The 134,407-nt window shown below is 47.8% G+C and overlaps 5 protein-coding genes across 14 annotated transcripts; 3 read left to right on the top strand and 2 right to left on the bottom strand.

Moving 5' to 3' along the window:
• Positions 1-24,502: 24,502 nt before the first annotated feature.
• LOC149336319 (uncharacterized) lies at positions 24,503-27,043 on the bottom strand. The gene has a single exon (XM_089554123.1). The coding sequence runs from the start codon at positions 27,041-27,043 to the stop codon at positions 25,181-25,183; it is 1,863 nt and encodes a 620-aa protein (XP_089410249.1). The 3' UTR covers positions 24,503-25,180.
• Positions 27,044-34,285: 7,242 nt separating this feature from the next.
• LOC149336318 (low-density lipoprotein receptor-related protein 10-like) lies at positions 34,286-43,055 on the top strand. Its single transcript, XM_089552820.1, has 5 exons — positions 34,286-34,501; positions 35,473-35,696; positions 37,140-37,293; positions 39,216-39,335; positions 42,697-43,055. The coding sequence occupies exons 1-5, from the start codon at positions 34,396-34,398 to the stop codon at positions 42,729-42,731; spliced, it is 639 nt and encodes a 212-aa protein (XP_089408946.1). The 5' UTR covers positions 34,286-34,395; the 3' UTR covers positions 42,732-43,055.
• A 6,931-nt stretch (positions 43,056-49,986) lies between these two features.
• Positions 49,987-94,333, top strand: LOC149336317 (endothelin-converting enzyme 2-like). 10 transcript variants are annotated; one of them, XR_016284250.1, is made up of 9 exons: positions 49,987-52,665; positions 53,885-54,087; positions 59,250-59,617; positions 78,576-78,874; positions 80,503-80,612; positions 82,501-82,608; positions 88,098-88,147; positions 90,626-90,773; positions 92,824-94,333. XR_016284250.1 is itself a non-coding variant. In XM_089552814.1 (9 exons), exons 1-9 carry the CDS (start codon positions 51,554-51,556, stop codon positions 92,825-92,827), a joined length of 2,313 nt encoding a protein of 770 aa, XP_089408940.1. In that variant the 5' UTR covers positions 49,987-51,553; the 3' UTR covers positions 92,828-94,333. The 10 variants fall into 10 exon arrangements, 6 of the variants coding, with proteins under 6 accessions (XP_089408940.1, XP_089408942.1, XP_089408941.1 ...); XM_089552814.1 differs by having other exon boundaries at positions 82,501-82,518; positions 88,097-88,147; XM_089552817.1 differs by lacking the exon at positions 78,576-78,874 and adding an exon at positions 65,158-65,315 and having other exon boundaries at positions 49,993-52,665; positions 82,501-82,518; positions 88,097-88,147; positions 92,824-94,332.
• Positions 94,334-96,121: 1,788 nt separating this feature from the next.
• LOC149336316 (uncharacterized) lies at positions 96,122-116,951 on the top strand. Its single transcript, XM_089554122.1, has 9 exons — positions 96,122-97,685; positions 99,412-99,667; positions 100,831-100,846; positions 103,366-103,518; positions 105,178-105,457; positions 107,071-107,231; positions 109,997-110,343; positions 112,241-112,634; positions 116,637-116,951. Exons 1-9 carry the CDS (start codon positions 97,475-97,477, stop codon positions 116,949-116,951), a joined length of 2,133 nt encoding a protein of 710 aa, XP_089410248.1. The 5' UTR covers positions 96,122-97,474.
• Positions 116,952-122,316: 5,365 nt separating this feature from the next.
• Positions 122,317-122,653, bottom strand: LOC149336315 (uncharacterized). Its single transcript, XM_089554121.1, has one exon. The coding sequence runs from the start codon at positions 122,651-122,653 to the stop codon at positions 122,321-122,323; it is 333 nt and encodes a 110-aa protein (XP_089410247.1). The 3' UTR covers positions 122,317-122,320.
• Positions 122,654-134,407: the final 11,754 nt, after the last annotated feature.

Genomic DNA, 134,407 nt, shown 5'->3' with positions numbered 1-134,407 from the left:
TGACTCTACCGCCGCTCGGGCACGCCGGACCATGGCCAGTTGGGCCGGAAGGCCGTGGCAGCCGAGCAGGGCCGCCTCCCAGTCCACTCGGGTTGGACCTACCCTCTAAATTGGCCGATTTCGAAGGCATCCAGCATGAGCTGTATGCCGACGACATCACTATTTTGGCCACCCAAGGTAATGTGGGTCACATGGAGGAATGCCGGCAAGCAGCCCCTGACATAGTAGACAACTATGCGGCCTACTGCGGCCTCCTCCAGTGCTCCCCACAGAAATAATAATTCGTGCATATTCGGCCATCGCCGAAGTGTGCAATCCCCATTTTCCGCTCCCTCGCCAGCAGCCTCATCCGTGAGGCATCGGAGATCAGAGTTCTCGGACCCTTTATTAGTAGAACACGTCGCGCAGACACAACACTGGCCAAGCTGCGTAAGGTTGGAGACCAGGTGGGCCGCATGGCCCGTCGGGTCTCAACAAACGCGGAGGTCTACGAAGCACACATGCGCTGCGTCTCGCACATGCTTTCGTTACGAGTCGAATACTCTATTCGACATTCTACCTTCACTTACTCAAGCAGGACGAAGATGTGTTGCAGGTTACCCTCCGTAAGATCATCAAAAGGGCGCTCGACCTTTCGAACTCTGTCTACGAATACTAGGTGCAGTAAAAATTGGATTTAGCTAATTTACCACCACCGCACCTATCCTTATCGATCCGTGAAGCTCGCATTCTGCGCCGAATACAGTTTAATCTCCTACATACACCAGCCAAACTTTATCTATACGGGTATACTTCCACACCTCAGTGCCCAAACTGTCACACATATATGCAGACATAGAACACTGCCTTACACAGTGCCACGCAGCCTTCCAGTCCCCCGCCTATCCTTTCCCCTCACCCCCACCGTGGCCCATCTGGCTCGCCTCCCTGGATCTGAGACTGCAACGTGCCCTCGTCGCCTTGGCCCAGGATTTACTGAACGCCTAACAGAAAGGATGTTCGAATAAAAATGTCACTCCACCACCACCTCCAACGCGAGGCTCCTCGCGCTGGGAGTGGTGAACACCTATCGGGAGCTGCAAGAAGCGCACCTCACCAACCAATACACGCGTCTTGCCGAGAGCGTGTCCGTCCGTCGCCTTTTGGACCGACTACACATTCAACACAACCATCACACAGAGGAAAGGGTACGAGTGCCCGAAATGTGGCGATGCGCCATCCACGTTCGACCCTTCCTACGCAAATGTGCAAAGAAGACCATAATGGTCGGCGGCAGACGCGGGCGGATGCCCTCCACCGCCATTATGGAAACAAACACGGTGTATTTTATACGGACGTAGCCGGCCCGCACCGCTCTAGGGGGGATGGTACACGGCCGCGGTCATACACCAGCAAATACAGGTGGACAGGCTCACTTTAAATGCTCCCAGCGCAACTCACGCTGAGGAGGTAGCCATCGCCCTGGCGGCCTCTCACCCTCAGGCGCAATATATCCTATCAGACTCGCAAGGAGCTTGTCGAAATTACGAGCTGGATTGGGTCTCCCTCGCAGCTTATCGAATACTTCGCAACGCGGCACGGGACCGAGATCCTACGCTCCGCTACTTAGTCTGGACTCCGGGCCACCAAGGTCTACCAGGTAACGAGGCTGGAGACGCAGCCGCCCGTGAACTCACTTCCCGGGCCCCTGGCGATGACCTTACCGATTCGGATCTGGACAACGAACCCCTTTTAAAATTTAAAGATATAGTCAATCACTACCAAGACTCTCACCGCAAGTAGCGTCCGCTGATAAGACTTTTTACAAAAAAATTCAGGGGGCACTTTGACTGTCTAAAAGTGCGTAGAGGCGAAAGCGTTTTCCGAACCACTTTGATGCCTCTGTGGCACTGGTGGCGTCACATATAATTGAGTACTAATTACTAAGTGATGACAAATCATTAATTAATTCCCGGCCGCGGCGGCCGAATTTCGATGCAGGCGAAATTCTAGAGGCCCGTGTGCTGTGCGATGTCAGTGCATGTTAAAGAACCCCAGGTGGTCGAAATTTCCGGAGCCCTTCACTACGGCGTCCCTCATAGCCTGAGTTGCTTCGGGACGTTAAACCCCAATAAACCAATAAACCAAACCCATTAATTAATGGTTAATTACTGATTAATGCCTGAATACTAATTAACTGCTAATTAATGACGCTTAAGCTTCGCCTTTAGGAGTGGAACGCGACAGCGTGTTGTAGCGCTGCCAGGGAGTCCACGGAACGCCACCACCCGTTCGGCGCGATGCCTTGCCCTTTCAATCCAACGCTTTTTGAGGAAAGGAAATGGCGCAGCAATTCTCTGTCATCTCGGTGGACACCTGAACCGCACCGTAGAGGAAGGGAAGAAGTGGGAGTAAAAGAAGACAAAGAGGGCCCGTAATGAAGGAAATGAAATTTGTATTTGAGGAAAGGAAATTACGCAGTAACTGTCTCACATATATCGGTGTACACCCGTCAAAATTCAGGGGGGCACTTTTTTGACCTAAAGTGTGGTCACTGATGTGTGGTTAAGATGTTAAGCTTCGGCTCTAAGAGTGGAACGCGACAACATCTTGCAACGCTGCCAGGGAGTCCATAGAACGCCATTGCCCATTCGGTTCTACGCCTCGCTCGTCGGAAATTGGTTTTTGAGGAAAGGAAATGTATTTGTCTCTCATATCTCGGTGGACACCTAAACCTCGCCGGAAGGGAAGGGAGGAGGACGGGAGTGAGCGAAGACACCGTATTCACTAGACGCGCCTTTGTTCATTCCAAACCATCGAGCTGGCATGGCGGAGTGGATAGCATGCTCGTCTCGCACGCCGAAGACCGGGGTTCGATTCCCGAACTCGACCAATTTCCTACACGGTTTTATTTATTTATATGGCCTGACTGTAAAGGTTGATTAGGCTAATTGGGAATTAAGCAACTAACTAAGCTCAGTCTCACTTACTTGGAGCATCACTATACGATCCCTTCAATTGGTTGCATGGTTACTAGCCAAAGTACAATTGGCCCCGTTTGAAATTCGCGGACTGAGACGTCACGGCCGTTTCGACCAATTGAAAACCGTGGCATTTCTGTTGACAACTACTGCTTACAACGATGAGACATTAAAGGCTTTCGCCTTAATACATTGCTGTGCCTGGCAGTCATGAGACACTTCGACCCCTCCTTTTCTGGCCTCTGCCCATACTGTACAGAGGTGGCTGACACCTACCATATGGTGTGGGCATGCGAGAAAAATCCTTCCCTCACCTCCCATCACGACGTTGCGCGAGAAACGCGGCGCTGAAGCCATAGGCCGTCGTCGTTCATTGCGGTCATTGGCGATGGCGTTGACAATGTTTTACACTCCGATAATTTTAAGCAAAGGAATTGATCATAACTGGCTCCCTAGGTCAGCGCACGCCTAAATCGCGCTTATAGGTATGTGGGGTGATAGACAGATGTGGGATGTATGCGTTAGCGCTGACAACGGTGAGCGAACTTTCGCGATAAACCATTAACTGGCACTTGCCAGCTTGCAGGGTGGGTGGGGACTTTAATGTACATATATAGATAAACAGGAATTTTTTACCGCTTATGCGGGAGAACATCCCGGTCCTCTCGCCTGTAACGCCTCCCACGGCTGCGACAACCTCGCGAAATACTTGCATAGACCTCGTGTTTAAGAATCACGCATTGGTGCAATAATTAAGTCGAGTATATAATCATCTATTTTCCGTCCACAAAGCTTTCTTCATGACAATCAAGAACTGTTAGTGGGTGGATGGAAAACTTTGTTATGCACGCGAGTTTGGACCTTGCAAGGTCTCAGGTCCACCACAAAGCCGTCACATTACGCGTTGGTGTCCAGGCCACGTGGGGCTATGGCAGTGGCACCCCGGTTCACACAGCGAAGTTGCGTGTCCGGGTCCCTACGCAAGGAAGGCCTCCCATTCCTCCCATGTACCGATGGCGGGCGCAGAGTGGTGGTGGTGGTGGTGAAAACATTTATTAAATCATAGGGAGAGGTGTTGGGGGTCGTGACCTGAAGGGTCACGCCCTTACAACCACTAGGTGGGATGCCTAGACAGGTACCCCATTGGCGTTTGCCGCAGCCCGGGCGCGCTGCGTTAAGGCCCTTTGGGCCTCGAGGGTGCAGCAACCGGACAGGGTCGCCTCCCAGTCCTCTCGGGTGGGGTTTGGGATAGGGGGTAGGGATGGGTTCTGCTGGCAGGCCCACACCATGTGGTAAGTGTCAGACACCTCCCCACAGTGTGAGCACCGCCCGTCGAATTGAGGATCGAAATGTTGCAGAGTTGCCGGGCACTACATCGTGTTGGTGAGCAGGCGCAGGAGTACCCGCTCGTTGACCTTCCTCAGCCCTTTGCACGGGGTGGGAAGAGTTTGGTGCGTGGATTTGTAATACTCGCATATTTCATTAAAAGTATAAATCGGATTGAAATCAGTGTCCAGGTCGGCGTCGGGTCCCGTGGGAAATGCCCGGAGAGAGAGCGCGCGGGCGGCGGCGTCGGCTGCCTCATTTCCGTGGACGCCTTGGTGACCTGGAGCCCAAACGAGAGATCGGTGCGCGGGATCCGAGTTTCGGCTACAATTTTGGTAAATGCGATAAGCTAGGGGAGTAACCCACCCTTGCGTGACGTTACGGCAAGCCCCTTTCGAGTCGTTGATTATGTATTTGGAGGCGGTGTGAGAGGCTGCCAAAGCGATGGCAACCTCTTCTGCGTGAATTGCTGACTGGGCCTTGAAAGTAAGGGCGTCTACTGTTTTACCCTCGTGGACAACCGCGGCCATGTACCATCCCCTGGGGTCCGGGCCGGACGCGTCCACGTAGAAGACTCCTGGTTTGCTCCGAAAATGGCGTTCCAAGGCTTCCGCCCGCGCCAGCGCCTGCCATTATGATCCTCTTTGGACATATTGGTGGGGAGAGGCCGCACGTGGACGGCGCGTCTCCAGTGTACGGGAAGGCGGCATCTCTCCTCTGTGAATTGAGTGTGCTGGATGTGAAGTCGGGCTAAAAGGCAGCGACCCGACCCTGTATTTGTGAGACGAGTGTATTGGTTGTTGAGGTGGGCCTCCCGAAGCTCCCTAAAAGTGTTAACCATCCCCAATGCCAAAAGGCGGCTGGTAGAGGTAGAGACCGGGAGGTCCAGCGCTCGTTTCATGATTTTGCGGAGGATGACCTCGAGGGCATGCACTCAGGGTAAACAGTGTCGAATTTCTTGAAGGAAAATGTGTTAAAAATAACAAGTTGTCTGTAATTGTACAAGCTTACATGACCTTTAAGAAGGGGAGGAGCGGACCTTTCGCTCAAAATTTATACGACACTGAGAATGAACGGCATTGAAGAGAAGTTTATTGGACTGATTATTCATACAAAGGGACCATAGTCCCTCACAAAGACAAAAACAACAAGGCAGCGACTAGTGTCGCTCAGTGCAAACAAGCTTTGAAACAAGAACACGACGGCGACTGCTGTCGCCGTTCACACAAAATCATTCACAGCACAGAATGTTCAAAGGGTCCATAATGTCCAGGCATCGCGGGGGGAAGCACGCTCACTAAATACGGTGAACGCGCACCGACACCGCGCACCACACACTCAATACGGCAGGAGCCGCACCGTCACGCGGCCCCCGCTGGCGGCGATGAAGCAGGTGCTCCACCGCCGCAGGAACTCGTCTTCTGGGAGGGTCACATGATCTAAACACACCTGTTGAAACAGGCGCGCCCGAACCCTCTGCAGCATGGGGAACATGGCGCGTTGAGGCCGGCCCTGCAAGGAAGCGACGCATCTCTGGCGCCACAAAACAAAGGCCCCGACACACAGCAAGAGCCGCACAAATGCGTCACGCGGCCTGGTGTGCGAGTCGAGGCTAACAAAAAACATGCGCGACATCAGCCTCCAAAAAGTGCGCGCTACGACGCACTCAAAAAGCGCGTGTTCGAGGCTCTCTGTCGCACCGCACTGGGGACACCGAGAAGAAGGAGCGATGCCCCACGCGGCGGTGCGGACCCCCGTTGGGAGGACTCTCCAACCTCGCAGCCAGCCGAAGTCGCGGACGTCTGGTGGTACCCAGTGCGACGTCAAGTCTCGCCACCGTACCCGCCTGCTCCGCTCCAGCTGTTCAGGTGTAGCCTCCTGGATGGCACGGAGCTCGCAAACGCGGGAGGCCTGCGTCTGAGAGACGTCGACCTCGGGCAGGGTGGCGGTGAGAGACTCGGCCGTCCGACAGACATACCGGAAGAACGCCGGCTGCCGTTCGGCTGAAGGACCTACGAGTTCACCAAAAAAGAGGCGCCCTGAAGTCCCGAGAAGGTAGGCGAGGAGCCCTCTTCCCGGGTAGTCGGTGGCGTCGACCAGATCGCGGACGCCTCGAACAGCAAGCACGCTGCACATTGTGCGCAGGTTGGGCAGGCTGAACCCGCCCATGCGCGTGGGAAGACGGAGGAGCGCGCGAGCGACGGTCTCCGTTTTTCCCGCCCAGAAAAAACTGCCACAGAGTGTGGCCAAGCGGCGCGTAAAGGTGCGCGGCAGACAAGCGACGTGAGCTACATAATAGAGCGGCGCGCACACCGATGACAGAATGAACGGCATACACAGCACCAGGGTGTCGAACCGGCATTTTTTCGGGTTCGGTTCGGGTTCGTGTTCACGCCTTTTGGGTTCAGTTCCGGGTTCGGCTCCTGAGGGCCATTTCGTTCCGGTTCGAACCGGTTCGGACCGTCCCGAACCGGTTCAAATGGGTTGAAACGGGTTCAGGACAAAAAAAAATTGAACGCAGATGAGTTTGTAAACCCTGCTATGCGTTTTCATTTTTCCGGCACATCGGTATACAAAATAAAAAATGCAAAGATTTGTTTACGAGAACATAAAACTGGGCTAGCTGGTAAGAGTTCATGCTTAAGCAGCGCAATAAACAGGACAAAGGAAAACTAGAGATGACAGACGCTGACTAACAACTGGTTGTTACATTCTAGGAAAAGTGTATGAAGGCGCAGGACACAATAAACAATGCAAAAAACATAAGAACAAAGATTAAAACTAAGAAACCATACTGCGCATGATCAGCATAGTCGAGTCATGACATCTTTTTCAACGAAATACGAAGACGATATTCTATAGTAGACAGCACTCCCCTATATCCTGGAACTCACAGAGTAGCCAAGAAAGCCTGACTCCTTATCTACCAAATTGACGGATGGTGAAGCAACACGCACATCTGCTTCCTTCCTGATCATAAAGGCCTCCACCATCTCCCTATAAATTCGATCTGGGTGAATAAGCAGGAGACTTGTCTTTCTAAATGGCTAAGCAATGAGCATTTGTTCGAACATCACAGATGGGTGAAAAAGTAGCGGTGTCGTACAACTTGGCTTTGCATTGCAGCGAGTGCAACGATTGCTTACCCCGTAGATAAGACAAGCGTCCTGTTAATAACCCTGTTTGCATAAGTAGGGAGTTGGTCGAGGCCTATATGACCAGGAAGGAAGCTGATGAATGTGTTGCTTCACCATCCATCAATTTGGAAGGCTTTCTTGGCAACCGTGTGAGTCCAGGAGATAGCGGATTGCTGTCTATTATGGAAGATAGTCTTCGAATTTCGTTGAAAAAGACGTCATGACTCAACTGTGATGTGCATGCGCAGTATGGTTTTTAAGTTTTAACCTTTGTTCTTTTGTTTTTAGGGTTGTTCCTTGAGTCCTCCGCCTTTATATACTTTTCCCAGAATAAAATAACCAGCTGTTAGTCAGCGCTCGTGTCGTCTCCCGTCTTCCGTTTGTCGTGTTTACTGCGTTTATTAAGCACAAAAAATTGTTTATTGCGAGATGTTCCCACTTTACCCATTTTACTTATTGTCCGCAGTAAAGACGAATTTACGGCAAGAGCCGCAAAAAGAAATGAACTCGAAATTGATGAAAATCGGCTATGTATACGCTATAATCCACCTTATGAAGTGTAAGGCGAAAAGCCGGTGGATTTTCAATCTACAAGACCCTCCTGCTTGAGCAATTTGGGAGACCCCGTTGCGCGAGTAATAGGCCTCTTTTGAAGCTTGAGTCAATTGGGACTTTCTCGTACTAAGTCTAATTACGGGGCCCCAAGATTGCCGCCGCACGCGCCCTCTAAGTTCCCGTGCACTACTGAGAAAATAAACTGCCATGTATCGGTACCTATATACAGACGGACATCTTTCCGTCGCCCCGAAACCGACTTGCCAGTCCCCCCTCCTTTACTAAATGGTAAAAAAATGTGCAAGAATCCCTCCACCGCCCATATGCAGCCCAACGAGAGCCTCGTGGGAGCACAGGCTCTCCCTAACTTGCAGAACTTACCAAACATATTTTATTTAAATCACCTATTCGACATCACCTTTGTGACTCACGTCGTATATCCCGAACCCCTATAGCTCAGTATCTTCAAAAACACAGCTAATCGTGGCTTCTCACTATAGTACAGTAAGAAATTACGACATTGACTTATTATAATGACGTCAACCTCCTCTCTTCTGATAAAAATAGTATCATAAAAAACGCACGCTTGGATGGGTTGAGAACGCTTCGTTTTTGCACGGACACAAAATGTCAACAGCCCCGCCGCGGTCGCTCAGTGGTTACGGCACTCGGCTCCTGACCCGAAAGACGTGGGTTCGATCCCGGCCGCGGCGGACGAATTTCGATGAAGGCGAAATTCTAGAGGCTTGTGTACTGTGCGATGTCAGTGCACGTTAAAGAACCCCAGGTGGTCGAAATTCCCGCAGCCCTTCACTACGGCGTCTCTCATAGCCTGAGTCGCTTTTTGACGTTAAAATCCAATAAACCAAACCCAACCAAAGAAATTGGCAAAATGTTTGTTGCGACGTTGAGCTGCAGCATTCTTGCAAGTGCAGCATTGTGCGAGGAAGGAGATATACTTGCACTACATTGAATGTGTGAGACTTTTCCTGGGGCGCTATCAAAGGGAACCTTTGCGTCAACAGAATTTTTTGCGCCCTTGGTACAGTGATAAAGAGTGGTTAATCTGGCGTGCACCATTTGTCCACCAACTTGTTTCAGGCATTTATTTTCAAAACTACAAACAACCCCTTTATGGTTTGGTTTGGTTTATGGGGGTTTTACGTCCCAAAGCGACTAAGGCTATGAGAGACGCCGTAGTGGAGAGCTCCGGAAATTTCGACCACCTGGGGTTCTTTAACGTGCACTGACATCGCACAGTACACGGGCCTCTAGAATTTCTCCTCCAAAGAAATTCCAGCCGCCGCGGCCGGGATCGAACCCGCGTCTTTTGGGTTAGCAGCCGAGCACCATAACCACTCAGCCACCGCGGCGGCAACCCCTTTATGGCAGCTATGCTTTCTGGGCGTGATCACTAACGCGTGCCAGCGAGCGCATATATTTCCGCATTACCCTTTTGATTATCCGGTATTTCATTTTTTTTTCTTATTAGTGCATCTCCACCGTTGCCAAGAACCCGCCTTTGGTTGCTTATTTCCGTCGCTGCAAACAATAATATGCGAATTCGAAAAAAAAAGAAGCTGCACCAATTTATACATCCTTCTTTTGGCAATACTAGTAGTAATATCGCAGGTTTAACATGTCGAGTAGACATTGAGGCTATAGGATAGACGGTGTAGTGGAGGGCTCTAAATTAACGGAGATCAGCTGGGGATTTTCGGCTGCGACAGAGCACGCTGGTTTTTGTATTTTTGGAATCAGCAGCCGAGCTCCACAGCCATGAGCGAGTTTTTTTCTTTGTTGCCCTACGTCGTGAGGGGTTTTATTTAGAACCTGCTGTCTGAGACAATGAGCGTCTACAAAAGTATATGTTGCACTACCCACTGCGGTGGCTCAGTGGTTACGGCGCTCGGTTACTTATTCGGTGTATCCGGGTTCGAACCCGGCCCCGGGGGACACGTTTCGACGGAGGCGAAACGCAAAAGGCACCGTTTCCTGCGCGATGTCAGTGCACGTTAAAGGGCAACCGCGCCACTTTTTGAGAATATCGAGATACTCAAGGATTCAAATTTATATAGGCTGTAGGTAAAAGATGCTAAGTTTTTTTGCACAACCATTTAAAATAGTGACGTAATCGACGATTAAATTTTGCACTTCTCAAAGCAATGGAGGACCGCAGGGAAGTTCAGTGCGACGTCACGGAAGGTATGATTTCGAATTACCGCTGTCGTCAGCCACGCCCTGCCGTGCCTCGTTGGACGCGGCCAAACAACGTTCGACGGGCTTTGCCTTCGGTGGCATTGGTTTTTTTCCTACAAAGCAGGCGTTTATGCGTTGGAAATTTACCGATACTTTCGTTGACGTCATCATGTGTCCCCCACTTAGCGTTGTACGCTGCGGAGAAGCTTGAAGGCCGTCCCAATTTTAATTGGTAATTACGTCAGCGTTTCAAATGCTATGCCAAAAGAACTTCGCATACTTTACCTGGAAATTTCACGCATTCGACCCTTTTTAGCTCGTCGATTTCTAAAACCTAAGCAGTTGCTCTTTATTAGGGATCCCCAGCTGGTAGCTCTATCCCCTACTGCACCTGTTTCTCTTTTTTCTTTCACTTCCACCTTCCTCCCTCTCTTACGGCACGGTTGAGGTGTCCATCAAGAAGAGAGACAGGTACTGCGCCATTTCCTTTCCTCAAAATCCACCATCACAACGCTGTTGGATCCTCGCGCTAATATTTCATCTATTTGTGAGAAATGAAGCAAATAAAAGGAAGGCATTCTCAATCGGTGCTTAAATGTCTATAGACACCTAGTTTTATTGCGTGTTTTCTCCTTTCAAATGACGCCATAGATATTAGAACACATGGATCCCCGTGTGGGATTCGCCTACTGCCACTAAATAATTTAAAAACTAATTTTTTCTTCTATGCTGTCCCGCTTTCATCAACCGAATGATGGCTGTGATGTGAAGAAAGCTAAGAAAGGCTTTGATACGAAGAAAGCTAAAAACTGCCCCAGCACACATGAAAAAATAGGCTTACGAAATTTGTGTGCGGTCTTTACTTCAATATTGTCGGAGACGAAAAGGGCGACAAAATGCGGCGCCATTCGACCCGCGATTTACTCGGTCAAGGACCCGTGTACATGTGTGTGCGCGCCTGTGTGTGCGTGTGTGAGTGTGTGCGCGCGAGCCGACCAGGCGGCAGGCGCCGGAAAGGGATCCCGTGGCCGTCCCACAGCGACCGTCCCTGAACCGGACGGCAGGCTCGGTTGCCCGTCGCCATTTTCCGGGAACTCTTTGACTGTCCAAGGTAGGAGAGGCGGGAACGGCGGTAGAAGAGGGAGAAAGGAAAACTCGGCCCGGCATTGAAAGACAGTGCTTTGTGACACGCTGAACGAACAGGTGCTTCCAATCTCTCTGTAAAGTTTTCTTGTTTTACCATTCGGCCAATCAAACCAGTTAAGTTTTACCGGAGTTACTTCTTTGTGAACGAAACTAACGAATGCGTACGTTGTGCACGTATTCCCTCACGTACAATACAAACAAAAGTTTGTTGCCGAAACCCGGGAGTTCTGTTGTGGATTTTGTGAGATCATCGCTACATCGCTCCAACGCTCACGCTCAACGCATCCACTTCAGGTACGTCTCGGCAACGACGACTACTGATGTCATCAATTCGGTAAACGAATTGGCTAAACGAACCTTACAAAAGAATGGAGCGCCTTGTAAAGAAACGAAGAGCATTACGCTCGCAAGTTACGAAGCTCATCAACAAAACGGAGGAGAGCCAAGCGTCCCTCACAAGTACAGAAGCTATATCGTTGCACGCTCGACTCAGCAAGCTGCAGCAACAGCTAGAGCATGTCAACGAAGAAGTTGAACCATTGGTACCAGAAGAAGATGTTGTAAACGAATACCAGCAAGTGTACGACTATCAAGATCGTGTCATATCCTGCCTTGCTGGATTGCAAGTTCTAATCGACAGTGGTTCATCAAGAACGCAGACTGCCGTGGATTCAGCGGGCAGTGCATTACCATCCAAACGGCCACGCCAGCCATCTTAATGACTACGTCAGTTAAAACGAGAGTGAAGCTGCCTCAAATTGATTTAATCAAATTCACCGGGCGGAGCTCGGACTGGCAAACCTTTTGGGAAGTGTTCCAGCAGCTGGTAGACAAAAACAAAGACTTGACTGACACAGACAGGTTTCACTACCTGCGAGCATCAGTTACAGGCGATGCATCAGCTGCACTGGCGGGCCTTCCATCAACGTCAAGATGTTACAACGACGCCATCCAACTCCTAAGGAAACGGTTCGGCAACGAGGAACTTCTTATTCAAGAACATCTCAAGAAGCTAATAAATTTGAAGCCAGTGCGTTCTTCAGATGATGTCTGTGGCCTTCGCCGTCTTTACGATACCCTGGCGGCGCACATCAGAGGCCTCGAAACGCTCGGACGGAAGTTTGACTCCTACAGTGCAATGCTGCTTCCGATCGTACAACGAGCAATGCCACGGGACACCTTACTGGACTTCAGCCGAAGGTGCGTTGTCGACACCGACAGCCTTGCCATCGAGCAACAAGGCTCCGTCTCGGAAACTTCGCCACACACTGCCGACGACAACGGAAAAGGTACCGTCTGCTCATTTTCTAAGCTACTCTCCTTTTTGAGAGTAGAGTTGGAAAGTAGAGAGAATTTGGCTGCTTTGCAAGGAATGGACCTGGAACAAAACTCTAGAGAAGGAATGAAAGAAAGTCACAAGCCGCATGGAAAAACGCATGACAAGCACGTCCGATCCGCAGCGATGGTGCATCAGAGTGCAACCCCGCGGACCTGCGTCTTCTGTGACTCTGACGAGCACGAAACGCAGAACTGTGACGCCTCAAAAACGGTGGAAGAAAAGAAACGACTTCTGCGTTCGTCCGGTCGTTGCTTAAGGTGCACGAAAACTGGGCACCAGTCACGAGCATGCCGCGTAAACGTGCAGTGCAACAAATGCCACAAGAAGCATGCCAGCACGATGTGCCACCCGACGTACTCTAGTAAGAGGCCACCCGAAGCGAGCCGAACAGTGACGAGTGCACAAATCAGCCTCGAAGCGACAGCCACGGGAGACAGCTCCACTCACAAAAGACCCGTTTTGCTGCAGACCGCGACTGCGTTGTGTAGTGGAGAAGCTTCCCACGCTCAGCTGCGTGTTTTGTTCGACGGAGGCAGTCAGCGCTCTTACATCACCGCTGACACCTCGCACGGAAACTGGGATGCACGCTTCTCGGGCATGAAAGGTTGACCGTCGGTGTGTTCGGAGGCCACCAAGAGGAACGCCAGTTCCGAAGAGTCAGAGTAACGCTAAAAACAAAGCGCGGGTGCGAACGCAAACTCGAAGTGTTGGAAACTGATGTCATTTGTGACCAACCGATTCCCTCGCCACCGAGAAATGTACTGCAGAAATTAAGCTCTCTTGGGTACGAACCGGCTGACTTCTCAATTGACGACGGTTCGAAAATGTTAAGCTGCTCATCGGGTCTGACCATATATAGGACTTAACGACAGGCAGATCCGTCAAACTGGGGAAACGACTGAGGGCGGTGGAAACATCAGCTGGATGGGCTGTTCGAGGGCCTATTGAGGACGGTGCCGAGGAGAAAAACTGCCTCCATACTGTGGCACTGCGAACCTCAGTAATTGGTAGAGAAATAACAGATTTTCCTCACACCGCGATCCAGCGGCAGCGAGGCCTTTATGTAGATGACGTGCTAACTGGTGCAGACGGCGAAGAGGAGGCCGTGAAGCTATACACCGAAGCCAACGCAATCTCCCACGCTGCCTCGATGAAGCTGCACAAATGGTCATCGAATAACGAGAGGCTGCGCCAGCTATTTGGGCAAGACTCTAACGAAACCATGCCCCTAGGATTTATGTCTGGTGTACTCAAGGTACTAGGGCTGACATGGGACCCCATTCTAGATCGCCTGACCTTTGCGCCGTGCGTTGCGGACAACACTGCTACACCAGACACCAAACGGTCCATGCTACAAACTACGGCACGGATTTATGACCAGCTGGGATGGCTGTCACCCTTTATCGTGCAGCCCAAGATCTTGTTTCAGGATCTGTGGCGACAAAACGTGGATTGGGATGATCCCCTACCAAGAGATGTAGCCGAAAAGGGGAAATTCATTGTGGAACGCGGACCCTGGTGGGGTGGCTTCTACGATCGGCTTGTCGGACTGACGAAACAAGCCTTGAAGAAGACTCTCGGAAGTGGCTACCTAACTCTCGAGGAAATGTCAACTACGCTGACCGAAGTGGAAGCTGTACTGAATTCCGGCCCATTTCCTCATGTTTATACAGAGCCACATGAACCCGAGCCGCTTTGCCCCGCTATGTTTCTCACCGGACGACGACTGACCTCTCTATACCGGCGCTGCAACGAAAGGAAATCGCTGCTCTGACATGTAACCACCTGCGACATATGATATCGGCTCGTGGTAAGGCGTTGGAGAGGTTCTGGAAGCGCTGGTGCTCTGAGTACCTAAAGGAGTTGCAGCTGACCCATTCCAAAGGTGTCCAACGGGGAAAACCAGTTGGCGTCGGCGACGTGGTCCTCGTAAAAGAAGCTCTGCAGCCGCACCAATTGTGGAAGCTTGGCATAATTGAAGGGGCTTTCACTGGAAGAGACAACAGGGCAAGAGCCCTTGAGGTCAGAATGCCAGGGGGAACAAAACTTCGGCGGCCGATTCAACTGATATACCCTCTGGAACTTTCCGGCGAGCAAACGACTTCGTCATTTCGGGGGGGAGTGTGTCGGAGACGAAAAGGGCGACAAAATGCGGCGCCATTCGACCCGCGATTTCCTCGGTCAAGGACCCTTGTACATGTGCGTGCGCGCCCATGTGTGCGTGTGTGAGCATGTGCGCGCGAGCCGACCACGCGGCAGGCGCCCGAAAGGGGATCCCGTGGCCGTCCCCCCGCGACCGTTCCTGAACCGGGCGGCAGGCTCGGTTGCCCGTCGCCGTTTTCCGGGAACTCTTTGACTCTCCAAGGTCGGAGAGGCGGGAGCGGCGGTAGAAGAGGGAGAAAGGAAAACTCGGCCCGGCATCGAAAGACAGTGCTTTGTGAGACGCTGAACGAACAGGTCGCGCTTCCAATCTCTCTGTAAAGTTTTCTTGTTTAACCATTCGGCCAATTAAACCAGTTAAGTTTTACCGGAGTTCCTTCTTTGTGAACAAAACTAACGAACGCGTACGTAGAGCACGTATTCCCTCGCGTACAATAAAACAAATATGCTTCAGTCGTGTGGGACACGTACACGAAAAAGGACATAATGGTCCTGGAAAAAGTCAATAGGAAAGCGGTTAGGTTTATATACGGAAAATACAAAAGGGAAGACTCTACCTCGCAGTTAATGATGTCAAATAACATTCCTACACTAGAAATCCGCTGTAAGATTAATAGATTCGTATTCTTGTTTAATAGTTTAACAGGTAAAAATAAACTGAAGCTTCCGGAGTGCATTAAGCGTCTTCTAGTGAGAAGGACTCCGAACGTTCATGAACATTCACTTACTCTCCTTTTCGCCAAAACTAACAGTTTTAAATACAGTTTTTTCCCTAGAACAGTGTAAGATTGGAATTCGGTACCGGAATCTGTTTTTTCCTCGGAAAATTTCTCTGATGGGTTGAATCGTCTACTTACCTGCTAATATTGCTTATATGTATGTTTTGTATCCGTGTGCCGCTAATATTGTATAAGTTTATTCTTTTGGTTTTATTCTTTTGGTATCCGTGCGCTGCTAACATTGAATAAGTTTATTCTTTTGGTATCCGTGTGCAGCTAATATTGAATAATTTTATTCTTTTGGTTATGTTATGGTTTTGGTTATGTAACAATGTAAGTTCACTCCTGCTTGGGCCAAGCAGTGGCCTGCGGTATTCTGAAATAACTAAATAAATAAATAAATCAACGTTAGGTGACGTGAGGCACGGGAAAACTAATACAAACGCTGATGCGTTGTTTTGACTCACTCTAGCACTTAAATCAGCTGGCTTCAAGACCTATAATCACAAGGAACGACGTATCAGCAGTTGTATTGCCATTTTATTGCACCTCACGCGACCTAATTTCCTCTACACGTCACAGCCATCGTTATCTTGGTGAAACCGAAACAGGGTCATGAAGAAATTCAAATATAAATTATTTATTATGTGTTGGTCAAATACCACGCTGTGCTCCGTGTACACCAATGTCTAACGCATCGTTTGAAAGAAAAAAGCACGCAAGCAAAAATTTGGTGTCTATAGTCTTTCATTTAATTAGAGCAGTGCTAACAATTTGATTAAAGATTTACGCAAATATGTAAAAGGGGAGGAATAATAGCTCAAGATTTCACATAAACCTGAAGTATGGTAGTACATTACAAAAGCGTCAATTAGGCATCTTCCCAAGCCCCAGACTTCGTGGAAGTTTGCTGTCGCATATTATGGGTACCATTATCGCACTTCCCAGCGCAGACAGCTACGGGTGGGTAAATCTATGCGCTAGATCATCTCATTTTGTCCGGAAACAAGAAGTATGCCGAGATGCACAAAACAATTGGTCTGAACCGGGTTCCGAACCGGTTCGGAACGGTTACTTTGAATCGTTCCGGTTCGGGTTCAGTTCCAAGATGGGGAAAAAATTATGGGTTCGGTTCGGTTCCGGGCGAAAATGCGGGTTCGGGTTCGGTTCCGGTTCGACACCCTGCAAAGCACTGCTACTTAAACCGCGAATGGCGCTATTTGCTAGACCACAAACGAAGTACAGGGTAACATTCCTAACGCTCTTCGAGGAGCCAGCTTTGCTCGCCTAGCTTCTTGAAAATTTCTTTAAAAGAAAACAGAGAACTGTACGCCTCTAAAATCAGCGAAACCTTTTCGGCAAACAGCTCCGACCTTTTATATGCCATTTTATCGGCATGGCTTATTTATAATAACTCTTCTGCCCGTCCCCATAACCACGTTGTTTGTCGAGCAAGCCAGCTAGGGCGAGCCATGTTGAAAGTTGGAAACTGGATTTTGAGGAAAGAAGATGGACAGTGTCTGTCTCACATCTCGGTGGACACCTGAACCGCGCCTTAAGAAAAGGAATAAAGAAGAGAGTGAGAGAAGAAAGGCAGAAAGAAGTGCCGTAGTGGAGAGTAAATTGGTAAATTGGTTTTTGAGGAAAGGAAATGGGGCACTATCTGTCTCACATATCTGGATGCGCACCTGAACCGCGCTGTAAGGAAAGGCAGGAAGATGCGAGTGAAAGAAGTATGGGAGGGCTCCGAAGTAATTTTGCCCACCAGGGAATCTTTGGTTTGGTTTGGTTTATGGGGTTTAACGTCCCAAAGTGACTAAGGCTATGAGAGACGCCGTAGTGGAGGGCTCTGGAAATATGGACCACCTGGGGTTCTTTAACGTGCACTGGCATCGCACAGTACACGGGCATCTAGAATTTCTCCTCCAAAGAAATTCAACCGCCGCGGCCGGGATCGAACTCGCGACTTTCGGGTCAGAAGCCGAGCACCATAACCACTTTACCACTTGGGAGGCTTGAGAGACCCTACTGCGTTCTGAGGACCCGCCCAGGCAAGCCGTCGCCACCGGCCGGGCTGCCAGCGTCATGAGCCTCCGGGACATGAACGTTTGAGTGCAGTCGGGCCGTGCGGGGGCCCACGGACCTGTGTGTCCCAAACTCGCCAGTTGTAAATAAAGTTTTTACCACCACCACCACTGAGCCACCACGGCGGCAGGGGATCTTTATCGTGCACTGACATTGCATAGCACACGGATGCTTTTCGCGTTTCGGATCCAACAAAACGCTGGTGATGGTGATAAACTTTATTATCGGTGGAGCGTGTCCAGAGACAATCTGGATTGCGCACGCAGAATCCACGGCTTCGTCAAAGCCTTCCTGTCCGATAGAACTGCCACCATCGGCATAGCAGACCTTCGATCGGACACAATTCGCACTCCAAACAAGGGAACACCCCAAGGGTCACTTATCTGACCCCTACTCTTCAACAGAGCTATGATAGGCCTAGCTCGAAAACTAGAGAACATCGAAGGCATCAGGCATGCAATGTATGCTGACGATATAACAGTCTGGACAGACACGTGCTGTCTCGGAGAGAAGGAAGAAAGGCTACAGCAAGCGGCCTCTTGTGTAGAGCAATACCTCGCAGAAAGAGGACTCGCGCATCGACCGAGAAATCGGAATTGCTGAGAGTCTGGAGAGGCAAGCAAAACCAGACCGTCCCAACCAACGAGGACCTAAAACTCAACGTCTACCTAGAAGGGACGCCCATACCCGAAAAGACAACAGTAAGAATTTTGGGCATGTGGGTTCAATCCAACCAGCGCAGTACTCACACTTTTGCCCTACTGAAAGCAACAACGCTACAAGTCGCACGCATGATCACCCGCATCACCAACAGGCGACATGGCATGCGTGAAGAGGACATACTAAAACTAGTCAGAAGCCTAGTAGTTAGTCGAATCACGTACAGCCTACCCTACCAGTGCCTCAACAAAAACGAAATACAACAAGCGGACGCCCTGCTACGCAAAGCATATACATGCAAGACAGCGCTCCGACTACCAGGCAACATGTCTACAGAAAACCTCATGGCCCTGGGAATACATAACACCTTTGAGGAGCTACGAGAGGCGCACCTTGAGCCGCAAAAACTCAGGCTGTTGCAAACAACGACTGGAAGAGCGCTCCTGCAGAGGCTCGGATACCGCGAGCAGATGCGAGAAATGTCGAGGACGGCAACGATCCCCGACGAGCTTCGCAAGACCCTCAAGGTAGCACCAATACCAAAAAACATGGATCCCAACCTCCATCGAGGCAGAAGAGAAGCGAGGGCCGAATTCATCGAGAAAACATACGCTCCCCAAGCCACGACCGTGCATGCAGACGCGTCTTGGAGAGGAGGAGATACCAAAATCACTGTAAGGGCGGTGGTCGATTCGTCTTTACGCGAAATGACCAACGCGTCTGTCCGAGGAAGTAGCCGTTGCTCTAGCGGTGGCGGAGGGCTATAGAACCGGGCGGTCACTAACAATACTCACGGACTCTCAAACAGCGTGCTGAAATTACATGAATGGCAGGATAGGTCGTCACGCGCTCCGTAGACTCCTCGCAGCGAGCGACAGAATTAAAAACCAGGAAGAACAAAACGACAAGATCCCATACAAAATTGTGTGGGTACCGGGGCACACGGGGGTGGCAGGGAACCAAGAGGCCAACAGGATAGCTTGAGGATACGTTACTTTCCGAGCATCCGACGAGACCGCGGAACTCGCGCCAGCACCCAGGGAATACTCGGCCATACTACAAAACTATAGAGGCAGAAGAATGCGATATCCCCCACCGCACAAATCTCTCAGCAGAGAGGAAGCTGTCACTTGGAGACAATTACAAACAGGCTCTTTCCCAAACCTACATATACTAAACAAAATTCACCCTACGATATACGCGGACAAATGTCCCTGGTGCGACGAAAAACCTACTCTATACCACATCACATGGGCCTGCCAAAACATAGACGTGGTCCCCAATATACAAAACTCGAGTGCGGAGCAGTGCGAGACTCTGCTGTCCAGCCACCGCTGTGAAGACCAACAAGGTCTGGTACAGCGAGCTCAACGGGCGGCAGTGGCCAGCGGAGCCCTGGACTGAGGGCAACCGACCACTGATTAGAGGCGGACGACTTCGACAGAGAAGGCTCCTGGGAGTAGAGCCAAGACGTCTCTGAAGATGCCCCCAAACCGCTGGAAAAATCATGAGTGAAAATAAAGTTTTCCCTTCCTTCCTCTTGGGGCCCCACAGAGGGAACATTCAGGGGTGTGACTAGAAGGAATGAAAAGCGCAAGGAGCGCTGGGGAACAAAAGGTGCGAGCCTGGAGTTGTAGCCAGCTTTTGTCGTCTCACCAATAATGTACGGGAGTGCCTACCTCCACCCAACACTGTCAGAAAAAGCAAAACTAGTATCACTAATACGGGCGGCCTACAAAACGCACTGGGTCTCCCAAAGACAGCATCAACATCGCGCCTCATGTCTTTCGGCATTCACAACACGCTCCAAGAATTCTCGGAAGCACAGATTGTCACAGCTTAACCGCCTTTGCCACCACTCGAACAGGCCAGACCCTTCTAAGCAAGGTGCACCTTACAGTACCCTACATGGTGGACTAACGGACGGGACTTCCTCTATCGATCCGCGAGAAGATCCATGTCCATTAAATACCCAGGAACATGCATCCCACATTTAACGCGGAGAGAAGAAACGCCAGAGCCGAAAGCCTGCGAAAGAAATGGGATGGCCGCCCGGACAGACTCTACGTGGATGCAGCAACCATCGCCATAACGAATCCCGAGGCCAAACTGATCAACTCCGTGTCAGTGCACACGTCCAACCGCTCACGCAGAGGAGGCAGCCATTGCGCTAGCGCTAGCTACCAACCCAAACGCTAATGTTCTCATAGATTCCACAAATTCCTGCAAAAATATAAACAAAGAACTAATCTATCAATAAGGTCTCCCACTCTTAGCCAAACACCCTCGTAATCACGCCTGAGTCATATGGTTTCCAGGGAACACGGTACACACGGGAGGGAATGATGCCGCCCAACGGCACGCCCGAGCTCTCTAATACCGGGATTCCCCCCTAGCCGACGAGGCAGAGGAACACGTTATACAGCCCATAATCAGCTTCGCTGAACACCTACATACCTGCAGACCGGCCATACAGATATACCCTAAACCTCACAAAAAAGGCAGAACAACACACCCTTCGCCGACTACACACAGACTCTCTCGTAACTCCACTTAAATTCCACAAATGGTACTCCTCACTCTACAAACCAGAGTACCCACGCTGTGGAAAAATAGCGACAGCTTTTCACATGGTGTGGGCATGCCAATTCAATCCTGCTACAGACTTCCCATTCCCAATTTGGAGCAGTGGGAGGCCATTCTGCACATCGAGGGCCCCGACCAGCAACGAGCACTGGTTCGCAGGGCCCACGCTGCGTCGCAGGCCAGTTGGCTGCAGGAATAGGCGGACGACCCAAGGCTGCAGTAATTGCCATTGTTTAAATAAAGTTTTCAGTCAATAAATCATCAGGTCGTTTGTTTTTTTTTTTTTTGTCAGGGATGTGTGCGGCGGGGATAAAGTTGACGTTATTCGCGATAGCTGAGCGTGGTGTCGTGATATGTGATAAGCCGGTCACTCGCGCTGCCTGGGTCTTCAGTAGGCGCCGCGCAGTTGAAGGAAGTTGCAATAGCTCTCGCTGCCGCCGATCCAAAATCGAGAACGGTTATCAGTGACTCCCGCCGGGCCTGTGAACACTATCTTGCAGGGGAAATATCACCTCTTGCCTCCCAAATTTTAAGACGGCCTCCCGTTAATCCAACTCGCACAACCGTAATCTAGGCTCTTGGCCACCAGGGTCTACGAGGCAATGAGGCAATGAGGCCGCTGATGCGGCCGCCCGAGCGCTCACACACCGGGCTCCCTATCCTAGCTCTCCTCGCTCAGAAACTCATAATGTAGTAGTAGAAAACTTTTATTTAGATCTTTTAAGAAATTCGCGGATTCGAAGCCTCCGTCGTCTTTCGTGGCGCCGGCGACTTGAGGCTTCTCTTCAGCAAGGTTGGTCCCCTAGTCCAGGGCTCCACTGAGTCGCGCTGCATCAGTAGCGTGCCGCACTAAGGCCCTTTGGGCCGCGAGCTCGCTGCTGGTGAGCCGGCTCTCCCATTGCTCCGCACTCGGGAATTCGTGTTGGTGGAATGCTTTATTTCGTTCGCACTCCCATGTGATGTGGTATAGTGTGGGTGTGTCGCCGCACCAGGGGCAGTTTGCTCTGTATTGTGTTGGTGACATCTTGTTATAGATGTACAAGTTGGGGAAGGAGTTTGTTTGTAGCCTACGCCAGCCGACTGCTTCCTCCCTCGTGAGGGCTTTGTGTGGTGGTGGGTACTTGAATCTAGTCCCTCTGTATAGTTGTAATGTCTCTGTGTATCCCCCCTCGCATGCTAGTAGCTGAAGCTCCAGAACATCTGACATGCCTGCTCGGTATGTAAGCCCTCGAGCTAGGCTGTCTGCTGTTTCGTTCCCCGCTACGCCTGCGTGGCCTGGGACCCAGATTATGTGTTGTATGGGTGTCTTCTCAGCAGAGGCTGCTGCCCCACTGATTATCCTGAGGGCCATGCCGCTAATTCTGCCCTTCGTATAGTTTTTACACGTGTCTTTCGAGTCTGTTAAGATGCTTAGGGATCGGCCTTTCCTATAGCCTTCTGCTACCGCCAGCGCGACGGCAATTTCCTCGGCCTCCGTTATGCCCACGACCTCCACTGAGGCGCATGTGGCCATGTCTCCTGTGCTATTAACTACCACCGTAGCGGCTAAGCGCTTCCCTGCATGTACGTACATGGAGGCGTCCGTATAGACTGTGTTCTCTGATCGGCCTAGCCTCCTTTCTATCTGCTCGGCCCTTGCTTTTCGTCTGTCCTCGTGTAGGTTAGGATCCATGTTTTTAGGCCCTACATTAAAGGTCTTTCTAAGGTCGTCCGGTACGTCCGCGTATCTGTCTATGAGTCCGCACGTGTTCCGACCCAACCTTCTCAGGAGCGCCCTTCCCGTAGAGGAGCCTCTGAGTCTGATGAGTTGTGCCCCCAATTGAGCCTCGGCAAGCTCATCGAAGGTATTGCTGATTCCGAGTTGGAGTAGCTTCTCGTTTGATGCGTTTCTGGGCAGGTGCAGAGCAATCTTGTATGCCTTCCTGAGAATACAGTCGGCTTGCTCTCGCTCCGCCTTTGTTGTTGCGTGGTAGGGCAAGGAGTACATAACTCTGCTAACGATTAGGCTGTTGACGAGTTTGAGGGTATCTTCTTCTTTCATCCCGTACCTTCTCTGAGAGACTCTACTGATCATTCTGCCAACCTGCTCCGCGGCTCTTCTCAACAGGCTGATGGTATGGCTGCATTTTCGGCTGCTCTGCAGCCACATGCCTAGGATTCGTACCATGTTCTGTTCTTGGATCAGTTGCCCCTCTAGAAATACTTCCAGCGAGGCTTTGGTAGGATTTCTTCCGATCCTGATGATTTCCGACTTCTCCGTCGAACATCTGAGGCCTCTCTCCCAGACGTAGGTCTCTACGCAGGTCGCAGCTTCTTGTAGTCTGTCTTGCTTCTCCCCTAACGATCCTTGGGTGACCCACACCGTGATGTCGTCGGCATATATCGCGTGTTGGATGCCCGGGATTTCCTTGAGTCGTCTTGCTAGCCCGATCATCGCCATATTGAACAGGACGGGCGATATCACGGAGGCTTGGGGTGTTCCTTTGCAAGGCGTGGTGAAGACGTCGCTTCTCAGCTCGCCTAGTCCCACGGTCGCTGTTCTGTCGCTCAGGAAGGCCCTGATGTAGTCGTGGGTTCTTCCCCCGCAGTTGGTGTTGTTGATGCCTTCCATGATGGCGGCGTGGCTCACGTTGTCGAAGGCTCCCTTTATGTCGAGGGCCATGACAACGTTTTCGCCACTTCTCGGCATTTTCTCGAGTACTTCCTCCTTGAGTTGGAGTAGTACGTCCTGCGTAGACAGGTGGGCTCTGAACCCGTACATGCTGTCTGGGTACAGTTGGTTCTTCTCTAGGTGCGACTGGATCCTTTTTGTGATTACTTTCTCGTACATCTTGCCCAGGCACGACGTGAGGGAGATCGGCCTGAGGTTCTCGACCTGGAGTTTCTTGCCTGGCTTCGGGATCATTACCACTACCGCGTGTTTCCACTCGGCCGGCACTGTTCCTTCTTGCCAGAGCTTGTTGAAGTAGGCTGTGAGCTGATCTATGGCTCCATCGCTGAGGTTTCTTATGAGCGAGTTCTTGATTCTGTCCGCCCCCGCTGCTGTGTTTTTTGTTGCCGACCTGATCGCCTCGACGACTTCCTCTCTCGTTATGGGCCGATCCATGGTTGGATTCTCTTCGCCCTGGTACTCTTCTTGGTAGCTTTCGACCTGGTCTCTGCCGTAGCATTTGACCCGGACTTCCTCGAGTAGCTGTTCGTCCGTGCTCGTGTACTGGTGCACCAGCCTCTGAATCGATTTGCCGCTTTCTGATTTGTTCTTGCTCGGGTCCATGAGGGACCTGAGGATCTGCCACGTCCTGGCCGTGCTGAGGGTGCCGTTCAGCGCGTTGCTGAATTGCTGCCATCCTTGCCTAGCCAGCTGCGTTGCATACTCCTCCGCTTGTTTAGTTATTTCGGCTATTTTAATCTTTAGCTTCCTATTGAACTTCTGTCGTTTCCAATGCTTGGTGAGCCCGCGTCTCGCCTCCCATAGCTTGAGGAGCCGCTTGTCCACCTCCGGAGTTTGTTCGGTTCTATCCACCTCTTTAGTATAGAGTTCTTGGATCTGTCTGAGTTGCTGGCTCCACTCCTCCGCAGATACAATGACGCCCTTGATCTGCTTGCAGTGTGCTCTGAAGGCGTCCCAGTCCGTTAGGCGGACCTTGCCTATTTTCCGCTTGATATTGTTTGCGGTCGTGCTGATCCTTATTATGTGGTGGTCGCTTCCAAGGTTCTCGAGCAGGTTTTCCCATTCTGCTTGTCTGGCGCCCCTTACGAAGGTTAAGTCAGGGCACGTGTCTGGACTGACGCTGTTTCCCTGTCTAGTTGGGTGATGTTCGTCGGTTAGCAATTCGCACTCTGCCTGTTCTGCTGCAGCGCAAATGCCACGTCCCTTCTTGTCGTCTTTATTGTAGCCCCACCTCGGGCTCTTGGCGTTGAAATCACCTGCTATTACTAGGGTGTTGTTCCCCGCTAACTTTTTCGCCTCCGTAAAGAGCCTAATAAAGTCCCCATCTTTCTGTCTGGGCGGGCTGTATAGGTTTATAATATAAGTGCTTTTAGATCGTGCTTTCTTTTTGGGGATTATCTCCGTGATCACGTGTTCGATCCGGGTGTCCTCTATTTCGTTATGTGCTATGGCTACTACTTGTTTGCTAATGAGAGTTGCCGTACGGCCATTTTCCTGACACGTGTAGCCCCTAAGCGTAGGGGTGCAGTTTGTTTCCTGTAGCATAATTACGTCTGGTGGGGTTCCTCTGGCATAGATGAATTGCTGCAGGAGGCCTTGTTTTTGCCTGTACCCCCTGCAGTTCCACTGCCACAGCTCTAATTGTTGGAGGCGTTCTGCCATGATGGGTTACCATTATTTGCGTTGGGGGTTTCTGTGCCGAACCTGCGTTCGTTAAGTAGTCTGTCTCTAGCATCATTGGTTATTCTCTGTGTGTTTTGGCTCTTGATGTGCGTCCTGACATTCTGTTCTAACAGGGCAAACTTTTGTTGTCCCTGCTGCATTTCGCTTTTTAACTGCTGCATCTGCTCTTGCATCTGCCTCTGCATGTTCATCATGAAGGTTTTAAGCTCATCGTTGGAGGTCCCTCCCTCGTGGTGTTGTTGCCCCGTCTCCATCGCCCTAGGCGGTGGGGTCTGAGTCCTAGGCGGTGCATAGCCTGTCCTCGATTCACGTAGTTCTCTGATTACCTCGCTTAGCTGCTTCCTAAGCTGCTCAAGTTCACGTTTAAGTGTCTTATTTTCCTCCGCTAGCTGTTTCTCGCGTGCGGTTTGTGTGTTGTTTGTGTTCGAGTGCGGAGCAAAGAGTGATTTGGGAGGGCCGTCTCCCCAGCTCACCTTAACGCCGCCGCTCTTCTTCTTTTGCTGTTGCTGCCCTTGCGTCTGCTTCTGCTGTTGCTTGCCGTTGCCGCCCAAGGGTGGGAAGGACTCGTCCCTTTCGGATCCCCGGCTCTGGCTCCGGTTCCGGCTGCCCCCGCGGCTGCTCCGGCCCGACTCCTGACTCTCGTCACGGAACCATCTTGGTTTTCTTCCCCGGCTGCGGCCCCGGCTACGGCGTTGCTGCTGCAGGGGGCCCCACCGCAGCTCGCTCGCCGACTTGAGTCGCTGTTTGCAGTCTCTCGTGCCCGCCACGTGGTCGCCGCCACACAGCAGGCATTTGGGTGTGCATTGGTGGTCTGCCGCCGGGTTCTGGAGTCCGCACTGCCTGCAGGCCCTAGTCTCCGGATTCGGGCAGACGTCCATTCGGTGCCCCTGTTGGCCGCAGGTGTAGCATACCTGCCTCGTGGGCCGGTACGGGTAGCACCAAAATTCTCCGCTGTGGTAGAGAACTTGCTTCGGGAGGGTGGGGCCGTCGAAGGTGATGATGGCCGTGCTGGATCTCCGGAGCATTCTGGCTGTTAGGATCTTCACGCCTTGCGTGCGAACTCTGAGGCTTGCCTTGAGTTCCTCGGGCGAAGTCTCCGGATCCACTCCGTGGATCACCCCACGTAGCGTGCCTTCCGGCGCCGCCACGTGTGCGTTTACGGCGTAGTTCTTGCCTCCGAAGCTCAGCTGCTTGATGCGCATAATCTTCTTGGCCGCTTCTTCGTTGCTGGTGCTCACAATTATGATGTTTGATCCATTGCGCAGCCGGATGATCAGGTCTTCTTCCTTACATCCCCGCTCGGTAGCCGCGACTACCGCCCGCGCCACGTGGTGTTGGTGCAAGTCTCTGACTGCGAGTCCTCTCGGCCGGAGGACGATTTTAAAGTCGTCTCTGGGGAGCGGAGGCAGGCGTCGCCTGGGCGCTCCCTCCCTCTCCTTCTTCTCCGCCGCAGCTGGCGCGCCAGCTGCGTTCTTCGTCGCCCCTGAAGAAGGCGCGCAATCTAGGCCGTTTCCCTCCAAAACTTGCTGCTTGCCGCCGCCATCTTGGCGTTTCCTTTGTTTCTTCGACATGGCGACTATCCAGTCGTCTTCTTTTTCTCTGTCGATTCCGCTTACTTGTGAGCGTTGGATCGGTGAGGTGCTGCTTCCCGGGGCTTGGATCCCTGCTGCAGCGAGGCCGTCTCGGTCTTGCTGCATGTGGGCCACTTCGATGGTGTCGTGGAAGTCTTCTTCCATGTTTTCCTGGGATTCAGCCGAAAATCTTGTCGGTCCTAAGGTCACGGGTTGGTCGTAGCTCGGATTTCTCGTTCGGGACATCGCTCCGATGCGTCTTCACCGCGGGCCGAAGCCGGGAAGGCCGCGGAGCCCCGTACTTAACGCCTTGCCGACCACGTGGGAACTTCAAATGCCGATAAAATCAGAAAAAATAGACCCACCGGCTTGAAATTGGTATCCTCGTGGTCCTCTTCACTTCCGACGTCGATTCCGACCAAAATTTCGGTAGTCCGATGGGATTAACCGGGTCAAAGGACCCCAAAATCACGGAGCGCATGTGAGGCACGTCCGCACTCTTCGGCGAACGCAGCGTTCCTCCAGAAACTCATAAACCGCTTCTGCAGTTCCGCGAAATCTTAGTTCATTACTGCGACAGCCACCGCCTCTACCTGGCACCTGCGAAGGGGCTGAGTAAGGTGGAGGAGCGAACTCTGCGGCGCCTGCAGACAGGAACTCTTCTCTGTCCTGCCATCCCCAAACATTTTGATCCGAACATATTCTGGCGCTGCCCGCACTGTAGAGTGTTCTGCAATATCTTTCACATGGTGTGGGCATGTACTAGGAATCCTCACCTTCCCCCCTCCCCCACCCCTACCCGAGAGGCATGGGAGACTTCCCTCCTCAACTGCTCCACACTGGAGTCCCAAAGGGCTGTAGTAAAGCGGGCGCGAGACGGGGCCTCGTCGTGCGGTGTCCCGGACTAAGGATACCGACCATGTAGCGGGTTCTTCTGACTCCCAAACTAATTTTGAGTATTAAAATAATTCACCACCACCACCACCATTACCTTGGTTGATGTACGCTCGAGCAGCGGAATAGGCCGCTTCGTTACCGGGATTGCCCGAATGGGCCGGTACTCAACTACTTGGATAGGGCAACGTGGTTGCGGATTCTATGAGAATTTTATATGCGGGAGCATGTATCTGCCTGCGGGTAAAATTTTGAATGGCGGTTTTTGAATCCTTCTGGGTTTTTTGCGCAAAAGACACGGCACAAAAGGTGGTGCTTAGGCACCAACTAGCCTGCAAAAACATACTCGCAAGTTTTTTAATCGTTCAGGATAACAGCGGCAGTGCAAGACGATATCGCTAGCGCGATGGCTCCTTCTTCGGCTTCTATCGATGTGTTTGGCCTGGCCGAGCCTGATGTCATATGTTGTATGTTGCTGGAGAGTACGCAAGAAGTGTAAGCTGATGGGTGGGAGTACTCCGCGGCGTCTACGTAGGCTACAGCAGATTCGTTTTCAAGCGCTTTATGCAAGGCGTGGACTGCCCGTCGAGCCTGATGGTGTACTGGATGCATGTTTTGAAGCGAAAAGGGTCGGTCACCACGAGGGTCGGAGCCGAGCTTCCCGTGATCCGGTGCACAGATTTCCCAGTCCTGCGCATGCGCGGAACCAAGTGACGTCATACGCGGCGCAGGTGGCCGCAGCCGTCGCCGCCGACTCCTTCGCCTGACCTTTCGCCGCAGCCGCGCGCTACTGCGCATGTGTGCCGCCGCTACCGTTGCGCGCGCTACTCCCCTCGCCACCGTTTGACCTTTCGATGGAGCCGCGCGCTACTGGGCTATAAATGAGCTTGTCAGAGAATAGGTGCTCGCACTCGCCATGGAAGGAGAAGCACCCAGACGTGGCTGTAGAAAATCTACCAATCCAGGAGTGCTAGCTTGGAAGAAACGAAAAGCGTAAAGCTAAACGTATGGCCAAAATGCCAGAAAACCGGACGGAACGCCTCGCAATACGACATCAAATGGAAGTTGAACAGCGTCTCTTGACCGCGTCAAGTGAGAGTAGCCAGATGAGCGAAGACGGCGAAAGAACTTCTCAATTGGGATTTGCTTTTCGCTTCTGATATCCAGGCTTAACGAAGCTAAGCTATGCCTAATTTTTTAGGTAGAGGGTGAATAGCGAGATGATGTATTGCGGAACCTTGTCAGAGTTAATGGGAGGTGGACCGATCGGTCGGAGCTGTAGTGAGGCTGGAATGTGGCGTCGAGTAGTAGTGGAAGACAGTCAGTCTATCTGGGCTACACGTTGTGCTTCCGTTAGCTCACTCAGCGTAGCGTGGACTCCCGTGCGTAAGAGACGAAAGGTAGGGGTGCGTTTGGGCAGACTTAAAGCCGCCTTGTAGGCTTGTCTAATTAGTTGGTTTTATCGTTTTATGGGGTTTAACGTCCCAAAGCGACTAAGGCTATGATAGACGCCGTAGTGGAGGGCTCCGGAAATTTCGACCACCTGGGGTTCTTTAACGTGCACTGACATCGCACAGTACACGGGCCTCTAGAATTTCTCCTCCAAAGAAATTCTAGCCGCCGCGGCCGGGATCGAACCCGCGTCTTTCGGGTCAGCAGCCGAGCACCATAACCGCTGAGCCACCGCGGCGGCTTGTCTAATTAGTGCATCTACTTTTTCTGTCTTCATTTTGGTGAGGTTGAGGGGGGGAGTATAGCATCCGGCTTATCACGAATGCCTGTACCAGTCTTCGGAGGTCGTGGTCGTTTACTGGCTATGCGTTTGATCAGACGAATGGTCTGGTGCGTGGTAGAAGTAAGTTTGGAGGTAGCCTCCGTATTAAGCCCGTTGTCTTGAAGGAACATGCCTAGCAAGCGAAGCTTGCATACTGCTGGCGCCGGCTGCCCATCTATAGTGATGAACACGGAGGGGTTATTCTTTTTACTTGGCGTTTGGTCGAGTAACAGGAGTTCAGGCTTTGCAGGGAGGCAAGTGTGGCCTACGGAGGCCGCGCACTCCGCGACCACGTTCGCTCCTGCCTGAAGAGGTTCTTCCATGCTTCCGACATTGTATGTGGTGGCCCACAGGGTAATGTCGTCTGCGTAGAAAGAATGGGAGAGACTCGGAATATGTCAAAGTCTGTGGGCCGTCGGTATGAGTGTGATGTTAAAAAGAAAGGCAGAGAGTTCAGATCCCTGAAGCATTCCTCGATTACCCAGAAGGAAAGCGGAGGATTTCAGCGGGCCGACCCGGATTCCTGCTGTGCGATCCTGGAGAAGAGCGGCGATATAGGAGTGCGTTCGACTTGCAACATTCAGATTGGATAGAGCGTCTGATATTGCAGTATGGCAAACATTGTCAAAGGCCTTTTGAAGGTCTAAGGAAAGCAGCGCTCGGGTTCGATTTCAGTGCGGGGGGTGGAGGATGTCTTCGGATGTATGTGAATTTTATGTCCTGTGTGGAGGGGTCTTCGAAAACCCGGTATGGTGTTGGGGAATAGGTTGTTCGTTTGCATGGGAGTGTTTAACCTGTTGAGGATTATATGTTCTAAAAGCTCGCTGAGACAAGAGGTGAACGATATAGGACGGGGATTTGGCAGGTTTAGCGGTTTGCCGGGTTTAGGGATAAAGTTAACTCGAGCGTGGGTCCAGTCTTCAGGGAGAGTGCCTTCATTCCTGTGCTTGTTGAAGAGGTTCGTTATAGTTTGGATAACGTAGTCAACTAAGTTTCTTAGAGTTTTGTTTGTGATTTAATCGGCTCCGGAAGTGAGACGTGGTGCGAAGTTGGGGCATGGCTGCTTGGACTTCCCACTTATGCGCTCGTCTAGGTCGGGGTTTTGCGCTCCCAAGTAGGGTGGAAGAGAACTCTTAAGTGTTGTCATGAGATATTTGGCTCTTAAGTTCTGGGTCAGGGTGTCGTCGTGCATGTCTAGGCTATAGAAGATACGTGTTACACGACGATGTTGGGTGGTCTTGGTGTGATCGGGTTCTAGTAGGCAGCGCTGGAATTTCCACGCGTCCTTTAAGCCAAGGTTTCCAGCTAGGCGGTCGGGCACCTATCCCCAATGTGGTCGGCTTCGTTGCGCTGCGTGTGCTTCCATGTCTTTTATCAGGGCCGAGATCCTAAGCTTCAGGGAGCGCTTGTGCTTGTTTTTAAGCCATTGTTTCAGCAGGCTGGAGTCGGCCTCCCACATGTGCACTAGTTTGCTATCGATCAACCCCGACTCCCGAGTGCTCGGTATATCATACGTGGCCATGTTTACATCCTTAGTTATGTGTGCCATCTAGTATGCTAGATGTTCGATTTCGGTGGGGCATTTGTAAGGAGATTGCGGAACCGATCCAGGCTTGCGATCTTGAGTTGTTTTCTGGCGCGGTGAGCAACAAAGGTTAGTGAGAGGGAGGTCTGAACGATGTAGTGGCCGTTACCTAGAGAGAGGTGTGCGTGTTCGACTAGTGACCGCGCGTGATGTTCTTTATGAGGGTGAGATCGGGTGTGGTGCTCTTTTGACCACTGTTTCCAATGCGTGCATGTTGTGGCGGGTCGTTTGCGAGTGTGATTCCCTCGTTTTCGTAGAGTGCCCAAAGTTTAGCGCCTTCGCTGCAGTTGGATGCGTATCCCCAACTAACGTGGCTAGGATTAAAGTCGCCTAGCATCATGAGTGGGTGTTTGGCGCTGATTGGAAGTGCTTTTTTCAAGGGGCTACTTTGCCTTTAAAGGGGCTGTAGTAGTTTAAGATGTAGAGACTAGGGCCTTTTCTGGCCTTGGGAAGCAGTTCTACCAAAGGACAGTCGACATCTGCTATGTACTATCAGCAACGAATGAATCGCGAACAAGAAAACGTAGGTGGCAACACAAAAACACCAACGTATTAGCTCCTGTATTGGAAATACAAGCGCGGTTGAATAACACTTCTAAAGAAGAGTATTCGTGCCTTCAAAATGAATAAAGCAGGAGCTAGTATACAGCTTCCCCTGGCTAAGAGCTGCTTATTTTGAAGTGCGTGGTTCAGTAGCCTTGTTCGCGATTCATTTCTTGCTGATAGTACATCGGGTGGTCGCCGGCCGTGTATAGTTCCGGTGGACTAGTGAGGCCACTGTGTGTGTGGATGAGCTCGCAGGTAAGTGTGTTGTATAGTTCAGGAGTTTAACTGCGGTATTCGTTTATTGAAGTGCGATGACTGTCAGCGTCTCTGAAACGCGAAACGCGGCCGCCGTGTCGAGTTCAAACCCAGATACTCCTTCTCAGTCGCCGAGCTTCCTAACCACTGAGCCACCGCGGCGGGTCCCAAGAAAGATGAAAGAATTGTTTCGTGCGAAAGGGGAGGCGCAGTAAATCGTTCTCTTTTCAGCCGACACTTCAACCTTGATGGTAGACAAGGGTACAAGGATAGATTGAAAGAAGGAAGAGAGAATGAGACGTTGATGCTTAGGCTCTGGATTAATGTCGACCATCTGAGATTACTACACTCGGATCAGGCAGTGTAGTAACCGGATCATGGTGGTGGGAAAAACATTTATTGATTCTTGAGCCCTATAATTACAGCCTACTGATGCGTCGGCTTGATATCGCATGGGGTAGCTGGGAGCTGTGGCTCTCACGGACTCCCAGAGCCCAGCCCACCAGCTGCTTTTGTGCAGCTGGGTGCGAGCTCGACAACGTGGTCTGTCATCGCTCTATGTCGGTGGGTTGCCATTAGGAGGGTCCCTGGGAGCAATTCAACCCCATTTAACGATCCATCTACTTCCCAAAAACGTCCATCCGGTTCACCACCCAGCTCACGGAGAAGCCAGAGCCACGGCGTTGCAAAAACACTATCACTAATCTCCAGTGCACTCTATGTGGACACCGCATAATATGCCACTCCACCCTATAGCTTCTGGTTCGACCAAAGCTACATTCTCACTAGAGGCGGAGGAAGCTGCAATTACCTTGGCGATCTCCTCAACAACTAAACAGTAATTTTTAGTGATTCAAAAACAAGAATTTGGAATTTTGCTGGAGGCTCGATTCAAGCGCCTGCTTTTAAAATTCTCAATTCTATTCAACCTCCCACCAGGTCATTTCAGCTTCTACGGGTATCTGCTCACGCAGGCAACACTGGGTATGGAGCAGCCCACAACATAGCTCGAGCGCTCGTCAAGCTATCAGGGCCAGCTACAGACCCAAGCAGTGCACGCGAACGCCTGGCTACCTATAAATCCAGCGCCTGGGGTCACTCATCGACGAGCGCAGCTGCCAAAAGGTGACGTGATCTTCGTCACCAGGTGGAGCTGTAGGCGCGGCGGCGTCGAGCGCTGCTCCGTCGTCAGTCGGTGTGCGGCAGCTGGTGGAGGAGGATGGCTACCACGCAGTGCAGCCGCAACAAACATAGGCAGTCACTGGCAGTCGAAGTAACGCGACAAAGGCTTTCGCCTAGCGCGCTTTAGGCTGCCGAAGTGCCCCCATAGTTTTGTTTTCTTTATTATAGGGAGAAACGGCTTCAGTATCTCCATCCCCCCCTTCCCCCCGCCCCCTCAAATCTCCCTTTAAGCTCGAGCAGGTGACCTGGCGCTAAATGCACCCTCTGCGGGGCACCCAGAGAAGACTTTCACCACACCTTGTACATTTGCTCTGAGCTCCACGCGTCTTGCATATCGCCTCCACTGAGTCGCAGCTGCCGCGTTCCGGATGAAATGCGCACCCTCGGGCTGAACAGCTCAGAGCTCTAGCCATTGAGGCACCGCGGCGAATAAAATGTTTATTTCCAAGTTTTGGATGTAGTTTCTACTATAAAAATGCACAGTACCTCTCCAACCGTAAAAAAAAATGGTTTTAAGGATAACAACAGGGTAACAACACTTTCACGACTGGCGGATTTCTACTCCGCACCGTCAGGAATTAAATGATAGAGGGAGCTAAACAAGCAACTGAAAAGCAGGCCTCTTGGGGTGGGCTCGGAGGGAATTTTGCCCTTCAAACTCCAGGTTTTTAACATGCGCAAAAATTCGCAAAAAATGCGCAAAAATTTAACATGCGCAAAACTTCATTCAGATGAATGGCAGGTTCCTGCGCTGAGCGAAAGGATGGACTACAGAAAACGACTATCAATTCGTAAGGACCTTCACTAGCAAAAACATTTGATGAGGTTTAACTCTTGTAAACGTAGTTATCAGAAGCACAAACTGATGTGAGCGCAAGCAGTTGAAGACTAGGGGGCATGGAGGAGGAAGGGGAGGGGGTAGGCGCTGCACCCCCCCCCCCCCCCCTTTTTTTTAGGTCCCTGCTGCTGATGTCCTTGCATTGCTGCGTTGCAATACACAAACATGTTTACACTTAGTACACGAACGCTGTCGCACCATGCCCTGATGCATAATTCCCAGTGCTGCTGTTGCAGGTCACACTTGCTGTCCGATAGGCCCGTCTGCCGTGCATATTCTCCGAGTCGCACGCACTATTTTTAGTTGGGAGAAGAGAAGTAGCGCCTGCGGCCGCCGAAGAAGACTCCAATCGCCTTGGCACGACCCCCCGCGGTCCACGCTTTGGTGGCGCCACCTCTTGGCGGAAGGCGTCGGATAGCTCTGGATGGGGCGAGAGGTACTATCGCGTGTGGAGGCGAGCCGAGCAGGCGTTGGCTGTGCGTGAGGGAAAGCCGACTTAACGTAACCCGCAGGCCAGACTGACCATGGCCAACGTCCACCGAGACCACTGGTCTTTCGGCCGGCTCCAATTTCTGCTGTTATCACTGTTCATGTGCACGCACGGCGCCTACGCGGACCTGAACAAGTACTGTGAGTATCTGCGGACAAGAGAGCTTTGCTTCGCACTTGGCGCAGTGCGGGGCAATGTATGCGCCGTCCTTGTGCCTCGTGGGCGTGCACGGCTCCGTCGACCCCCGGGGTACCTAAAAAAAGAACGCTGGTGGTGGGAAAGGGTGACAGCCCACGCATCGCCGACCGTTGTAGGCTGCGGCTGAGCGGACGTGCGCCTCGGAAAAACAATCGGCCTCTGACAAGCTCTGACATAGCTCAGCGCTTTCGTTTTTACCGAAACGGCTTCTAAAGTGCATCTTTGCCGGCTAATAGACACTAGAGTGTGGGAGAGGGTTCTGCTTGCGAATCCATTGATTGATGTGCAAGTTTTAGCCAATTTAGCTGTGCACGCAATTTGCGGATGTGTCAATCCGCCTATAAATGTCTCGCAGAGAAACCTGCCGTTATTTTTTAAAATTGCCTTTTTAGGTCAACAGAAGCTGTTTGCGCCATAATAATACCGGTGTTGGCAGACGTCAGCAAACAAGCGATTTGCGTTAACTAGAAAAGCGATCAACCAAACTGCCCTGTTGAGCAGTAAGCAACTTTTGCGACGAACGAAGGACGCGAATACGTATTAATAGTAATAATTTTACAATGCACAGGAGAGAGGGAGAGAGAGAAAACCTTATTTCAACGCAATATTCGAGGATGCCCTGAGCCAGGGTCACCAAAGTGAACTGGTCCGTGAGTTCGACCGAAGCTAGCTAATCCCGCACCGTTTGGGGGAAAAGGGTATGGAAAATGAGGTGACAAATATCAACCCAGCAGCAAAAAAAAAAAAAATTCTAAATTTATGCACTCTGAGTAACGCACTCACATGAGTGATGCATGCATTTTTGTGTAAGGATGTGAGGCATTTTTCTTCATGCCTGCCACGAAGAAAATGAAATATTAAGTATTTATACGTGGAGGTGATGCTCCAAACATTTATTTTACTATGTTTGCAGTGAATACTTCGTCACTGTGCGTGAGAGAGGCGCACTACCCTCACTACAGGAATATTGACGGCGCCGTGCTGACATCAGAAGGCGAGAACAACCTGGACTGTGTGGTCAGCTTCCAAACCGACTCCATCTTACAGCGCTTCACGCTTCGCTTTGAAAAGCTGGCCTTGGACTGCCATGATCATCTGGTGATTTTTGATGGCGCCCACGCCATAGGGAATCCCAAGGTGCTGAGAAGAATGACTACTTATGGATGTTTCTTTGGGTTCAGAATTCTTAAAAACCAGGAAATTACATGTTGGTTTGCCATCTCTGCATGATATCTGTTAGAAGGGCCGGGCGCATGCGCAATTTGGACAGAGTTAATCGGAAGTAAATAGGCGTTAGTAGCATGCACGGATGTTTTCTAGAGAGCACATTTGTTTAGGATAAATGCGTAATGGAAGTGTATCTGCGTCTATTTTACGAAGCTCTGAGTAAGAACTGGTCGCCTATGCAAATGCAATGTCGTACAAACAAGTGTAGAGAAGAGACCTTTGCTTGCAAGGTGATTTTACCGTTGTTAGCAAATCTTTGGAGTGAAGGTAGCAAAAATTCACGTGTAAGCACACAGAGGAGAGGGCGAAGACTTGGGGGCCTTATTAACCACGTTGTTAAAGAAGAAAATAGGATAACATTTAGCTTGCCTGTAGTGGTGTATAGAATGAGTGCCTAATGATCTTCTTGCGATTTTTCCGCCAAAACTCTGGTTGGAACCTATTCCGCTCCCCTGATATGGCTTGTATTGGTCACTTTTTGAATGTTTCAGTTCCTTCCTTCAGATGACCATATCGGATTTTACTTATCGTATCCGTTAATCCCCCTTAATACAACAGCCAATTCCCGCTAAATCCATAGAATTTAATCCACTTTCCATAATCCATATTTTGAGGTGGGCCTAGTTAGAAAATTTTGAAAGTCCCTTGGAATTTAGGGGGGGGGGGGCGGGGGCGGGTAGGCCATCTTCCAAATGTTGGGAGTCCTCAGGTTTTCAAATTTCGTGGCGCCCTATGATTGTTCCACTGGTGGTACTGGAGTTTATTTCCTACTGGCGCAGCGGTGAACTCACTTAATTAATCCTGTTAAGCTATAATGCACAACAATTGTTCTTGATGAATGAATGAAATCGTTATGAAAATATTCTTGCGAACAATACTTAATTTGGTGCTCTTCTCAAGCACAATGCTCTTATAACATGCATGGCCCAACAGTTTTCATCTCGATAAATGAAAAAAATTATTATTATTATTCGCTATCACCCTGTATGGTAAAGGGCACTATATTAAAATTTCGAATGCTTAGCTGCTATTAGGACATATCCGGCTGCTTATTCTGGTGTTTTATCCAAACATTCTAATCCTGTTAAGAACAACGCAAAAGTACACTAACACGAAATTCTGCTCATGAACTTTTAAATGTATAATTACATCATTATGCTTATTTTTGGAGTTGTTCAGGAAAAGTTGTTCAATTGCACCTACGTGTGTCATATGTTTTGTTCAGGATCATCCATCAGTACATCTTAAGTAAATTTTACACGTGCAACATGGTAACTATGGAGATTAACATAAGTCTAATTTTCTCCCGCGCCAGATTTTGAGAATCGGTCAACATATTCCTTGTGTTCACAGGTGGATCTTTCATGTGGGAGCACCCACTCGGATGTGGGGGCCATCTTTACACAAACGAACTTTGTGACCCTCAAGTACACCACGGACGACTCGAGTCCACAAGGAAATGGCTTCAGGCTGGTCATCACTGCCTACAAGGACATCCAACCTCTTGGTGAGAAGCAGTCGTCTAGAGCAAGTTACACCGAAGTACACTGTACTATGGACTTGCAGAGAAGCCCAAAGTTATCGCGATGAAAACATTATGAGGTGCACGAGATTTTCACACAACACAGTTTATTGTGCTGAGTGCGCCTGTTCACAACAGCAGTGTTAGTGTAGCCTGAGAGTAGTGCAGCAGTGTATTGTGATACTAATGCAGCAATATGATGTTACCACTGCACATAAAGCTTTTTATTTGCAGTTATTTTTTGTCATTAGACGACATGTTTTGACCTCATGAACTTCATGTAACTATAACACAAGGAAAATGTTCTTAATGTCCGGTTTACCGATCGTTCCAGTCCCCAAGAAAGGTTCATCGTTTTCATGTAAAAACTACCGCCCTATTTCTCTTACGAGCATCTGTTCAAAACTAATGGAACATATTATTTATTCTCACATCGTTAAATTTTTAGTTTCGCTCATGTTTTTTCATCCTAACCAACACGGCTTTCTAAAAGAACTTTCCTGTGACACCAAACTAGCCCTTTTTGTTAATGATCTTAGCTCTCATCTTGACCTAAACATTCCCGTTGATACGCTCTTCCTTGACTTTGAAAAATCTTTTGATAAGGTACCCCACAAAAGATTACTACTAAAACTTTCACGTCTTAACCTTACCCCCTTGGTGTTAAAATGGCTACAAAATTTTTTGACCAACAGAGAGCAATTTGTCTACGCCAACAAATCATCGTCACCTCTTTCCCCCGTTACTTCAGGTGTACCACAAGGCACAGTGCTTGGACCCTTGCTTTTTCTAATCTACATTAACGATCTTCCCTCGAACGTCAACTCGAACATCCGATTATTTGCCGACGACTGTGTAATCTACCGCCCTATTACCAGCAGAACTGACTCTGACACCCTCCAAACTGATCTAACCCAAATCGAAACTTGGTGCAAGCATTGGCTAATGTCCCTTAATATTACAAAAACATGCATGCTTTCTTTTTATCGCAGGCAATCCCATATTCCCTCAAAATATGTTCTTTTCGGTTCTGAAGTATCATCTGTTCGTTCCTGTAAGTATCTTGGCATCACCTTAACTCATACCCTAACATGGTCTTCGCATATCACGAACATCGCTAATGACGCTAACCGCACCCTTGGCTTCCTACGTCGAAATCTTCGTTTTACTACCCCTTCTATCAAATTATTAGCTTATAAAACATTCGTCCGACCTAAACTAGAATTCGCGTCAGCAGTATGGGATCCTCATCAATCTAACCTTTCTATAATCCTTGAAAAAGTTCAAAACAGCGCTATCCGTTTTATTTATTGTGACTACTCTTACTATACTAGCGTGTCCTCTTCTAAATCCAGAGCATCCTTGCCTAACCTTGAAACTAGAAGAAAAATATCTCGACTATACCTATTCCACAAGTTCTATCATTCACCTTTAGGATCATTTATCATATCAACAGCTCATCGTCCTTCTAGCCGCAATAACCACATCAAGACCGTATACCCACCCGCTGCAAGAACAACATCTCATTTCCGTTATTTTTTTGTCATATCATCTCGGGACTGGAACGATCTGCCGCCGGAAGCCGTACTCATCGTCAACTGCATCGACTTGAAGAAAAAGATTGAGGCCATCCTTATGTAATCAGTAATCTTTATGTATCCTGTAATCTTTATGTATCCTGTAATCTTTATGTACTCTGTAATCTTTATATAATCTGCATGTAATCCGCCCATCCCTCATGTAATGCCCCACAACCGGGGCCTTTGAGGTAATAAATAAATAAATAAATAAATAAATAAATAAATAAATTGCATTTGTAGCGTGCATGATGTCATATACTTGTTAGACCCCTGCGGTTGAATTTTTGTTGTAGCTGTTTTAGCAGCTGGCAATATATTTGCTTACAGGTCTCCAGTGCCGGGACTTTGAGTGTCTCAACAGCTTCTGCATCTCAAGGAATTTAACATGCGACGGCGTCAACCACTGTGGTGACAACAGTGACGAGACAAGTCATGCTTCATGCATAGGTTGGTGAGCATTTGGTTTTCACCAGTGCATGTAGTGCCATTGCAGTGAGTGTCACTAAACACAGTCTGTAGGTGTCTGTCACATAAAACTTGAGACTGGTGCCAGCAGAAAACAGGTCTCGTAACCTTTTTCTGCGAGAACACAAGGAAAGGGGAAGGAGCTTGGCAATATTAATGGTAAGTCATTAGAAAAACGGGCCATTTATAAGGAAATGCTTCTACATATGTACCTCAACGTTGTAATGGCAGGTGTTATGGAAGAAGTTAGATTTTTTTAATGCTGTTACTTCTCGTAATAAGAGCTGTGCAGCATCTGAGGTATTTTTGTTTAAACTTGTGTGGGCGACAAATATGTTTAACACGGGATCAAGTAATTAATTTTTAACAATGCAGCTTTGTTGATGCATGCGGATACTGCCTGAAATTACGATATGCTGTCTGTTTCTCTGTCCCGGTTAAACTGGCTGTAGTAGAAAGTAAATTCACCTCTCCTGTTAGAGACATGATAGCAATTTAAACTCCCAGTCTCCCCATTGTGTTCATTGCAATAATCACTCGCACTGGGAAGCCAATAACAGTACGTGTAACAAAGACTCTTTTTATGAAATCACTTCCCGATAAAAACCATTTCTGAGAGCGGAAATTATTTTCTCGCGTATCAACTGTAGTTTCTGCAAAAATAAACATGAAACACGACATTCGGCTCATCGGTTCGAATATTTTTTCGACAAAACTTTCATGGGATATCCTGCAGCGATGAGCCTCTTCACTCTTGCGTGGAAACTGGTTTTCGTTTCATGCACAAATGACCTCTGAAAGGCGACTTTTGCGCATGTGTTTGCGATTCTATGCTTAACAAAACTCGACTGGGCCGACTTAAAGGGCAGAAAGCTCTTCAGAGACCATGGTCAGTACATCCAACACACATGTTCGCTATAAATTACAAGTCCTATAGTCGGATACAAGTTAAGTCTGCAAGTGAAGCTCCGTCCACATTTAGGGCCGCCGCACAAAATTTCTCCATGACCAAAAGTAGTTCGTTCTTAAAGCTTTTCTTTTTATCGTAACAAAAAGCTCTTCAGAACAAAAAGTTATACAAGCTCAGGAATTTTGGCTCCTGGCCTGGTTAATAAAATGAAATATTAGAAAACTCATTTTGTTATCTGTTGTCATTGGCTAGCGGAGTAATACAGGACGCTACTGATCGTGGCCCAGTGACATCCACTCCTGTTTTCTTAAGTTGTATCCTACTACACATATAAAAGCCATGTTTATTGTTAGTCGGAAGCTCCGTAGTCAGTTGTAAGTTATTAAGTCTAGTATAGAACACGCAAGAAATTGGGCAGCAGTTTGCTGAACGTTACCAGTGCGACAGAAAACTAAAGTAATTGACGTAACGCACGACTTTAACAACGGTCGCGGCGTTATCGAGCTTGGTTCTAAGACGCCTGTCATGAAGAAGCCAGAAATAGGTCACCTAGTGCAGGAACGAGGCTAGGTCCAGTATAGTATCATTGTTTTTAGATTTATGATTTTTATTTATTTACTTGAAATAACTTACAGGCCCGTAGGGCATTGTGTAATAGGGGCGCCACATTTTGAACACTTTTTAACAGAATGGGCACGATGATATGAATAGAAAAATGCAGTACATAGCAAAATTACATGAACACATGAAAAAAGAACAATGTAATAAGCCTAACAACAGATAGATAAGAAAAGAGATATGCAATGTATGTTAAAGCACAACAACCATATAGTATGAAATGCTCGTTGCTCATGTTACCAGCGCGTAATCAAACAAGTGGGGAATATTGCGGTAAGTCAAAAAAAACTGCTTTCGTAAGCTGGATCTCATTTAGGAATACTTTAGTCCGGAATTGTTGGGTACGATGCATCATATCGTTTTAACTTGGAGGCACAAGTTTCTGTAACCAAATCGCACTGAGACTTTTTGAGCGTTGGCACTTGCTGTACCGGGCGTAGTAAAGATAACAAGGTTAGCATCTAATATCCGCAGGGAGGAACTTCCACGTGTCTACCAGTTGCAAGTGATGGAAACATGTGATGTTGCCATCATGTTACGCAGACTTGCCTCCACATGGAGAGGCGTTAATCCTGTGTATGAACACCGCTTAACTTGCTTACTTGTCCTTCCATATCGTTTTCGTTTGAAATTTCCCACCAGTGAAGGGCCATGAAAATCGAAGTGTTTGGTTAGGGTGCTATTTCATTGTGCCGGGGCCTTTTTGTTTTGCGTGATGAGCTTTACCACACTTTCTGTAGCATTTCAATCCCATCATTTTTTTTCATCCCCGAAAGTGAGTGGCTTCGATGTTATCGTGACCGCGTTAAGGGTGTATAGAGACCTAACTTTTGGGTGCGTGTTTTCTTGTCTGTAATGATGCATAATACATTACTATACACTGATTACCACGTGCTATATTCTGCTACGACCGCTAAATAATTTATAATTGAATTAATTTCACGTGATCTTTCGGTTGCGGTTTCAGCAGCCGAACGATAACTGTGACGTCAAAATGTGTGTCACAGGTCACGTGAGGCATGAAAAACTGCTATATAATTGCTGCTTCTTCATTCGTTGTCATTGCGACTAGGTAGGCTTCAGCAGTGTAGTGAATTAAAACGATGAAGCAGCGATTATATCGCAGTTTTTCCATGCCTTGCGTAACGTACAGCCACACTTTGACGTCACAACCGTCATTCGGTTGTTGAAACCGAAAAACCGAAACATCATGACAGAAAAATTCAAGTATAAATTATTTAGCGGTCGTAGTCGAATACCACACAGTGATTTGCGAATAGTAGTGTCTTCTGCATCATTGTACAGAAGAAAACATGCAGCCAAAATTAGGCGTCTATACTCTTTTCACGCTCCAGTTGTGGAGAAAATCCGGTGTCGCCGTCTTCGCCCTCGGCATCGTCGGTGTCGGCGTTGTGAGCGAAGAATCTCCGGAGAGGAAACCTAGTTGGGCCACCTAAAACATGTGGCCTTTTGACGCTATCACAGCCTGTCCACTGGATTGTGACCAAACTCACCACGGCAGCTGGTAGCAGTTAAAATAATGATTGGCAGCGAGAGGTTGCTCGGGAAGAGCAATTTGGGTGTCACAAGCCCCACACAGGCGGCAGCACCTGCCATCGCAGGGTAATGGCACATCGCTCAACTGCTCCGCCAATGCGCCAGGAGTGGTATGCGGACTCCCCGGGGATCTATGAACGGAAAGGGGTGAAAGGCCACTTCCAGCATACAGCCGACAACTCATTAACGCTATGGCGTGATACCACTCAAGCGGAGCTTAAGTGCCCCCTGCTTTTTTTGCCCTTTTGTTGTGTGCAGGTACGCCGCTCTCTTCTGTGGCGGCCACGCCTTGACGCCCATGAGGAAGCAATGACTTCACCCCGCTTGCCTGCTGGACGTATTAATCCGTCTGACGTATGAAATGCGTGCTTTTAAAAAAGTGTTACAGCATGACCTTTTTAGAGGGTCGAGGGAGGAGGGGGACATATTTTCTATATGTTTTTTTTTATCCTGCATCATGCTCAAACAATATCTGCAAAAACGTTATTTTTGAAATTGCAGGCATATTTTTATTACGTATTCTTACCCTGAATGCTCAAATGCTAATAACGGCACTGTAAATGACTTTTCAAGTTTCTGTGGACTACAGGAATGTTCTAAGTTGTATGATGAAATAACAGCGCAAGGAACGGGACGAAAACACGAAGGAAGAAGACACAGACACGGGCGCTGTGTCTGTGTCTTCTTCCTTCGTGTTTTCGTCCCGTTCCTTGCGCTGTTATTTCATCATGGATTACCAACTAGCCCGGCATCTTGCACTTCTAAGTTGTAATTATTAATGACGTGTTCGTTTGTTAGTGCGCAGATCCCAAGCTCCTGGATCTCAATCTTGACGTTACTTAATAAAGCTTTTAGTGAACTGGTTTCTCGAATTGTTCGTGTTCTTGTGGCGTGAACAACGCGTCTTCCTTTGAATAGGTTCATGTTTGAGGTCATTGTGCAAGCAAGAAGTGCGTGCAGTAGCATGCGGTTTATTATTTATTTATTTATTTATTTATTTATTAATACTGCAATCCCAGGAAGGGATTTTCGCAGGGTGAGCATACAGAATATAGGTAAGTACAAATATTAAGAAAAAAAAGTACAAAGGCCACAAATTAATAATAAGCAACAAAAACACAACAGCAAAAATGAAAGGCTCAATGACGTAACACAGCAAAAAAGTACAATAAGGTTTGGGGCATATAAATACACTACTATCAAGTCATCAGTGAACATGGTCAACAGGGAATTAATTAAATGAAGAAAGAGCACCAAAACGATCACAATATTAAAATCAGGTCATAAAAAAATGGGAAACGGGAATGCATGACAGAGGACATTATTGTGTACTGAGGTTGCCGATGAATGATGTTACAGATAGCTGTAGGACTTCGTCGTTAGTAAGTTGATTCCACTCCGTTACTGTTCGCGGAAAAAAAGAATATTTAAAGCAGTTATTACGCTGGGTGAAAGGGGTGATTGTAAGATTGTGACGTTGTCTTGTAGAATAACCTGAAGAGAAGGATATTAGTCCATCAATGTTAATTTTAAAATGACCTTTGACCAATTGGTATAAGAACTTTAGTCGAGCAACGCGATTCCTTTCGGTTATAGATATTAAAGCAGCCCTGTTTAAGAGGTCACTTACTGATGTGCGTCCATAGCTATTTGAAACAAAACGTACTGCTTTCTTTTGTATTTTTCCAATTTTATTTACGTTTGTTTTGGTGAATGGATCCCAGATTATTGCCGCATAATCTAGTATTGGAAGGACAATCGATTTATACGCTAGAAGCCGAACTCGGGGTGTGGAAAGTCTCAATGCACGCCTAAGAAAGAAAAGTTTACGGTTTGCATTATTTACAGTTTGATCAATGTGTTTAGTCCAGTCAAGGTTGTTAGTAATCCATAGCCCTAGATATTTGTAGTGTGAGACTTCGGAAAGAATGTTGTTATCAAATGAATATTGGAACATCAGTGGACCTTTCTTGTGAGTGATTCTCATATACACGGTTTTTTGAAAGTTGATAGGCATCTGCCATGCATCACACCAGGCATTAATTTTCTGAAAAGCCTCATTAAGTTTTACCTGATCTGACATGTTTTTAATTTCGGAGTATAGCACACAATCATCCGCATATAGTTTAATATTAACAGGAATGTCTTTCACGATGTCGTTAATGTAAATGATAAACAAGAGTGGCCCAAGCACTGAGCCCTGAGGGACGCCAGAGTCAACAAAAACAGTTTGAGAGGAATGTTCCCCAAAAGAGACATATTGCTGACGGTTACTCAAATATGCTGAAATCCAATTAATGATTTTGTTATTTCTGAGTGTGCTATTAATTTTGGAAAGCAGTTTTTTGTGAGAGACCTTATCAAATGCTTTGGCGAAGTCCATAAAAATGGCATCTGTTTGGCTACTATTGTTAATAGCATTCGCAAAATCGTGTATAGTCTGAACTAATTGGGTACAAGTAGAATAACCTTTCCGGAATCCGTGTTGGAAATTTGTAATAAAATTGTGTTGTTCAAGAAAATGGGAAATGTGGGTGTGTATTATGTGTTCCATAATTTTGCAAACTGTCGATGTTAATGAAATCGGTCGGTAATTATTAATGTACTGTTTGTTTCCATTTTTATGAATTGGTTGAACTCTGGCTGTCCTCCAGTCGCCCGGAACCTGTCCTTCGTTGTTTAGAGACCTAGAAAAAATTATAAACAAATACTTGGACACCCATTCTGCATACCTCGTTAGGAATGCATTGGGTATTTTATCAGGCCCAAGGGATTTTTTTACGTTAAGATTCAAAAGCATTTTAGTTATACCCTGTTCACTGATGACAAGATCAGGCATCGGAGGTAAGCATGTTTCGAACACAGGTTGTATGCCATTATCCTTAGTAAAAACGGATTTGAAGTATTCGTTAAAGGCGGTTGATATTACCTTTCCGTCATGTGTTAATGTGGCTATGATTTCAAATGCATGAGAATCCCTAGATACTGGTGAGATTGTACGCCAAAATTTTTCAGGTGAGCTAGTTATAAAATTAGGCAACAAATCGCCAAAATAATTTTCTTTATCAAGTGCTACCTGTCCTCGTAGTTGACTTGACAGAGCGGAAATTTTATCCAGTAGGCCTTCAGGTTGGACAACTGCTTGCCTTTTCTTTTTCAACTTTTTTTAATTTTCTACGCATTTGTATTGAAGTGCGGGAAATCCAGGGATTGTCACGTTTTGTCTTTTTAACAATGCTTGGCACAAAACGGTTAATACACATCATAGCCAGATCCTTAAAAGAAATCCACAGATCGTCTACATTTGCGGTAGACTTCGAAAAACTATCAAAATAAAAGGATAAGGTATCGATTATTGATGTGTCATCAGCGCGTGAGAAGTTAGGAAAACATGACTGCTTTGGATGCCTGTCAATAGCGGCATCAGATAAGGTAAGGAACACGGCCTGGTGATCGGAGATACCTGGGATTATTTCGCATTTTGTTTTAGTACTAATAGATCCGCTTACGAAGAAAAGGTCCAGTATAGATTTAGCGCTATCGTGTACCCTGGTGTACTCGTCAACAAGTTGGGATAAATCAAATGCAAATGCTATGTCCAACATGGCATCACCTGTTTTGTCGTTATGGTTTTTGAGGGACATCGTGCGCCAGTCAATATTAGGCAGATTAAAGTCGCCAGCTAGAATTATCCGATCGCCAGGTTTTAAATATGTGTTCGTGTAAGTTTTCAAATCATTTAAAACCGATATGGAAGAAGAAGGGGGCCTGTACAACACACCTATAATGTACCTGATTGTACCACAATATGTTTTGCTGAAAATGCACTCTACATTAGGCACATCAGGCATCCTTAAAACTCGTAATGATTTCTTGTATATCATACAGACGCCGCCACCTCTTCCAGTACGGTCTTTCCGGAGTACATTGTAACCAGTAGGCACGAATTCACTGTCGAAAATTGCATCATGTAACCATGTTTCGGTTAGCACAGCAATGTCTGAATCGTTAGTAAAAAGGAGCCCTTCAAGCTCGGTTACTTTATTGATTACACTTCTGCAGTTAATGTTTAAGATTTTCAAGGATGTAGGATCATGCTTTTTCTGTCAGTTATTTTTCTTATTGACCAATCTGACACGCTCTCCTTTCTGGGCATCCCAAGCAAACATAACACTATCAATGCTAATTTTATCAAAGACCAGCTTTATCTTAGCGCCATTTGCTTTTTCTTCCGCTGCGCTGTCCCACAAAAGTTTACGTAAGTCACGCACGCGCTTTGAGAAGTCTTCCGAGATAGAGTACGACGATCCTTTTAGTTTGTAGGCTGCTTGTAAAATGGATGCCTTTTCCCGATAGTCAAGAAATTTTATGATAACCGGTCTAGATCTGTCACTGGATTTACGCCCAAGTCTATGAAGTCTTTCTATACCTGTAGGTGTTATACCTATCTTCTCTTTTATTATGTCGTCTTTCACTGTGTTTTCAAGTTCTTCAAGCGTCTCGTTTTCTTACTCTTCTAAACCGTAAATTATAAGATTATTGCGACGGCTTCTGTTTTCTAAGTCGTCCACCTTATTCATCAGAAAGGACAACTGGCTGTCAAAATCTGCTATTGTTTTTTCTATTTCGCTTACTTGTTTTGTCAGCGTGCCTAGTTTGGACAACTGTTGTTCAATGCTATCTATTATGTTGTTTAGTGTAACCATTTGCTCTTTTATTTCGTTCTGATTACGTCATGGTTACGTCATGATTGAGGTGGTCGTTTCAAGCTCAAGAACCGGCACAAGGAAGTCACTCAGGCCAATATATATGTGTATATTGACAACGTTGTGGTCAGCCAGCCACAGGTTCGTTTCATAAAATTAAAATTACCTCCGAAGTAATAAGGGATGTACTCTTGAGTGCCAGTCGGGAATTCCCGATGTCTGTTTTCAGACTGAGGCAAAGCAATGCATACTTTCACGAAAGTAAATTCCAGCAGGTCTGGCTTCCGGATCTAGCTGGTAATCTGCCATTCTCAAGCGCGATATAAAGTGGAGGTCCATCAGCATAATTAAATCAAAGAGTACCCCGCCTTCATTGCCCACACATAATGAGCGAATGCCTTTGAGTGTAATAGAAAATCTTTATTATTTTTTGTAATGCATCCTTAAGTATACAACTTCCCAGCAGTGTACGAAAACATGGTCTATTGTTTCTGGCTGCTTACAAATTGAATAATGCGATCCGCACAGTAGAAAAATACCCCTTGTCTCTGAAAACTTTATAAACAATAACCTTCCCACATGTAGCTTGAGAAGGAGTCTTTGATCCTGAAGGCATCTGCATTTTCTTGACTCTTCAAAAAGCCAGTGCCTGGGCCTCCACTGCGAAAAACGTTGCAGAAGGCCCGGTACAGTTTTTTTTCGTTTACTTCACACACATATTCGTCGGAGGAACGCATTGTCAGAAAACGAGCGCTAGCTGCAGTTTCTTTATGCAGTAACCACGAATCCTCCCCGAAGTATTCTCGGTGGACACAACAAAATCTGGTAGCACGCGGCCAAGTCCACTTGGCACACCGTGCGGGTGAAATGATCGGTGACGACCAGAAACAAGAGAAATCGGTCCATAAATTGCCGTAAAAACAGGTGTCCTAGTCCCTGCCCCCCTTCGTTTACCCTCCTAACAAATTCGTCCTGCTGCACCTATCCCATTCAGAAGCCCGCATAAATATCGAGGAAATCATGCCTACCCTATGAGCGCTTAAACGTGAACAATGCAGTACTTGGATTAGTACAGATCAGAGTCAACTAATAAAAAAGACGCTGCAGACAGCAGCTCTGGCAAAAATTGAGAGGCTGGCCGCCGCGGTGGCTCAGTGGTTATGGTGCTCGGCTGCTGACCCGAAGGACGCGGGTTCGATCCCGGCCGCGGCGGTTGAATTTCTTTGGAGGAGAAATTCTAGAGGCCCGCGTACTGTGCGATGTCAGTGCACGTTAAAGAACCCCAGGTGGTCGAAATTTCCGGAGCCCTCCACTACGGCGTCTCTCATAGCCTTAGTCGCTTTGGGACGTTAAACCCCATAAACCAAACCAAACCAAACCAACCCTCTGTTCACTTTTCTGGTCTCCCCCGTATCCAAGGCACATTTGCAAAAAAAAAAATCATTCTTTGATGGCCAGTGTCCATTCCAGAGTCCAAGGCAGTTTGACCAATTTACCCCCCCTGACGTCCTCATAACAACACTGGACGCTTTGAAAAAATAAATTAAAAATTGGTTTTGAGAAAAGGAAATGGCGCAGTAACTGTCCAACTTCTGGGTGGGCACCTCAGCCACGCCGCGAGGGAAGGGATGAAGGTGGGAGTGACGGAAGAAAGAGAAAAATAGGCGGCGACGTGGATGGCCGCGGAATAATTTCGACCACCTAAAGATTTTTAACGCGTACTGACATAACGCAGTCACCTTTTGCCTTTCCCCTTAATCGAGGCGCTGTTGCCGCAGCTGGGTTCGCACAAAAGTATTTCGGTTGAGTGGCAAAAGGCCCTTGCCACTGATCTACACGCGTCGGTATTTAAAAAATTGCCGTGCATAAACGTGGACGCTGAGAGGCGATGGGTTTATGGATGACGAAGCGCGCGAGTCCAGCATCGAAAATTTTTATCGTTAGACTGCTAGACAGAATATGAAATTTTTGTTGTTGTTGCTGTTGATCAGCTGGAAAGGCGCTTTACTTGGTGTTTTCTTTTTCTTTACTTTTGTTCGCGTTCAAAAGAAAACGTGGCCACGCGTAGCATTCGAACGTGCTGAAAAAGAAGCAGCCCTCCAGCGGTGCCGACCATGGATCCCGACTCTGCGTCCAAGGAAACCACGAAGGTGTCAAAGTCCTCCAGAATCTCCAAGAGGGCGAAAAAGAAATCACCCCAACACGCGAAAGACACGGAACGGGAGAAGGACTCGTCCAAAACCTCGCGTAAGAAGCGAAAAAGAGGCGCCGAGAGGTCACCCGAGCATCGCAGCGACACAAGAACCCAAGAAGTCGCTGATGATGGTAAGCAGGCTCCTGACCAGACAGGCACGCATAAAGCGCTCGACGAGACATCCACAATTAGAGCAGCAGGCGTTTCTGGCACCACCAGAAACGATGAGCAGCCAACGTCGTCCCAGCTCCCTACTACTGAGCACTGTGACGTCACCCCGAGCCGATTACAACCGCTCGGCCCCACGGAAACAGAGCGCACCATAGTGCCAGCTTCGAGCGAGGGCCAAGCGATGCTCCCAACAGCAAGCGACGAGTCAGCTGCTGCTGCCACAAGCGGCGTTCCTGGTGACCTCGCCACCGTTCCAGCTCAGCAAGTCCAGAGCACTGACGAAGAACCGCACTACACGACGCGCACCATACGCAAAGCGACTCGAGTACAAGTGGGCGTCGAGGCTGAGGAAGCGATCAAGCCAAGCTGCCCTGCAGGCCAGCCGAACACAAGGTCTCTGAGCGCGCGGCCGCAGCCCGCCATGGAGGGTCCTGATGAGGGGCAGAAGCCTTCGGGTTTTCAAATCATGGTAAGGAACGCACCGCAAAAACCGAAGGATAAGTTTTTACCAATTATCGCGAACAACAGCATGACTGGTTTCGGTATTCTTTCGACCACAAGCCTCGCTGGGCCTTACAGAAAGCCCTGATGAGGACCTGCTGCATTCGAAAGGCGAGACGTTCATGAGCTCACAGAGTTTTGCAGCTAATATTTGCATTGTACCCCTTCAACGGCGCACACTTCCAGGACGTCGTTACATAAGTATAAGCCCGTACAAGCCTAAGAAAACATCAGTTTCGTGTCTCGGAATTAGTAGCAGTTTTATGGCCTTGGTATCTCTCGGTCTTTGCCGCTAGCTCTCGGCAGATTGTGGATTGAAGCTGGGTACATTTGGTATTGGCTGTTGTAGTCCTGCAGTGTTACATTACATTTTTTAAGCATCATCATCATCAGTCTGTCTGCGCCCACTGAAGGGCAAAGGCTTCTCCCATGCTTTTCTAATTAACCCTGTCCTTTGCCAGTTGCGGCCACCGTATCCCCGCAAACTTCTTAAACTGTGTTAAGGCTGCTGTGTTGTTCTTTCTTCGTCCCGTGTCTAGCGGTGTTTTACTTATATATTCTTAAACTCATCCGCCAACCTTTCCGCCCCCTGCTACGCTTGCCTTCTCTTGGAATCCGCTTCGGAAGTCTTAAGTACCAGCGGTTATCTTGCCTTCGGATTCGTATGTGTTAATAACTTTGTGGAGGATATAGCAGAGTTGTAACGACTCAGAAAAAGTTATGAAGAAAACGGCGTACTGTACGTGTATTTAACGAAGGAAAAAAAAATAAAGATATTAAAGTGTTTCATTACTCCCTGGGTAGGAACAGGCACTTTCGTCCACTGGTCCCAGCAGCTACAGGGAATTTAGCCTTCTTGGATACAGCATGGCTTCATTCGTCAATCTTTACCTGGATAATAACTCATGCAAACCGACTAGTCAATTTTGCAGCCATGTTTTATGAAACATATGGCACCGACGGCGTGTATAGCGCCAGAGTTAAACGGAGACCATAGGCAAAAGTACACGCCATGAGCGCACTAGGGAAAAAAATATTGCAGCTCTGCCTCGCGATCCAGTCACATGATATTGATACCAGAGGACAGAACATGCAGCTCTTTTCATTTCCTAAAATATTTGAGGCCAGTCAGTTACCTGACTGCGCAAGAATAATTTTCCTACCGCATACTCACGTCCTGCAAAGTTATCCCTCCGATACATTTGAGACGCCTGGAACATTCAGAATTCCCAATGCCCAAAGTTTCATAAGGTCCCAGCTACGGATGCAAAAGAAAGTTTATTTTTAAAAATAACGGCGCCGGAATATGTTTTTATTGAATAAGACCTGTATAGAAAGCAAGTTTTCCATTTGTGTTCTGTTAAAATGTCCAGCTCTTCTCACTGTCACAAGCAGAGGCAAGACCACATACATTGTACAGGCTCACGTGCTTCTGATACATCAGACCTATCAGACACTTATACGTTTGCCCACGAAATAGTAGAGACTTATTCTATCCTCCCATGACACACTCTTTCAGAGTTCTGATGCCACTAATAGCCGCATGTGCACGAAGACCTGCGCCGGGATTCCCTGCGTCTTTCTGGCCTTTATAGTGAAAGCGCTTCTGGCATTTCGAATCCGCATCGAGGAACGCCACTACGAGACCTGCGACACGCTGGCATGTGCCGCCTACTCGAAGCGGCTGCGAGAGTCCATCAACTCCTCAGTGAGCCCTTGCGACAGCTTCACACATTACGTATGCGATGGCTGGAGTAGTCGCTATGAGGTCAGCGTCAGTGACGATGCACTTCTGTACACTCTCACCAGTATGTCCCACATTGTTCAAGATATGAAGGTACCCAAGAGTGGACAAAGTGTGATGCAACGCGCCGCAGCGTTCTACCTCAGTTGCGAATGCGTTGGAAGAGCCCGCTGCAACGAACTGCCGAACGTGGTGTTGGCCCTGGAAACGGCGAACATCGTGTGGCCTCTCAGGGCGCAGCATCCAGATCATCTCCAGACCCTCCTGCACCTGTCGATCAGACTTCGTTGGGATGGCATCCTCAGTGTCGATATAACCTCTAGTGGGCGAAAAAAGAATGTACTGTTGCGACCATCACAGGAATTCTACATATTAGGCCGGAGGGCAAAAGACCATCTTCGTTCCCCTGGCAGCAGGGAACATTATTTCGAAGTTTTGAAAAGAAGCCTCCTGGTAGCAAGCAGTACTTTAACTCACGGTGAATCGGTGACATTTGAGGAAACGCGAGACCTTGAAGAAAAGATTTTGGACGGTCTTTGGAGTAACACGGTCGCACATAAGCCGTTGAAGGTGAACGACTATTATTTGCACCAAATGGTCCCAAACCTGACGCTAGAGCGGTGGAAGCGAGCTTTGCTCGACTACGGAGTGGCGACGACCGAGGATGAAGATGTCCAGTTTCTCACCAATTCACGTCCATTTCTTTACGAGTTCTTGAAGATGTGGGCGGAGTACGGTGACAAAGAAATGCACCTTCTGCTGTCCTGGTGCACGGTTCAGGTGGCGGCGTGGTTTGGAAACCAGGAGCTTCTCTTCAACTTCTACGGCACCAAGCAGAAGTTGGAGCTCGGGCATGGTGCGTTCTGCTTCAGCAAAACATTCGTGGTCACGGGCGCCGCCTTGCTTCACAGGTGGGTCGTAGTGTACCACGCGCTGACAGTTTTGGTTTTGAACTGTGGCAATACTTCACACCTGTCCGTTAGGAAAGTGAAACCAAGTTCTTGTTTAAGGCGGTTCCGAGACAGGCGCAAGCACGTTCCTGAGCCTTTCCTCTGGATTCCAGAACTAGTTCAATCTCGCAATAACTTGCATTCTAACGGAGAGTGAACTCTCCGTTGGGGGAGGTAGTAGTGGTAGATAAAAGTAACTTCGGTGATGTCCAAATGAAACTCAATTGGCAATTGTTTGGTAGAATGGATGACGTTCAATCCACGAAGCCTTTTTAAGAAAAATGTGCCAACTTTCGGTCCGAAGACAAGACTGATAATGCATCAAGATCGAGGATAGTTTTCTCAGAGCAGCGACCAGAAAGCCTAAGTACTGCTTCGTAACAGTGCTGGCTGTCTTTTATTCCAAAGCCGTTGTATGCGCTGCCTATGGAGCGACTATTATGTGTAAGTATCGCAGGCAGTGTGGCAGGAGTACCAGAGGCAAACGAACAATAATTTTAAACAGTACTGCAGGTATCATTTTCATGTGATTAATTGTGTGGTCCCAATACGATGAAAAAATAGTTCTCGAAGCACCTGGCAAAAGGATTAACTGTTAGTGTTTTCTTTGTACCGTTATTTCATGCAAAGATGTGCGTGGAGATGGGAAGAGGGAACCTTGTCCGTTGGTGCGTTGAATAGCGCATACAGTATTGTGCAAGCCGACCGCACTGCTTCGCTTTCAGCGATTTGCGGGCTATACAAGTGAAATCCCAATACGCGTGAAGGAAAAACATGGGGGCGGGTTTTTTCATTCGTCGCTTCCCGTGCTCATTGAAGTGCACTCCGTTTGTCACCAGAATGTGCGACTTGGCTGTTCTGCGTTTCTTCATATCGCTTGCACGCATTGCCCATCTCCTTCCCTTCTGTCCGTCGTCTCGAGTGAAAGTAGCTTGTCCCTTGCCATTTTGCTCACAGCGCTGTTTCCACTTGCGCTATGTATGTCACGCTCAGCGACCAAGAATGAAGATTCGTTTTGCCGCTAGTCGTATCTAAGTCTGCATTGCACCACGGTGGGGTCGCGTTGACGGCGTAAGAAACTAGAACTAAACAACGGGCGGCTTCCTGAGCCTCAGAGATGTTCGGTTCCATTATTTCGTTACACCATAAAATTGAACGAACACATGGCGCACATTTTCAGATTCAGCGGCGCCACTCTCCCTGGCAGTCTTCGGCCAGAGGCTCGGGCGCTTATTCGGGACGTTCGTAACTCTCTGCGTCGGCAGCTTGTCGGCTGGAAGATTCACGATAAGAACCTGACCGTGGTCCACGACTGGAACTCCACATCTGTTGTGCTGCAGTACTTCGAAAAACCTGGAGGCGAGAACTACGACGACAAATCAGGTATGTATGCGCGAATAGGCGCCCGCGCTAAGGCTGGCACGAAAGCAGGTCCCACAAGTCCTACAGTTGCCTTGTAGGCGATCAAGTTTTCAGGAAATCAAGAGACATAAAATGAATGAATGCTTTAAGCTACAGCGTACAGGTTTGCTTTGATCGTCGTGCGGATTCTGGTACAATCAGGTGCAATCTTTGTCAAAAGCTGGTCGAAATTCCCGGAGCCCTCCCCTACGGCGTCTCTCATAGCCTTAGTAGGTTTGGGACGTTAAACCCCATAAACCAACCAACCAACCAACCAACCAACCAACCAACCAACCAACCAACCAACCAACCAACCAACCAACCAACCAACCAACCAACCAACCAACCAACCAACCAACCAACCAACCAACCAAAAGTAACCAGGCTGAACATTTTCCTTCTCACTCGTATATTAAAGGTATTACGCCAGCCCTCAAGCTCTGAACCTCTGTATGGTAAGAAGAACCCCTGTTGTCACCTTCAAATAACTTTTTGATCTTTAGGGAAGCCTTGAGGGCTCTGTTATACCAATGAGAAGCAAACCATGGAACCTGGTTACTTTTGACAAAGACTGTACGTTCTGTCACACAGACGTGCCGTTCTGTCGCAAAACGTCGGAAATTCCGCAGCGCTGCGGCTACAATCGCGTCATGTGAAACAGCCTTAAAACCTTCAAGTAACGTCTGGCGTGCCGTGCGGACCTGCATTAGCTCCTGCTGCGAACTGCGCCGTCAAGGTCACGTGTGCCTCCTATCACTTTGCTATCGTTTGCGCCGAAGACCACGCGCGCCGCTCGACAAATCCCTTTCTTTCCTCCTCCTCCTTTTCCTTGGCTTTAAAAACGCAAGCCAATGAACAAACTCCCGTCATTTTTCCCCGATTGCTTGCCTGGCTTGGTTCGGGCCGGCGCTGCCGCTATCCGGTTGCTACAGCTCCCATCGTAATTCTTTTTTATATAAAGGATCCGTATGTAAAGGAACAAATATTAAACACTTTCGTGCAAACATTAAACAGCTTTGCACAACAAAATTGCACCGCGCGGATAGGCTTCGCCAATTACACAGTCGTGTTTGTGCCAGAAAAAGCAAGTGGTACAGCTAACTATTGCCCGTTTTTCTTTTTTCCGTTTTTCTCACCTTTCCACTTTAATATAGCATACCTTTACGATATTGTAAGCTTAAACCCCAAAGTAATATTTATTACTGCTACAGATGAAGCCAGCGTCTTTTTCTCTGGAATAAATATTTCAGAAATTAGTAGTAGTAGTAGTACAAGACCAGTATTCGGCCATAATTTACAGGCCGAGCATGTCGGCCACCTGGGCGACCAGAAGTCGCTGCTCTTCCTCCCCATCAGCGCCAAGCCAGTCGAGCCAGGCGGTGATCGATAAAGAAGGTGGGGGGTAGGGACCCGACTGCTCAGCAGCCGGGCAATAGAAGAGGCAATGGGCCAGGTCCGCATAGATACAGGGGCAGTTGGGACAGGAAGGGTCTGATCGATAGCGATAGAGAAAGAAGCGACACGGGGTGATAACTGCATTCATTTCGATGTGCCGAAGAAGGCGAGTCTCCGGCACCGTGGGCAATGGATGAGGGGGAAGGGGTAAAGGCGTTTGCCTAGGCGGAGCTCGAGGTAGACCTCTTTTATGGTGCGGCGAAGGTTGAGTCTCCCACCGTCCTCCGAGGGCTTTGGCCAGGGGATCAACGGTGCCCGGAAAAGTGCGTCGCGGGCGAGCTGATAGGCCAGCTCATTGCCGTCAATCCCTGAATGCCCAGGGACCCAGCGGAGGAATATGATGGAAGGCTGCAATGCGGAGACCGCTCTTTCGACCTCTTGTTGGAGAGAAGGGGTTAGGGTGCGTCTCTCTATGTGGTGTATAAGGCTGGTGAGTCTGAATAGGCTGTGTACTCTTGAAGAGAAGGATGGAGAGCAAATGACTGAGGGGCATGTGCAATGGCGAGGACCTCAAGGGACAGTGCATCCGAAGGGTGTAGATACGGCCCGCTGGTGTGGGTTTCAGGAGCGGGGAGGTGGGGATGGTACAGGGCGTAGCCGCAGGAACCTCGAGGAGCCAAGAAGGAGGCATCCGTGTAGGATACACCCTGGGTATCAAAGAGAGGGAAATGGTGTTGCGCGGCCGCATGACGGCGGCCGGCGTGCAGGACGGGGGACATGTTGGTCGGGAGGGGGAGGATACGAAGACTGGGAGCCGGGGTTGCAATAGGAGAGGTAAAAGCGGCGATAGGATGGGCGAGATACCCGCTTGAGTCAGTAACCACTGACCTTGACGGGTAAGCGAAAGACGGACAAGCTGCGAGTCACGATGTAGAGAAGAGAACGGAGAAGATGAAAGAGGCCTGTGGCAAATTTCTTAGCGGTAGAGGTAGTGATAGGGAGGTTGAGAGCTGCCTTGTAGAGGCCCACAAGGGCAGTCTCGAGAGTGTTAAGTTGAGTCTGATTGAATGAAATGTAGGGTGCAAAGTACAAGACCTTGTTGAGGGCCAGCGCGTGGGCAACTCGGCACGCATGAGCCTCGTGGAGACCTGAGCGCCGAGTGACCACGCACCGCAGTAGGCGAGTTACGGAGTGGCAGGTGGTGACAGCGTGGTGGAGGGCTTGCACGTTCTTGGCAGCATGCAAAGGAAAGCCAAGAACTTTGCACTGCGTGACGACAGGAATGGGAGAGCCAGAAAGGTGGAGAGAGATGAAGTGGTTGTGTGAGCGCTGGTATGAGGAATGGTTGAGAAGGAGAAGCTCGGATTTCTAAGAAGGAGAGACACCAGCGGTGGTGAGAAAGCAGTCAACAAGATCTAGGCCACGTTGCAGGGTGTCCTGTACGTGACCGGGAGAGCCCGACGAACACCACAGAGTGATGTCATCGGCGTAAAATATATGATGCAGTTCCGGAATTTCAGCTAGCTGGAAGGCGAGAGGGGCCATAGTAAGACTGAAAAGGGTAGCAGAGAGAACAGCACCTTGAGGAGTGCCACGGGTGAGGTGGTAGGGGTCGGACAGATGGGTGTCTACTCGAAAGCGAGCCACACGTTTAGAGAGAAATGAACGGATATAAGAGTACAAGCGGGGACCACAGTCTAGGGAGTCGAGTTGGGAAAGGATGTGGTCGTGGAAAACACTATCGAAGGCCTTGCGAACATCGACGGTCACAAGTGCGTGAATTTGAGTGGGGGTAGGTGACAGAAAGGTGTGCCGGAGAATCAGAAACATGTCCTGTGCACAGACGCGGCGTCGGAAGCCGATGGGAGAAGGGGGGAAGAACTCCCTCGCCTCGAGAAAATCAGAGAGGCGAGTCAAGGCCATTCGCTCAAGGGTCTTACCAATACACGATGTCAGGGAGATTGGGCGGAGGTTAGAGAGAGAGGGAGGTTTGGCCGGCTTTGGAATCATAGAAATGAGGAAGGAGGTCCAGGAGCTCGGCAGGCAGCCGCTGTTCCAGGCCTCATTGTAGGTTTTAAGGAGGATGTGTTGTGTTGTGTTGTGTTGTGTTTAATGGCGCATAAGCAACTTAGGCTATCATGCGCCAAGCTCGGGTTTTAAGGAGGAATTCTTTGGCGCAGTCAGGAAGGTTGCTAAGTGTGGTATATGTAATGGCATCCTCTCCGGGAGCCGAGCGTGTTGCATTAGCAGCCAGAGCCAATTCGAGCTCTCGGAGAGTGAAGGAGTGGTCCAGATCGGGGTTAGGTCCGCCCGAGTACATCGACATAGGGTAGGAGGGTGCCAGAGGGGGAGAGAGGTAGAGAGAGGCGAGCTGATCAAAAACATCAGAGGGAGTCCCCTGAATGAGAGCTTTAGCTAGAGTGGGAGCAAGGGCAAGCTTAGTGCCAAGGAAAGATTTGAAGAGAGTCCTACAATGATTCTTTTCAATTTAATTGATCCAGTTTTTACCTTCTGCTCGTTTTACTTGTTCCTTAAAGTTCATTTCTCCAGCCTTGCTTCCTGCATACTTATTGGTTAGTTTCGTAGTCTCTTCCGCCACTTTGAGTCAGCGAAGTATTTGAACACCTTAGCTCCCCACCTGTTATTGTCGAATGCCCTCAGGCATCCTTCACATAATATTGCGCTCTGAGATTCCTGTGCTTCGAACAATGCCCAGCGCATGTCCCCTTGTACTGCCGCGTTATTGCTTCTGCCGTGTCCGCGTAGTGCTATAAGCCTGCAAAAGTTCTTGATTCATTTCTAGTCCCGACTGAAGAACCCCAGGTGGTAGAAATTTCCGGAGCCCTCCACTACGGCGTCTCTCATAACCTTAGTCGCTTTGGGACGTTAAACCCCATAAACCAAACGAAACCGAACTTCTGTCGTTAGGCACAAAACGGCATTCCCAAAAGCAAGCCCTGGCGCCATTCTGCCATTATAAATACCTCTCAGCACATACCTGTTATGCCCGGATAATGCCCTATGTTTCATTATCCATATTCCGTATCTACAGCGCGAATAACGGGAGAAGATGAGAAGAAACATGTAAAGACAAATACAGCGCTGACTGACAACTCTTGAGTTGTCACAGCCCTGAGTTGTCAGTCAACGCTGTGTTTGTCTTCAGATGTTTCTTCTCATCTTGTCCCGTTTACCATGGTGTAGTCATAGAACATCGTCACCAAATCGCCCAACAACTTACCTTGTCGAGTTTGATTACCGTTCCACAGGAATTCACTATTAACGTTGTGCCACGGACCACTTATATCCAGGGAGGCTTAAACAGAGGTCTGTTTCCCGCTCTAGCTATTTCTACGAACCGTGGATATACCACATTGACTATGCTACTAACTATGCCACACAGTCAATAGTCGTCTGCCTGTCTCCGGAATTCCGACATGATGCTGCCCTCACCCCACCTTCACCCCAGCTGTCATAAGAGAGTGCCTAGGCAACACAGGCAGACAGAGCACCTTTCCCAAAGTGTTCACCTTCCAGCCCCAGTAAATAACAATCTCGGTGGCCGCAACGTGATTGTTTGTGACATTCTTGCGACGTAGTAAAATGGATACTCTGAAATTACTCTGAGATTGTCACACGTACAGATGTGACTCTAAATGTCTAAAGATTGCCTGTCCTACGCTATGTAGGCGGATAGATCACGAATGGATGCGGCGCTCCCCGATGCCATTTCCGAACACGGTATGCAGAAACCGAGGATGTCCACCAGGAAGGCTTAGTCGACATGGGCGGGTCGCTGGTGGCCAACTGGCAACTCGCCGCTCGAGTGTCGTTCCTGGAACCGTCTTCCCGACACCTGTCCGAGATCATCCTACAGCTGGGCCTGTACGTACTCCACACGGAGAGGAAGGAACACGACATGTCCTTGCTGCCCTACGCCTTCAGCTTCCCGTACTACGACCACAGAGCCACGCGCGCCCTCAACTTCGCTGGGATCGGCAGTCGCGTGGCTGAAGCACTGAGCCTGCTCTTTCTATGGGCCTACGTTGTGACTCCGGAGGCAGTACAAGCCTTCACTGAACACTTTCAGTGTATGGACAACGCCACATCCAATAAGGTGAGAGCAAAGCGAAGCGTTCAGCATTGTTTAGAGGCTACTAGTGCTTTTTGTGTACTGGGAATGACCTTGCGTGATTCGCCCACGTATGTTACCGTGCGGCTTGTACAGGTTTTCGGCCTAAAACTTCACCAAGGAGAATGAGACCTAACGGAAAGAACAGGTGTCAACTAAAAGCTGGCTTATTTATATTCAATACAAGCGTCTGTATAAGGCCTCGCTTTTGAGGGGTGAAAAAGTACAGATATTGAAAAACGCACTACCTCAAGAGGCCAGCGTCTCTTCAGGGTGAACTCTCGTGGTGCATCTTTCACACGTGTTCGACAGAGACGCACTACCTCGCTTCAGGAGCTCGATTGCTGCCTTGGCGAAATGACGGTGGTCTATGGCGCATTTACCATGCAGGCTAGAAGACGTGACGTAAGCTTCTATACCATCGCTTCGATTAATCGGTGATTATATCTAGCGAAGACGGGCGTCTCTGTCGGCTCTGGGGGGCAGTAACTGCAGCTCGCAGAATTCGCGGCGAGGTTTGCTGGAATTTATAGCGTATTGCTTGCTTTTATCTACTCGCTCAATCTGACGTTAACGCAGCGGCCCCTCTGCCCTTTGAAGGACCAGCAACATGCCAGTGGTATTTTGGGCAACATTCGGATTCCGTGACCTTCAGTCATGCCTTCTGCGACTTCTGTTTTCCGTTGATTTTCTATCTTTCTCAACGTTGGCAGTCCTGCGTTCTTCTTCAGTGGCGCAGGCAAAAACAACAGTCGAGGCGCACCCTCTGGCCACGTACCTTTTTATATGCAATAGTGTGTGAACGGTTGAAATTAGGCCACCGTTCTCACCACCATTTTCTGCTTGCATTTTGTCGGCTCTGGCTCACGCGATTGTTATCCTTCGAGCTTAACGTCGTTATTTCTGTGGCTGCCGAAGCTATCAGTGTAGTTGGCCACCCGAATTCTCACAAACTTGTCGCGAACTTGTCGCGAAGCAGTGGGAAAAGCAATAGCTTTGCGGATTGCGTAACTGTACCCGGTATTCGTGGAAAGTGAAATTCCCATACAGCAGCCAAAAATTTCACGTCCGACAAAAGCGGCGTTCGTTTTTTTAAAAAGCGCGTAATTTGCGTCTGCTTGCTCAGAGCAGACATCGAGGCAGTTTCGAAGCTCTCCAGCTCGGTCATATGTTGTGCTCGCCGAGACCCTTTGTGCTACCAATCTCCTTCGGTGGGCCGTTAGAACTAATCTTGGTTGAAGTTTTCACGGTGGCTGGCGCAAGCCACACAACAGACATGACCATTATATACCTTCCATCATATACCTCATATAAGACAGCGCGTGCATCGAGGCACGGCACATAAAATGCTCCAGGAGCGCCCCGTCGTGGCATACGAGCAATCTAGTCTTTCCCCTGTTTTAGGGCAGGAATAGACGCGCAGTGAACACTCGTAGAGAGCGTGAGTAGGGTGCATGTTTTCTAAAAGGAGATAAGTGATCGGAAGCGTGTTTTTAAAGGGTGCAAAGTTATTCCTAGGGTCCTCTAAAGGATGCAAAAGCCCATGCTATGGCCTTTTTACCGCTTTCTCACACCCTTTTTTTCCTTTAGTGTGGCACGTCGAGTAGCTTGATAAGATTCTTGGCGGTGCTCGTACTTCGCGTACGATGGCTTCGTCCGAGCCCAACTTCCGCCCAGCGGTGCATCAACCACGTGTTGCGCAAATGCGCATGCCTCTGTTCACGTGCTATTTCGACAGCGTCATGTGCCGTCACTAGGCCCACGCAGTGAGGGCAGCACCGCAGCTCGCGTACACACAGAACGTATCGCCACCAGTTTTTGCTATCTGCACGCTGCCAGCACGTGACAGCAACACACTTGGTGGGCAGCCTGCTGAGCAGGCGGCGCACGTCTCGTGGCGATCATGGCCAGCAAAACAGCACAATTTTCAAACTTCTACGTGCAGAAGCTTCTCTTTTATGCTGCCCACCGCGCTTCAGTTACACTAGTTTTGATTTTTGCCCAACCGGGCACCACTGAGTCCTGGCGTCTCGCTTTTCCCGCTACCGTTTTAGCCTTAACCTTCACAGTTTCGCACAGAACATCGGGCTATCATTGTCTTTGCTAGTCGGAGAACTGGGAGTATCGATAGCAAACGGCAACTCGACCACTGGTGAGGGCATCGCGGGGAACGAGGCGCTGAGCTGAAACGCGACGATAATGGTATGAGTTAATGTATCAAACCGGTTCGCTCTTCCCTCCGTACTAGCGCCGCCGTGGTGGCTCAGTGGTTACGGCGCTCGGCTGCTGACCCGAAAGACATGGGTCCGATCCCGGCCGCGGCGGCTGAATTTCTTGAAGGCGGAATTCTAGAGGCCAGTGTGCTGTGCGATGTCAGTGCACGTTAAAGAACCCCAGGAGGTCGAAATTTCCGGAGCCCTTCACTACGGCGTCTCTCATAGCCTCAGTCGCTTTGAGGCGTTAAACCCCAATCAACCAATCTTCCCTCCGTACCTCTCCCTCGCAACCTTGTGGTGGAACTCCCGCACGGGCGCTAGTTGAGCTCGCTGACGCTGAGGTGTTTGCGATGGTGATTATTTCGTGTGATGGCTTCACAAGGACTCATCTCGACCGCGACCTTGGCGAAAAACGTACATAGTCTTCAGCTTGTTCTGTTCATAGCCGCCGTGCCATTCCTCTCCGCACTTTGCTCTCTCTGGCAATGTTGCTGTTTGGCTGCGTCGTTCTTGCTCTACCTCGTATTAAATGTATGAAAGGCGGCTTTTTTACATATTGCACTACAGAACAGTGTAGGCGACAATGCTGGTCGAGATAGAGGCGTATGTCATCTACAGGACCCATATTTATTTCCCTGGTGCGTCGTGGGTCGTTATAATTTCGTCGTCACCAGGTTGTGTACGCGGTCGCAGCAAGATGCATTGAAGCTCCGCTCAAGACATCTTGAAATGGCTGCATGTGGCGCCGTCTTGCGCCGAAGCAGCCGTAGTAGTTATAATAAAGCCTCCAGATCGGCGATGCACATCAGTCGCGTGGCTAAAATGCATTGTATGTAACAGAGAAAGGGCATCGGACTCTCAGCGGCGCACGTATACGGAAAGCAAGAGCCGCAAATATGCCGCGGTCGGAACATTGGGCGAAAGCTCTTGAAACGCAGAATGTAAACGCGCTGCCAAAACATACGCGTCTGTCTTTCACACAACATAAGGTATTGTTGTAACCGTGCATTCAAAAATGAAGAAATTGGAAAAGCGCAATGTGTGACAACTATCGCTGATCGTCCGCATCACCATGGGTGTAATCGCCATTTTATTACTTTTTCCATTGCACTCGCAAGTGTTCATGATTCGCCTTGATTCAGTATTGTCGTCGCAGTTTGCATTTACATTCACAAAAGTGTTTTATGTTCGTAGTATCAGCATTACATGGTTTTGCGTGCCATCATGCCCGTTCCGACAGGCATGACAGCGCAAGGATTTACAAGTTGGGCTTGCCATGGCGCTGTGATCAAACATTCATTGCCAGAGACTTTCTGGCTGGTTACTGTGGAGGGGGGAGGGGGGGGGGGGGCAATTTTGTTTTTATGTTTTCTTGAGAGGCCCACCGCCAAACGAATTACTATTGAAGGTGCTCAGTCCCGCAACCTCGATCAAATGTTGCACTTGCTTGAAAACATTTGGTTCTCAGATATGAGGGTGTGTATTTTATCTCCAGAGAATAAAAATGTCCTGTCATACTGTGTGTGAAACATCCTTCGCAGGACTGCACTGTGCAGTTGACACGGTGGTTTCCAGCGGCAGTGAAATCGAAAAGTATCGGCAACTATTATCCGTGTTGACTGCGGACCTTCGACTGAGGCAGTTTAACAAAGGGGGGAGGGCAGGTGCTGCTTATGATAATAGTAATGAATATAATAGTAATGAAAGCCTCTCCCAATGCTCTCCAGTTATTCGGTTCCTCTGCCTACCGTTGCAACCTTAATCCAAGAAATTATTTCTTCTCTCCACCTAACAGGAGCTGCCTGCGGCTTTCTCTTTTTCTCTATGTTTAGGGTCTAGTTTGTAGCCCCAGGCTGCCATCGGTGCTTATTTTTTTTCTTACTTTTCTGCTAGGACATAAACAACTAAAGTTTATTCTCTAAAGCACATTATCTCTTTCTGCCTTCCAACGTTACAACAACCGTTTCGCTTTCGATAGACTGGTGTGGTAGTGTCGGTGTCTTTACGAGTTCCTGCTGTCTCCAGTCCTCACAGTTCAAAAAGTGTTTATTTCTGCCCCTGACTTTGTTGTGTTCAATGCAAAAGCAAGGTTTGACTTTACTAATAAAAATTTTGTTTGTTTGCGATTACGCTCAGTTTTATGTAGCGAATAAGTACTGGTCAAACACCTGATACGATTTCATATGACATGGTCGTCACATTCCTGTGAGCGGTTAGGCTTATTGCTGTCGCCTGACGGAAGGTGTAGATAGTAATTGACATATGTAATTTAAAGTTTATTTCCTCCCCAGGCATTACAGTGAAAAAATGGGACACTGGGCAAGAATCTGCGTAATGCAGCTTGAAGTAGCACCCAGTGCCCCATGAATACATTGACAGCAGTGTGTTTCGCGAACATCAGGCTTAAGGTAAGCTTAATATCCCCATGAAAGCAAAGAAAGAAAAAAGATAAGAAGAGTATAACCCTGATCGCGTACAAAGTAAGAGAAATGCACAGCAACGTACAATACAATACACCTAACCTATTCACACTGATGCCACAATAGAATCGAAAATGCACATCACAGATAATAACTGATTCTTTGAGATGTCTTGTTGCATACATTATTTGTTGCCAATATGTTTTGTACACTGGTGTGTATTATGTATATTAAAGGCGGTAAGCAAGAGTTGATAATTTGATTTAACGGCATTTTTGTATGCACATAAAAATTTAAACGGGTTCAATACATCAACAGACGAAATACCGTATTGCTTAAAGTAAGGATACGAATGGGAATGCCATGGCACATTTGCAATCAATCTGACAGCACGTTTCTCTGCAACTAATATCTTGTGTTTGTTATGGTTTATTGTGGCACCCCAGACACTTATGCAGTAGGCAATAATAGGAAGTAAATATGCATTATAGATAAGAATCTTTATCTTTGTTGGATGTGTGTATCTATGTCGACACAGGACACCATTAACTCGGTTCATTTTCTTGCGGGTGGCACTTATATGTTTGCCCCAACTGAGAGTTTCAGTGAGCGCCACACCGAGATATTTTATAGTGTCTACAACTTAAATTCTAGTGTTACTCAACATTAGATCAAAATTCATGGCGATAGGCTTGTTTTTTGGATGGAGGATAATTGCATTAGTTTTCCTAGCATTTACTCTTAAACAATTCTTTCTCGACTACTCACGCAAATATTCTAAAAATTGCTTTCCATACGTGTGATCCGGAGCTGCCTTTTAAAGATCATAATGAAACGCAGCAGGATATAACTTCGTCCAAGTTGGAAGCATGGGTATTTACGTTCGCAGGTCGAGCGTACCACATACGCGCAGTACTTGGAGCCCCTGTCTCTGAAGACTGCTTTGTACGCGTACCGAGCGCACCAGGACGACAAAGACCTGCGTGTCCGCGGCCTCGAGTTCCTGTCCCCGGAGCAGCTCTTCTTCGTTGCCGCATGCTACGTGCGGTGCGTGAGGACCAACGGACCTCCGGGCGTGGCCGATGGGCAGTGCGACACGACATTTAGGCATGTCGCGGAGTTCGCTGACGCATTCGGATGCGTGCCAGGCTCGCGCATGAACCCTCTGCAGCGGTGCGAACTTTTCTGACCACCAGCTGTGACTTTGTTTTATCTCTCGTGTGGTGGAGGAACGTGGTTGAATGAGGTCTAAAGGAAATCTCATTGAATGTTCTTCAAGACTAGCGAGCCTGCTCGCTGGATGGTGTAGTAAGTTTGTGGAACGAATTCGAATAGTGACACTGGAACCGAACAAGTAAGCATGAGCGCCCATGTTTGAGGCCGATGAATTTACTTGTGTTGCATGTGCATGCTGTGTTGTAATGCAGACTCCACGAGCTTCTTCCTCGCTGCTTACAGAGAGCTGGGAGACGGTATTTGCTGTAAAGTTTGGTGGTTCAGGTTACAAAACGTTGCTTCAGCCAAAGTTGCGCATACGGCCTTGATTTCGTGGAAGCCTGGAAAGCGTATATTTGGAGCCTATGCATCAGTATCTAAAAACGCTAGAGGACACGCCATTTTATTACTTTTTACACAGGGAAATAATTTTATACCTCCCTGGCAATGTTGACGACAATTTTCACTCTGAAGTACTTGTCGAGTCAGCTGAGTTGTCTTAAGTCCAACACTGTATTGCGTTTCAGTTTGTACGCGGTGTGCAATTTGTTACAGCATCTCTATAGAATGTCTGAGTACCGAGCGAATTTATAAATGTTCTGTTGAGGAGATTTAAAAAATGCCATATTAAACTCAAAATGCTTTGTAAGTGTTGCTTTTTGTTTTTTGCACAGCTCAGATATTCGCACGGGGCTATTTTTATGCATTTCCGCCAGGTACTAGAAAAATGTTTCTGTACTACCAATGACAATCCATCACTAAACTTGCTCTTGTTGATGCCAAGTAACATTTGGCTTTTTGATCCCCCAGTTTTTTTTTGCGCTTTTTAAGTTAACCTTCACACGTATAATCTTTCTACCAGTCGATGGGTTGGTTTGCTGTGGTTTAATATGGGTGGTCACAACGAACAAATCTATGCAGTATTTAAAGCAGCCCAGAAACTCGTGCCTTTATAAAGTAACAAATTTTGGTAAGTTATAGACAAGCATACAAAGGTCATCAAAGCGAAATTGACTAGTAGCACACGAATAAATCTTTACATCAGTTTTCCAGGGCAATAGTGTTTTTTTTTCATTGTTATGAAGTCTTCCTGTGAAAAATTAACTTTTTGTGCAAACAAGCGCTGAATCCTGGAATATATTTCTGCAAATATAAAATAAAATATCGTATCGAGTCAGTATTGCACATTCAAGAAAGTAGAGGTAATTCTGAAGAACGCGAAAACATTTTGCCGGGAAAGGGCTATCAGCAAGCTACATTTGCCAGCCGGTGAAGCCAGTGCACGACAACCATATTGAGACCGGCGAGATAATTTTGTGCTATTGCAGGAGTCTTGTAATAACGTAGTGACGGCAAATATCGACGGTTGCCTATGAGCACATACGGCAAATACATATCCCTAAAAAAACTTTAAAAAATAGTCATTGTTGCCGACTTTGGGCATTAATTTCTTGAAAGATGTGGTTTTAAGAATGGTCTCTGTACCCACTTAGATTCACGATCCCTAGGAAGTACCTTTTAGACCAACACGGTGTTTACAAACATAAGGGGCGCTCTCGGACGCCGGAGCCGACTGGGGGTGCAACCTCCCATAAGAACACATGGAAGCAAAACTTTTAAAAACATTTTTCCGATTTCACACACTGCCTATGAGGTCATTTCTTCGTAAAGAATTATCAGTTTTATCTTAGTAGATATCGTGAAACTATTAAACGTAATTTTAAGGCGATAAATTTTTAAAAGAGCAGACAAGAAAAGGAAAAGAAGGCCCGGGCTCATTATGGCATACATGACGAAAGCCGTAACCAAAACCAAGTAGCATAAGAGATTTAATAGGCAAAATCTATGGTCATCACTGAGAGATCATTGCGAGATCAATAAACAGCCCCACGGGGTTTCCTTCTAAGCCGTGTAACGGGGCTGTTAACAGTTCTTAGCTTGGGAGGGTTGAGGACTTAATTCCGCCCGCTTTCTTGAGATATGGGTCCCTTAGTATGCAAGATAAGCCGCACTATAGGGCTCAGAAGCAGACTTCATGGGCTGCATACTGTACGTACGGTGACAAGATTTTGTTCGGTGTTGGTGAGTGGCGGCCGCCTTTCGATAGAGGCGGAACGCAAAGGTGCCAGTGCACGTTAAAGATCCCCAGGTGGTCGAAACTGTTCCGGAGGCCTCCGATACGGCACCTCTCTATTTCTTCTTTCACTTCCACCTTCCTCCCTTCCCATACGCCGCTGTTCGAATGTCCACGAGGTGTGAGACATTAACCGTTCCCTTCCCTTTCGTCAAAAATCAATTTTTAATCTGCTCTGCGTCTATCTTTACGAACTATTTTTTCTTAGTGCTAGACAGACAAAGTGTATTACTACATACGAGAAGCCATATCCAACACTAGGAAATGTATTTTTACTCCTTCGCGGTGCCTTAGTGGCTAGACCGCTCGGTTGTTCACCCCAAGGGTTCGGTTTTCATTCGGGTAGCGGCAGCTGTGTCTCGATGGACACCATATGATGCCGCTCGCGTACTGCGCGATCTGAATGCACGTAATACCCCCAGGGGTTCGACATTTTGAAGCGAAAAGCTTCACTACGAGGGTCGAAAGCGAGCTTCGCGCATGCCGTACGCCGCGTATGCCGTGAAACCAAATGGCGAGTTCTACGCATGCGCGGAACCGAGTGACGTCATGCGCGGCGCAGGTGGCCGCAGCCGTCGCCGCCGCCGTGTTACTACTAAAAACATTTGCTGAAGGGTTAGCTTGGTTAAGCCTGGAAGATTGCGAAAGCAATACCCTTGGGTGCGCCTTGGTTCGGCTGGTGGTGTCGCCATGGTTGTTAGCCTTCAGCGGTAACACCCCTTGGCCCTGAACTTGTAGATTCAACCGAATCCAGAGATGATGAAAGTTCACGCTTGGCTGCATAATATGCACGTCGTTTAGCCAAACGTTCTTCCCGCTCTTCATCTGTTTCTTCAGCGCGCCGGCGTTTCCTGGCTGCTGCATTTCGTTGGAGCTTTGCCTTATACACATCATTCGACATACCGAGGTAGCTCCACCACGGCAACTGGGAGCAACCGAGCTGCTCCCCCACCTTTATCACCCTTGTGTGACGTCATAGCAACGCGAGCCCTCTAGCGGCAGCTGCGCAATGCGCCGTGGCAGCTCCGCCGCGCCCATGCTAACCGCGCGAGCTGGGGCCCTGTCTCTCTCGGTCTGGCGTGACGTCACCACAGGGGTCAGCTAAAGGTCAATGGTGGAAGCGCCACGACCAAGCTAATGGCTCGAAAGTGAGAGCAGTATTGCTTTCGCAATAAAAGAACCTGAGTCGAGGCTGGGAATCGAACCAGGGCCTTTGGCATTGTTGCGAGGTACGGGCTGTGGACTCGATGAAGGCTGGGAAATGGGTCTTTATTAAAAGAATTTGACCCAAACGAAAAGAGGGCCCCAGGCCTTTGGAAGGTACAGACTGGCTCCCCGAGCAGCTGCTCTCTTCCGCTGCTGGAGGAAGACTCCCTGAGCCACGTAGCGGAGCTCCGTTGGTCCCGGATCCTCGAAGGCGCTCTGTCGTTAGCAGTTGTCCACCAGCCTTGTCCTTATCCCACCGCTGCCACCAGTTAGAGCAGCTGCTGGGCCTGGGGCCGTCTTTTCTTTTGGGTCAAATTCTTTTAATAAAGACCCAATTCCTAGCCTTCATCGAGTCCACAGCCCGTACCTCGCAAGAGCATTTGAAGCGTAGACGCTACCACTCGGCCACGAATGCTCAAGGTTTCAGCACGAATTAAGGCACCTGGAGTGAATGCATGGGTGTGATAAAATAAAAGGAATAAAAATCAAAATAACAAAAAATTAAAAAGCATTAAAAAAATAAAGAGGAATAAGAAATGAAATGAAAAAGAGTGTAATGGGCAGAAAAAAACAATACAACTAAGAAAAAAGGAAACAAAAACAAAATGAGAAGTACAATATGGAAAATTAAAGAAATACATAATAAGGAACAAACGAACCAAATAAAAAAGAATAAAAGTAAGCACAGAAAAAATAAAAAATGAAAAAATAGCAGAAATAAAAAATAAATGAAAGCAAACAGTGCATCAGGAAAAAAATCATATCTCGGTGGACACCCGAACCGCGCCGTAAGGGAAGGAAAATCAAAAGAAAATTGGTTTTAAGGCAAGTAAACCACGGCTGTGTCTCTCATATCTCTGTGGATACCCGAACCGCGCCTTAAGGGCCTTAAGGAAAATGATATGAAAATTGATTTGAAGGAAAGGAAATGACTGTCTCTCATATCTTGGTGTACACCCGAAAGGAATGGACATCACAGTACATGTCTCTAAAGCAGCCTTCTAGGACAGCACCGTTTTCACTACACGCGCGTCTTCTCCTCAGCCTCCGTACAGGCATTGCGTGGACGGCGGCTGTCACACAGACTTTTACGTGGGAAGCTCCCAGACACCCTTACAACGTGTGGGGGTAGCGGTCTCGGACTCAAAGGAGATGCCCTCGACTCAGCGTGGCAAACTCAGCGGAGACCAGCAACCAAGTGACAAGAGGTTTTTGGGCGTTCGGTGCCCAGCTTTCGCTGGTCGCAAGCCAGAGAATGGGTCGGAGCCAAAAGTTTACAAAACAAAACAAAGTTTATACAGCAATTGAGACTATACAGAGGGTTTCACAATCACTAGTACAGACACATACAAAGTGATTAATTGAACAATGCAACCCGTGCAAAGTTAAACTCGAGAGAGAGTACAATACAAAGGCAATATTTCCCCTTAAGTGCACTAACACAAGAGAGAGAGGTAAACAAACAAAACACAATTTGTTCACCGGGCACTGCGGCAGTCCGACGACCAGAGTTCCACGACGATGCCGTCCCGCAGACTGGCGAACGTTGCCTCGTTGGTCCGATGCTGGCCGAGTGGTGTTTTCCCGGGAGTCGAACAGGCGAGCTTCGATGAAGCTTAAACGGCGGTCCGGACTGACTGATAGCGGCCAACGCCTTCTTTTATAGGCTCGCTTTCACGTCTGTTCGTTCTACGCGCCAGAGTAGGCGCGCACATACACGCAGTATCGGCAGTGCTGTCTCCCTTCCTTCTTCTCACTGGCCGCGCGTCCCCATTGGTCAGAGGTCGGGGGTCGCATCTCGAAGTTTCGAGCGTGTTGAGCGGCGCCGTCGCCCAAGGAGGTTATATTAAAACTTCTGGAGTGGAGGCCCCCTATGCATGCATGCAGAAACAGGTGAAGCCAGCCAGACCGACCGGCGGCCATCTTGCCAGGGGCAAAAACAGGCCGGAGTGTAATGGGCGCCAGCAGAGTACGACTAATTTGGCGGATTTTTTTCCCCTTCATCCGCAAGATTAAGTGGGAAACATCTTCTCTTTGGGATGTTGCTTCTAAGGGCACTAAATTCACTTGTATAACCTCCCCGATTTCTGCGCGAATTTGCCTGAAAGGCTCTGTAGGCGATTCCTCTAGTCAGTGTCGCTGCCTTTAAAAGCTGATAATTTTCTCAATAAATCGCGTACAGCGTGTCGTTTCAGCTAATCATGCAATGAAACATTAGCAGTGATAGGACGAAAAATTAACTGACAAACATACTCTTCACTGGGAAGGACGATACAATTCAGGGTTTACAATTCTATCACACATGCTAGGGTTCTCAAATACCGAAAACATGCGGAAAGAAAAGAAAGCAACTGCAATGGTACAGCAGGCTGTCATTGCCTCCTGGATTAAGATCTGCCTCACATAGCCCAGATCACCAGAAATACTGACCCATATGGCCCTGCAGTTTAATTTATGAATGCCAACACTGCTTCATGGTGCCATAAAGCTGTGCATGCAGTGTATGTTTCTATTTAAGCGCAAAGGTAGTTTAAACATCTGTTGAATCGGTTGTTTCAGCCGTTGTATTCGGGGTATTCGCTTCAGTGGACGCGGTTGCGACGCGCGTCTCTACTTTCACTGCCGCCGCGGTGGCTCAGTGGCTATGGTGCTCGGCTGCTGACCCGAAAGACGCGGGTTCGATCCCGGCCGCGGCGGTTGAATTTCTTTGGAGGAGAAATTCGAGGCCCGTCCGACCTCGCCACCGTCCGACCAATCAGTGGCGCCGTACCGCGGCCGAACTGTTTAAGCAGGGACTTGCCAAGCCTTGGGCATTCCAGGTGATCGTAGATCGTCTTCTTCCTAGCTCGAGCTGCCTGCTGGCTGCCACGCCCACCTCGTCTAATTAGAACCTGGGCTATTTCTTCACCCGTTTGTCGGTGACATATTTGGTGGAGGTGCTGGGTAACGTCCTATGTACTCTGATTGCGAGGACACTCTCGACACCTGTTCTCCACGCGTGGACACAACACCCGTCCACAAAGCGAGCCGCCGTCTGCGAGGCCTACAACCGGAGTTCAGCCAACTGACAGCGCCGGTAAGGGCGGTAAGAGCAATGACCTCAACTGTGGCTAGCCAGACGACTCAGCATTCCGGGAATGCCCCGCCATTCGTCCTTCACGCACCTCGGTCGCCGCCGCCGTTCCACGGAGACAGGTTCGAGGACGTAGAAGACTGGTTGGCCAGCTTTGACCGAGTGGCGGGCTTCAACGAATGGGACGGCGAGCGCAAATTGCGCAATGTCTACTTTGCGCTGCAGGACTCAGCCAAAACATGGTTTGAAAATCACGAAGCCTCCTTTACCACCTGGGAAGTGTTTCGTCGAGAACTCTTAGCGACGATGAGCAAAGCGCACGTGTGGCGTACGCCAAACAACCGGCCGCTCTGTTACCACTGCGGGGAGCCCGGCCACATCCTCCGCCACTGTCCCTACCGCAGAATGGGTTTAAGAGGGTTTTCACCTGACGCACCTCGACCGCGCTACGGTGAAAGACCACGGGATATCGAGCTGTACCTGGCTGATAACGTGCAGTCCTCGACCCCGCAGCGGCGCCAGTCCAGATCGCCATCCCCAAGGCGGTTCTCTTCGCCCGGCCGCCCATCGACCTCTGGCCAGTTCAGAGGTGCGTCCCCTCGCCGGGAAAACTGAAGACGGCGTCCTCCGGGGGTAGGGCCGCCGCTACTAGCCCGTGTCAAGAGCCTCCATTCGAAGATTCGCCGCGACGCTCCGACCGACGACGACCCGACCCGACGACCTCAACGACGCGCTGCGACCGACTGGTTTCTGCCGAAATTCCGGTATCCGCTGACAACCACGACGTTACTGCACTGGTGGATACCGGCGCCGATTTTTCTGTAATGAGCAGTCGGTTAGCCACGGCCCTGAGGAAGGTACTGACCCCTTGGTCTGGGCCGCAGATCCGGACAGCTGGTGGCCACGTCGTAACTCCGATCGGTGTCTGCACTTCTCGAATCCAGATCCGTGGAGTTACTTTCCCTGGTTGCTTTGCTGTGTTACCCGATTGCTCGGTGAGAGTACGGTGCCGATATTAATCTACAGGAGCTCATCGTGTCGTTTTCCACCCAAGGCCCTGTCGACGACGATACCGAGCCACGCAGGGCTAAGCTATGCGTCTGTGCCGACCAGGTAGTAATCCCGTCAAGAGCCAGCATGTTTGTTACCGTAGAGTGCGATAACAGCCCCAGCACTCGTGGCATCGCTGAAACCAACATCTCGCTGCTCCTTGGTCGGCAAGTCTGTGTTGCCCGCGGAATTATTGAATTGAACAGTGGGCGAACCGAACTTCTGGTGACCAATTTTGGTCCTGAACCTCAGTGTTTGCCTGGCAAAACAGCTATTGCGTATTTCGAAGAACTTTGTGAATTCGCGGGACAGCACGCGTTGTCCGAAATCCCGGCATCAGTGGAGGCACCGACCACTCCCATAAAGACCGACGTCAACCCGAACCTCCCGTCTCATCAGAAACGCTGCCTGGAGAGCATTATCGACACTTTCCGCGACTGTTTTGCCTCGACCTCTAAAGTTAGGCAGACTCTGCTCACAAAGCATCGCATTATTGTTGACGCAAACCAGCGACCGTTATACCAGCCGCCTTATCGGGTCTCTTCGAAGGAACGTGACGCTATTCGCCGACAAGTTCAAGAAATGCTCCAGGACGACGTGATACAGCCGTCGACGAGCCCGTGGGCATCGCCTGTTGTTCTTGTGGCGAAAAAGGATGGCACCCTACGGTTCTGTGTTGATTACAGGCGTCTCAACAAAGTCACCAAAAAGGACGTTTATCCTCTGCCGCGGATTGATGACTCCCTGGACAGGCTACGCCACGCCACGTATTTCTCGTCACTAGATTTACGTAGTGGCTATTGGCAGATCGAGGTGGACGAGCGCGACCGGGAAAAGACCGCCTTTATTACACCGGATGGCCTGTACGAATTCCGGGTGCTCCCTTTCGAACTGTGCTCGGCTCCTGCCACCTTCCACAGAATGATGGACACCGTGCTTGCAGACCTAAAATGGCAGTCCTGCCTCGTCTACCTGGATGACGTTGTCATCTTCTCCGCTACGTTCGAAGAGCACCTGAGGCGCCTGCGCGCCGTGTTCGCCGCAATTCGTTCGGCCGGTCTTTCCCTCAAGCCGGAAAAGTGTCACTGCGCTTTCCAGGAGTTTAAGTTTCTGGGCCACATCGTGAGCGCTAAGGGAGTAAGCCCTGATCCCGATAAGACAGCCGCCGTCGCTGCTTTTCCCATGCCAACCGATAAGCGCAGTGTGCGCCGCTTTCTGGGCCTCTGCGCCTATTATCGGCGTTTTGTGCGGAACTTCTCCCAGATTGCAGAGCCCCTCATACGCCTCACTAAAGATGCCGAACCGTTCTTCTGGGGCCAGGAGCAACAACAGGCCTTCGAAGACCTCCGCATGTCGCCTGCAAAGTACGCCCATCCTTGGCCACTTCGACGAGTCAGCCGACACTGAACTGCACACAGACGCCAGCAACATCGGCCTCGGTGCGGTCCTTGTGCAGTGGCAGGATGGTCTCGAACGCGTAATCGCATACGCAAGCCGCACCTTGTCACGCTCGGAGGCGAACTATTCCACTACTGAAAAAGAATGCCTGGTAATTGTGTGGGCAGTGACCAAATTTCGTCCATATTTATACGGCCGCCCGTTTCGAGTTGTCAGTGATCACCATTCGCTGTGTTGGCTAGCGAACCTGAAAGATCCCTCGGGGCGGCTTGCACGCTGGAGCCTTCGTCTTCAAGAGTTCGATGTCACCATCGTTTATAAGTCCGGTAGGAAGCACAGTGATGCCGACTGTCTGTCTCGTGCCCCTGTCGATGACAACCGAGCTGATCCCGACGACGATTCTGTTTTTCTCGGCGCCATCTACACGTCCGTCCTCACTCAACACCAAAGAGACGACAGTGAACTCCGGCCTCTCATTGAGTATCTTGAAGGCAGCGCAGAGTCGCCCCCGCGACTCTTCTCACGTGGTCTGTCGTCATTCTGTTTGCGCGATGGCGTTCTGTATAAGAAAAACTACCGCCCGACGAAAGCTGTCTATCTGCTCGTCGTACCTGCGGCTTTGCGCGAGGAAGTCCTGCAGGCGTGCCATGATGACCCATCTTCTGGTCACCTGGGTTTTTCTCGCACTTTGGCGCGGATACGCCAAAAGTACTACTGGCCCAGGGTTGCGGCAGTTGTACAGCGTTACGTCCGAACTTGCCGCGAGTGCCAACGTCGCAAGACGCCACCGACTAAGCCAGCCGGACTACTACAGCCCATTGATCCTCCACAAGACCCCTTCCACCAAGTCGGCATGGACTTACTCGGCCCCTTTCCGCAGTCCTCGCTGGGTAACCGCTACATTGTGGTGGCCACCGACTACCTCAGCCGGTACTGTGAAACTAAAGCTCTCCCCGTGGTACCGCTGACGAAATTGCGAACTTTTCCGTTCAAAACATTGTGCTTCGTCATGGTGCCCCCCTCGCCGTTATAACTGACAGGGGAACGGCGTTCACCTCGGCCCTCACACAAGAGGTTATGCGCCTTAGCGGCACGAGTCACCGAAAAACAACCGCTTACCAGCCTCAAACGAACGGACTCACCGAACGGCTCAACAAGACGATCGCCGACGTGATCTCCATGTATGTTGACGCAGACCACCGGAACTGGGATGCCATACTCCCTTACGTCACTTTCGCCTATAACACTGCACTACAGGAAACGACGCGTTTCACTCCGTTTCGTTTAGTGCATGGTCGCGAAGCCACCACCATGCTGGACGCAATGTTACTTCCAACTAGTACTACCTCAACTGTTGTGGGTGCTGACCACTTCGTTCGTCACGCCGAGGCCGCCCGCCAACTCGCTCGACAGCGCATCCGGCACCAGCAAACCCACGACGCTCGCCGCTATAACCTCCGCCACAGAGCTGTTCGTTACCAGCCCGGCGAACAAGTCTGGGTTTGGAGCCCAATCCGCATGCGTGGACGCTCCGAAAAGCTTCTGCGCCGATATTTCGGCCCCTACGAAGTACTCCGCCAAGTAAGTGAGGTGAACTATGAGGTCCTTCCCCAAGGAACAGTTCGCTCCTCCAGACGGCCGACCTCCGAAGTTGTCCATGTCGCACGGATGAAGCCATACCACGCCCGCTAGCGCTTCAGGCATGTCTACACCTGCCGCCGGACACATGCAGCGTCCCTTCTCTTCGTGCTGCCCATTGCTGCGGCACCGAGTCGGTGCCCTTCAGAGAGGGGGAGCAATGCCACCGTCCGACCAATCAGTGGCGCCGTACCGCGGCCGAACAGTTTAAGCAGGGACTTGCCAAGTCTTGGGCATTCGAGGTGATCGAAGATCGTCTTCTTCCTCGCTCGAGCTGCCTGCTGGCTGCCACGCCCACCTCGTCTAATTAGAACCTGGGCTATTTCTTCACCCGTTTGTCGGTGACAATATGAATTGTCAATGCGATAGCATGACAGGCTGTTTACTAATTTCCCTCAAGTAGCGTCACTTTTTTTCAGCCAGTGGGAATTATTCGGTCTGGTGAAATCACTTGCCTCAAGAGAATTAGCAAATTTTATTACCGACGTCACATTTTTTACCCGATGAGGCGTCTGACACTCACATTAGGGAGCACCAGCATGTGTGTTCTCAGCGCACGTAAAGAATGCCCTGGGATCAATATTATTCCGTAGCCCACCACTACTGCACCTCTAACTAAATCGGGACTATTGCAGCTGAAATCCCAAACCCAGTGCACATGCGCTATGCCGGTCGCATGTGCACTATAGGAAGCGATGGTGAAGTCTCAAAATTTTGCCTTTAGACATGTAAAAACTGAGCAGCTAAATCAACCTGGCGTCCTGGAACATCGCAAGTGTAGACAAAAACTGAATTGACCTCTTTCTTGCTTTCTTCTTTCACTCCCTGGTTTATCCCTTCCTTACGGCGCGGTTCGGGTGTCCGCTGGGATATGAAAGACAAATACTGCGCCATTTCCTAGCGTGCTGTGCAGCGTCGGAGTGGGCCTAGTTTTTTAAATATTCGCTAAAAAATTACGGATTGCCCTGCTCTATCTTCGTGAAAACTACTCGAAAAATTGACAATGAACTTGAGAATGATTTTTTCGAATAATTTTTAACTTGCTCAATATCTACAAACGACAATAGAGGAATGATCGATTAAGTAATAAAAAATTTCGCATATTCGCACTCTCCTACTATTTTTTATTTGTGTACTGTGCGATATCTGTGTACGTTAAAAAAATTTGCGTGGTTTAGGATGCGAAAGCGAGCACAGCGCCTCTAACGGAAGGAACGCGGCGCGCCGCGTCTAAAGAAGGAACGCAGTGCGCCGCGTCTACAGGTCACGCGTGGCTACCGGCCGCAGCTGCGGGACGACTCGACTTGGTAGCCCATCTCTCACTCTGGTAAGACGTCATGCTATGACGTCACTAGACATGACATGACGTCATAGGACATTCTAAATGTCACGCGTGGCTACCGGCCGCCGCTGCGCGAAGACTCGACTTCGTAGCCCATCTCTCACCCTGGCATGCCGTCAGAGGTAATTCTAAAACCCAAACGTGGCTACCGGCCGCCTCTACGCGAAAGGCCGTTCATGAGCGTAGTATTGCTTTCGCAATAAAAAACCCAGGTGGTCGAAATTTCCGGAGCCCTTTACAAAGGCGTCCCTCATAGCCAGAGTCGCTTTGGAACGTTAAACCCCATAAACCATAAACCATCTTTTCCCCATTGCCGAGCCGAGGAAGTCGATGCGTACGCTTTACCTAATATCCTGTGAAAACGCGCAGTCTGAGGCCAATAGGAATCGCCTCGTTACAAGTCATGCATTTCATCACATTTTCCCGCTTGTGGGAGTCGTGTGGTGAAAACCCGCCTTAAAATCATTCTCATTGTAGAACAGATGGAAGCTCTTTCTCGTTGCGACATACGACACTTCCACCAAATCGATTTTTCCCGCGAAGAATCGGTTATCGCTGTAAAACTGAGCTCCGCTATTGTTCAGCCTATATCTGTAATTTTTATTTTGAACCGCTGAAAAGTTCATTACCGCGTCGAATGTCCAGGTGAATCTTCAGCATGCAGAGTGAGAACAACGGGTGTGGACGAAAAGCAGCAGAAATGTCTTGAAAGATCTTGTCCAGGCAATGCTGAAATTTGTCTACTTTCACGTCCCATTTTGAGGTCACTCTCGAATATATGTACAATTTCTATAGAAGAACAATGACAGAAAGGTTACTGCTGTTGGCCTTTCAAAATATGGCACATACCCACACTGGGGGATCAGCCAAGTCTGGAGAGGCAAAGGTTGCTGTTCGCCTGTACAGAGGGCAAAACACATGTCTAGAACGACCCAGTTATGTGTTTCGCAGCTCCCAAAGCCGCTGCGATGAGGAAGGCAAAAAATGCTTATGAGATCCTATGAGTTTAATTGCCCGTGCATACATCCAGACCATTTTTAATCAAATGTTATCGCTAGATAACGCGTGGTCAGCCCGAAACACACCCAGAACGTGTTCTAGACAAGTGTTTTGACCTATGTACATAATAAAGGCAAAACAAAAGCATGCGGGAGAGCAGCACCGGTGGATTCTACCTGAAAGAGGGCAGGCACGCGACCTCGCTTTGCAAAGAAGACGAAGACCATGGCAGGGTATCCAAGGGCGGGACAGTTCTCGGCGCCCATCTACGACGTGCCTCCGAGGGGTTCCAGACTGGGCCAAGAAGCACAACGGGCACAATGCACACCTCGAGCAATGCAGCCACTGCCTCGGTATCCACGGTCCGTGTCATGGAGTGCCGCTGGGCTCCCTCCCGGAGGCGTCGCTTTAAGGCCCGCCGCTACCTCGCCCGTGGCTCGAGGCGCAGGCGGTGTTCCGACGCCGGGAATGCGCTACGCTGCCTCCAATCACCCGGTTACCGGAGAGAAGTCCTCGTACAAGGAGCCAAAGGCAGAACTACAGGGCAAGCCGTAAGGCATTTCTCTATTTTTCAAAGCGCATTGCCCAATTCAAACGCAAGCATTCACGAGCGCCATTTGTCCAAAGTGCATATGCAACTTGAAAAGAGTGTGAGATAATAATAGGAAGATGTGCAAAACTACTCGCAACCATCACTTATTCCAGCTAAAAAAGATACTACTTGGAACTTTAAGTTGATATTTCTCAAGCCATTTTTCAATGCCAGCAGGGACTTAGTGGCTTTTACCTGAACAAAACTTGCCTGCCTGATGGACATGATTCCTAGTTCCATATTCCGTCTGAAACGAAAATTTTTCTCTACCTGCGATAGAGACGTCGATGTGTAGGATGTTGGTGACTATGTATATACACCTGGCGGGAACCCTTCCAGTTATTCCATTGTTCTTTCATTGCTCTCCTTCCATTGCTGTTCCACGTTGTTTCATTGCTGATGAAACATGTGCTTTGCTTAAAATTATTTACGTGGCAATCGTCAAAATATAATATATTTCTGTTTCTCCAGTGTTCAACTCAAGCCCACATGCTGCACGCGAACAGGATAAGTGTAATGGGAAAAAACAGCACAAGTGTAATTGCTGCCGGAGAGAAACTATAGGCTGCTTTCAATAGCAGTTTCACGCAGTGGCGTACGCGGCTTACGCTATCAAGTATGCTGGTTTTCTGCCTTTCACAAATGATTTCTCTTTGGTTTGTTCAACGCCGCTGCGGTGACTCAGTGGTTATCGTACTCGGCTGCTGACCCGGAAGACGCGGGTCCGATCCCGGCTTCGGGGGTCGAATTTCAATGGAGGCTAAATTCAAAAGTCCCGTGTACTGTGCGATGTCAGTGCATATTAAAGAACCCCAGGTGGTCGAAATTTCCGGAGCCCTCCACTACGGCGTCTCTCATAGCCTGAGTCGCTTTGGGACGTTAAACCCCATAAGCCAAAAACCATCTTTGGTTTGTTGTTCCCGTTGCAACTGTCTTGCCCACGTTCCTTTTTACGCTGCCTTGACATGCGAGCGTTTCCTGCAGTGATCTGCCCTCAAATGTTTCATTTTTTCGGAGCGTGAACGTCTTGGTCTCATATTGTCTAGTAGACATCCTTCCGGGTCGGTGAGGGCCATCTGCCCCTACAATTACTGCGAGCGCGTCTTCCTCATGGTCATTAGGCGATTCAAGACGGTGGCGCAAAAAAAATGTGCAATAGCCAGCGACACGCCTCAAATCTAGGGCACTGCGGTTTAGTGAGGCCGCGTCTCGTCAAATTAAAATGTTGTTTATTCCGGATGTCGTGCTATCGCTGCTTATTTTGCGAGCATTCGCTGCACATTTCTGGTCATTAAGCAAAATGTAACCATGCACACTCAGTGACGCTAATATGTTAAGCTTTTTCGTACCATATCTGCTAGTTTCAAGCGAGTTTAAAAGGCCACAACATACCCAATCTGGAAGTACTTGATGTGAAATGCTATGCCGGACTGGCCTCTTCTACATTTTGCTTGGCAGGGTACCGCAGCTATTCCTAAACTAGTCGTGTGCCAAGCGCAAGTTGCGAAGAGATAACCTAGTAGTGACGTAGGTGTAAACGGGGCAGTGTTCTTGTTGATTAGTTCTTGTGTGGTTCTGACTCCACAGGTTCTTCCGGAAGAGACTATCCATCTTCGAATTCTGGCAGCTGTTCGTTATGTTGATGGCAGTCAGCGGACTGCTGCTCTACGTTGCTGCCTATATCAGCTTTCACCAAAGTGAGTTGGTCTGTATTACCAGAACGTGTCGGCGCGTCGCAGGCACAGGTGTTCAGTGGAGTAAAGAGTGTATGGTTAACACCCAGTCGACGGGTTTGTGACCCTCTGCTTGTGCAAAATAAGTATAAAAGTAGAAGTTCAAATGACCACTGGACAGCTGTGCTTATAGTCCTGCTTCCGCAATCCTTAAAGGATGATGTTATACGAGCTGAATTGCCAGGAAATAGTTCTTTTTCTGCGTATTGCCGAGCTTCCGGGGATACCGGATACACTGCAAAGTTAAGAGGCTGGCGGGAGCGTTGCATCCTCTGGTGCACGTTAAGTTGGTAATAAAAAGCGGCCTCCTATTTTTTCGCACTACCACAGCTACGCAGCAGTCACGCACTGCTCGCGTGCTCCATTTTACATTACATTTCCCTGCACTTCCTTAGCTTTGGTTCGGGTGGCGTTAGCTTCTCCATGAGTTCGAACGTAGGCCCCGGTGCCAACTCTACCAAATGTTTTTTTTCTGAACATTAATAGGTCACGTGGCTCTGCCTTTAGAATATGGTCATCCATCGATACAGGCCGGCATCAGTTTGTTTTCAGCGCCCTGTTAAGCGACGTTCGAGAAAGCTGTTTACTGTTTTTCGCACTTTGGGTCCCCATTGTGAAAAACACAAGATGGGCACAGGCTGGCGCGGTGTTTATTGAACATCTTCAACGATGGTGCAACCGCTGTCATTACTTCTTTGGTTGGTGCAGCTGTTTCCTAGCGTAGCCTTGCGCTATGTTGAATATGGTCATCTTTAGAAATCGCTTGATGTGTGGTTTCATTTGTCGCTCTCAGACTTTTAATCTGAACCAGGACAAATGTTTCAACTGCGAAGTTTTTTTGAAAGCTGTGCAGCTTTCCTCTGCAGCCGTAAAGCTGCGTTTGGGAGGATGCTAATGAATAACTACTAATTTATTGCGAATTTGAGATAATGCGGACGCATTTATGCCATCTAGCAGGTTCATTGGTAGTTAAATATTTTCAGTACTAAATAAATTACCATCAGGAGTTTTGAAAGCTTCCTCCAAGGATACTGCATCAAGAATAAGAGCGCATCGCTTTTTGGTTATGTGAAGAATAACAGCTTCCAACATTGTTGTTCACGTTATGTGAGACAGCGTAGAGAATTCGTGGGTTACTGCCTCCACATGAATCCCCCTTAGAAGCCTAATAAATGTATAGGAACGTAGCATATATGACATGCATACATGTCATAGTCTCTTTGTTTACCTGAACAAGCAAATTTGTATATTTGTGACAAACGTTGGCTGGATAGGTAAGCGCTGTATGTTGCGAGTAATGTCGGAAAGAAGTAGGTTCGTTATACGGACGCGAGTGCTGTTTCACACCGGAGAGGTCAAGCTCGAAAGACGCGGGTTAGATCCCGGCTCCGGGGGTCGAATTTCAATGGAGGCGAAATTCAAAAGTCCCGTGTACTGTGCGATGTCAGTGCATATTAAAGAACCCCAGGTGGTCGAAATTTCTGGAGCCCTTTACTGCGGCGTCCCTCATAGCTTTAGTCGCTTTGGGACGTTAAGCCAAACACTGCAGACGCTTAGCTTCCTATGACACCTTTCTGCCTCGAAAAATAAAGAAAAAGCGCATAAATACAGGTGACAAATTCTCGCGGTCACCTAGAGTTACCGGCTGCAAAGTGTTAGGATCCGTCGCCACTTTCTAAACAATGTACCCTGAAGAGCGGTCACTCTATAAGAGCTTGTAGCGTTTCAGTACCGGCACTCGTGACCCTAAATAGGCATTCTGTTTCACTCAAGCAGGCGAACTCTATCTCCACAACTAAACCTGCAGTTTAGAGCGATTATAATAATTATGTTGTTTTGTTTGTCATTTCAGTGCTGCTCCCGAAAGACGGTGAGTGCGCGGTATTCTCTTCGAGAAGACATTGGAGATTTACAGTTGCAGAAAACCCGCAGCCTTTTTCAACGCTGCGCCGTCGCAAGGGAAGTAGAAACGGTCTATGTGCCGCGTTGTACTAAGCTCCGACTGCCGCGGGCTTTAGGATTATAGTTTGCGAATAACACGTGATGTTACTGATTAAGCTGTTCAGTGTATCAGGGCAGAAGTGTCGTCCGCGAGGGGGGCAAGACGCTTGGCGCACCTTTAGCTGCTCCTCGTGACAGTGGCAGACAACAGCGATTGCCTGATATTTTCAGCATTTATGCATTATAGGCACTGTGTGCGGCTTCATCCTTCTTGCCTACCTGTACCAGGCTTCATCCTTATTACCTCTGCACACTCATCGTCATCGCTTCGCGCTGTTTTATGGACGCGTGACTTTGTCTCAGGATGGCAATAAACCTCCTCGGTCGAGTCCTGCTTTACACGTGGTGGAGGCGCGCTGTGATCCCTCCGTTGAAGATTTGATTAATATTGGCGCCGCTGTTTTTGTGATGAATGAGTACTTGTGCTACAGCCTGCGGAAGACGAAAATTCGGAACGACGGGCTCAGATTGCATAGAGTTTAAAACGTCATCATTCGGCCACGAGCAAAGTGCACTGTACTTCTATAGACGGTGTCCGCTACCGCGTGCAATTTCGCTGTGCTGTCTCCTTGCGCTCACCTTCTCATTCTTTGGCTCGGAATTGTTGTTGTCCCATCTTCTTTCATTTATTGACTCGACTTCGAGTGACCCTTCTTTTGATGCTCCCGAGGCACGCCATCGCCTCGATGCTGCTACTGATTCGGTTTTGCCTGCTTGGCGTCACGAACTTGTCATGCTTATTACTCATAAAATTGTTATTGAGAATTTGCTCATCGAGAGTTCTGGGCGTCACTTAACCAGGGGCGTCACTTAAACTTGCCTTCCGTCTAGTTTTGTTCGCTTCGAAAACGAGTCAGCCGCCTTTTCTGCCTTGAACTCCTCCCGTGAGCCCATTTTGCTCACCAAAGGGACCTCTTTTTCTTCTGTGCTGGGCATTGAACTGGTCTCTCTTGTGGTGCCTACAGCCCCCTCCTCCCATCCGTCACCTTTGGGAGACATTTTTTTCTCTCTCCTCTCCACTATCATCAGTCGGTAATTTACTACTTCGCAACTCCACGAGTTATTTAACTTGCTTCGCGAGCACCACACCTCTTTGATTTTACTTCTACTACCCTGGAAAATACTTACGGCGCAGAGCAACGCAATCCTATCAAAGGTACGTACTATCAGGGACAAAAGTGGTATACTCCACGCGGCGGGAGCCGGAGCAACGGAAAACTGCGGCATTTTGGCGAGCTAAAGCATAAAACATTGAAACGAGCCAAGCGACATGCCTGAGGATAATAAAGGTCACGCATCGGCTCTCTCGATCCCAAATTCCACCTGTAGGTGGCGTTCCAACGCAGTTTTCCGTTGGAAGGAAGGAATGCAGAGGTTGCTAAAGACGTTGTGAATCTTAATCGCGAGATAAGGCAGTTAGGCCTCGAGAAAGGCTTTGAGGTGGTAGAAATAAACAAGGAAGTGCACAGGGCAGGTTCGGGCAGAGACTTTGGACGAGATGGCATCCATTTCAGTGGAAGGGTAGGAGAAGAGATAGGCAGGCGCCCGGGAGGCCGAGCGGTAGCTTTTTTAGGGGTCCACGGTGGCTCAGGGCGTAGGTGTAGGTAGAAGCGATGTAAATGTAACAATGGCGGCTGATCCCAACAAAATGGCCACTAGGAGGCCCAGAAAGAAAACTACGAAAAAGAAATTTAACGCCAGGATCAGTTACATAAACATGCAAGGGGGTAGAAAGAGAGCGAAATGGCTAGAAATAGAACAGCAGTTAAAGGACGAAGCAGTAGGTGTTTACGCTCTATGCGAGACACATCTGAGGGATCTAGAAGATCCACCTTTCATCGATGGCTATGTCTGGGAAGGGTGCAACAGAACAACAACGGAGAAGAAGGGAGGAGGAGTAGGTATGCTGATACATCAAGGAACAAATTGGCAAAGAATAAAATCAACTTGCAAAGAACATGTCTGGGTATCAGGTACAATTGCTGGCAAAAGGACATGGCTAGGGGTAGTTTATTTAGGGACCGGGGACAAATGCAGGCAAGAAAACAAGGATCTAGTTAAGTGCCTCAATGACGATATAAAGCAGATTGGAGACGGTGTCGATATTATTTTGCTTGGAGACATGAACGGCCACATCGAGGATCTGGATGGATACACAGATTGTAACGGGAAGTTAATGCTAGACTTGTGTGAGCGGCACAACTTAGTTATTGTCAATAGAGAAACTAAATGTGAGGGACAAATCACGTGGAAATCCCGTAACAGGCAAACAACCATTGACTACTGTCTAATGTCGCAGGGCATCTATAGCAAGCTCGCAATAATGGAAATAGACGAAGAGGGGAAGGACAGCCTAGGAAGTGATCATAAACGTATTAGTCTACAGTTGGGAGCCCTAGTCAAAAGAGAAATGCAACGAAGTCCAAAAGACAACGCAAAATTAAATGATGAACAAATAGCGCTAATATCAGCCGATATAGAAGAAATAATTGAGAAACGCCACATGGAAAATTGGGATTATAATCAGTTGGAACTGCTCATCGCTACAAAAATGAAACAAGTGAAAGGAGTTAACCGCTGGAGAGGAAAGAGGAAGCCACGAAGCTGGTGGAATATGGAAATTAAGCAGGCCATCGAACAACGACGGGTGGCTTCAAGGGAACACAGAGAAGCAAAGAGGGCGCAGTTATCTGTAGAGGAAATAGGAAAAAAATGGGAATCTTATCGACAAAAGAAACAGCAAGTTCAGGTCCTAGTCCAGGCTAAAATAAAGCAGTCCTCTGATAAATGGCTGGCTGAAGTTCGCGAGGCAAATAAAGGGGGGCCAAGAAAATTCTGGAACCATATAAGCTGGTTGGGAAAAACAAATCAAAGAAAGCAGGAACAGATTATAGATGCTGAGGGAAAATGTTTGGAGGGAGACGATGCTGTGGACTACATTACGTCATTTATAGCTGCGTCTTTTAGCGACGCCAATGGGGTAATCTCCCCAAGTGAGGCGGCAACACAGGACAGCACAAAAGAGAACAGCTTAGAACTGACTAGTCTTAACTGGGAAAAGGCGGAAGCGAATATTCCTAAAACCACATCCGCAGGGATAGACGAAATTCCAATTAAGCTGATTAATGAACTTGGCCCAAGAAGCAAGGACGCGCTGATAAAAGCATTGGAGGCAGTCATAACAAATCAGCAAATTCCGCACAGCTGGAGACAGAGTAAAATGAATTTGATTTATAAAGGGAAAGGAGATAAGATGAACATAAAATCCTTCCGTCCGATTACGATAACATCTGTTATGTACAGGCTGGCAATGCAGGCGGTGAAATTAAAAATGCAGTCATGGGTAGAAGGGAATAGGATACTCGGAGAACTTCAGAATGGGTTCAGAAGGGGTAGGCGGTTAGATGATAGCCTGTTCGTGCTTACCCAATGCATAGAAATAGCTAAGGCGGAAAATAGACCTCTGTTTATAGCCTTTCTAGACATAAGCGGTGCATACGATAACGTGAACAGGGAACTCCTGTGGAGCATATTGAAAGATTTAGGTATTGGTGATGAGGTAATTGATTTTCTACAGGAAATCTACCGAGATAATGAAGTTGAAATTACATGGGAAGGGAAAAAAAGTACCACAACTGTAGGGGTGCACAAAGGATTAAGGCAAGGTTGCCCTCTATCACCGCTGCTGTTCATGCTTTACGTGATAAATATGGAAAGAAGGCTAGAAGAAAGTAATCTGGGTTATAATCTATCGTACAGATTAGGCGGAAATGTAGTTGAGCAGCGACTCCCGGGTTTAATGTATGCGGACGATATTGTACTGTTAGCAGATAGCCAGGAAGATTTACAAACTTTGGTTAATTGCTGTGGAGACGAAGGAGACGCTCTAGGATTCAGTTTTAGCGCAACTAAATCAGGTGTGATGATTTTTAACGATACAACTGATCAGGTGCTTACAATACAAGGCCACGAAATACCCAAAGTGGCCGAATACAAATACCTCGGGATATGGCTAAACGAAGGGCAGATATACACGGAAAAGCATGAACAGGCTCTTAGGGCAAAAGGACGAAGAGACGCCGGGATAATGAAACATAGGGCATTATGGGGGTACAACAAATATGAAGTACTAAGAGGTATTTGGAAAGGAATAATGGTGCCGGGACTTACTTTCGGCAATGCGGTTCTGTGCTTAAGGGCAGAAGTTCAGTCGAGATTAGACGTAAATCAGAGAGCTGTTGGAAGATTAGCACTAGGTGCCCACGGCAAAACCACAAACGAGGCAGTACAAGGGGATATGGGCTGGGCATCGTTCGAGGCACGGGAAGCTAAGAGTAAAATACTATATGAAGAACGCCTGAGGAAATTGGACGATAACAGATGGGCAGCTAAGGTATTTAAATATTTATACAGAAAGAACGTTGACTCACAGTGGCGGAAAAGAACTAGAAAACTAACCAGTAAGTATGCCGGTCATGAGGACGGAGAAAGAAAGAGCATTAAACGACAGGTTAAAAACGCGGAAGTTAAAAATTGGATGAATTCAATGGAAAAGAAGCATAGTGTAGAACTATATCGATTCTGGAAAAGGCAGATCAGGAAAGAATTTTTCTATGATAACTCAAGAGGCAGTGCCCTACTTTTTGAAGCTAGATCAGGGTGTCTTAGAACGCGCAGCTACAAAAAGAAATTTAACGAAGAAGATGACACATGTGCAGTGTGTGGTAGATCTGTGGAAACAATTGAACACCTCATAATCAAATGTGATGGTATCCATCCGGATGTCGATGCAGGCACAGTCACTCTTTCTGAGGCCCTAGGGTTTAAAGATAACAATGGTCATGTAAATAAATCTGCAGTGGAAGTCAGCAAAAAGCGATTGGAGGATTGGTGGCTGAAAAGCAGAGATGTGGCATAAGGTTAGAATAGTAGGAAACCGTAGGCAAAGTTGATGGAGAATATTAATGAGAATTGCCAACACAGTAAACAAAAAAAAATAATAAATAAAGAAAAGCTGAGCATGGTGGCAATTGCCACCACCCCGTTTCAAAGGGGGCGCTCCTATCCATCCATCCATCCATCCATCCATCCGTTGCTCCGGCACCCGCCGCGTGGAGTATACCACTTTTATCCCCGATAGTAAATTGTTAGCCGCCACTGTACGGCGTTTCATTATCCGAACCAAATGTTATAGAGGTCACTGCGAGTGATACGCTACGGTGGAACATTACTGACCCCTCAGCCAGCCGCAGGTCTTCACCGGGGGTCTTGGTAAAGAGGGATGGGTCGACCGGTTTTGTACTTGCCCCATAATTATGTACATTGCATCTGAAAGAGCTATTTACACCTAGGCCTCTCTAAGTAAATGTGAGATTTTCGGCTGCCGCCATCGCTGCGTTCTTTCTTTCCTTAGTGGCCGTCCAGAATTTTTGTTTTTTTTTACACAGGTTCTACGATCGCAACCGCAACTACCAACAGTACCGCGTCATCATCCGAGCGTAAGCGACCCATTTTCCACCTTTCGTTTTACTTCGATGAAACGTAAAATACCTCCGGTAAACCTCGGAGTGGCGCGACAAAATTATGAATGGTGTGCGCAGAGCGTTGATGGCAAGTTCTACGCCCCACCAATAAAGGATTGAAGTGGGACTAAGATTTACTGGATTGAACTGAAAGAGCTTTATTTCTCTACAAAGCGAGAGGAGACTGGGACTGATGGCCAAGAGAGCCTGTCAAAAGTACCAGCGCCTGATTTACTCATTCTCTTCCATAATCCCTCTTAACCTCCAAGACCTTATTCAATATTAGTTGGAACTTGGTTTCTTCCTGCATGTCGTGCAGGAAGAAACCTCTGCATGGCGTTTGTGATCAGGCAGGGGGCTAATAACATTGGGATCCAAGTACAGGTTGATGTGACGAAACGCTAATTTTCGTTTCAAAGGTACCGCTGTTTCAAATCGCCCAGTGAGCTGACCGCCTTTCTTGAATAGTTTCATGTAGCACTCAGAGGGCTGAGACAACCTTGATGTTTTCTTTCGTTCATTTAAACATCCCAGGGGACGATTCTGTATTTGAATTTTGTAGACGTAGACGCAAAGCAACCAGCTGACTTTCTTTGATGTGTTTTCTGACTGGTCAGTATCAAACCAACGAAACAGACATCTCCGCTTCGCTCTGGGCATACGGCACGGTCCCTCGGGACGGTTTCCGCTTTGTTGGCTACCTGGCTGCGAAGTGTGCTTCTTTTGAGATGGACAGGTTCGAATGCTGGCATTACGAGCTTTATACTTTTTACGAGGAGGAACGAGACCACGAGGCTGGAGACCAACGAGGTTGGAGACTACGAGACCGCCGGACTATTGTTTCGTTTTCTGGCCACGTTCTGTGTCTTTGGAAGTGGCGACTCCGATTGTTCGGAGACCTACACTGCACATTCCTCATAGAAATGACATCACTGTTTTCCATTTTTCGCAGGCGCTTTGAATGTGGAAGGGTCTCAGGATATTCTCAGCAAGGAAGCCACCTCTCTGCGCAAAAATTAACTTTGGTAGTGTTCCCGAGCAATTGTCTATCCGCCTTGCTTAGTTTTACACTTCCCTTTAGTGACCCTGAAAAGCGTGAAGTCGTTGGGGCTTCTGCGGAGCGCACAGCGCTGCTGGTGACGTGAACGAAGAGAGTGGACAGGCTTGCGCTGCCTTCTCCCGTGCCCTGCCGTATCCTTCCAAACCATGCCTAGCCTTCAGCTCGGGGTCAGCTTTTTTTTTTAATTTAGGAAGCATTTCTAAAAGTGTTTCTGCCTTTAAAAATACATAATTTGAATAGCATAGGTAATGCCCTGGTGAAAACAGTTGTATGATGCGACAACCTCATTCAGGCTTCGTCGTACAAATGTCATACAATTTGTAAGATATTGTATGACATCTGTATGACAAATGTATGATTTTGCAAAACAAGTGACATTTTTATGATAACTGTATGGCATCTATGTGACAAACTGTATGAGTTTATTGCATCATACAACTTTTTTCAGGTACTCAGAACGCCCAGGAAGCTTCGTTTGACAGCGCCGCACAGGCTTGATGCATTTAAAAAAAAGATTGGTTCTTGATCATTTATGATAAATTTTAGCTATACACGACTTCGGATAAGAGTGTCTTGCGGATACGCAGTCTTAACTAAGTATTTTTTTAAGCCTTCAGCTCCCTTTTGATGCTTGCAGTAAAGTACGGTCACTTCTCTTGTGGACATTCTACATTTTTTTTTAACGGCTGAGATCCTTGCACAAATGCTAGAAAAGAAAAACAACCGCCACCCAAAGTAGATCGCGCAATGCGCTCTTAGAAAAGCGCATGTTTATGAGGGGAGCTCAGGGCGCGGCCGCAAGCAGCCCAAGTCTGATCATTCCCGGCGGTGACGTCATCATCAGCGGTCGTATGCAAATGCCATCTGGCGCTTTGCTATGCGGAGAAGCCAGAAAGGCGCACAACTTCAGTCGGCGATTACGTGGTTTCAAATTACAGCGTTGGTTATGTTTTCACCAGGCAAGCTTCATTCAAGCACTTGAAGTTAAGCTCGTCCAATTGTGTCTCTTTAGTTTCCCTTTAGAAGTCGACCATGCCCAGCATAAACGTATCCAGGCAACAGCCGAAGGACCACGGGGTACATTTGTTGACAGCTACGTTGGTCTTTCACAGGCACCTGGAAGTGCTTGCAGCTTAAATTTTACTCTCATTGATTTTTTTGTTTTGTTCTTTAATTGCGACGCTCATCGCAAAGCTTTCTTATTCACGGTGACATTGTGTAACATTGTTAAGCCTCTGGGGTGTTTTGATGCAGCGTAACAAACAAAAACGAGCGACTGAATGTACGAATGAAATGGAAAGGCTCGGAACGAGTGATGAGGTTGTGCTACTAGAGAGAGTCAATTTTTCGCCCTGGGAAAGACGTGCAATGGCGTTTTGTTAATATGCTTGCAGCCGGATCACTGCACGGTCACTGCGACCAGGTGACGCCCTGTAGGGACGAAGCGGTCTGTGTGCAGAATGTCTGCGAGTGCGGAGCCGAAACGGAGGAGGTGGAAAACATCTGCGTTGCTGCCTCGAATAGCGCAACGCCATTTCAAAGGTGCGTCACATAGCTAATGCCTGTCAGACTAGATAGCGAGCAGTGACCGCAGAGCACATGCTCATGGACTGTAGTGTGAGCAAGGAGCCCAAAACTCGAAGACAATAGGCTACCGCCAGTATGTCTGCATAGGCAATATCGAAAATGTGCGGTCAATATTTTTCGGTGTACTGAAGCTTTATTTATTTATTTGCTTACTTATTTATTTGCAATAGAAAATACTCCAATGATAAAAGCTAAAAAATAGATTTTTTACGCAATGCTGCCAGAATGTTCAGCAACTCTGTTCACAAAAGATCTAACAGTGCTTGTGTTTCAAAATAGTACTGTTACACATCGAGGATAACATTAAAAATATTATTATAAACTAAGAACAGAAACTGCGCGCACATGGATGTGCTATCAGATATTTATAAGTCTCCAGGACAGTGCTGGAACTGAAGTCTGTAGCTCGAGGTCACGCAGGTGGAGGTCAAATTCGGACTTTGATGTGTGGTAGTCAAACGAAGTGATTGTATGAGGCGGTGAAAGTAAAGTAAATAAAAAACCGTTGCAAAGTATAAAAAGACCAGGATGTAAGCATCAGGTACGATACAACTGCTGTTAGCTCCAACGCCTACTATTTCATGGGGTATAGGCACTGCGTAGGCAGCGATCTTTTTTGTTCGTCCTTGTTATGAAGTGAGTGCAAAAACCAGATAGATTTCTCACGTCCAGTTATGAACAATGAGAAAATCTGCTTAACACAGGATCATCATAACATCATGCTGGAAAACCCATAGTGCCTATCTTACGGGTGAGCGTGTATGTATAATCGCGGATAGAAGTTTGCGGGATGTGCGTTCGCAGGAAAAAATTATTGCTCCAGATTCATTTTAAAGCTCGTTGCTAATAAAGAGCGTCTTATAGTCTCAATCAGACGTGGGTAACTCAACGTTACTGGAAGCGCCAGTGAATAGTACAAGTCGAAGAGCATTGTCAGGGTGTAGCCCGTAAGTGAATGTGGAATGAAAGAAAGAAAGAAGGAAAGAAAGTATTTATTTAGCATAAAACATGAAATACAAACAGACAATTTCAGGGACCCAACAAAATTTGTTTAAGGGTCCCGACCACTATAAGCTATTACATATGACGTAGACGACAGCAACAAATAACGCAACTATATGACAATAAGCATGTTACAGCGGTAGGCACTGGATACTAGTGACAATATCAAATCAACATGTTATAATTAGAAAAGAAAAACACAAACTGCAGCACTAAAGAATGTAGACTAGGTTGAATTTAGTAGAAAATGTTTTAATTGTTTCTGAAAGGCATGAAGTGTAGGTGAAATTTGAACGTTATATTCAAGACTATTCCACAGATAAGGACCCGTAAATTGCAACGTTTGTCGACCATAATTTGTATGTATTGTAGGAAGCAAGAGCCGATGTCTTGTAGTAGACGTGTTCGTGCGTAATGAGTGACGAAGACATACTGTAGTTAAATTGAGTGTGTTGTGAATTATCTGATAAATTAAGGAAGCGGTATTATAAGTTACTAGGTCATATACATTTAGGATACCAAGAACGGCAAATAATTCATCCGGATGAGTATGCTGAATGTTTTGCGCGACAATTCGAAGAGCTCTTTTTTGAAAAGCATATAAGGGGGCGATGTGAGATGAATATGTGCATCCCCAAACAGATACACAGTAATTAATATGTGAATGGACAAAGGCGTAATAAAGGTTAACAAGCTACTGTCTAACCTTAATAAAGGTTAGACAGTACACTTTTTATTGGCGTCTGTACACTCCTTTTCCGGGGTTTTGAAAACGCATAAGCTGCGGAGGGAGCAAGGAGCACGCAGAAAAAAAGCAAGCAAGTCAACTAAAGCATTGTTGGACCTTGTTTTCGGTAACCTGTTCAAAGTGCCAATGAAACCTCTCTAACGAGGCTTCAGTCAGCATGCTCTTATGCTCGTTTTTGCTTAGTCATTTGCGTGATGCTGCACGCTGTCGTGATTACTGCAGGAAAGATTTCATGGCAACAATTCTTCCTTGCAGCTAACAAGCAATACGACTCTACGAAGACGATCTACGAACGCTACGAAGCGAAGACTTCCAACTTATCAAATGCCACGAAGCAAAGCGAAATTTACCGCGGACAAACCTTTCCACAGAGAAAACTCAAACGTAACTCAAACATTCCCATAACTGGCTCTGGAGCCCGTTGGTGTGGCTCAACGGTGAAGGATTCATACTGCTGAGTCCTAGGACGCGAGCTCAGTTCCAGACGCGGCGGCCACATTTCATTGGGAGCGAAACGCATAAGAGAGCCTTCTGTTGTGCAATATGAGCGCACGTTAAAGAGCCGAGGTGGTTAAAAATTTCAGGAGGCACTTAAAAATGTTTGCGTGCATTAAAAGCGAAATCATTATATTTTTAAATCATATTTTTTCTTCCTTTGTAATTTATTTTAAGGTCTTTAGGGTGAAGGCCTTTACTTAAAGATCTTTAGGTAGAATACCTTTAAAGTAAGGACTTATAGGTAGAAGGGTGGTATGGTAAATGCCTTTAGGTAAATTAATGATGGCGTAAAGGCCTTTAGGTCTAAGGATGCTTTTGCATTCCCAGCACTAAGGACCTTGGTTAAATTTCCCACACCTTCGGAAGAATTTTATATTTTTTTATTTTGACGTTTTGGATAATTTGTATGGCTTTCGCGCATGCTGAACCCGAGGTTTCTTTACATACGTCCGGCCACATGATACTATACCCTATTGAACAAAAAGGTGGTCAACGTTCGGTGAACCCATGCCACAAAAGTCGAAAAATAGTTTTCACAATAGCCGCTGCATTCCTTTGCGCACGCCGTCAAGTAGATATTTCGCAATGAGTGTTCGCACACATAAGTCGGCCCAGCACTTTGACCCGCAATCCGATTTCTCATTTGGACGCCAGGTCACCAGGACTTACCAGGGAACGAGGCCGCCAACTCGGCCGTCAGCGCATTCACTAGCCGGGCCCCCGACGTAGACCCTCGCGATCGGAGCCAGGACACGTGTCCTCTTTTAACATTCAGATATATCCGCTCATTACCGGGACTCGCACCGTCAGTACCCGGCTACTCTCAAGGGGCTAGAAAAAGCGGGCGAAAGAATACTTCTCAGACTCTATACCAACACCCTACTGTGCCCGGCAGGAAAACATTTCGATCCTTCCTTCCTGGCCTCTGCTCTTTCTGTGGGAAGGTGGCTCATACCTTCCGTATGGTCTGGGAATGCCAGCAAAATCCCTCTCTTCCACCCCTAACCCATTCCCCTACTCGAAAGGACTGGGAGGCGGCCCTGCTCGGCTCCCTGGACCTAACGGCACAACAAGCCCTGCTTCAGCTAGCTCGTGTGGCGGTTCAGACCAATGGGGTCCCTGAATAAGAGACTCCAACTAGTATTGTAAGGGGAGCGGCCCACTAGAGGCTACTTCTCTGTCAACACCTCTGTAAATATTATTAAACACTTTCAGCATCATTGTCGCTTTCTCGTTTCCTGCCGGCAAAAAAGGAAGTCAGCGCGTAGTCAAGGCAGCAATTACACCCACAATATTCATTTTCGAACGCATTTAAAGATGAAAGGATGGTGACACGATTAGGATCATGCAGGCCAGTACTGAGTTACGTCGGAGCTCGAATAACGCGTCAGGCGCTGATCTTCGCTTGCGAAGAGCACGTCGGCGTCACCTTGAGTGTGCCATCGGGGTGAGAAGAAAGATACACCCTCCAAGTTCCGGCCAGTGCCCTCTGCGTGGGGGCGCCACCTGACACAACACTCCTGGTGTTAGTACCGGCGCTGTGGGCCCGATTCAAAAGCAGAAGCGCTTTGTCGGGTGGCGCCCCCACGCAGAGTGGCCCGAGTCGGAACTTACAGGGAGGTCTCTTACTTTTGCCCGCGGTGGTACATGCTTTCTCGGCTCACTGGTTGTGTGGTTATTCGCCGCCATGCCAGCTACAGGCCAAACTCGTCTAGTGTAAGCTGTGGCATAGGAGTGCACCGTGCTACGCCATAGCCAATGTCGGGGAGCCGAGGAGACAACGAGGGGATAAGCTCATTTTTTCTAAGATTTTTGTAGTAGCAAGGGAAAGGGCAGCTGAGAAACGACAAGAGGGAAATCGAGAGAGGGTGACTGAGCGGTGCCGCGCGTAGCTGGGCGCGAGGGGAAAACAGGTTGAAGAAAGTGAGTACCTAAGACCACAAAGAAACAATAGCGCCTAGCAATGTAGGGGCCAGCGCTCTTCCGGGGAAAGGGCTCGGTCGGGACAAATGCGACTATATGAGACTTGAAAGAAAGGAGAAGGGGTGAAACAAGCGGCACGATTCCGGAATGATTGGCGGATAGGCAATTAAGACGATAACAAGAAATGAAGTGACGACGCGAAGCTGTCAAACATTTAACGCACAACATTGTTTGTGTTTGCTGGTAGTTAACGGTTATGGTTTCAGCGCATAATTTCGGTCCTTTATCTCCCGCGCCTCATTATCTTGCAAACAGGTATGAAACGCAATCTCGTTTCCTTCTTTTCACTTTGCTGTTACCTAGTCATACTATAACCGTAGTCACGATTTGTTCAGCTTTGTTAAGGATGGCTGTCAATTACAATGCACTGAAAAGTCACGACGATTGTTGCGCGTGCGCAAGTGAGCGGTGTCCGTGTCATATGTCCGTTTCCTTCGGTAGTCTTCCAAATCTGTGCCCAGCAAAGTTCTAGATGCCATCAGTTTAGTGGATACGCCCACCAAAAGACAGTCAGCACCAGCCCAGTCGGCACTATTACCCCTGCTTGTGGTAAGTTTTTGTTAGACGCTTGCATGCGGCAGACATTCGTCGGACAAAGGCTCGGTAACGAAGCGGCTTATACCAGCAAAGGTTAAAGGTAAGCTTCATTCTGTGAGAAATTTTGATTTAGGAATATATTTGTTACCGTCGAAGCTGTTAGTACCGTCGTTACCGTGTGTTACCGTCGAAGCTGATTTAGGAAGGGGGGATTACGGGTCTACGAAGACGCTGTTGTTTACGCATGCACTGCTCTGGTAGTAGCGCAGCACGCAAGGACCAAAGGGCAGACGGAAAACTTTTCCAAAGTTAGTTTAGGTTCACTTTCGTGTTCGCCATTTGGTTCGGCGTCATGCGGTCCCTCCGTTCCGGCACCCATTTCACCCGCGGCATGACGAACACCGATTGAAAAATGTTGGGCTAGCTGGTACTTTTGATTAATTGGCTGCAACCTTCCGAAAAGCACACGTTCGGAAGTGTTGTGATATTTTTTTTGTTGCGCATCGGGGATAGCATACTACCTTGTATAAGTTTCTCGAGTAGACGCTTAGGAGCGTTGTGCATCTTGAACTTTCATAACCAATAAACTTCAGCTGACGTCTAGCGTGTGTCTTTCGTTGTTCTTTTTTTTTGCGCTATTTACCATGTCGCAGCCAGTTAGCCGACATCGGAATCTAATCCCGAGCCTCCTAGCCTATGCGTCGCTTCAGGACGTTAAACTTCAGAAATAAAATTCACTTCTTGAGCACGGCTGACAAGCCGGCAACGTTGATTCAGAAGGAATTTTGCGGTGTAGACGATCCGCCATGCAGGGAAGCGTTCACACCATAGATAATATTGCACAGTACTATGTAGCACATCTTCCGAAAGCTGAGGAATTCCAAACGTCATTTCGGATGCCCATTATATTCTTTTTGTGCTCCTACCTGTACGCGCTTCTGTTTCGGCAAACATGGCCGTCGCGCTAGAAAAAACTTTCATATCATTTATCCGTCTGTTTAATTATCTGTCATCCTGGAGAACGAAAGGAATCTTCTGTGAGCGCAGGTTGTTGGAAACCGGCAGGGGTCGTGAGCTGCTTCAATCGTAGTGGTCGCTCAGTAACAGATACTACCGGAAACATTTTGTCTTGCGACCTCAGTACCGTGGACCCGCTTTAGAAGCGGAGCACTTCTTTTAAACGAAGAGCAACAAGTATTGAAGCCTATCATCATGGCCTCAGCCACAGCGGAAAACCATTGGTGGGATGAAACTGCACTTTCTATGCAGGCGGTATTAAGCAATACGAACCCTAACAGCTTGTACAGGTAGCATTGAGATGCAGAACTTTTTTTATCATTATAAGGGCGTAATGAGCTAATTTCTGGCCCAAAAAACGCTGGATAGGTGGGGGTGAGGTCACGTTGTAATGACTTCGCTGAGCTTTATGTTAATCAAGGACACCGGCTCACCCAGATATATCTCCGATGCAGCTATAGCTATTCCAGCTTTGTTATCAATGAATGCATCGTTGCAAATCAAAAAATAGCTACCGTTAAATGACGCACGTGTCATATCTTCGTTTGCAGCCTTATGATGCATTCAGAATCCACTGCGAACAACTACCGACATCCGCTATTGTTGAACGGCTGTTAAAGAAACCAGGCTGTAATCTTGTGCTTCCTTTATGTTTCAACAACCGTTGTAAATGACTCATCATAGCCTAAAAAAGTGCGGTAAGAAATGCAGATTTCCGATTTCTCATCTATCATCTCGCTTCCTTGTATCACTTTTTATGTACGTCAATTCGGGTCTGAGCGTACCTTGGAGCTATACGTAGCGCTCATGGGCGTTTTAGGCGTTATGAATCTTCGTTACGCCTTCACTTTTTCGACTTGATTTGCAGAGCATGGCAACCGCACAGAAGGACAGACGCCTTGGTGTCGTCACTGAAAAATACATAAGCACACTCCAGGGATTGTGCACGATCACCAAAGCCACCAATAAGGATGTCACCGACATGTTCAGCGAATTAGGCCGCACTCTCGGCATGGGATCATCGATTGATTCTGCCTCGTCATCGTCGTCCCGTGGTCCCAAGGGCCGTCGTGGTGGCTCCGGTAAGCACAATTCTTTCAAATAGCGAAATGGCGTCTTGCCTGTTTTTATGGAGGTATGAGTGGAGTTCAAAGTGATAGGTTTTGCTGTAGCCTTTGAAACGTGTATGAAGGGTCGCCGCTGTGGTTTAGTGGTTATGGCATTCTGCTGCGGACCCGAAAGACGCGGGTTCGATCCCAGCCGCGGTGGTCGAGTTTTGATGGATGCCATGTTCTAGAGGTTCGTGTACTGTGCGATGTCAGTGCACGTTAAAGAAACCTAGGTGGTCGAAATTTCCGGAGCCCTTCACTACGGCGTCCCTGGTAGCCTGAGTCACTCTGGGACGTTAGATCCCCATAAACCAAGCCAAAGGAAACTTATATGAAGGACCGCGCAAGAAACTATGCAGAGGAAAGTAAGAGGGGCCACGTTAGGAGAGAGTGACAGCATTGTGCACTTATGAAGCGGACCTGTTAATTTTATCCCATCTGCAATCAAGAAGAGGGCATGAACATGAGCGTTACATTGAATAGACAAACAAGGAACCGCCTTCGGCTGCAAAGGAGATTCGATACCAAGCGAGGAAACCGGCAGCTGCAGCTACAAACATCTTGGAATAGCGGTGAGATCACGGAACATGCTTTAATAGAGTAATCCTTGCTGGAACAGCACATGACAAACTAGAAATGAGACGTAGAGGCGTTTTCCCTGCAGTGGTTTTAACCTGATAAATGCTCAAATTAGTAGTTCCAGGTGCAGTTGTTTGCAGGTATCGTGATTTGGACTGCAGGGAGTGCGCGTACGATATAGCGCTGTCCATCCTCGAACGGAATAAATGGTTTTATGCAAAAACTCTATGAGACGTCATGAAGAGAAAGACACGTAGACACCCACTCTTGCGGCACATTAACGTTGTCTGGGTGAAAAGGATGAGAGGTATTTAAAAGAGGGACACTCCGATGCCACCTGTGGAACGCAGGTGATCAGTGTGCAAGTGACGATGCCGTTTTTTTTTTCATTTCTCAACTGAGATAAGGATTGTGCAGTGAGAGCCAGTACACGAACGTCATCACTCTCACTTCAGCCCAGCAAGACCAATAAATATTTCTTGATGTGAGGTCACTTACACTTATCAATGCGACGCTCAAGTATTGATGAAAGAAGGGTGGTCATAATGATGTTTTCCCACCTGCTTTGTTGCAGAATCAAGCGTTCGTTAAGCATTTATTCTCCGCAGGTCAAGATAGAGGTTATCATATTGATTCTGATGTGTTACACCGCGCGCTATTGTAGCTGCCAGAGTAGTAGCATTGTCGAGGGAAGAAAGGTTCCAAATACGAGAGTGTTTATTTGTGGTGCTCGCTTGCTGACCCGAAAGACGCGGGTTCGATCTCGGTCGCATTGATGGCATTTAGATGGAGGCGAAATGCTAGAGTCCCGTGTGCTGCGCAATGTCACTGCCAATTAAAAACTCCATGTGGTAGGTACTTCGTCGTCCCTCATAGCCTGAGTCGCTTTGGGACGTCTGACCCCAGGAGCCAAACCACGAAATATGAGCGTTCTTGAATAATTTAAGCATCAAATACAGATTCTGAACAGTACGTTTGGTGTCCAGAACCTGTCGCTCCATCATGAAGTTATCCGGTTATCTTCCGATTCAAACGAAAGTAAACCGACCTATCGTATTGCGAACAGGGGCTCCTAAACCGAACCCAATCCCTGCCAGTACGTTTCCATATTCCTGCGTAGCGCTTCAAGGTGGCGGCGGGGACCGCGAGAGCTTCGACCGGCCCTGCACGTGGAAACCGGGCGAGAAGCAGTGTTGGCTCGTGTCCGAGCTCGAGCCGTGGAACCGCGTGCTGTGTCGCAACTGCATCGAGCTGTGCGAGCACACGTGGGGCGAAATGACGCTGGAGGGATCCACCTGGCCCGAGAGCAGCATCCCGGATGGCCGCGACATTCTCCGAGCGTCCCTACTCATGCACTTGCTTCTGCGGCAGCACAGGCGAGCAGTGCACGTGACCTACCTGGGCAGGTCGTGCCCGTCATGTGTTGCTTTCTTTCGATGTTGTAGACTGGCACAGATTGTTATTATTGTAAATTTATCTGCCAACGCTATGCTTATTTAGGCATTATTTCCACACGTGTTTTGACACGAAATAGATTCAGTGATTTGGTGCAGGTTAGCTCGCACTGCCACACTGCTACAGTCAGACTTGGAGCGAATTCGTGAGCATAAGCATGAATCACGAGGAGCAGGAGGAGGTTACGTGGGATGAAAACGTGAAGTAACAGCCTCGCTTTGACTGGATGCCTGTCTCAGCAGCGGTTTATCTAAGGAGCTTTGTTTTCAGTATTTGTTTTTAGAGGAATTTGAAAGCTATGATTCGGGCGCTTTTCATCATGTTCAGACTAGAAACAGTTCGTTTTTGTTTTCATAAGAATAATCAAGGGTTAGCGGCCATGAGATAGCGGTCAAAGGTATACACATATTTGAGTCGCTATAGGGTAGTAAATGCCATAGCCACTCGGCCACCGCCGAGGGACAAACTGGTTAGTGCATCCGCGTCGTAAGCAGGGGGTGCTTTGAAGGTGCATCTTATTTTTTCTCTCTCGTTTTTATTTTGTGAAATCAATACACTGTGAGCGCCCGAAAGTGCAGTTTTAACTGTGGTTCCCCGGCAGTGGGCTTAAGGGCGCCGAAGCCAACGGCGCGAAACTAAGGACAGAGTGTGAACGCCTAACGCTGTAAGTTCTAGGCCACTGTATCTGGTGCCAAGGGGTTAGTGCATCCACCTCGCAGTCGTGTTGTCCTGACAGATGTTGCGCTCCCAGGTGATACTGCATTTTTACCGGCGGGTGTCCGAATGTGCATCCACTGAGGGTGCTCCCGAGGGCGACCTGTAGTGTGCTCCCTCTAAAATGTTATCCGGAACAGGAGGGCAAGCTGCCGGGCTAGTTGGTGATGCATTTTCTGAAGAAGTTAGCGCAGAAAACGGACAAGGAACAGAAAGAAAGGGCACATAAGACATTCACGAGCGCTCGTGAATGTTTTATGTGTTCTTTCATCGGTCCCTCGTCCTTATTTCGCGCTAACTTCCGAAAACGTTATTCGGAAGAACCACCCTGCGGTGCAGAAGGGTTCATGGTAGGACTACGATGCTGCAGGTGCGTGACCCGTGTTGTGATGCACCATACTACCACGTTCTACGAGATGCCTATCTTATGGCATGCCCTGCAGAATGGAGGAGCGGGAGTCGGCTTCGTCGAGTTCACAGGTGGACGGATCCACGAATCCACCGCGGTGAGCTGTACTGCTGTGTCTGCCGACTGTTGCAGCATAGAGTTAGTGTCATGCTTCAACCAGCTGGGAACAGCCCATACGCTAACACTATATTATAAAACTAATTTTCACGCGAACGGAGGTCCAGAGACCTCAATACGTTTTTACGTTGAAAGCTGTTTTACGGAGCTTCCACTGTAGCACAGCATAGCTGGTGCAACACCCGAGCCAACGCGTGGCCTAAGCAAGTACTAGGGAGAAGAAGATGGTGGGAGGACAGTCGCGAAGCCTAAGTTGTGGTGAATTCCGATCGGAGATCTGAAGCGCTCCAACAACTCGAGCGCCTTAATCCGGCGGACAGTACTCGCACCAATCAGTGTTTCGAGCACTTGTGCCCCAGCCGTACCAATCCTGTGACGCTCGGTGATGTCTGCTACGGAACGGTAGATAGTGAAGTGCTGTAAAGAAGCGCACCACAAACGAGCATTCGACGCAAACACTCCCGGTCAAATCCGCTTATTTAACTGGAGCCGTCCCGGCTGCTGCACGATGCCTTCTTGGCTCGGCGAGCTTTCCCAATTTGCCTTGGGAACACGCGATTCCGATCGGTCCTTGGTGTAGTCTTGCTGTGAAAAGAACAGAAAACGTTGATCAGTAAACTAAGCTGAATCTGCGATCAGAATTCTCCATGAAAAGAGCAGGTAGTAGCGCCACGCACAGAATAAAGTCGCAGCCACGATACCAGCAGCTCGCTAAACATTTTAAGGACAAAACAAAGCTAAGAGACACCAAAAAGTGCTCGCTCTTTGTGGCGTCTCTTCGTCTTGTTCTGTCCGTAAAAAGTTAAGCTCTTTGCTACTGCAATGAACAAACTGCCGCAGCAGCTCAGTGGTTGTGGCGCTCTGCTGCTGACCCAAAACACGGGAGTTTGACCCTGGCCGCGGCGGAGGCAAAATTCTAGATGCGATGTCAGTGCTTGTTAAAGAACCCCAGGTGGTCGAAATTTCCGGAGCCCTAAACTACGGCGTCCCTCATAGCCTGAGTCGCTTTGGAACGTTAAACTCCAATAAACCCACAAACTACAGTAAACAACCAAATACGGGGCCTATCCACGCACTTTTAGAGGCCAAAACTGTTTTACAAAGATAGGCGCCGAGCGCGCCATTTGTAATCCCACTAGTGGTATGGCTGATGAAACTCTCACCCACCGCCGCGCTCAGTAGCGTCAGGTCATCGTAGCTGCACTGAAGGCACTACCGTTCGCGCTACCAATCATGAAACTCATCGGCTCGAGAACCAGACGGTGCATCGGCGGCTTACTAACACTTCCTGAAGCAACGCATAACCGGGTGCAGGAAAATAGCTTTCGCCGGAAATTAGTGCGCCACGCCACGAAGCTTAGCACTGGATGACTTTCTTTTTTTTTCACTCTCTCGTGTTCCCTCTTCAAGCAGAAGCAGTCGATCGATGTGCTCACGTGGTCCCACTCGGCGATCTGCCTTCCAGTCCTCCACAGACTGCATATATTGCGCGTCCTCTTTGACGAGGACGTGGCGCATACTTTGGGCAACTACCTCTTACGTACCCCGACTCTGAAGTGCATCGCCTTGAACTACGTGGAGGTAAAGCGCCCGACATGCAGTCATTTACTTTGTATATGTGTAAGCGTCTGCTATTCCGCAATACATAGACTCCAGTAAGGAACTATCGCACTGGTTTCGCTCGATTTGTTTTATTGTTGCATTGAGGGCTTGAGAGGACTTCTTCAGGGCAAAAGCTTGGCGCTGCTTTACGCAATTTATGCACTATGGTCGGAAGAACTAGATACTCGGACGCTTAGTAAACAAATGCGCTTAGTAGACAAATGCGCTTAGTAGACAAATGTACTTAGTAGACAAATTTACTTAGTAGACAAATGTACTTAGTAGACAAATGTACTTAGTAGACAAATGCGCTTAGTAGACAAATGCGCTTAGTAGACAAATGCGCTTAGTAGACAAATGCGCTTAGTAGACAAAAGCTCTTAGTAGGCGCTTAATAGACAATGGCGCTTAGGAAACAAGTGCGCATATACCCGAAGACAAAAGTATATTTGCGGTTTCTGAATGCAAAAATGGCTCTATAGCTTTCTATAGACTCTGAAGAACGGTGGAACACCCAAGCAGGCGCCGCCTTGCTCTTTGAACTGAAAGAAGAGCACGTGAGACTGCCTCAAGATTGCGATGCTAAAAAAAAGTTACAAGAATAAAGGTGATAAGTTATTACCCAGAGGCACTTGTAATCCTGTTGTAAGTCAGGCGACATGAATGCAAACTTTCTTCGTTCCCAGCAGCTATCTGTTTCCTGTGTGTATTTCGCGTGCGTTGCCTGAAAATATAAAGGCCTTATGCATTGTTCACACGGACTTAATGCTTCTGCAGGCTAAAGATAAGGATGCTGCTGCGTTCCTGGACTATTTGGCCCAAAACAGGACAGTTGCGACCCTCGAGCTCACAGAACAATTCGTGATGGCACGGGAGGGCGAAGCTCTTGCACATGTCCTCCGAAACCACGTCGTTCTTGAAAGCCTGGAGGTAAGGAGCCCGGCAGGAGTTGTTGATGTGCACTGACGATTGCCATCTATGACTGGGCACTGATTGGCGCTAGGTATGCAGCTACCCCCTTCCACACTGCAACCTCAAAAGTCCCATCAGTGTTCAGTATTCTATGCATGCATGAAATCCACGGTTGGAGCCGCCGCGGTGGCTCAGTGGCTATGGTGCTCGGCTGCTGGCCCGAAAGACGCGGGTTCGATCCCGGCCGCGGCGGCTGAATTTCTTTGGAGGAGAAATTCGAGGCCCGTGTACTGTGCGATGTCAGTGCACGTTAAAGAACCCCAGGTGGTCGAAATTTCCGGAGCCCTCCACTACGGCGTCTCTCATAGCCTTAGTCGCTTTGGGACGTTAAACCCCATAAACCAAACCAAACCAAATCCACGGTTGGAACTGAAACATTGTATGCTTATTTTGAGTAACTTTTACAACTCAATTTTTTTATTCCCTCCATCATTTCCTCCCGTCATTTAAAAGTCACTAGTTGGCGCGACAAAAAAGAGGTATCATGCAACTTGCCGTGATGACTTTACCCGCTAAATAACGAAACGTTACTCCTAGTATTCATAGGCGCATGAATAGGCTGCCAGGGGAGAGCGAATCGTGATATGGTGCTGTTAGAACGAGTAAAGCCATACCGAAGCAGGAGAGCGAGTATTGAAAAGGTGAAGCATGGGCAGATCTCACTTCGTCGTCATGGTCAGTGAGGTTAATTGCACTACTGGACCGTTGTCACTCTCATCTCTCCACTTAGCTGTATCCTCCGCCTGCCGAAACTGTCATGTTCCGCCATTTTCTAATCTCAGATCACTTTCTGTGCTGTTACCGCCATTTTTCACATTGGTGTATCAACCCGATTTCCCAATATCGAAAGGATTAACTGGAACACACTGTTTCTCTCCAAGCCTGTTTACTCATCTTTTCTTACTTGTGTCGGTTCTAAAATGCACATGGCTCCCATCCTTTCACTTCAAACTGCCCATATATTATTTGCAATTCAACATCTGTAGGGGCATTGTCAGTAATCTAAAGACTTGTTAGCTTCAACGATGTGGACGCATAGACAGACGAGTGCCTGCAGGATGGGTCTGTTATGAAGAGGTGTTGCCAGACGTAAATTGAAGGCATTATAAGCAAGAAATTTAATTGTATGCAATAAATATAGGCATTATAAGCAAGAAATTTTTAATCAAGAAGAAATTTAATTTCATCCCCTAACTTCATGCATCTTTAAACAAATATATGTGGACTAATTATTGCTGTGCGAACTACACAGTGCACCAGTGGATCTCGAACATTAAGTTTTAGATCCAAATTAATTTTTTTCGAGCAAAGGTGTGCAAAAAGTGACGTCCGTTATTTTTTTTCCTCGAACAATGTTCAATAAAAAGCGAAATTTCCAAAGAATGCAGCCGTATGCCTGCAGAAGATTGCATATGAATGTAATCTGTTTCAAATTGTGTATGGCTTTGCCCCACCGATGACCAAGGGCAGGCATGCCTGCCTTCTACCGGACTTTTTACTTATGGTGCAGCCATGTCTTCAAGACGCGAACGGCGGTCTCGTCGTCTTGAAATGTGGATCCGCGAAGCCGATCTTCCCAATACACCTCCTGCATTTATTTCTTCATTCTGGCGGCAGATCGCTGGCACGCAACAGCACACTCCCTCAGCCGTGCTGCGGGCTGCGGTACAGAGCTCCAGCCTCAAGTCCCTCATGGTGCGCTTCTTTGCCATCCTCGCCGAGGACATCGAGGCCATGGCCGCCGCCCTGACTCGACTTCAGCCTTCGTACGCGAGTGTGACCGACGCCGCTGTGTCGCCACCGCCTAAACCCACCAGCTGCCTGGAAAACCTCCAATTCTTCGGTAGCGCATCGTGCGAACCGCGTCTGCAGCGGGCTTATGCCGCGCTTATCGGAGGCAAGAACTTCACGTTATCCTCTCCACACGATTCATAAAATGGTTCATCATCATCGTCATCAGCCTAACTACGCCCAGTGCAAGACAAAGGCCTCTCCCATGTCTTTCCGATTAACCCTATCCTTTGCCAGCTGCCGGCACCGTATCTCCGCAAAATTGTTAATCTCATCCGCCCAGCCAACTTTCTGCCGCCCCCTGCTACGCTTCCCTTCTCTTGCAATCTACGCCGCTAACCTTAAGAACCAGCGGTTACTTTGCTTTCGCATTACATGCCCTGCCTAAGCCGATTTCTTCCTCTTCATTTCCGCCAGGATGTAAATAACAGGCGTTGGTTATATTTCAGTCTATATTCTGCTATATTTCAGTCTCTTAACATTACACCTATCATTGTTCTTTCCACGGCTGACTGCACTGTCCTTAATTTAAGCTTAATCATTTTCGTCGGGCTCCATATGACAGGTTCCCTCAGAGCATGAGTGGAAGCTTACTAATCTTCCTGGAGACAAAAGTATACAACCCCATGAACGGGTCGACGCAGCCCATAAAGAAAAGATATATAAGGTACGAATTGGGGACAAAACCAGTAGAAACGAGTGAGTAGTACTCTCATTACTTTTTTTTTTCATTTGTTCCTTTTAAGTTTTAAGATAGTTATCGCATACCGGCGGGGCTTAAAGGACCGGCAATTGAATTTCATGCATTAAATTTTTTTCCGGCGGTACGGAGAACTTAATAAGGTGCTGTATTCCGCAACGGTTTTGTTATAAACGCTGTAGAAGATTTTAAAGCTGAGCTCTTAGGTGCACGTTCCTGCGTTCCGCGTCGCTGTCGGCGTAGTCGGCGTAACACGTCACGTGACAGGTGGTGTTTCGCACTGCTACTACTTGCCAGTGTTAGAGCGGAGGAATTGACAATCAGAAGGTGCCTGCCACGGGAAGATCGCGTAGGGTGGCTAGCAGAGTAACACACCATCTTCTACCTGTGGCAGACGACGTGAAAATACGTGAAGTGTTGCGCTCAAATCTTGCATTAGCGCCCATCCTAATCGTCTTTCCATTTTCCTGCTGAATTTCTTTCATCACTTGGTGCCCCTGTTTTTATGGATCCCGATGCTAGACTCCATGATCAGTGAGCGCGGATGGAGACTGCACGCCGGCAGAAGTGATGTACTCGAAACTAACACTAATCACCCCAGCCAGGCAGTTATCACAGTTTTAGTACAAAGTGACGTCCATATGAGCACCCGCATCGAATGCAGTTACGACACGGCGGGTATTGATCTACGTGAGTCACACGAAGTCCGCGTTCTTGTCATCTCAACAGGCCACACCAACGCATCTGCTCTTGAGATAAAAATCTTTAAAGGCTAAAAAAACCACCCATTGTGTCAATCCTCTTTTATGCTCTGTTTCTTTGTCTCCGCTTTTTCATTAATTTCCTAAGTTTTATGTGCCTAAACTCTAACGGTGCTGCGACTCCTAATTATGGAGTTAGCAGTTTTGCAGTTCTCCGGGTCAGCAGCAGTTTTCCAAAGACTTGTCTCAAGTTGCGCGCCAACACCCAAGGACGGCATATCCTACCTCCAGCATGACCGTCCCTGTCTCTCCGCACAGGCGTCCTGGTGGAGCTCAGAATCTTCTTGTGCGGCTTGAACGAGGTGTTCGCTACCAACGCGGCATCCCAGCTTCGGCGCGACTCTCGGTTGCGGGTGCTCGACGTTAGGAGTAACGATATCCCCATCTCGTCCATCTGCTCCCTCGTCGGCGCGCTCCAAGTGAGTTGGGATACATCGTTGTTATTTTGATACTCAGTATTTAGGCGCACGACCATTAGCACATTTGCGTTGGATGTCCGCTGTACAGTAAAGAACCATTGCCGAATAACTGAAGTAGTCCTCAGTGTCTAACAACCGTGCACACCACGGAAGGAGCCTCCAACAATGCGCTTTGATGCCTACTGATAGGACAGCGCACCCATCGAAATGGCTTATACTGCGCACCAGCAGGTCTTTTGTATTTGCCTGAGCCCGCAGAGGCGAATTTTCATGAGTGACATCATAGAACAGCACTCCAGCCAATCTGTACTTCGCGCACATGAATATAATTTTCGAACGCGTGTATGCCTGTGTGGATATTTGCCGTGCGGATTGTTCAGAACAGATCTGAAAAGCTCGCGCTATGACGCTAAGACGAGCAGTATGACGGCACCCATGCAGCGCTTTGAAAAATTTCTTTAGCGTACATGAAATATGTCTAGAGAAATGTCTAGATGAAATACACCTACCTGAAATCTGTATAGATAAAGATTAAAGTGTATACGACTAATCATCGTCATCATCGTCAGCCTGACTAAGCCCACTGCAGGGCAAAGGCCTCTCCCATGTCTCTCCAATTAACCCTGTCCTTCGCCAGCCGTGGCCACCATATTCCCGCAAATTTCTTAATCTCATCCGCCCACCTAACTTTCTGCCGCCCCCTGTTACGTTTGCCTTCTCTTGGAATCCACTCCGTTACCCTTAAGGACCAGCGGTTATCTTTCCTTCGCATTACATGCCCTGCCCAAACCCACTTCTTCCTCTTGATTGGCTGGTTAACATCCCTGCCTTTCCCTCTCTCTGTATCTATCTATCAACTAGGATATCATTAACGGGCGTTTGTTCTCTCTAATGCAATTCGGCAAAAGTGCGTAATTAAAACCAACCGAACGTGTCGCTGTAGTTCAGAGATTATGGCGTCCTGATGATGTGATCAAACAAAACTGTCCCACAGAAACGCGACTTGACGAAAATTTCGCCACTTTTGACATGCTTGCGTGAACCGGAAAACCCAACGTTTGGAAGTTATTCCGTCGCCCTTTTCCCGGTTCGTAATCGATGGTGTACAAGATACAAGAAACCGTAGGTTATAAGAAACCTTTGAAACCCATTAGCCGGCGTACAGTGAATAACGAGTGCTTACAAATTGTGAAAAAAAACAAACGGGCGGAGTAGTTTCGGGCCATTAAGGGTTAACATCTAAGTGACAATTATCGCCAAATTGATACAAAGGGGGTACTCCTATTGCATATACATTGTGTGTCAACTGAAATTTTACAGAATTTTAAAAAATTTGCTTTTTGATTGAGAAGCGTTCTTTCTTTCGGTATGACATTTTCAGCGGTGTAGTGAATAAGAATACAGCTAAGAGGTGCTCACTGTCCGGCTGGTTAGCTAATACTGTATAGTTAACATTTTAACTATTACTGCTAGTTTATTGTTGAGAATAGTGGAGCCCACAGTATGTAATTTCCATATTTTTTTTAGAATTTCAAAAAAGCGCTTACCCTCAGCGTAGTGGCTAAACAAATTTTGGCTATTTCGATAGTTATTTGCACTGGAGAGGTTTCTTTGCCTGCAAGCTTCTCGAAAACGGCTGCATTTTGGCGCAATGTAGCCAAAATATGTTGGGTCACAGCGGGGACGGTAACCGATTTTTCGAAATATTTAACACTGATGTTGATATCGATTCCGGTGGGTTAAACGGCTCTCAAAATGAAGGAGCGTTATAGTAATAGCTAAAAAGTTAACAATTCCATATTAGCTACCTAGCCAGTGAGTTAACACGTCTTAGATGTGGTCTGGTGTGCTACGCCTCTGACAATACTATGTAAAAAAAAAGCGCTCTTCCGACTCAAAAAGCTTATCCCTCAAAATTGTTTAAAGCCTTCTTTCACGTACACAACTGAACGGCCACTTTTTAGCGGTAAATATAGTTTTGTTACAGATAACTTAATAAAAAAAAGTCATAGTAGTAAGAGGATGTCTATTTAGGGCAGTTAGTGACCGCAGATCCGGATCATGAGAGGGAAATAACTAGAAGAATAACAATGGGGTGGAGCGCATATGGCAGGTTCTCTCAGATCATGAATGGCAGTTTACCAATATCCCTCAAGAGAAAAGTATACAACAGCTGTATCTTACTGGTACTTACCTATGGGGCAGAAGCGTGAAGGCTAACAAAGAGGGTTCAGCTTAAGTTAAGGACAACGCAGCGAGCTATGGAAAGAGAAATGATAGGTGTAACGTTAAGAGATCGGAAGCGGGCGGAATGGGTGAGAGAACAAACTCGCCTTAATGACATCCTAGTTGAAATCAAGAGGAAGAAGTGGGCTTGGGCAGGGCATGTAATGCGAAGGCAAGATAACCGCTGGTCCTGAAGGGTAACGGAGTGGATACCAAGAGAAGGCACAGGAGGCGGCAGAAAGTTAGGTGGGCAGATGAGATTAAGAAATTAGCGGGAATATGGTGGCCGCAACTGACGAAGGACAGGGTTAATTCGAGAGACATGACAGAGGCCTTTGCCCTGCAGTTGGTGTAGTCAGGATGATGATGATGATGATGATGAAAACCGCATAGTGGTCTATCTATAGTTTTCAAATTGCCGAAATAATCTGTCTCTCACTTTCGGACCCCCCTCTAATGCTACCGCAATGCATGAGCGTGTCCGCTCTTTACCGCATTTTCTTCCAGAGAGTCCGGTAATAAATGCTTTTTTTAACCAGGTGAACTCTACGCTGCAGACGTTGGCCTTCGACTTGAGCGGCTGGCTGCCGCAGTTCCTTCTATCGACACTGTTCAACATCCTCCGAGAGATCGATGTCTCCTCACGCGTCCAAGTGAACTGCTACGACCTGCACCCGTTGTGTATCTCGCAAGCCGGAGGATTGTTCGGAATCTCTAACTACTTTTTGGATCTGGGCACGCGCACTGCAGAAGAAGCAGCCATCCTCCTGGAGCCACTGGTTACCGGCACGAACGTTAAGTCAGTGTGCATTCATTGCTACAGCACTGTGGAAGACTCTGTCGTCCAACAGTTAGTCGATGCACTCGGCAAGACCAAGTACGTCAGGTGGGCACCGTCTGTTTTTATGATTTTTTTTAATGCCTCCGCATCCGTTGGGTTTCGAACGATATCACGGCCGTGACTCGCCCCTACAATGCGCATGGACCCAAGCCGCATTAGACTCGCATCTCTCCCTCGCTTGACTGAGGATCGCTGGAGCGGCTGGAGATATGGCGGGATGCCAGCGAAAGTTGAGCAGTAAACGTTGTTGGGCAAGCTGGTTGATGGCAATCGAAAATTCGAGCTATAAAGACCTTCAGAAGTCAGGAGAACACGACGCGAGCGTAAAGAGGTTTATTTGAAGAACAAGGAAGGTTAGTTTTGCCAGCACAGGCTCAGAACGGTATCAAAAGCAGATATGAGAAAAAGGGGGAGCCACGACAGCGTGCCTTCGAAGGAACGTACTTGAGTGATATAAAGTCCGATCGACGGTTCACTGATACAGCCTGTAGCTCGGATAGACACCTCAGCATAAGAGGACAATTCAAAACCAGGAGCAACATCACCTATCGAAACACTGCTGGCGCACAAATGCAACTGTTTATTAAAACAAAACAAGATTATGCGAAAGTGTGCAAAAAGAAAACAGGAAGAGAACTTGTCGAAGCGTATTTTATCAAGAGCTAAAGACTTTATCACTGAAACATCGATACGAATTTACAATAGCGAAGTTTGTTTCCTCGAAGGCGCGTTTTCGTGACTCCTTTTTTTTTCTCATATCTGCGTTAGTTTGCAATCTGAGGTTTTTCTGGTACAAGTAAGTAAACTTGCTTATTCTTCGAATAAACCATAGTTGTATGTTCCGTCCCGTCTAGTCCTCACTTGTTAGCCTTTTTCTTGCCCAACCTATCTTTCATCTTTATGTACATTGGAAGTGACTCAACTGTATTAGCGGTGCTCTTCATCCTAGGTACCGTTTAAAAAATATATCAGAGAAAGAGTTCGCACGGTTTCAGTGGAAAGCCGACTGTGCGCTGGAAGTTCGTCGGTATCTGGCAGCCGCTCATTTATCAGCAACTTTATAGGGAGGGAGCACTCGGGGAGTGACGATTCTGTCTGCAAAATGCCTTCCTTACGCTTCGTTCGTGGGAGCACGCGTGATGTTACGTCAACGCCCCCCAGAATTCCCTGCTTTCGAACTCTAAACTATAATAACAGCGCTTGTATTCAGCGAATCGGCATGCATAATTCTAGTCCAGTTAGCAGCTTCAATTGCTGGACAAGAGAAGATTGATTGAATCTGCTCCGATATTTGCTCAGACTGAAGTATGAAGCAAAAAAAAAGATGTCCAGGCTTAGCTTGGTTAAGCCAAGAATGCATTGCATATTGCGCGGTCTTTTTGCGCGAAGTATTGCTTGGCGGCACTCGATTTTCTCAGCAGCTTTTCCTCCGTGACGTCACGCGCCGGCGCAGCGCCTCTAGCGGGAGGAGCGGGAGTCAGGTGGTGGCTGCCGCCGCGCGCGACCGCGCGAGTTGGGGCCCAGCTTTTCCTCCGGCTGTCGTGACGTCACGTCACGTGGTTTGGTGGCTGCCCGGCCGCGCCCAAGGGCTGAACTGAGTGACTGCAATATGCAACGCATAAACAAAATACGGAAACTCAGAAGGGTGGAAAGCATCAAAGAACAGAAATTGAGAATAACTTTTTATGTGGCATTTTAAAACTTTTATTTGAGCGAAAAATAGTCTCATATGCCACTCGACGGCTTAAGTCAAGGGAAAATTTCGTGACGGCCTTGAATATGTTAGTGACTGGTATCATTTATAAGTTCTTTCTTCTGTTCTGATTTCGCTGGTGTTTCGCTGGCAGTAGTTACTTGCCCGCGGTAGTGCTATGCTTCCCGAAGTTAGTGCCGCTAGTTTATAGTGTACATGTTCAAAGCGTCTCCCGTTTGTTCCATGCAGGCAGTTGAGCCTGTACCTAGACTGGCCTGAAAACAACATCGTCAGCGTGCTGCGTTCACTGGAGCAGAATCGAAGCGTCTCTGTCCTCGAGATACACAAGGCTACGTTCAAGAAGAGGTCAGCCAAGGCTCTGGCCCGACTGGTGGAGCAGAACCGCATGCTAAACAATATTTTAGTGGAACTGGACAAGGAAGACACCGCTGGATTCCCACAGCTTCGTACCGTCTGCCGAGAACTCAAGGAGGCCGTACCTCGCAACCGTTTTCTCACCAACGTGGATATTAATCTTCAAGATAGCAACCGTGCCTCAGATTACGTCATCTTGGACGCCCTGAGGCGCAACAGGTTGAGTGGTTGTTTCGCTTGCCTCAAGAACTCTTTCACCTGTTTCGAGGTAAAATATTCTTCGAGTGAACCGAATACTTAAAGTTGAGACAAGATTTTCATTCAAAGAATTGCGGGTTTGGACAGTTCAGGGTGAGGAAGGGTCTGCGCAGCAAACTGTGCAGATGATACATAGCGGTAATCTACGTAGTATGGGACCACCGCCACTGCCCTCCTTGACACAAGCACTAGATCTTCGAAGTAGACTGGTGTCTGGCAGTGTCCGTTTTTCATGGTGGTTCAGCTGCGAATGATGGGGCGGCAGAGCTGAAGACTAGAGTCAAAATGACTGGCACACAAAGCCGTCATGAGCGCCCTTTATGCATTACGGCGCTGTCAGCGAAACCACAGCGCTAAAAATATTTTATTGCTGAGGTAGGTGACTGTCAAACGAAAGTGACAAGGTCTTGTTCCTAGAGTGAAATGTAGTACAGTTCTGAGCACATGCCAAGTATGTCGGAGTCCCCTATAGGAATGCCAGAGCACATTTTCGTTAGCTATATGTAGGCCGTGAACTTTCCGATGCTTATTTATGACCAAAATTGTCTTATGTTTTTCGGCGTTTATATCGTTTTTGTCAAATTGCTGTTTTTCGGGTAGTTTTACAGCGCAAATTCTATAAAAGCGGTATTTGTCGGTTAAAAAAAATTAAAGTTTAGAAAAGGGGGAATGGATGCAAAAGTTATATTCCTTTTTATCCTCATTTGTACACGTACTGTGCACGATTGGTTGTAGTAGGTGGCTCATTGACTCGGTTTTGTTAGCATGCTTTTGTTGACAGCAACCAACTTCGAAACTGCTCGTTCAACGTTAGGACTGGAGATGTTAGGAGGTCGAGACAGAACGAGGTAGTCGCACGCATATAGCTTCAAAACAACGCAGCGCCTACCTCAGCTCTGTCCTTATACGGTGGCAAGTTTCGGCCCCAGGCTACATCTTCTTCAAGCTAGAGGCGTCCCTCACTACGGGTCAGAAGGTCTGAGAGTAGCGCACGAAATCGTCTTGCCGCTCTCTCTTCCACGATGGTCAACAAATTGGACGTGTATCTAGGAGTCATCTGCGAACTTTGATTCATGAGAAAAATAGTTCAGTGTGCAGCCAACGGCATCAGTGCATACTATGTATAGTGAGCGTTTTCTGCATCGGTTCGTGGCAAACCGAAAAAGAACTTTAAGCCTCCCGAATTCTTTTATTTTACATCGATTTTTTCTTTGCCCTTTCTTGGTGCAAATGGCACAGGCATAACCAACTTACTCCGCCGCGCAAAAAAATTTCAGTCACTTCGTCGAGGCCTTGGCGAGCCCAATGTAGGAAGATATTGACCTCACCCCATCGCATCCCGTCCTCCTCCTCTTCCAATGTTAAACGCCGATAAAGTCGGGTGCCTAAGCACGCAGCTCTATCTCTCCGCCGTTTACACTGGTGCCTGTGTGGTCATACCAAGTGCAAACGTTCTCGTGTACTATAGAACGTCGGCGAGTGTCAAAGGCTCTGAGGCGGTCGAAATTGATTCTTCGTGCTCTTTTGCGCCGCCCACAGTGGTCTCCCTTCTTTTGCTAGGTCATTTATTTGCTTTCGTGAACTTTTTCGGTCTTTTTAAAACAAATGTAGCAGCATCTTTTCACATGCGTCTCTAACCGTGTACGCATTAGAGGCTATCTTAATCTTAATCATCTTTAAACGAATCTTTTGCCACTCAGTTCCATCTTCGTCAGCCAGTGTAACGAGACACAAAGCTGCAGACGTTGGTTTTGTTCTCTCCGAGAGATGAGGGCCCTGTCGGATTCTATGTCTTTCCTGTGATCTTTTTCACATGACAGGCCCTGTACAAATCTACAAGGTCATGCGTTCTACCTAGGTTATCATCTTTTTAGTCCGAAAGTACTACTCTAGACGTACCAACCCTGAGAAAGAATGTTTTCTTCTGCTTTCGGAGTAACTCGGATAAAGTCGGGTTAGTTTCTGGGGAGCGTTGGGCGTGCTGCAACCAATAAGAGATGGCCGTCCCGCCACCAATGTCAAGAAACACTTTGTGTCATCACAAGCTGCCCATTGAATTGTGAGCAAACTTGGCAGTTAATGGTTGGTCGCGAGAGGTTGCTCGGGAAGAGCAACATGGGTCGCACAATCCCTACCGGTGGTGGCACCTCCTATCGCAGGGCAGCGGCGCAGCTCTTAAACGCTGCACCGATGCGCCAGGAGTGGTATGAGGGCTCCCAGCTATTAATGAATGTAAAGTAGAGAATGATCAATACTGCATATATAGGCATTAACTCAATAAAGCTATCGATCATACCCATAATGTGGAGCTGAAATGTCATCCTTCAATTGAAGCATGAACACCTGATTCCGCACGTCTACTCGGGTTAACTACGTTAAACCCTTACCACTTTTATGCGAAGCATATTACTAGAACTACACTACAGCCCGTCGAGCGCGGCGGTGGAGCTACCATTGACCTTTAGCGTGACCACGTGACACCACGTGACAACATGACGTCACAGAAGAGGAGAGATGGGCTGCCGGCTGACGCGGTCGGCCGCGGCGGTGGAGGCTCCACATCAGAGGCGCGGCGGCTGACCACGTGACAACATGACGTCACAGCAGAGGAGAGATGGGCTGCCGGCTCGCGCGGTCGGCCGCGGCGGTGGAGGCTCCACATCAGAGGCGCTGCAGCTGACCACGTGACGCTACAGCAGCGGTATAAAGCTGAGCTTGCCTCGCTCTCCGGGCACTTACGAGGCGGCCAGGTGTTTCCATGGGTGCCAAGAATGATGTTGTAGCCGGTGCTGGGGCAGCGGTTGTACACTCTGCATTGAATTCACCGATGAACCCGTATATAGCTGCCACGGCAATCCTTGCTACACTTCTAGTGGTTGTATTAAAATGACCAAGTATTCAACCAAGGAAAGCCATGTATTACCAAGCCTAGCCATCAATATGCTTCGCATCTGACCAGGCTTAACCTTAGCTAAGCCTCAGCCATTTTTTATGATACCAAGCCGAATAAGGCACCATGATTATCCCACAGTGCCTAGTTCGTTTTTTAAGGCATTGAAGAGACTTTCATCCTACCATCGCGGCCATGCATGTACGCTTTTAAGGACATGGGTGCTCTGCACTGTAGTACAGCTTTGGCCAGCCATTGTTTTGACCAGAAAAAAAACAGCTGGTAATGAGAACTGACAATGTATCAGTTAAATTCACATCTCTGGTTAAGCGTAGCGGTTGCCCGCTTGTCGCTTTGGGGATATATAAGTGGGCTACAGCCGTATTATTCATTTGGTCCGGAGATCAGGCGTTGTCTAGAGCATGTTACGTGCAGTCACGGGATCCAGGTGACCTTGAGAGAAGGAACTCTTCATGCCGGGACTGTACAACAGTAGTTATTTCTTGCCCCTTCAGAGCCTAAGAAAAATGTGGGGATTTTGCTAGCGGCTGCTTTAAAAAGACACTTTCTCCGGAGTAAAGGGCGTAGCCATCCGCAATGTAAATCAGCCGTTCCCACCTTGGCCTCTTAAGAAGAATGCTGCCCACGTTTGCCTAGGAGACTTTCATGAATGTGCCGTGTATCCATAGGTCTTCGAGTCAGATATACTCAGGAAAATTGATGAGGGCTCTTTCATTGCTCGAGTTGCAAAACTCCAATGTCATGTATTCAATTTTGATGCTCTGCTCTGTATGAAAGAGTGAGGTCACCGCAGTAAACGTCAGTGAAGGTCGCAATGAAGTTCCCGAACGGGTGCCTACAGAAGGCTCCTTACCCCAGCCTGCGCCACACTCAGCTTACTTCCAGGTACTAACCACAGGTTTCGCAGGACTTTGAATTCTGTTCAACGAACGGGTTTAGTCACTTACAAAAGAAGACCTCGCAGTGCATTAATTCCTTTTATTATGTAAATTCTGATGAAACTCGATTGGCAGCAGATCGCTGATTCCAGGCTTTTCTGCAAAGGCGTTTTGAGTTCTGTGCGCACGTAACCTGCCTAACTACACCTTCTCAAAAACGCAGGGGCTCGTCAATCAAGCAGTACATTTTGTGAATGGCTCCAACGAGAAAAAAGAAGCCCTTGCCTTTGAGACACTACAGTACTCCACGAATGTCCTGATGGACCTGCGCAAAGGCGACGAGGCTCGTGCCAGAAAGCAGATCGTTGAGGCCCGCAAGAGGCTGGCTCTCAACTACTTCATCTTCACGGGCGTCGTCAAGGCCAAGATAGTCTGCCGCCCTCATCCGAGGGGAAGGTGCAGATTCGACAAGCTAGGCAAGGATTTGCAGGCTCGCATCTGCTCTTACCTCAGCGTGACCGACGTCATGGACATCTAGGCGCTCCTATTATGGACATCTAGGCGCTCGTAGGGGCATGCACCCCTCGGGAAACAGTAAAGCTCAAGTGATGTACATTGTTACGCAAACTTGTCACCGGCCGGAGATCTTGGTCACGAGCCACCTTATCATAACTGACAGCAGGGCAACAGCATCTTCCGAGATCTCCATTTACCTGTGTCATCTATTTTCTAGGCTAGCTGCCAATCTGACTTTTCTAGACCCACTTGATGAGCATTTAGGTTTAAAAATCCTACAGGTATTTTTATTTGTGGCTATTGCAGGGCTCTTATTTCTCATACCTTTGTAGCCGTATTTCTTAAAAATCATTTTTTTCGTCCAGTGTGTTAATTCAAGAAGTGCGCCCAAAACACAAAAGGAATTCAAAGGGGCTTTTCATCGGATTCGTTCATGGCTGTTCTCTGGTCTAGGGGCACTCAGTGTCATTTTGCCAACCTCACTTGGTTTGCATGTTTCCAACTGAACTGACAAGAGATTGTGATGACACGAGAGTGCGTATCAGCAGCGTTCCACTTGTCCATTTTGCTCTTAAGCTTGAGCTCGCGGGTACTGCATTATAACTGATTTCCAAACATCCAGCACAGTATATATTTTTTAGTTGGTTTCTTAATTCACCTTTATACAACACCTTTTTAGGCATCATTATTTTACCTGTAGTAGAATGGAAAGTTGGGCGAGTTGGTATACGTTCATTTTGGGTGGAAAAAACAGCGCGAAAGGGACAGCACTCGTCCCTGTGGTTTCCTTCATCTTTGTCTTCCGTCCCTTTCGCGCTGTTTCTTCCACCCAAAATGAATTATTTTACCTCTTAAGCCAACTTTTACCCTGTGCATTCTTACGATATGAATTGACGCAGCACACTGTGTAGTTTGCGAAATGATATGCTTTCACTGGAAACTTGATATCTCGGATGCTGCAGTGAAATATGTTTCGATGACATTAACTTGTAGAGGCAACTGCAAGCGAACATTTGTCCGCCGCTTATTCTGTAAGCATATCGTCATATTCGAAGCTGAATAAAAACGCCGGATGGCCGAGTGGCTGCCATCTCCCGGCTGCATTTGCTGCGTTGCAACCGCGCCAAAAGTTCTCTAGGATGGCTGTACCACTTGTTCACAAATATAATAAAATGACGAGACGATTTCCAAATTTTTATTAGTTCTCAGTATCAAAGAAATATTGCAACATTATTTTGCACTGTCCTTGTGTCCCGTTCATCAAATATGAAAAGGTGAGCTGGAGAGGAACACAGAGAAATTTAATAAAATTTAGAAGTTCAAGATTTCGCATTTGACGCCATCTCCCGAGGCAAATGAGACGCTGCAAGAGGCAAACTCAAATCCAGGAATTACTAATGCTTATAATGAATGCACATGAAGTTGGCTTCTTGGACATAAAGACCATCTTTGCGAGCCTGTACATCAGGCAGACATTGTACATGAACTAAATCTGGCACTGTTTTCTTCTGTGGCCGACTATAGTCTAGGCTGATCCACAGCCGCACTCAGTGCATAGCCTGATTGCGCGACACTTTCGAGCTTCCTGCCTTCCTCGAACCTTTTATCTGTTTTATTGAAAGTTTTTGCTGTTTCGCTCGCACTTGTTGAGCGGACATCTTAGAACACATGGTTCTTAATTGGAGTGTACGCCAGTTCGGCTAGACTCCATTCTGAGTGTTACGCAGATAGTTTTTTTTTTTTGCCTGCCGGAGAGAGTGCGAGATTGAGGTTCTGAAGTCCTTTCATTCAGTTCCTACATTTTATCTTCCATTGTTTTATTAATTGCTCTGTTGTGGGTGCCTTGGTAAACGCGCAAAGCTTTCACACCTCTGGCACTTCGTGCGTCGCTCCAGAGCCTTCTTGACGTCTTCGGCGTGATAATCGGCACTCGGGGCTTTCTTTGCTAGTTCATATTATCCTAAAGAGGAGAATATCTTAGTACAGCTCTTTTTAGAGCAACCAACAAAGCATTTATCTTTAGTTTAACACTTCCAAAGCACCAGAGTGTCTTGTTTGGCTACAATTCTACAAGTAAAATAACATTATTAAAAGCCCGGGGCGCAAGATTTAAATATACATGAGAGAAAAGCTATAACCAATCGTAATAACTAAACACTTGCATTAATTTAGGAGATCATGCTGATTGAGCTGCGGAGGTTTGAAAAATGTGGCCTGGAGAATTTCTTCTCTTTTAGGAACTCTTTTTCAAATTCACCAAGGCTAACTTCTTGCTTCTCTTGTTTGCTGCTTAAAAAAAGAACTCACACAGGTCAACTTTCAATTGGGGGTAGTGCACATGTGGTGGGCCAAGCAACCTAAATATAAAGTTAACATAACTGCATGTCTAAAAGTTACGGGGCGCTCAGTAACAAAGTGTCGTTTTGTAATTCCCGCATGTCCCTTTTACGATGTATTTTCTTCAGAAAATAAATTGCAGCAAACTTGTGGCTTTCCTTGCACTTACTCTCTCCGTAGTTTAGGGTCCACATCAAAAGATCTTTCAGTGTTATCCCTTGTTGCAACGCTGCGCATCCACTTGTGCGGAGCTGCGGAAACAGTTGTATGGTGCACAGTAAGAGAAAGTACGCCCATGTAGTTCCCGGTGATTTTAGCCCTGATGCTGAACGCGGGTGGCTGCTCCACTCCGGTGCAGCCTCTTTGCTTTCAAGCGAGTGTGTCCAGTGCAGAAAGACTACTGAATGCATAAACCACATTGCTAACTTACCCGGCGTACGAAGCAGGACGTCTGACTAAGGGAAGCGGAGCAAGCCGGAAAAAAAAAATAATTTCCAGTATTCCATCCGCCTCAAATGCCAAATTCAACCTCAAGTGTCACAAAGCGGGCTGTTGCCACAGTCGTGACGCTTGCGTTCAGAATTCGTGTAATGCTTTTTTGATCGCGCTTACTGAGTGCGGGCGAGTCTCGGGGACACACAAACGAGCCCTCGCAAACACAACGCGCACAGCTGGCGCAAATAACTAGCGTTTGTTACTGTTACAAAATAATGTAACGGAAAGAAATATATTTAGAAAAAGGGATTGCATATGTATACAGCAAAACACAATCAATGAGCCATATAATGAGGGCCCAGTGCCCGAACACACTTTATTCTCCTCGTCAACCCCGCACAAGCAGAACACTTCATTATCTTCTTTGTCCAGGACTACGACCGGGACATGATTTCCGTCGGCAAAAGCACCGTCCCGGTGCCAAGGTGAAGACGAATCAAGTAGGGTAAGGGTGCGGGCTAGTTGGTGATCCATAAGATATAAATACCAGCGCAAAACAACAGGCCACACGACGAAGAACGAGGACACACAAGCGCTGACTTCCAACTGACGTTTAATGGGTGAAAATGGGCTTAAATACTGGCTACAAAAAACAAAAAGAAAGAGAATATCTTTGCTTGTCACTTCAAGAAGCGCAACTGCTCATCTGACAAGGCGATTGAAGGCACGCTGACAATTATTTCACCCGTTAAACGTCAGTTGGAAGTCAGCGCTTGTGTGTCCTCGTTCTTCGTGTGTCCTGCTGTTTTGCGCCGGTATTTATATGTTGCGTATCAAGGGCGTGGTAAGGTTTGAGGCCAGCCACATGAATGACAGCAGTCACTGGGCGGGTGGATTACGTCACGGATTAATTTTGTACGGGACTTCAGTCCCCTGGCGGAGGGCTTGATAAGGGCCGGTGTGCCGGAGAGCACCTTTTCAGACAACCGAACGCGCCGAGACGGACCCCGGGGAGAAGTGGGCCTCCAGACGTTGGCGGTCGTCGTAAATGGCCTTCTGCTTCATTTGAGATGCGGAGAGACGAGCGTGAGCAGCCTGGCGCGCCATGGCGGTGCGTGTAACGGCATCCTGTGCGTGCTGTGCGGTCGTAACGAAGGTGGCTGAAGTCTAGTGGCGGGACGAATTTTAAGCGAATGCAATGTAAGTTCTTCCCTGTTGACAACTAACAATTCCAAACCTGCAAAACATCAGTTGTTGATTTTAATTTGCTACATAGAGACATCTCACGAAAGTGTATCCGGTGTAGGCGCTTAGCATTCACATTTCGATGAAGGTTAGTTTGTGTTGGAATATCTACCCTGTTCCTCTAAGCCTCCGGTATGGGCTTAGGACATGCATGTTTCTGCTTGAAATGAGAATGCTGCGCCTGTCATCTGCGCCAGATAAGGTCTTTCAAAATATTTAGCAGCCGTAAAATAGTCTGAGAACAAATGGCGCTGATGTACAGGCTCTAAACAAGAGAAATCAATATCGAAACTCCTTCGGCCAGAGAGGATGAGTACATGGGCTCTTCCTGCGTTGGGTACACTTGCCGAAAGCCACGAGGCGGTGCGTAGGGCCAAGCAGTCAGTGGCATTCTATTGAAGAACCAAACTTTCCCGCACACAACATCGTTCGGCTCTTCACTGGATATATCGAATGCTTTCCCGGAGAACCACTCCCCTGCGGGCGTCGTGTACGCCTCCGAAGCAATATTATTGCCCGCACTCACGACAACTCTTCTGTCTGGACGCTGAACCGGTAGCCAAAAATTTGCACGAGGAGGACACAACAGGATGCAGTTTATTTTTAAAGAAAAGAGCAAAAATACTGTACAATAAAGCACTGCTAAATCGAACATGCACACCTGAGCTCAATTCTATATCGTTGGCAACAAAACGAATTCAACCGTGAAATGGCTGCTCAACATTCCAGGCCTCTCAATAAACTGCACAAATAAGAGCAGGTGAGCTGATTTAATGACGGAAATGCTTTATACACCTGGTTCATCAATTCACCACCTAAAAAGGCGTGCGCAAAACGCTGGCATATAATCGCCTTGCACATAAAAAAATTCTTAAAAGTATACATTAGTAAAAGTAGTCCACAAAAAAAGAAGTGTGAACACTTTGGATCACATGTCGAAAATGAAGGATAATATAGTGCTCGTGAAGAAAAGTTACTAGGCTAAAACATTTCAGAATGCCTAGGTCAAAAACTAGAACCATGTAGGTTCTTGGTCAATAGAGCTTGAGGCACGCTGATGAAGAGCGGTCCTGCGCTGCGGCGATCGGTCAGGAAACAGCCGCTTGGAAACTATGATGAATGTAGTGAAGCCATAAAATGAGTCACTAATAGTATGTAATTTCTTAAAGCATATAAAAAGACTTCAGAATGGTGTCAGAGTCAAGCAACATAATGAGATGAGACGCGTAGAGGGCACGCCTACAGAGACAGGCTGTCTTCAGTAGCGCTGAGATGCTTTCCCAAAGATTATCTGGCGGTAGCATGTACTCATTCACTAGTACAGCAGCTGGCGGTAGTGTTTACTGCAGGCTGTCCGTCAGAAGTGATGGTGCCTTAGATGTCCATGACGTCAGTGAGGCTGAGGTAAGAGCAGATGTGAGCCTGCGCATCCTTACTCAGCTTGCTGAACCTGGCCCTCTTCTTTGGATGCGGGTGGCAGGCTATCTTTGCCTTGACGATGCCAGTGAAGATGAAGTAGTTGAGGGCCAGCCTCATGCGGGCTTCACGGATCTGCAGTTTGGCACGAGCCTTGTCGCGATCGTCACCATCCGGGTTCAGGTCTTTCAGATCCGTCCACGAGTTCTGCAGGGACTCGAATGCCAGAGCATCCTTTTTGTTGTTGGAGCTCTTGACGAAGCGCACCGCTTCGTTGACGAACACCTGCATTTTAAGGCAGACCCGCTGGCAACTAAGGTCCGACCTGCTTGCTACGAGGGTACTGAAAATTCCTTTAACAGAGCGGGGTGACCACCATTTCGTCAGCAACCTTTGCTTAGACCCAAAAACACTTATAATCACGTGTGCGCATGCAGCGGGCATAAAGCTATATGCCATTAGGATTTTTTTTTTCGCTTCAGCACATGTGAAGCCACAAAATTCCCAGAACACTCATGCAGGAACTCAGTGCTGTACTTTGTCAAATGCGGCCGCAGCTATAAGCTTGAGTATGGTAAAAAGAATATTATCTTTTGGTAAATCTAGCTGTGCCGAAACTTTGCTACAAAAGCTTGCTTTTCACTTTGCAGCTAGCCGGGATTGCTACCGAATGAGTATATATACCATTAGTAGAAAGCTCTTACTACGAACAGGCTTTACAGACTGTTTTGAGAAACGAATTTGCCTTGAATCATTACCTGCTTGAAGTTGAACGAAACGTGGGGACATACAGCGTCTTTCGGCAGATGCGAGTGCTGCACAAAATACAGAGGGTTCTTGCATATTCTTTTATGCAAGAACGTTGGTGGGGGGGATCAATGTGGAAGCTATCGTAGGGTTCAATGTGGAAGCGGACGTGTAACTGTTTTTTGGTACTGCAGATTTACATATATGGCAGACGCATATGACAGGTTCTCTCATATCATAAAAGGCAGTTTTCCAATATCTCTCAAGAGGAAAGTATACAAAAGCTGCATCTTAACGGTACTCACCTAAGGGGCAGAAGGGTGGAGGGTACCGAAATGTTCAGTTTATGTTAAGAACAACGCAGCGAGCTATGGAAACAGAAATGATAGGTGTAACGTTAAGAGGCCGGTAGGAGGCAGAGTTGGTGAGGGAACAAACGCGGTTTAATGACATTCTAGTCAAAACCGACAGCAAGGACTGGGCTTGAACCGCGAAGGGGCCTATGCGAAGTGGACTATGGACAATCACTTCACCAGCAGCCTATGCGACTACCTCGCAGAAACTGGTCTACACTCCTTCTTTTAACTTTCTGTAACCTACATTCCACTCCCCCTTTTCTCAACTTATGCCTCATGGCAGACTTCTCGAATAAAAAAAAAGTACTGGGCTTGGCCAAGGCATGCAGTGGAAAGCAAGTTAACTGCTGGTAATTAGCGGTAATGGAGTGGATTCTAAGATAAGGCAGGCGTAGCAGTGGGTGGCAGAAAGTGAAGTGGGTGGATGATATTAAGAAGTTTGCAGGCATGGGGACCACAGCAGGCAAAGTATATGATGAACTGGAGAGACATGGGAGAGGCTTTTGTGCTGCAGTATGATTAGTTAGGCTGGCAATGATGTGCGGTAGCAATTGTAAGTGATATGAAGTGTTTGTGTATCATACAGGTTTTAGCAATGTAAGCACACTGGCACGTTAGTCTGTCCTTTTACAATTGTTATGTTATCAGTCTTTGGCGGTTGACACAGGAAACTGCATTAGATTGCATAAATTGGTTTAAATGGTGCAATTATTAGTGTAACGATTTCACTGGTGGCCTAGCATACCTGTGGAAATACGGCCTTACACTGAATAAAAAGCTCCCTCACGCGGTCCCATTCCTATGTATTCCTTGTAGCAGAAGCAAACATGATCTGTGGCCCCTAATCTTTCGATCGTAGTATTTCTTCAAGGAGCACCCAGGAGCCGTACTTCCTGCGTTTAGAAATACCGAAAATGATGATCTATCTTAATTCAATTTTTGGCCAAGCTATGCGGCTCCAACTTTGGCTTTTTTTAGGGTAAGTCTTGTGCTTTTTGAACCACGGTTGCTATACTTTCTTAGCTCCCCACCCCCTCTGACATTTGCATTGTTCCTTATCCATCGAGTTCTCTACTCAGGTTCTAGTCCATGCATTAGCTTCACAATTTTTAGGTCAGAACCGGATTTTCCTTGCGCATTTCGGAAGTGACCACCACGTTTTGCCTTGAACTACTTCATTTTTCGTGCCCCGTTGTTCTCTTTGCCGACACTTCTCTTCGTCTTTCAAATAATAGAATTTCCGCCAGGTCCCATGAATGCAAAATTTTCACAAACTACATGAAGGTACAGCGTCACCACGAGCGCTGACACTTAATGCAGCTAAATCACCTAAAAAAAGGAAATCAGAGGAGCTGGTGGCGCTGCACTCACGATGTGTCATGTCTGGCAGTAGCGCCTTCTAAGAATAAGTGGTCATCCCTGTTATGCTGAGAGCAACGGTGCACGGTGCACGGTAATGGAGCTCATTAAAGGCCTCACTTCTCGGTGAACACCTCAATCCTTCCCTAAGAGAAGAGAGTGAGCGAATGTAGAAAGAGAGAAACAGGTACCAAGTGGACGGCTGCAGAATAATTTTGATCACTTCGTGACTTTTAACGTGCCCTAACGTCGCAGAGCACACAGCTGCCTTTTCTGTTTGACATTCATTAGACGCGGCAACAACGCGTGGGTTCGAGCCCAGTAACTACGGCTCAGTAGCCGAGCGCCCTACTTTACGCCGCCAACTTCACTCGCTGCCTGCTCCTCTTTCTTTTGCTTGGCTTTCGCAATGATTGAAAGCACAGGGCGCAGCAACTGTCTCCATCTCGGGGGACACATCAACCACGCCGTGAGGGAAAAGATGAAAGGTAAGTGAAAGAAAGATTCCATCCACTTGACTAAATTTTTCACGAAAGGAGAAAGCGATACAGCCTTCATGGCGAGCGAAGCCGGCGCTTACCCTATTGCGCCTCAGGCCTCTTTGATGGCGAAATTTGAAGCAGGGTTCACACCTTGCAGGTTCACGCTCACATTTGTCAGGAAGCGATTACGAGGCACAGCCTCTTTCAGCTCTCTGCAGATGGTCAGATGCTGCGGAAAGCCGTCGGAGGCTTCTTCCAGGTCCACGAAAAGGCTGCTTAACGTGCGGTTCTCCTCCACCAGTCGGGCAAGCGCCCGGGCTGACCGCTTCTTGAAGGTTGCGATGCCTATCTGGACGCTGCGGACGCTGCGGTTTTGTTCCAATGACCGCAGCACGTTGACGATGCTGGTTTCAGACCAATTGAGCACGAGGTACAAATCTCTGCGTCAATGAAATGCGATTCACTTGCAACGTGTAGACGGTCAGCTATTGGTATCTGCCTGACAGTTATATTTTCGGGGGCAATTCATGGCAACAAAAAATTAGAGGAAAGGATGCCAAGATACAGCGCAAGAACGTACAGCTGAGCACTGCAAGGAAACAGTGGTATCGCGGTTACTTTTTCTGTTCGAGAAGTTCCAATATAGTGTATGTCCCAGTTAATTGTATACGATGTACTTAACATACTGCACACTTTGTGCCACTTGACTAAAGTACATTTTCCACCAAAACTTACATTTAAAAACTGCGAAAGCATTGCACACTTGTCGAGATTCCTAAATTGTTGCTCGGTTTCGAGTTAATTCGTTCTTCGCTATGTATGGGCATACATGTACATATGTGTATGCATAAATAACAACACCTGGACAGGTTGCCCATCACCCGGTGTGCACATAAGAAGCCTGCCACAAAGCAGTCTTCAGAGACACAGACAGATACACTACTCCTGAATGCGAGGAATAGCCACTATAAGTGCTTGTGCTTCAAAAAGAAGGAGCGGATGGGGTTATTGCTTTTTAACCACGAAAATTTCTAGTAGAGAAAGCAACTGGCCACCATTATTTAAAAGTTAAATTCTAGATAAGTAATGCGCGAGAAGCCGCCTATCCCTTATTCCCACCGCCATGTCATAAAGGCGCCCCCTGCCTCTGCTGTGCCCTTGAGCAGATCGTCCAAGCACGGACGATCTGCTTGCTGCTTCGCCGTTAAAATATCCTCTTAAAAACTCTTGCGGTAGAAGTGGAAAACAGTGCTGTTTTGCACAGAACGTTTTCCGCTTCCTTGGGAAGGGGGAGGGGAAGGTGACATACGCTGCTCTTGTTTTAGTGGTGGGCTAGTAGAGTATAGATCGAAAGAAGCGCCTGGCCACTGCAGTTTGTAGCGCGCGGGGCATGAAGAAGCATGGTGGCAAGTAGAGGCCGATGTGAAAGTGGAGTTGTCGGATTGAAAAGAATACCGTTTTTAATAATTCGGTGTGCTTGAGAAGTACGCAGCTTACACGTAAACCATGTCAGGTTGTTTTTTCGCTTGCATCTCAAACGTTCGGTCATCGATTTAAGGGACATTGAAGAGGAAAGTGCCCACACCACGATCAAACTACTGCAAAGAATCTTTGTCATACACGCTCCCCTCTTTGTTAAATCGTTTGGAGCAAGAGTTGTTCGATCTTTTTTCTAACCCGAATTCTAATATGAAGTTATTTCTATCGTCTTTACCTATGTGAAGTGTGTAGCATGTTTTTAGCCTTTCCTATTAACGTTTTTTGATGACTACTATATATGTCTATTCGCATTCATTTCCGAAACTTGCTGTGTGTTGAGTGACTGCTCAAGGGTTGCTAATGCTTGTGTGTTCCTTTATTTATTTATTTTCTTGACCTGTTAAACACTTGTGCCACAAAAGTCTCTGTATGTCTGCCAATTTGTAAGGGGGCAGGACATGCGTCAAGCCGTTGTCACGGCTTTTTGTCCTGTCTCCTCCTATGAAAAAGGAAATAAAAGGAATGAATTGAATATTAATTCAGAAAAAACTGCAAGGTTAGCGTCTCGTGATAGCAAATATGTCATGTCTACAAAAAACAAAGCTTTTTTTTAGGGGAAATAATTGTGTAAAGGCGAGGTACTTTCAATGCCACTATGTGGGAACCGTACACTATGGGAAAAAGTCTCTCGATTGCGTGGTTTTTAAACGAAGGCACTAACTCTATTATTAGCACCGACCGGAAGCCACAGTTATGGAGGAGAAAGAGCAGGGTTTTGACATTCGCCGCCACGATTGTGGTCTCCAGCCGCTGGATAATAATAGAGCTATCGCGGTTTCGTTTACGAAGCGTAAGGTCCAGAGACTTTTGTCCCCGACTGTACATCTACGGCTGGTGGCGTAATTATGCGATATCTCGAAGAGTGGTATTTCGTCGGCAATGGACAAAACAGACGACGTGGAGAGAGGCTAGATGCTAACACGTGCACTGAGTCTTTCGCCTTGCATTCTGGGTGATCAGGCTACGTGCGGCCGTTGCGCGCAGCAGGTTCAAAAAACGCGAGCTCCCAGCTGTATTCACGCTCTCTTGGGCTCGCTAGACGGCCGGTGCAGTGGTTTCGTTCTAACCTAAGCCTTGTACCCAGTTCCTCTCTGGAGACTACTTGCGTTGTGCAGTTGCAAAGTATGTTGTTTTCAGTACCCGCTCATGCACACACGCGAATGCATGCATGTCGTCGGTCAGCGTGTGGTCTTTTTTCAGTTTTTCTGCGTGGAGCAAATGCGAATGGGCTTTAAGATATTCTGAGAAATACCTGGGAACCGCCTCATGCGTGCACCGTCACCGCTCGTTTTGCTCACTAAAGGAAGTTTCTCAGCACGACTTATCATGCTCGCAATACGTGAGGCACCGACACGCAAGGCCGGATTGCAGCGCCTGCCCTTGCACCTGCCTCCCTGACCACTGACCCGAATGACCACGAGAACGCCGGGCTATTGTTTCATTTTGTTGCCACGTTCTGTGTCTTCGGAAGGGGCGACTCTTGATTTTTCCGAGAGCTGCAATGTATATTCGTCATAGAAATGACGTCATAGTGTGCCATTTTTTTCCGGCCGCTTTGAATGTGGATGGGTCTCAGAACTTTTTTGTACTTTCGCATGTACTTTCGCTTATCACCGTTGTCTCATACAGTTCAATTAGAATTGTTTTGTTTATCTTCCTTGTACAAGCCGTTCTGACTTTGTAAACAAAGCATTTCTGTATTTTGACTTGTGCTGTTCTTATGCCGCTCTGCCATTATTTTATTTTATTATTTTTTTCTTCTTCTCCTCTCTTCTTTTGTTTCTTGAATTTTTTGCACTCTGGGGAGCTGGAAACTAGTCAAGCTGAATTTTCAGCTTTTTTTCCCGCACTCCTTCACTTCATGAGTTAAATAAAGAATTTATTATTAAAAAAAAACTTTCATTTTCAGATTCTCAGCTAGGCAGCCACCTCTTCGCGCAAAAAGAAACTTTGGTAGTGTTACCAAGGAATTGCTATACGCCTTGCTTAGTTTCATACTTCCATTTAGTCTCTCTGAAAAGCTTGAAGTTTTTGAGGCTTCAGCGGAGCGCACAACTCTGGTTATGACGTGAACAGAGAGAGTGGACAGACTTGCGCTGCTTTCTCCCGTGCCCTGCCATACCCTTCTAAACTCTGCCAAGGCCTCAGCTCGAGATCATAGTTCAGGTTTTTTTTTTCACTTTCTGAAGCATTTTTAAAAGTTTTTCGGCGTTAAAAAATGCTTAATTTGAATAGCAAATCTGATGCCCTGGTGAAAAAGTTGTATGATGCTACAATCTCATACAGACTTCGTCGTACGAATGTCATACAATCTGTAAGATATTGAATGACATTTGTATGGCAAATGCATGATTTTTTAAAAACAAATTCCATCTGTATGGTAAATGCATGACATTTGTATTACAAACTGTATGATTTTATAGCATCATGCAACTTTTTCAGCTACATCAGAACTCCCAGAAAGCCTCGTTTTACAGTGCCGCACAGCCTTGTTGCTTTTCGTTTTTTTTTTTAAAGAAGATTGGTTCGTGATCATTCATGATCGATTTTTACTGTACACGACTTCGGATAAGAGTGTCCGGCGGATACGCAGTCATAACTAAGTAATTCTTTAAGCCCTCAGCTCCCTTTTGATGCTTGCAGTAAAGTACAGTCACCTCTCTTGTGCACATTCTACATTTTTTTAAACGGCGGAAACGCTTCCACAAACGCTCGAGAAGAGAAACCAGTGCCACCCAAATTAGATCTCGCAGTGTAGTCTTGGAAAAGCGCACGTTTGGGAGGGCAGGACAGGGCGCGGCCGAAAGCAGCTTCCGATCATTCGCGTTCCGATCATTCCGATCATTCCGATCATTCGCGTTGGTGACGTCATCACCGTATGCATCTGCCATCTGGCGCTGTGCTATGCGGGGAACCCAGGAAGTGGCCACGACATCAGTCCGCGATTACGTAGTTTAATTTTATAGCGCTGCTATATTTTTACCGAGCAAACTTCATTCACGCACTTAAAGTTAAGCTCGTCCAATTGTGGCTCCTGTTTTCCTTTAGAAGTCGCCCGGGCAGCAGCCGAAGGACAACGGGGCGCATTTCTTGACGGCCACGTTGATCGTTCAAAGGCACTTGGAAGTCCTTGCAGGTTAACTTTTGTTCTCACAAGAATTTATTTATTTTGTTCTTGAATAGCGACACTTCTCGCAAAGCTTTGTTATTCATGGTGACATTGTGTACTGGTGTTAAGCTTCTCTCTTGTTTTGGTGCACATCACAAAGAAAAAGGAGCGACTGAATGTACGAAGGGAAAGGAAAAACCTCGGAACGAGTGATGAGATTGTTGCGATAATGAAGCAAGTGTTAGTTCTTCACCCAGGGCAAAGACGTGCAATGGCCTTTTGTTAATATCCTTGCAGCCGGATTACTGCACGGTCACTGCGACCAGGTGACGCCCTCCACGGACGAAGCGGTTTGTGTGCAGGATGTCTGCGAGTGCGGACCCGAAACGGAAGAGGTGGAAAACATCTGCGTTGCTGCCTCGAACAGCACAACGCCCTTTGAAAGGTGTGTCACATAGCTGATGCCTGTCAGACTACAGAGGGAGCGGTGTCCGCAGAGTTCAGGATGTATTCGAGGACTATAGTGTGTGCAAGGAACCCAAAACTCACAGACAAATAGGCTTACCGCCAGTATGTCTGTATAACCAATATTGAAAATGTGCTGTTCAAATTTTTCGGTGTACTGATGCTTTATTTATTTATTTCCTCACTTATTTTTTTGCAATACAAAATACTCCAGTGATGAAAGCTAAAAATAGATTTTGAACGCAATGCTACCAGAATGTTCAGCAACTCTGTTCAGGAACGATCTAACAGTGCTTGTGTTTCAAAATTCTGCCGTTACACAACGAGGATAACACTAAAAATATTATTAAAAACTAAGAACAGAAATTGCACGCACATGGATGTGCTATCAGGGACTAAAGTCTCCAGGACAGTGCGGGAACTGAAGTCTGTGGCTCGAGACCACACAGGTTGACGTTGAAGTCGGACTTTGATGCGTGGAAGCCAAACGAAGTGACTCTATGTGGCGTTGAAAGTAAAGTTGATAACACCGTTGCAAAGTATAAAAAGACCAACATGTAAGCATCAGTTACGATACAACTGCTCTTAGCTCCAACGCCTACTATATCAAGGTGGTATAGGCACTGCGTAGGCAGCGCTTTTTTTGTTCGTCCTTGTCATGAAGTGAGTGCAAAAACCAGATAGATTTCTCCCGTCCAGTTACGAACAATGAGAAAATCTGCTTAACACAGGATCATCATAACATCATGCCGAAAAACGCTCAGTGCCAATCTTACTGGTGAGCGTGCATGTATAATCGTGGACAGAAGTTTGCGGGATGCGGGTTCGCGGAAAAAAAAATTATTGCTCTAGATTCATTTAAAGCACGTTGCTAATGAACAGCGTAGAAGCATGAGACGCCAGACTGGCTCCATGTTATAAACGAATACCAGCTGCCAGACTGGAGAGGCGACTCTGAAGTAATTTTCCCCCCAAGCCTGCGTCCTACAAACTTTTGAGAATGAGTGTAGAAAAAGTCCTTCCTTGAAAACCGCAAAACTCGCCGCCATGATTTTATTGGCTCAGCAATGGCCACATGCTGAGTGCAACCAGTACAGCTCTCTTCCCTTAGCCCATCCGCCCTCCGTCCCAGTGACAAAAATTCCCCACAAGTTTGATCGTCTTTTGGGGCCTATGGAATATCAGTGGTGATAAAAATGCAAAGAGCAAACACAAATGAGGTATTCTGCAAGGTGAAAAAAGTGGCGCTGTAAGCGGGATATGTTTACGATCATCAAGAATAATGAAAATAAAAACATAATATCACATATCCTGGCAACAGCTGAAAGAAAATAGAAGAGAAAGAGGTATCAAAAGTCAACAATGCACACATTACAATTAAGCACAAATCTGTGGCCCTTAACGTACGACGACGACTTCCGCAAAGCCCTAATTACCTTGCTGGCTTGCAGTGACGGAAGAAAAGGTCGCACTTCTTGTGTACAGAGTGCTGAATACTTTAAACAGAAGGATACAATTGTTAAGCAATGAGAGAACGCAGTAAGCTATAGCTATCTTTAGAACAGGATACACTACCAAGCCGTTATCGGCAGCGACTATTCAGAATGTTTGTTCCTAAGGTAGGCATAGAAAACTGTTCCGTCCGGTGCAGTGATAATGTCGACACTTAGGTGAGATGTTTTGGCAAGGCGGATGAAAATTATATATACTTTTTCTGGCTGTTTGTAGTGGTGGGGTAAGCGTATGCTGTGGGGGAAAAATACGTTTATTACATTAACAATGCTCTGTGTTCTTCGCAAGAGCCTTTTTTGTAGACTTACAAGTTTTTGGAGATTAATTTATGCTAACATACCTTATCAAGATGAGAGTTATGTAGTTGCGACATGAAAAGAGATCTAGATGGGAGTAGCTTAATTCGAGATGGAAGGATGTGATTACCTCAACACGAGAGGCAAGTGACGTGGGCAACTTCCAAGGTTGAGTACCGTATATTTTCGTCCCAGAGTAATTTCCTGGTAAAGTACACTCCAAGCGCTTTGAATGTAGTGACATCTTCAGTGTAATTTGAGTTGAAACAAATTACTCGGGTCGTATTTAGTATTTCAGCTTCTAGATCTAAAAACCTTACTTTTTATCTTTATTTAATCTAGCGCTTTGCAGAAACTTTGCAGTGGCAAGCATCGAGAGCATTTAATGCGCCTCAACAACTGTTTTTCATGACCGTCTCTACTGCACAATTGCGCTGCATCATCAGAACATCTGATAAAAAACAGTATTCCTTTTTTATGCCCACAATATAATTATTAAATAAACGTAAAAAGGCCCTAAAATGCTCCTCCGCGGTACGCCGCACGTGACTTGCATCATTGGTGAAAAAAAACCATTGGTCTCTACATATTGATGACGCTGCGAGAGATCAGAACGTATAAGGGCTAAGGTGGTGCCTTAAACTCCTTACTTTGAGATTCTGGATAAAAGAACAACGTGACTTATAGAGCTGCATATGGGGCTAAAGCCAAGAAATCAAGGAAATTCCAGAAATGAATTTCGTCCCTCAAAGTTACGCATTATGCATTATTTTTGGGGCAGAAGCGCCGCCTCAGCTGAAAGTTAATTTCTAAAGCCATGCTGACATGTGATAACGTTATGTAGATCAGAAACGTGGACCGTGTGAATAACGTTTTCAAGACCTTTAGGGGAGTCACTCAAAAACTTTTTTTTTTCACCACTGCAATAACCTTCCTAGTCTACATCTTGTTGAGGAAAGCACCTGATACAAAGATTAAAGATATGGACAATTATAGGGGAAATTGCATCGACAACATACTGGACCGGCAGTTCTTGTGTACTATTCACAACACATGAAGAGCTGCAGTCAAGGCAACGAAAAACGGTAATGATATCCTTTAGAGTTACAGAGTAAAGAAAGACGCTGAAACCTTTGCCAGCTGAATAAATTGCGACGTCCGTATACTAGCCAGGGCTGGTGCGATACTTGGATGCGAGGAGACGTCGACGGCGAATAATTGAATCAATACTGACGTACCACATTTTTCTAGCGCTTCTGACGCCGGCGGTAACTTTGCGGGGCATTTTTTCTCAATAAGCGTCGGCATCTCTCAAATCACCATGCATAACTCAGCTGCTACGGCAATTGCAGCCAATATACAGCATTCTACTGTACTTAAGTTGCATACAGCAGAGGATGGGTGGTGGCAAGGCGTGCTCAGATTTCCCTTTTAATGTTTGTTATGTGTTCGGTTTAGAGAAGAGCATGTTGCAAAGGAAGAGTTACGTACGGTATAACGTCTTGCCGATTGTACTTTATAAATCAGGCAACATGTATGCGAAAAGAAAAGCGCCACCTTACAAATAAATGAACGCGGTACCTTTTTCTATTGTCTCAATCAGACGTGGGCAACTCAACGTTACTGAGAGTGCCAGTGAATAGCCCAAGTCATTGCGCAATGTGAGGATGTAGCCCGCAAGTGAATGTCGAGTCAGAGATGTTAGAGGCAGTGTACTTGAAATTGGTGTCTGTACAGCCCCTTTCCGGCGTTTTGAAAACGCGTAAGCTGTGGATGGTGAAAAGAGCACGCTGTAAAAAAGCAAGCAAATCAACTAAGGCATTGTTTGAGCTTGTTTTTGGTAACCTGTTCAATGTGTCAATGAAATCACTGTAACGAGGCTTCAGCCAGCACGCTCTTATGCTCGTTTCTGTTTCGTCAATTGGTAGACGCCGCAGGCTGTCGTGTTTACTTCAGGAAAGATTTCATGGCAACAATTCTTCCTTGCAGCTAACAAGCAATACGACTCTACGAAGACGACCTACGAACGCTACGAAGCGAAGACTTCCAACTTATCAAACGCCAGGAAGGAAAGCGCAATTTGCCGCGGACAAACTTTCGCACAGAGAAAACTCAAATATAACTCAAACATTGCCATAACTGGCACTGGAACCCGTTGGTGTGGCTCAGCGGTGGATGAT

Source organism: Amblyomma mixtum, chromosome 7 (assembly GCF_055824585.1).
Source record: "Amblyomma mixtum isolate Tamu chromosome 7, ASM5582458v1, whole genome shotgun sequence".
In the NCBI taxonomy this organism is placed as follows: Eukaryota; Metazoa; Arthropoda; class Arachnida; order Ixodida; family Ixodidae; genus Amblyomma; species Amblyomma mixtum.
Note: the sequence above shows the minus strand (reverse complement) of the source record. Positions and strands in the feature narration are given on the sequence as shown.

What these genes read in the sequence shown, in the direction of transcription:
- LOC149336319 (XM_089554123.1), bottom strand. Translation starts at nt 27,043, where the DNA reads ATGTCCCGAACGAGAAATCCGAGCTACGACCAACCCGTGACCTTAGGA.
- LOC149336318 (XM_089552820.1), top strand. Translation starts at nt 34,396, where the DNA reads ATGGCCAACGTCCACCGAGACCACTGGTCTTTCGGCCGGCTCCAATTT. An exon ending in ACGCCATAGGGAATCCCAAG is followed by an intron (nt 35,697 to 37,139) that starts GTGCTGAGAAGA and finishes TTGTGTTCACAG; the next exon opens with GTGGATCTTTCATGTGGGAG. An exon ending in AAGTCATGCTTCATGCATAG is followed by an intron (nt 39,336 to 42,696) that starts GTTGGTGAGCAT and finishes TGTTGTGTGCAG; the next exon opens with GTACGCCGCTCTCTTCTGTG.
- LOC149336317 (XM_089552814.1), top strand. Translation starts at nt 51,554, where the DNA reads ATGTGCACGAAGACCTGCGCCGGGATTCCCTGCGTCTTTCTGGCCTTT. An exon ending in GGCGCCGCCTTGCTTCACAG is followed by an intron (nt 52,666 to 53,884) that starts GTGGGTCGTAGT and finishes GCACATTTTCAG; the next exon opens with ATTCAGCGGCGCCACTCTCC. An exon ending in ACAACGCCACATCCAATAAG is followed by an intron (nt 59,618 to 78,575) that starts GTGAGAGCAAAG and finishes AGGGCGGGACAG; the next exon opens with TTCTCGGCGCCCATCTACGA.
- LOC149336316 (XM_089554122.1), top strand. Translation starts at nt 97,475, where the DNA reads ATGGCAACCGCACAGAAGGACAGACGCCTTGGTGTCGTCACTGAAAAA. An exon ending in CCCTCGTCGGCGCGCTCCAA is followed by an intron (nt 107,232 to 109,996) that starts GTGAGTTGGGAT and finishes TTTTTTAACCAG; the next exon opens with GTGAACTCTACGCTGCAGAC. An exon ending in GGCAAGACCAAGTACGTCAG is followed by an intron (nt 110,344 to 112,240) that starts GTGGGCACCGTC and finishes TGTTCCATGCAG; the next exon opens with GCAGTTGAGCCTGTACCTAG.
- LOC149336315 (XM_089554121.1), bottom strand. Translation starts at nt 122,653, where the DNA reads ATGCAGGTGTTCGTCAACGAAGCGGTGCGCTTCGTCAAGAGCTCCAAC.